The sequence below is a fragment of the Mercenaria mercenaria genome, chromosome 14, assembly GCF_021730395.1.
Source record: "Mercenaria mercenaria strain notata chromosome 14, MADL_Memer_1, whole genome shotgun sequence".
Classification (NCBI taxonomy): domain Eukaryota; kingdom Metazoa; phylum Mollusca; class Bivalvia; order Venerida; family Veneridae; genus Mercenaria; species Mercenaria mercenaria.
The window spans coordinates 19,471,288-19,585,658 of NC_069374.1; the positions used below are offsets into that span (position 1 = coordinate 19,471,288).

Below are 114,371 nucleotides of genomic sequence, written 5' to 3' on the forward strand. Positions count from 1 at the left end.
TATAAAATCTGGATATAGTATGGAATTGGATTGTCTGTGGTTAAAAACGGTATCATGAGGCTATATCATAGAAAATAAAACATTGTTAATACTGTAGAGGCAATATTTGTTACTGGACCTTATGAAACAGGGTCAGAATAATACCTTTATCAAATGTAGGTTAATTTTTAAATGGGCCGAAAATCTAGGTATTTTAGCCAAATACAAGAAAAACCTTGTAGACACCATAAAGACTAAATGCTTTACCTGATTTATATGAAACACAGTCATAATATAATATTTGTCACAACAAATTCTACGTCAAGTTTCAAACTTTGTCATCTAACGTTAAAAGGTGAGACAGTAAATTAAATAATAGAAAAACATTCTTAACATTCCAGATGTTATATTTTCTACATGAGTATTAATTAATACATTTCTGTTTATAAATGTAGAAAAAGTGTTATCTGGGATTTACTATTCCATAGAAAACATTCTTAACATTCTACAAACCTATTATCTTTGTCGTCCGCCATTTTGTTAAGACAAAAGATTCCGACCAAGTCGCAATACGATTAGGCCATACTTATTTTCTCGGATTGTTCAAAGCGAAAACTGTTTATATCGGACGACGACCACGGACAATACACTGCGATCACACTAGTACACCGTGACCACTATGTCTCAGATGCACGATTTGTTATGTTGAAGAGCATTTCAATAAAGTGTAATGATGTTAGACCACAAACTTTTGGTGATATGCACAAAGCAAATGTTCTCCGGCGGCTGACAGACGAACGTACACACAAAGCCAAATCTATATCCCGCTCAAAATGGTGGCATACCAAGCAAATTCGGTGAAATGATATTCGCGCCAAATATTTTTTAATGAGGGGGAAGGGGTCGTGTATTTTGAAAGATATTTTATTTGCAGATACACACAATTTATACACAAAACTATTGACTTTAAGAATCAAGGGGTAAAAGTCTGCTCTGTAGTGATCCGGATAGGCAGCACTTAGCTTTAGTTTTCTTTTATAAGATATGTTCATTTCTGAAATGTTTGGATTGCTAAAACGTGTAGCAAATTGATACTAAAACTGATATTTTCAGAATAGTGGTACAGTAAGAACTCGTAAAATTACGACTTAATGTTACATTTTGATCCAAATGTATGTTTACAGGAAATCAAACGGAAATGAAATCATTGTTTTATATACGTAAATAAAGAAGACGTTGAATGAACTTGGATCCGTTTTTATCATTAATCTGAAATAAACAGTTATACTGGCGTGTGAATTCATAAAATTTGCTTAAAACCGCATAATGCCATTGAAGACATCAAGGCATTTAACCAAAAAAAAACTTGTAAGAACTATTGTGTTTTTCATATATCTGTATAAACTCTGTAAAAATACGACTTCCATTTCACAAGTAAATACGAACAGGCTTATTCAAATTCCGTATTGTACTGAGTCTATTTTAACATAGATAACAACAATAACAACAGCGTCGAAAGCTTTATATCGTACGAACTTCTTACGCATTTCGTGCGACAAAAAAAGCTGTTACACAAAAGTTCTTAAATATGCGATAATCGTACGAAATTGCGATTTAAGAAAATATTTGCGAAGTTATGACAGCTATCGCACGGACTTCGTATGTATAGTAAAATAAAAAATAAAAATAATGCTGAATATGTTTTGCTATGTTTATTTTTCATTATTGCAAAATCATTTAATTTGAAGAATGGAAATATCCTATCATATTTATTCTTATCAGACTATTAGTATTAACTTCCTGACAAGAAACTGTGAGACACTTCTAATGCATATATCCCATGCAGCTATGTACAAAATTGAGCTATTTATGAGTTCGTCTTCAAATCTACATTTTATCTTCTTTTTTTTTAGAAATTACACTTGACAATAAAGACGTTGCTATAGAAATGTTATGTACGTGTCCAAAAGCAAACCGTTACATAAAGAATCAATTTGAAGATGTTATTCTTTAAATTCCGAATACTGTAAATGTCGTTTAAAATGATTCCTGTATCAATGTACCGAAAGTCGAAAACAAATCAGTACGGTTAAAAAGTAACCATTACGAAACACTAATTCACCTGAAACACAACGTAAAGAGGTTGCAAACACTGTTAACGAAACGATTATAACTGTTTTGTTACATTTGAGACAAACATATTATTAAGTTTGATCTTTCTGCAATTTAATCAATAACCAAAGTAAACAGTAGTAGTTCCATTCATTAAAGGAGTTGTTCCGTTGTTTGGGGTAGTTGAAATGGTTGGGAAAGGTGTTGACGCAGAAGTAGTTCGAAGAGGCAAGCTGAACCTGAAAACCCAAACTGCAATTCCTTGAAACAGCATAACACCCACCAAGATAAAGACGATAATGTAGTCATTACTCTGCAATATAAATGAAAACTTTCATAATGGAGCGTAGTATAGTTGATAAATGCAATAATATTTCAGGACAGTTTTGGCCTTTGTATATCGTCCTAAATTTCTTTATTATTTCTATACATGTTTATATCAATTTTCTTTGTCAGTTATAACAATAAGCTACCACTACTATTAGACATTTAGACGAAGTGGAGTGTGAACACCTATGACGATCGATTTTTCACGGAGACCATCTCAACATTACCTTATTATTATTATGTGTGGTAGTTTAAATGCGTAAACGGTGATATGCCTGGCTTATTACGCCAACACTATGCGGTGGGGATGTACATTTAGCTTCGTCTATTCGCCATTCTGTCTGTCCGTCAGAGAAAATTTGTAATATACATATCGCAAAATATATTGAACGACCGTCAAGAAATTGTGTGAAAATGTTATTCAACAATAAGGGTGCGCACCTACGATTTTAGCACATCTGAGCACAAAGTGAGCTGTTGTTGTAGCGCCGTGTTCGTTATTCTTCTTAGTCCGTCGTCATTCGTCGTTCACATTTTCACTGTTAACACTGTAGATGTTGCAATTCTAGTTCAATCGTAATGAAACTTAGTCAGAATGTTGTGTAGAAAATTCGACAGAGTTTGACAATGGGTCATTTTGTGACTTGGTCAGATCATTACAAAAAACCTTGCTAACACTCTAGATAACCTTTTTTTTCTACTGGATCTATATCAGCTTGCTCAGAATATTTGCTTAATAAAATCTACATCAAGCTTGAAACTAGATTATCTGGAATCAAAAATAAATGTCATTAGATGAATTTATAGAAAAACATCGTTAACATATTAGAGGTCATGTTTTATTTTCGATCTTTATAAAACCTGGTTAGAATATTTGACTTTATAAAATCTGGATATAGTATGGAATTGGATTATCTGTGATTAAAAACGGTATCACGAGGCTATATCATAGAAAATAAAACATTGTTAATACTGTAGAGGCAATATTTCTTACTGGACCTTATGAAACAGGGTCAGAATAATGCCTTTATCAAATGTAGGTTAATTTTTAAATGGGCCGAAAATCTAGGTCATTAAGCCAAATACAAGAAAAGCCTTGTAAACACCATAAAGACTAAACTGTTGACCTGAGTTATATGAAACACAGTCACAATATTTGCCACATCAAATTCTACGTCAAGTTTGAAACTTGGTCATCTAACGTTAAAAGGAAAATACACTGCGATCACAATAACACACCGTGACCACTATGTCTCAGATGAACGATTTGTTATGTTGAAGAACATTTCTATAAAGTGTAATAATGTTAGACCACAAACGTTTGGTGATATGCACAAAGCAAATGTTCTCCGGCTGACAAAAGAACGTACACACAAAACCAAATCTATATCCCGCTCAAAATGGTGGCGTAACAAGCAAATGCGGTGAACTGATTTTCGCGCCAAATATTTTTTTAATGAAAGGGTGGGGGTGTATATTGAAAGATACACACAATTTATGCACAAACTATTAACTTTAAGAATCAAGGGGTAAAACTCTGCTTTGTTGGGATCTATAAGGTTCATGAAAATCCATCAATGGATGACTTTGTTTAGTGGGAATTGATGAATTTTAAAATAATTAAAGGGCAACAACTCTGGTTAGTAAAGAGATCCTGACAAAATCGTGTGTGCACCACTGCTTTATAGTGATCTATATTTGTGAGAAGGTTCATGAAGATTCATCAATAAGTTACTTAGATACCGTCAAAAATCCCTGTTTTTCCCAAATTCAATGGGGGAAAACAAAGATTATACAGGGTAAAAGGGAGTAATACTATATGTGAGTAAAGATCATGTGCTAATAAATAATTATGTGAGGTTTGGTGATTCTAGAAATAATACTATTTGACTTATAAGCCTTTTCATTTTTTACGAAATTTTGGGGGAAAACTCTTATACTATGTGTGAGCAAAGGTCATATGCTACTTGATAATTATTTGAGGCTTGGTGATTCTAGCTGAAATACTTTTTGAACCATAAGCATTTTCATTTTTCCCAAACAAATCAAGAGGGTATTATCTTCTTTTACTGGATCAAGGCGGGTAATATTATGCGTGAGCAAAGGTCATATGCTAATTAATGTGAGGTTTGGTTATTCCAGCTGAAACACTTTTTCAATTAGAAGTGTTTCCTTTTTTTTCAAACAAATCAAAGGGAAAACTCTGTTCTTACAGGGTCAAGAGGGATAATTCTACAAATGGGCAAAGCTTTATGGTCGTGTGCTTATTCATAAATATTTTAGGTTTGGAAATTCTAACTTAAACACTTTTTGAATCATAGGCATTTTCAATTTCGGACAGACGGACAGAGACTCGGACGGACGGGCGCACGGACGGACGAACATTCGGATTGACAACGTCAAAACGATATCCCTACGGCTTCGGCAGGGTATAATAAGACAGACCTTATAATTATTATAGGCATGTATTATTGTATGCACATAATGTTATTTAAATGAGATGCCCCCCCCCCCACCCCTCTAAAAAAAAAAAAAATATCGATCGTCCTAGGTGTCCACAGTTTAGGTGGGGGCCAATAAGGTCTACCATGCACCCCCAGTCCCCTAGACTTTTTTTTCATAGGTATCAAATTGTTTGGCAGGACAAACTCTTTCAAAATAAAAAATGTTCCCATGAAAAAACTCTTTTGAACTATATATGATTTCACTGTTTCCATGGCAACCGTTCATTTTTAGAAAGGACAACCATATAGATGATAATCAGTCATATCTTGGTCAGTTTGGTTGATAGAAAAATAAAAATGGTATCAAAATGGAACTAAGACATTGGCCTTAAAATAGCAGCATTTTTATGTTAATTAATTAATTTGCATATTCATGAATATTAATGAGAATGTTGCAAAATGACAAAATTGTATTAGAAAATAATATTTTCTAAGTTTTAAATCAGTTTAAAACAGTTTTTTCATGGGAACATTTTCTTTTGAAAGAGTTGGTCCTACCGAACAGTTTGGTACCTGAAAAATGTCTAGGGCGTGCATGGTAGATCTTATTGGCCCCCGTACTACAGTCCACTTCGTCTTAATTCGCAAATGTCTACTGCTACTACTACTACTACTAATATTACGATTATGTAACAAATACTACTACTGCTAATACTTACAATTACTACTACGTAACTTCTACTTTTACTGCTACTACTACTACTAAATATCTACTACTATTTCTACTATAGCTAAAAACTACAAACTACTACAACTATTACTAATACGACTACTAGCTACTAGTACTAGTACTACTAACTACTGCTAACTGCTACTACAACTTACCTCCACTTACTACCTCTAATTCTACTACCACTATAAAAACTACTAGTACTACTACTAATACTATTACTGCCACATACTACTACTACTACTACTACTACTACTACTACTATTACATACAATTACTCACTACGTTTTTATGCTACAAATACAACTACTATTACTAACTACTACTACTACTAATACTAACTACTACTACTTCTACGACTGCTACAACTACAACTTAATGCTACTAACTACTACAATTACTACTACTACTACTACATAACTACAACTGTTTCTAACACTTCTGCTACTAACTACAGCTACTACTACTTCTACATCTACTTAAAACTTCTACTTCTCCTCCTACTACTATTACTGCTAACACTGCAAGTACTGCTACAACCACAACTACTGCTATTGCTACTACAACTACTACTACTACTGCTGCTACTGCTACTGTTACTGTTACTGTTACTGCTACAGCTACTGCTACAATTAATACTACTTATACTGCTACTTCTACCATTACTGCTGCTACTACTACTGCTTCTGTTTCTGCTTCTGCTACTACTACTACTATTTCTATTTCATTATTTTCACATAATACGTCTACTTCTACTATTACTACTACTATTACTACTACTGCTACTACTATTACTAGTACTTCAAACTTCTACTTCTACCACCACTTCTACGAGAGCTCTTCAAAAATAACATAGACTTTTTCTCTAGCTTTTATACACTTTATTGAAGCAAAATAAGAAATATATCATATTCATTTGCTATCTTTCTACTAACAGCACTGAAAACTCGACTTGATTATGACCATACATTCAGGAGTTACACCTCAAAAACAATCACTTACATGGACCCGGCGCACGGCAATATATTTCAACGACGTTAACGACGTCGCGCCTTCATTGTGATGCTTTCATTAAGTTTGCATTAATTCATATTTGTAAATTTATTTCATAAATTTTCATGAGCAATACTTTAGTCATAAAAAGTTGTTTGGTTACAATACTAAAATTGTATGAACACTTATGACACGCATCTCGGACAAGGTACTCAACATTAGTACTCAGTCTTTATCTACTACTACTACTACTAACTACTACTAATTACCACTACTAGTACATATCTTCTATTACTACTACTGCGTCTATTACTACTAACTACTAGTACTGCTAACTTCTACTACTACTACTAACTACTACTAATTACCACTACTAGTACATATCTTCTGCTACTGCTACTGCTACTACTACTGCTACTACTACTGCTACTATTACTTCTTTTGCTAACTTCTGCTACTAAAATTAACTACCACTTCTACTACAATTACTACGACCTCTAGTAGTACTACTACTACTACTACTACTTCTTCTACTATAAACTACTTTTACTGCTGCAGCAACAACAACAACTACTACTATTAATATTACCAACTACTATTACTGCTACTTCTACTACTACACACCACCCCTACTAGAACTAGTACTAAATATGTTAAAATCACATAAATTAAGGTTATAATCTGTTTTTGATAATCTGTATTCAGTTTGCATTATAATATGATTCGCAGATAAAGAACATATTTTCTCTCCATTGACCATGACCTGGCCAAATTCACTAACAATCAAAATGAAAAGGAAAACATGCGTGACATCACAGACAATCCCTCTCTGTTTAAATCATGACCATGGAATGATTGTCCCAGATATCGATGTTCTCCCTCCTTATGTTAAAAAGAAACCGATGAGAATCTATAATTTTTCTAAAGCAAACAGGAGAAACACAGAAAATGTCACAAAACAATTGTCACAACCCATCATCAATCTATCGAATAGCATCTTTGTAATCTTTGTACAACAGAATCTCCACCACTCTGGACGACAACATTCTTTCGAAAATGCTAAAAAAGATTGTCTTTGCCATGGTGCAACCGAAACAAAAACGTAACAAAGGAGATTAAGAGAACATCAATGCTACACAATCATGTTATTATATGAAGACTAAACAGTGAAATGAAAGTCTGCAAACGCGAGTTAGAACTGGTCAAGATCAAGCAAATCAATAATAACAATATAGCATGGGCCCAAAGAACACAACAGGAAACCCTCCTGGTGCCGTGTTTAATCCGAAAGTCAACTTCTATCGGACTGGGTCAACGCAAATATTGCACCAGTAGTTAAAAATGGGATGTTAACCTATCCGAAAATTACCACCCAGTTTTATTTGCTTGTCTGGCCTTCAAGCTTACTGAGTAGATCATCTACCGTCATTTGGAAAAGAACAAAATGCTGACAAACATTCAGCATGGTGTCCAATCTGGAAAATCTTGAGATACGCAACCACTTGCAAAAGTACATACCCGTCTCCAGCGATATGATGCCAAATCGTAAATCGATATGGTCATCCTAAACTTCTTGAAAGCTTTCGATGGTGTAAAAAACAACTATGGTTTAAAAAGTGCCATCATTTGGTTAAGACAGTTCCCCATGAAGCTTAATATGCAAGTCCTTGTTGATTGAGAGTATTTAGACCAAGCAACTGTTGGCTCGCGTGTACCCCAATGATAGATGATGGCCACCCTACTTATTCTCAGCCATATATATATATGACCTCCCTAATAAGCCAAATCACAAGTTAGGTTATTTGCTGGCGATTGCCCTTTTACCCGCACAAATGAAATGCCTCTTTATGAGCAGCAACAGTAAATTATCACACTTTACACTAATAATATAATTGTCCATTAAGTTAAATGGGAAAGCTAACCAAGATGGCACATTGCTCACTTGGATTCATTAAGTGCAATCTCAACTACAGTATCCGCCTGCTTAGCACTTGTTCGATCCAATACCAAGCAGCTAGATTTGTATATAGGAAAACTACAAGTCAAGAAAAGGAGTTATGTTACAAAGATGCTGGAAGATATAACACACTCTATTACTCGATGTCCTCCACGCCGGCTGTCTACCACCGAGTTACATGATCAATAACGTGGAGTAGTAGTGTTAAGTTTTCGAGCTGCATTTTAATATTTCGATTTCCCATTCAGATATTCTAGTGCATGCAAGCGTGTAAATACCTCAACGCATTATATAATTAATCCTGACTGCGAAATAAAGTTTATCTTGAACGTTTATAAAAGTGATGCGATAATCATATTCAACGGCCCAATTCAAAGTGTTGATGTTCTTATGCTTAATTAATGAATTCCGTTCTTAATATCTTAGGAACGAATAATATGTCAGCATCCAAGCAAAAAGATGTGTAAAAAAACACTAATCATATACACAACAATACATTCAAATGAATCAATAACTATCATTAGTTAGGGGTAGACTTCATTAAATATCCGTAAGTTAGTCAAAAGAGACAAGTTTACAGAAAATTATTTGCAAAACTGTTTGTCTTGTATTAATCTTTACGATTAATTTTTTAAAAAATCTCACCAATAATATTCAGTATACTGTACAGTAGTGCCCGTATTCATCAACGTTTAGAGTCTGAAACTAAGACTTATTTTATTGAAGTTCGTCATGCAAGTTAGATGGGATGTACATATATCGATTTTAGGAAATAAGTACAACACAGAAACATTTGGTGGTCTTCTACATACACTCGATGATTTTGAGACGGCTGTATGCAACAAGATGCATTGGTATGTAACTGATGTAATACTTTGAACTGTTTTGCTGATTCTCTCCTCACTTTGATGTCTTACGGTTTTTATTTTTGTTCAAATCTCTTTTAATTCGCACTGACTTGCATAATTTACTAATACCTAAACAGTAGATGTAACGGTGTACGTTGCTTACTGTATTTAGAGTGTATGACTAATTGCACCGGCAACAAATATTCTAAATATTTTACCCTATTGATCTTTTATACAGTATTATTACACTACAAGTATCCTCTTAGTATTTTAAACAATTGTCACATATTTTATGGTGGTACATTTCTGCGTACGATAGCCGATTAAATTTCATGAAAATAAAAAAAAATTGCGAAAATTTAATAACGTTTCAAGAAAAGTCCAAAGCTTTTCTATGAAATATTATTTCGCTCACTTAATTTAAAGTATCACTATCAAGTGGACAATTCAGTTAAGTGCCAAGAGCTGCCTAGAATAACAAGATATTTTCGCGAAACCTTACATTTTTTTCTAGAAAGATGAGTATCTTCATGAAATATTATGCTGTAATGTTTTCAGAAAAATGCACAACTTTCTTGGAAAGTTTACAAAACACGCGCGATAGCTACCTAGCTATCTCGTGGTATGTTTTCACGGAAACTGCGACGACGTTATACGGTGCATCGACGTCCGTATCCATGTCTGCGTCCGGTTAAAGTTTGGACGTAAGTGAGTGTAAGTCTATATCTCAGTGCACAATGCTTGCACGACAATGAAACTTTACACGAGTCTTTCAAGCCCTTAATACTACACTCACATGTAGTTTTGATGACTCTATGTCCAATGTTTTAAAAATTATGGTTCTTGATATCTTAGCAATATTGAGACGTTTTTGAGCCCAGATTAAAGATGATACTTTGCGAGAAAACGTATGGACTATTACGCAACCTGACGTCTCCTGACTAACCATCAAGTAAGACATTTGATGAACTCTGTGATTTGTTAAAGAGACCCTTATCATCAAAACCTATTGTGATTGCTGAACGTTTTCGCTTTCACAAACGGAACCAGCAAGCAGGAGCAGGCATTAGTGAGTATATAGCAGTTTTACGGAAACTGTCGAAATATTGTGAATTTGGAGCTACGTTGAATGACATTTTATGTAGGCTTAAAAGAATAAAAGAATCTGCGTCAGAAAAACTACTTTCTGTGGAAACATTAGATTTACGGGAAGCTTTGGACGTCGCAATCTTAGCGATTGGAACGGCGACAAGAGCTGCAGCTGAATTACATTCGTCGACGTCGGCAAATGTAAATAAGTTACACAAAGGTGGACACTCGAAACAGAATAGGTTCAAACCGAAAAACAAGACACCGTCCGAACTGAAAATGGTTTTAGAATGCCTATTATGTTCACAGTGGTTGGACAATCATGACTCTGTGAAATGTCGACTAAAGGACGCAACATGTCATTTTCGTTACACTGTAAACTACATTCAGAAAATATGTCGCAAAGCAAAGAATGCTAACGTCAACACGGTAGATAATGAACATAACGAGCAAAAGGATATTATGTATGTGAACTCTTTACATGGTCAAAATCAACGGAAAATTCTTATTTTTCCTATGATGGATGCAAATGGAAGTTGACACCGGAACCGCCGCACCACTGGTGTCTGTAAATAAGTTCAAACAACATTTCGGAAATGTGCAATTAAAGGCCTTTGGTGCAGTTTTCAAAACATATTCGGGTGAGATAATTTCACAAGTTGATACAAAGGACGTTTGATCATACAATTGTCAAACAAGGAACTTGAGACTGATTGTTGCTAAAGGTATCGGCCCTACATGTACATTAATTAGCCTGGGTTGGCTAAGTCGCATCAAACTAGATTGGAATAACATTTTGTCAGTGAATATAGATATTAAGGACACAGTATCACAATGTCTTGATTTATTGGCAAAAATTGAATGCATATTCCAGGACGGAATTGGCCTCGTGGCCAAGTTAATTTTGAAGGGCAATGCTATGCCCTAATTCATTAAGGCAAGGTCATTAGCATATTTATTAAGCGTGAGCTGGATAAAAACCTTGAAAAACAAGGAACTTACGACCTTAATACATTTTCACAGCAAATATTTCGCCGCCATAAACGGATTCCTGTACCTTGGTCACTTTGAAGCAGTAAGGACAAATTTAACATTTGCCAGAATTATCCCCAGATGATGTCAGTACACCATCAACAAATTTCATCGAGTTGCGAGCAAAATCGCTGATAATTAAAAAGTAAACACTATAAAACATAGAAAAGACCATCTTATGTTCCGTGCTCTACTTATTTTTGAGCAGCATACCTATGATCATGGATGGCAGCTCGATTTTTTGCCTCCCATACCAACCTGGGCACTGTTTATAGCAAAACAATAGCCGGTGCAGACGCAAAGAAACCGCCGATATAGCAGATTTCGCAAAGTTATGGCATCAGAACCTTGCGGGCATGCAGTAATTTCAATAGCAACCACCAGCCACCGCAAATCAGGAGAGATATTTTTTTTTACTTTTTCCTGAAATCCGACCTCACTATAGGGCCAACAGAAACGCGCTTATTCTGGAAAAGTACAGCATTTCCCAAACTGAACATGTGCCCGATTCTTTAGTCTAAAGATCAGAATATTATGTATATGACGTGTTTAACATATAATGTTCGGGAAATCCTTGAAAAAGGACTGAAAAAAAATTCATTCCCAGATTTTTATTTAAAAAACAAAACAAAAAAAACCCCGCCATATACGCTGATCAAACTGTTGTTTATCTGCAGGAAAATTATCGTTTAACGTAAAAAGTGCTCTAAACACTGTTATAATTGCGCGTACATATACATATTTCATCATTTTTCAGACCAAGTAATTTTTGCTATGGGAGGTAATCTACCATTTTCGCGATAATAACTTGCCACAGGTGCCCGTTATATTTTGGCCTCATTGGTAATTATCTCTGCAGATGTACATTTATGTTACCAGTTTAATGTATTTCATCTATCTGATGGTGATATTCGAAGGCAGAACCACCAGAAATCTTGTTCTTTTTCCACGGGCGTTTCGTATCCTAATTTACTCGAACCTTACTGTATACGCCAGTTCGGTAGGTTCATTGATATGACGAATCACGGTTTTCATAGTCGTTAATGTATTTTTTAAATTATGATGTTGATAGTTTGAAATACAGGTGTATATCAAATAACCTAAAATTGAAATAGACATTGTTATTTTGATCAACAAACAATATGAATAATAATATCATTATATATCAAGTATGTTTTTTTTAAGAAAACAGTTACTGAATTTTAGCAAAAGTTAGAATGGAAAAAAGGTAGATCTATAAAAATATTTTTACACGTGTTTGTGTGTTAACTAATGATGACTCCTTATTAAAATGATGCTTATTTGTAACAAAAAACATTCCTGACTTTTTTAATTGATAAGTATTGTACACATTAGAAAATATAGCCTAGATTTTTCAAAGTCAGTTCAAGGAAATCCTGTTCCTTTTAACTTTCACATATTGGAATATTTTGTTTCTGTCCAAACTTTCATAAAGTGTTACAAAGTTTGCCAGTTTCTGTTAGACTGTCAAGAACACATGATGTCAGGACATAACAGAAGTATTGAAGAAATTGAAATACATTGTATAGCTTTATCTTTTTCATTTTATCAAACCTGGCAATGAAAGGTTTTTGTTTGTCGATGAACAACTGCTATTGAACAAGACTAGATTTTTTATCTTTACCCTTTGAACAAAATATATAAGTGTATTGAACACAAAGTTAATAAATTTTATTGTTGTGCACTGTTAAAGTTGTGACCACTCCATTTCTTGTCACACACAAGTACATTACATAATGCCTGCATGTACTTTCCTGCCCATCAAGTCTTGAAACAGCAAAGCATTGCCCCCATCAGTCCTCTCAGTACTTTGATTGTATGATGTTTTATGTAACATAACTTCAGACTGCAAATGTATACAATTACCCTAACGCTATCAAAAGTGGCTATTAAAAGTTAATATTTACATGGTGGTCACGTTTCGCAAATATAATCACCTTTTAAAAGCTGTTGATAAATGTAAAATTTTCATCTAAAGACTGTCATATCGCTTACAAAAGGGAAAAATAAATAACGTACTCACATTCTTTCTTATACATGAATTGAAATGCTGAAACAAAAAGTTTAGTATTTTATAGTTGACATAGTATATTTTATAGTCTTCCTAAAATGTAATAACTAAGTTTGAAATATAAAAGTCAAGTAAATTATAAATACTTTCTTTTGTTTATATACACAAGTGGACATGGATCAATGTGAATGTGGGGGTGGTGATCACACATTTTAAATCAGTAAAAATTAATATCTATGTTAAAGGCGCCCGCGGTAGCTTCTTCGGACGGACCGATATTTACCCCAACACCGTGCCAATTTGGGTGTTCCTAATCCCCGTACCGTACCCGTACCGTACATCCGTATTCGGGAACTATCGGTTTTGTTCTGAAATTGGCGGAAACCTACATCTATGACATCAAAACACTTCAGAAACATGTAAAGAAATCTGCTATTCGATGATTTAATATATTTCTAGGTCACATGTTCAAATATTTAACGTCTAAACACTGAAGTGTTTCCGCAGCATTTGTTGAGAAGCCTTTAACCTGCACCCTTCAAATTTAGTGGGGTGATTGGCCAAACGGAGTAGATAACCTCTATTGCTTTTAAGATCAATATGTTAAAGGTTAAGGATGCAGCAACCGGAATGATGCCTCTCTGTTTCTTCCTTTAAAAATACAGAAAGTAAGCAGTTTTTCAGAGTTTATTCCAGATGTTCCTCAGGTGGGCAACCTAGGGCCATTTGAACCTCTTGTTAACTATCTTTGCCTTAAGCTGTGGACAAAAACGGAATATTGTCAAAGATTTTGGCTGAATATATGCCATTGTTTGAAATAAAAATTAATTTCGTATTTCGTACCAACCTGCGTTCTATAAATGCACGCAACACCCCACCCCGTTGTAATTTAATTTAAGCCAAATCTAATATGGGGCCTACACATTTTCTTTTGTTTTAGATTAGGTAGACATTTGTAAATACATGTGCAGAGTTTGGTTTAGTTCTATTATGTGAAACTAGATAAAATAGCAGAAATACCATCTTAAGATTGACAAAATTATGAAAAAATAACCATCGGTCTGCTGAACAACTGTTGTTCTTTTTTACAAAATCATCTCTTTTTTTCTGTGCATGTCTCCACTAGAAATATTGTTTTCTGTTAAAAAATTGCTTAGATTTCAAATTTATTCTAGTTATTGTACTTTACTGTAACACATGGTAGGAGTATGGGAATTTTGAAAAATGTTCAAAATAGCATCATATCAGAGGATAAATAAAACTGAAACAATGATGGTGACCTAGTATTTTATTTCATTTTTCAATACATCATAACATAATCTTGTAATACAGAACATTTCATCAAAATCTATTATTCCGAAAAAAAAAATAACGAAACTGCCGCGAGCGTCTTTAAGTCAACTTAGAAGTACACTAGGACTGCCTACATTTTTTTCTTTTGATATCAATGGGTCAGTGCACTTACATTTTGAATTGCTGTATAATTATAATCATTGTTTTGGACTATGTCGTATGTCGTCCGTCGCGCTTTTAGGTCGACGCACGACAATGCGACACGGCATCGCGTCAATCCGACACGACACATGACAATGCGACGCGACATCGTGACAATGTGACACGACACACGACAATAATATCGTAGTGTCGTGTCTCATTGTCGCCTTTCAAAAGCGCGATATTTCGCATTGTCGCGTCGCATTGTCGTGTGTCGTGTGACATTGTCGCGATGTATTGTCGTATTGTCGTGCGTTGCGGTCTAACTTTTTTACTGCTCGAGACGCGCGACAATGCGACACGACACGTGACAACGCGACGCGACGCTCGACAATGCGAAGCGATATTTCGTATTGTCGTCTTGTAATGTCATGCGTTGTGACTGTGCCGGAATTGCGACACACGACAATTCCAAACTACACACGACAACGCGACGCGACACGCGACAACGCGAAGCGACGCTCGACAATACGAAGCGACATTTTTATAATGTCGTGTCGCATGTGCGTCGACCTCAAAGCGTGACGGACGACATACGACATTTTAGTGATAAATACGGTTGGAAGATCTTTTCTAAAAAATATTTTACATCAACTAAGGCTCTAAAGTAACACGTTTTGGTGTGTATCAAATATTTCTATGGAATAAATAGTTTTAGGTATGTTTTGTCCTTCTGCATAATTTGTAGACTTGGTATAGGAACGGTATAACGCAAATTTTGGTCGCATTTTTTTCGAAAAATTCATCAATTTCATTATATTATAAAAAGCGTTAGGAGTAGGATATCAAACTGAAATTTCTTTTAATAAGTAGTTGGAAATATTGTCTAAACGAATATGAAAAACAATTTTCGTCGACGACGGACACGCCGTCGGGAGCATTTGCTGAACTTTGACATTTTTGGCTTAAAATATTAGCCGTAATATAAGGAAAAGGTGCTTATTAAATATTTATTTTGGGTAAATAACTGCAAATAAAAACTTGTTTTGATAGAAAATGACAAAATCTGAAAGTTTGTGACAAAAAAAACCCCAACAACATCTGTCCGTCCGTCTGTACGTAATTTAGGATAAAAGCTGTATTTTTGTTCGGAAAAAGTCCGTGTTTTTCATTAACTTTAAATAATTATAGAATGTTAAATAATTATGACATTACTTTTACAAATTAAATCTAAACATTGTCTAAATAGATATGTAATTTGTATATTTTTACCGCCAACGGTTTTGTCTGGGGATCGTCTCAAAATGTATCATTTTTGTGAAAATATGCATACCTCTTCATATATTAAATAGACTCGTGGGCCTTGCCAGTAGAGTCATGCCTTCATAACCTGATGTCTAATTTTAATGAATGATACTTTGTTGCAAAGGACAGGCCAGTAGCTAAAGAAAACAGGCTAAAATGGGGTTCGGACCAGGTCAGCTAGAGGAGGAGGTCATAGGTCAAAGGCAGGTGATATTCTCAAATATGAACTTTTCAGAGCCGTCAAGGCAGTTCTGCAAACTCAAGCACTATCTTCACTGAGTGCAACGACACCATTGGTGCAATTCTCACGGATCCCCGGGTCGGGCCAGCTTAGTCTTGGCCAGCACCCTACTGCACAAAACAAGTTTGGTCATTTTCTGATACCTGTCCTCAGCTCTGATCATATGGACAAATGTAAAGCTAAGACATCTGCAAACATATTCATATATGGTATAGGTAGATACCTGGACTGTAGAGACTCGAACAAAGGTCAAAATCTAACATAGTGTTATTATCAACTGAAATTCAGTTTAAATTACAATAACGTACCTCCATGTATTACCTCCCCTGACACCTGACAGAGTTCAGGACAGGTATCAGAAAATGACCAAACTTTATTTATGCGGTAGAGTGCTTGTAAAGACTAAGCCGGCCCAACCCGTGGAGCCGTGAGAATTGCACCAATGGTGTCGTTTGATCCAGTGAAGATAGTGCTTGAGTTTGCAGGACTGCATTGACTGCTCTAAAGATCAAATTTTGAGAATATCACCTGACTTTGACCTATGACCTTCAATCCTAGCCGACCGGATTCGAACCCGACTTGGCCTGTTTTCTCTAGCTACTTTTGTCCTTTGCAACAAGGTATCATTCATTACAATTACACATTAGGTTATGAAGATATGAAGAGAAATGTTCCCGACGGCGTGTCCGTCGTGGACGAAAATTGTTTTTCATATTCGTTTAGACAATATATCCAACTACTTACCAAAAGTAATTTCAATTTGATATCTTACTCCTAATGCTTTTTATAATAAAATGAAATTGATGAATTTTTCGAAAAAAAATGCTACCAAAATTAGCATTATACGGTCCCTATAGTCTACAAATCCTACAGACGGACAAAACTTACCTAAAACTATTTACTCCATACTAGAAATAATTGATATAAACCAAAACGTGTTACTTTAGAGCCTTAGTCAACGTAAAATATTTTTAGAAAAAATATCTTTCACCTGTATTTATCACTAAAATGTCATATGTCGTCCGTCGCGCTTTGAGGTCGACGCACGACAATGCGACATGACATCGCGACAATGCCAGACGACATTATTAAAATGTCGTTTCGCATTGTCGAGCGTCGCTTCGCGTTGTCGTGTGTCGTTTGGCATTGTCGTGTGTCACGATTCCGGCACAGTCACGACGCATGACATTTCAAGACGACAATGCGGAATTGTCGTATGTCGTGTCGCATTGTCGCGATGCCGTGTTGCATTGTCGTGCGTCGCGGTCTGACATTTTTACTAGTCGCGCGAAAGACGACATACTACATGGTCCAAACAGGATTCCATAGACAGGCGAAAAGAGAGAACTTTTATTGAAACAGGTCAGAACAAAACGAAGTTAAATCTGTTACTCCTCATCGTCAGCAATCAACTCAAAAACAAAACATGTTTGTTTCTTAAGACTAATTCAAATGAGATATGATCTTGGAGTGGAATATTAATGAAATACTTATGGTAAATCATAACACTAAGCTACTATTAAAATCAGTAGAATATCTATAGTAAAAACAACAACAACAAAAAACAGGATTTCGTATATAAAAATGTTAATGACAAACACTGTCAATATTATTTCATTCACAATTTACATATTACAACATTTGCTTAGCATAGGAATACATCATTGAATAGAACGCCTTTGGTTTAAACAATATCTATTTCCAAATATGCATTTCATACAAACATATATTAATGTGATAGGATTGAAGAGTTAGCTAAAAGTTTGTATTAAAACCTCATTTCTGACCGCCTTTCTGATTTATTGACACCTCACGTGACCTTTTACGCCGTTTCAGTTGACTGGTTACTCTGACCTAGAGGTATCCCGTCAACAACACGCGTGGCTCTGTTAGAACGAGGTTAATTCGGGTAAGGTAAGTTAATCTAGACAAGATTTAGCTGACCAGAAGGTTTCTTCTAGCGCATATGCAATGATTTGTCTTTTAAAAAAGAAAATCTGATTTTAGCATCATATTACAGATGCTTAATATGACAGTGATGAAAGTCTGTTAGTTTACTTTATGTTCAATATTAAAATCTTCGAAATTCTGTGCAGAAGTAGCACTCCCCCCCGTTTCGTCACCGAGCACCTGCATATTATATACACAAAACTATTTTATATATTCATTTACGAAACGCAAGAAAAGAATCTAGACAGGTTAAAAAAATGAAAAGAAGCATCTTTCATCAAGGGGCAGTACCCTGTATTTACCGTTGATAAGACAGAGTAGATATGTGAGTTTCTCCCCTTATCTACCCGTTAGCTTATCACCAACAAGAGGGTCATGATGACTCTGGGTCGCTCACCTGAGTAATATGAGCTTCAAATGTCAAAATGATGCTAAAATACATGTCTTAAGGAAGTAGGTCACATTCATGGTCACTGAAAGTCAATTTTAAGATTGATGTGCGAAACTGTATTTGTCATTCAAATTTCAAGGCTGTACCTTAAAAAATAAAAATGTAGGTCAGTAGGTCAAGGTAGCAGTTAATTGACTCCTAATTACTTGGGATCATCAGGTAATTATAATTAAACAGCCTAGGAAATATGGTCAGATAATTTTTGAAGTATTTTTTCCTATATAACTCATATAAAAACTAGGTGACCCTCGTGGCAGGGCCTCTTTTCACCCAGGGGCATAATTTGAACAATCCTGTTAGACAATGCTACATACCAAATATCAATAGCCTAGGCCTTGAACTTTCAGTCAAGAAGATTTTAAAAAGGTTTTTCCTATGTAAGTCTATGTAAAACTTGGGACCCCCCAGGACAGGGCCTCTTTAACCCCAGAGGCATAATTTGAACAATCTTGGTAAAGGACCACTAGGCAATGCAATATACCAAATATCAAAAGCCTACGCTTAGGCCTTGAACTTTCAGACAGGAAGATTTTTAAGGTTTTAATTATCCTACATAAGTCTATGTAGAACTTTTGACACCCAGGGCGGGACCTCTTTTCACCCCAGGGTCATAATTTGAATAATCTTTATAGAGGGCCATTAGATCATGCCACATGCCAAATATTGAGGCTCTACTCCTTGTGGTTTTGGACAAGAAGATTTTCAAAGTTTTCCCTATGTAAGTCTATGTAAACCATGTGTCCCCCAGGGCGGGGCCATATTTGACCCTAGCGAGATAATTTGAACAACCTTGCTAGAGGACCATTAGATGATGTCATATGCCAAATATCAAGGTTCTACGCCTTGCGGTTTTGAACAAGAAGATTTTTTAAGTTTTTCCTTTCGGTTGCCATGACACCCAGAGTTCTGTATGGAATTCAATTCTTTGAACAACTTGGAAGGGGACCACCCAAGAAACATCCTGGCCAAGTTTCATCAACTTCCACCAAATGGTTTTAGAGGAGATGTTGTTTAAATGAAAGTGTGGACAGATTGACGACGGACGGATGGACGCCGGACGGTGAGCGATCACAATAGCTCACCCGAGCACTCAAGTGAGCTAATAAAGTAAACAGTTGTCATCATCATCTATAGAAAATAGGAAGGAAGAAATGGGAGTCAGTAAAATAAATGCAAGAATTAATTGGATAAATATCTTCATGCATGAACATAATAAATAATAAACCTCATTAAAAAGAATAGCTATGATGTAATTATAGTCATGTAAATTATACGGTTTTATTTTACAAAATAATGAAAATTCATTTTCAACAGTGATATGAGACTGAAATTTTAATTGAATATATTCATATTGTGAATTAAAGACATCTAGATAAGATAACTCTGATTGATCATGAGCAGTTTGAACAGCTTTTAAAACTCGATTTGTAACATTTAGTGTTAAAATAACATTTTGCTTCAAGTCTTTCTTAAGATGCGGAGATACCCGGCTGTGAAATGGACTAAAACAGTCTGACATTGTGAAAACTTTTACTTGTAGCAATTAAGAACACACGTATTTACAATATGTAACAATACATTAAAATAACATACAATATATACAACATAACTGAAACAAAGTCTAAGCATTCACATATATAATCAAATCCGTCAAAAGTACGGTTCAACAGCACAGATAGTATCAATCTTCACAATCGGCGTTAACATCTTGACAAATTGATGTAAAGTGGGCGCATATAAATGACTGGCGCAACTCTCAAATGAAATGAAACTCGGCTGCCAGCATCTTTTCTATATACCTTGTATGACAATGCCAGTTAGTACAAAGCGGAAGCCTTTTAAGTTCGTTTTCGGAAGATACAACTACCGACTCGTAAATAGAAAATACATGTCTGAAAATGTCCCAAGTTAAATTCAACGGACACCATGATTGACTTTGATGAAAGTTGTTGTACAGCGCGTTCAAACTTCCCCGCCGCCGACTGTAATTGGGAGGACGCTACTGGTGGACACAGAAATTAATTTACTTATTCATCTGATAGATGGCTCTCTGATTCCTATGTTAATTCTTGATGATGAAACCCAGTCCATTTTACGAGGAACAGTTTGCCCTGTAAGAAAGAAATAACAATTTAAGACACCAGTCACATAATTCAGTACAACAGTTTTACTTTTATAAGACCTCTATCGTATTTGCATTTGCTTAATTAATTAAGTGTAATATGTTGCGTAACAAAACATCTGGTTGTATATCCGTTTGGATAGCGCACATTACATACAGTTCTGTAAATTTGCCTTTCTGTGATCAAAAGTATTCCATAATTTCGTAATAAGTCAACGTTTTAGGATAGAATGATGATGTAAATATAAACATGTAATTCTTTTTCTTTCATTTCTTTTAATCTGAAGTTTTTCTTTTTAAACTGACCCTTATACAGGCGGGGATGCTTGCTGTGTTAACAGAAGTTTTATCGTATTGTCATGCTGACAGCTACGTACTTAAGACTGTCTCTGTGAAGTTAGCAGAATAGCAGAATAGCAGAATAACGAATATCTCCAACAGAATAGCAGAATATCAGAATAATTCCTGGACCAGCAGAATAGCAGAATAGCTGAATAACTTTTTTTTTCATTCTACCTGGCATCTGTATGACAATTGAAATTAGCCTAAGACTATTTTTTTTTTTTGCGGTAAACATAACCATAATTTGTTAGAAAACCATTTTTGTCAGTTAGAATACCAGTGCTTAAAGCATTACTTGTACGCCCTGACGGGCTGCATATAGAGGTTCAAACTCCCTGGTTAATGGTACCATTACAGATTATTTGGAAAAAAGAGAAATACTACACACTACACTACCCATAGAACCTGTACAAACAATTACGTTTAATTAAACAAACCTTGAAAATATAAATATTGAAATATAAAAACGTTTACAAAACATTAAAAACTATCACCCGCTGCTATCGCATATAAAACAGTTATAAAAAAATAATACAATGACACGAATTCTCTGAAATACAGCTGGTCTGTGGGCTTTCTGTAAGTCCTCTAGTTTTTTCAATTTTGAAACCCAGAATTTGTGTAAAGGTTCTTTCACTTCAGCCATTAATACATTCATTTTGGGATTGTTTAAGACCGGATGTCGCTTTCTATCGTATGTCAAACAAAACTTATACTCATTTGAGTAAACTGTAATGCCGAAAAATTATTATGGGTGTTATAGGTACTAAGGCACTACTTATTATGTCCGAATTATAAAACACAGTTCCAGATTATCTTCTTTATTTTTCTTCAGTGGAATACCACGCAGTTTAAAGTTAACAATCAACAGTTTTCATACGGATATCCGTAGAATATAACAATAAGTAAAAAGCTTTATATATTAAAATATTATAGTGTTCTAGTGGAAAACCACAGTGCTTCTACTTGGAAATCCAAATCTATTCTCCTCCATATGCTATCTTGAAAAAGATATTCGCCCTCAACATATAATAACTGACCAATTAAAATAACCCTTATTGTGACTGTAATTAACAGTATAAACCAATCAAATTCAAGAATGCGTACATGGTAATAAAATTACAAGTATTTAAAATATTAACAAGTTTTGACAGCAATCAACGCCTTATCAGTCAGGAAGTCTTAACATTTAAATAATCCATACGATCACAAATATCTTATCATAAATACATTTAGAAGCCTTTAGCACATTCTGGACTATCAAAATATTAAAGTGTATAAATATGTCAAAGTTGAGACAACAATAAGTTTTGACATCTGTCATGAAAGCATTAAGAACTGAAAGAATTGCAACTTATATATAATTAGATATTTTACAATTTTTTTTTGTAGATTTGGTCTTTTTAAACTAACAAAAGTTATTACATTTCTGTATTGAATCTTCATCGTATACACTTTTATTCAGATTATTATTTTTTTTACAAAGAATTATACTGATTTTCAGCTGCACAACAAAACCTACAGTATAACATGGGTAGTGAAACAAATGTCACTTTTGGTAAAACATGTTTCTTCAAAAGTTCTGTTTCTTTAGCCATAGTGATTTTCATATATCACTTATACTGTGGGACGGAATTACTGAACTACGCAATCATATTACATTTCCTTAACGAAAACATAGATGAGACTCCTTGTTCATATTGTGGTTGTGGAATCATTGTTGTCAATTCCGAGTACTTACTAAAATTCAATATTCTACTTTTAAAACTATTAACAAATACAAACAAACTAGTTCATTCAAAAGATAATGCATTTTAACTGTTACATAAGATTACCTCGGAATAGAACTGTGTTTAAAACGCTAAGTCTAGTAACTACCTATATCTAAATTTGGTAACGTATGTTTCAGAACTACACAAGAGGACACATTATAACATATATTACATCAAATGATAGAAATAAACTCTAAAAATTGATGTGAGAGGTTGCGAGAAGTCCCTTTTTGGTATCAGTATCAAAATAAGTTCATCATACATGCATATGTTCATACTTACAGAGTCTGCACCATTTGTTTGGAACACGACAGTTGATGTCTTTATGATAAATTTGTAAAAACTCTTTTTAGTTAAGAGCTTTATTTCATTATAGTAATATCACTAAGCTACATCCTAAAATGGATTGAAACATACGTTACTTTAAATATTAAGTACAACAATACCAATTAGTATTACTCATACGACAAAACAACAAACAGATACAATACACGACTTCTTGATTCCAGGACTTGCTCAATTTATAGCTGTGAAGCACTGTACTATCTGTTCATAATGTCAAGCAAATGCATGACTATAGATGTATTCATAATAGTTTGGCACTATTTCAGAGGCATACGCGTTGAAATGTTTTTGTTGAAGGATATTGAAGGGATTTGGCATTGTAAAATATCTGAAAAATTCTATTTCAAACAAAACAGATAAAACGTTCAAGCACCACCAAAAGGTAAATTTTTCAATATACATGTATCATAAATTGCTTTGATAGGTTTAGAATGTATATGCTCATTTCCGTTTGTGTAATCAGATAGGGGGTTGTCCTTTAACAAGAGGTCGTAAATACTTACTAGTTGAAATGTGACAGAAAGATGCAATTTGCATTCAGACATAAACTTTATCAATGCTTTCAAATGTTTTAAAAAATTAAAATTGTTTGAAAAATGTTCTTTTTCACTTGACTTTTAAAATAAAGTGACAAATTCATTATGAGTTCAATTCTCCATTTGTCGTAATTTTACTAGGATACATTATATATGTAACATCAATCAGCCAGCCATTCTGATACAAATTAATATTACCTTATTACCTTGCAGCTACATTCAAAATCCTTTGAATTAAAATGAGAGCAACACGTTTAGTGTTAAAAAATAAAAGCAGCATTTAAATTATATTTTTGTAATTTCTTTTACGGTATGTATTTTGAAAATGGCGCCATCGTGATTAAAACAAACAAGAGAAGTAGCTCATATTGGTAACGTGGTTTTCAACTGAAATTTTAACAAAATCTGATGACTTCTATTACAGCAATGATTAATATTTAGATCTTATCCATATGCATGTCTGCAAATTTATTTCTGGCGGCCAGTTTAATCAAAGTACTGAAAGTACAGTAAGGCTGGCTACCACAAAACACTAAATAACTGTGTGGGGAAAAATATGTGCAAAATTTGAAATATTATGGGTTTTCCATATCAAACTAGGGCGAGTGTAGGATACTGTTGAGGGTATCATCTTAATTAACTTGAGCAAGGTATCGTTATGATATTACAGATAATAGATGGTGAAAATCACATAGTGTTCGCTTCATTGAGGATAATACAATTAGTGAGACAAACAGAATGCAATCCTCACTTGGGATTCTGAAAAAAGAAAACAAAGATTAATATCTATTAGGAAAAGTCAGTTTCCGAGATCGCAACCCCCATCAAACCGCAACCCCATAGCAGTGTATATATGGATGTGTACACATAAACATATCTAAACAATATAGACGAAGTAAAACTTATAGCGACGAAGACAAAATGAACAACGAAAGGAGCACGATCGGGCATCATCTTGTAACCGCCTGTGGCAAACACACCTGTGGTAAATTTAAACCATTTTTGCTGCGTTTGTATCCTTATACTTGGCCCCAACCATGGTTCCAAAGGCAACACTTAAAAGGCAAGTTGAGTCATTGAGTTTAATATAGACTTGCATATAAATAAGTAATTTTATTGTAGAAAAAAGATCATATTAAAAGATCGAGAACATGTTTAGAAAACTATCTGAAGGACAATGCTTACAATGTGTAAGTTGTAAGGGGTACAAACAAGAAAAGTATTGCAGAGCAATACAAGACTTCCTAGTGGTTAGGAACAATGCAGGCAAAAATGAGGTATTTTAAGGAACAAAAACTAAAAAGGAAGAAGTAAAGATTGTGCCAAACATTACCCTACATTGCCAAATTAAGTCTCCGTTCATGTATAAACTCCCGGCGTTTACTCTTGAATTTTAATAACTATATTGTACATTTTAACATTAATTTGGTATTTCAGTCAACGTTAATATATGTATGTGAAGGAGCTCACACTACTGGATGCATATACCATTAAACATGTTTTAAAACCCTGTAAAATATCCATTAAAATAGGAAAAACCGTTAATTAACCCAATTAATTCTTGCATCACTTTATTTAACAGGATTCACAATATTAATGGGTTACATGTTAAAATACCATTAAAACACCCATCTTTAACCATGTATCATGCCATTAAAAATTTAGTTTGGTAGCTAAAATAGTTAATGGCTTTGAAAAAATAGTGAAATTCTGTATTTTTTTAATTTAACAGGATTATTCATGGCCTTTAAATTTGATTTAATACCGATTAAATGTTCAGGTTGTGTACGATTTCATTTAAGTGTAAACTTAATGGCCCTTAACTGCAATGTAATGCCCATTAAATCCTAAATTCTGTAAAATGTGATTCGTATATATTTTCATTTTGGTTTTTGGCTTACTCTCCTATTGAATGCTTATAATTCCAGTCTCATATTGTTCTAAATTGGACTTTAATCACAATAAATACATACTACAAAAATCGGATTTATTTCAATGGAAGTCGGATGGAAACGTATTAATTTATTTGAAAACATCAATCTACAATATTTTGGTAAGGGTAAATACGTATTGATGTATGCCACTTTTTTCTGTTCCTTGTTTTTCTTATCCAAATAATAAGCATTTGTATATGAAAACGGGTGGGGTAAGGAATTTACATTATAAAATGTGTTCAGACTAGTTTAGATTTTCAAATTCTTGAGTAGAAACTAAGGTTTATAGAGAAGTGAACAGTACACATAATTGTGAAGATTTACAGTCTGATTTAAATTCATTTGGGGCATGGGCATCGCCTCTTTGTTTCAATGAATCAAAGAGTGTGGTACGCTTAATTGGAGATGGGAGAAGCTACTTGTGATGCAATCCCTCAAACATTTGCTCTTAGCTGTACAGTGCATGCATGTGAGCAAAAAATACTGAAGTAGAGCTAAATTGTGATTACCCATTGTGTGCTGACGTTGTCATCAACAGTTGCTTTTTTAATACACCTGATGCCTAATGTCTGTACCAATAAAAATTTGGTCAAAATGTTTGTCAATATTATAATGTTGAATAGTTAAAACTACCCATATGGTCACTTGATCTATTAAACCGGTACCTGTAAACCCTTCTCAGTACAACTCAATACAATACAATATCCATTTATTTTCTCATTTCATATGAACATATGACAGAATAAGGATACCATATAACAAATGTTTGTACGAGGCTGTTACATGTGTTTACATTACAAAATAGTAAGAGAAAAAAGAAGAAACAAATATTCTTCTAGCATTTTACAAAACAGTACATATGTATAGATACATTACATGTGTAGTAATACATAATTTAAATCAATACGGCAAATATTAAAATGAAGTTGATTATCTTAAGATGTCTAATTCTGAAGGTAAATTTTCATGGCCCTTAATTTGATATACAATTAAAATAGTATAAATCCATTAAAATTGAATCTGACATATTTAATGAGACCATTAATCAAGTTTTTAATAATTAACGACCATTAACAGAGTATTAAAAAAATTAATGGCTCCATTAGTTCTTACAAATTAATGGGGAATTAAGGGGTAATTTTTAATGGCACATTAATTTCATGGCAATTAAAATTTTTCATGGAGTTTTAAGGAGCCTGTTAACTTATTTTAATGGTTTAATTTAAGCAGCTTTTCATGGTCATCAAAGTCATTTTTAATGTATGGCATTAAAGCTCTGGTCATGAAAATCCCACTAAATAGTAAGAAGTAATGGGTGAACTTTAATGGTGACCTGTTAAAGCTCTGTTAAAAACCTTTGAAAAAATTAAGGCCAATTTCATGACCCGTTTAATGGCATGTGCATCCAGTAGTGTCACTGCCTTTGCTTGCGATTTTAGAATGATATTTTACTTTTAAAAAAATATACATTTAAAATATCAGATAAAATATATAAGTAACAAACACAACTTTACTTCGATATGCCATTCCCAAAATTATATATAAACATTAATCAGGTTGAAAAGACTTGCATTTTTTTATCAAGTTCAGAAATGTATTATGTGAATTAAATGCAAAGCACAGATATTTGGCAATAGGGATAAGGGGCCTCAGGGGGCAGGGTTCGGTCATGACTGGATGTTTAAATAAAGTTATTATTATTATTATTATTATTTACATGCCATTGAATATGTTATTGTATAGAATTAGGCGTTTAATCAAATTATTCAGTTTCGGTTTCAGTGATAAATTCCTATAAACTGATATATAGCACAGTAAGGTAGAAGAAACGTGCGGTACGGCTTTTATCATTAGTCGCATATAGCCTAAAATAGAACACGGAAAACCCTAAATAATCTAAGGAAATCTGACCTCACACCAGCTTAATGAAGGAACGCGTAGTAAGTTTGAATATGTAATTAGCAACGCCATTATAAAGATCTGTTTTTACTTCCAAATATTTTTTCCTTTAAAAGAAATCATGATTATAAAATGGTTGAAAAAATAGATTTATTGAAACAGGTAAGTTTATCTATCATTAAACAGATTAATGGTAAAATTGATATACAGCACGGAACTATTTTAAATAACTTTGTGTTTTCAGTCTCAGCAGTCTTTGTGACTTTCAATTTGTGGTAATAATATAGAGTTCGCCAGCATAAAAATGAATGGATAGTATCTTTATTAGATTTATCTGAATAACCAAACTTCAGTTCCTTGAAATCTCACTTGATTTGTTTTATAATACTGAATATTTTATCAGTAGTAGCTCATCAATATTTGTACGTGTAACCGATTTCAGGTGGTCATTTTGCGAGCGGTAAAATCCTCTGTAACAAATTTAAATCAATATCAGGTGATTTATGTTATAGCTTTGACTTTTGAAGAGCTAAACCTCTTTCCTATGTACATGTTTGATCAAATTTAAGGCAGTAAATTATTTGGAAATTTGAATAATCTGTGTAACTAAATAACTTGCTTCCCTTTTGATGTTCCCAATAGGGAACGTCCTTGACCATTTTGCGGTCGTATTAGGTTTTGCAATACTTTCATCATTTCTACTCCACTAGCAAAGAATAGGTCTGTCAGTATGCCAATCGCTGCAAATCACGAACCATAGGTCCGGCCAACTGACATTAAGATGCAAAGGTGTCTGATTTTTTAGTTAATTGTTCATTCATTTTGTTTTCTTTATTGTAAACATGAGGATGCTTTCCTTTATGAAGGATTAGAAGTTCTTAAGATTTTTCGCGTAAGTGTATGTACTAATGTGGTGGGTGGGGTACATCAACACCTACATTTTACATTTTAGTCGGTATATAATACATAACTTAACATTATTTGACATCCAAAGTAAATGTTTGATTATTTATGACATTTAGCTCATACCGACATCCACCCATAAAAGTTTCCTGAATGATAGTTTAACATCATGATATAGCTCAACCTTTGCCAAATTTCTGGGTTACGACTTTCAAATATTTTGGCCTTGGCCCACGGACCAAGTGTCTTAAGATTTTTTCAAATGTGCAAAGTGATTTACATTTGCGTAGTTCTAACGGCATTTTATTCCACAGTTTTGGACCAATAGTACAGAAACTTCTATCACTGAATGTTTTGCACTTGTTGTATGGAACATCATAACGACATTGATCTCAAACCTTGTCTACCAGGAGTATACTGTGTAAGCAATTCTGTTAATTACATTGGTACACTGCTTTCACCGTTAAGGACAAGTTTTGCGCACATGTTTTGAATACGTTGCATCTTACGCACCTCACCGTTAGCTACATCATACAGTATAACATTGCTGTAATCCAGATGTGAAATAACTAGAGACAAAACTAAAATTTCAGTGGCTGCTTTTGTTAAATATTCACGGATGTTCTTAAATCGTAGGTAATTCAACATGGCTGTACGACATTTGCGATTTACATGATTTTTAAAGTTTAAGGTTTCGTCAAGAAATGCACTGAGATATCTAATTGTGCTTTCACGTTTTATAACGTCACCAGCAATGTTAATCGAATTTGTAAAACATTTTTCAATTGAGGTCAGCTACCAAACATGATAAATTCAGTTTTTGAGGTGTCCATTTTATATATATATATATGCTGAACAAAACAGCTAACCCCCTATATGCTATTTATTTTAAAATCAAGATTAGATTACTGTAATATCAAACTTTATTTCAAATTTAAAAATATCACGTTAAAAGATGAAATTTAATTCATTCTACCAAACCACATTTTTAACAGTCACAAAAAAAAAAACCGAATTTATTGTTTGTTAAGTTTGCCCAGTTTATCATGTCAGCCCATTGTTCATATTTAAATGATAACTTTAAAACTTACTATTAGTTCGACTGTATTCTTCGTAAATATGATAATCAAAATTAAGCACTGCTAAAATTATGTATCGGTCAATTTTATCATATAGTAATCATAGTAATACATATAATAACAGTAAAAATAATACAGTTGTATGTTCATATAGCTGTGATTTATTCAGTTAAGTACTGCTCCGATTCTGAGAAATAACAATGGAAGTGAAAACCTTGTTAAACCGTTAAGAATTCTGATTTTGCTCATAATTTCCATACTGAATCTCAAACTATTTACTATTTATATTTAGCACACATTAATATCTCATTTATTTCAAATCTACAAAAATACGTAAACGCGCCACTTTAAGTTCTGGGAAAATGATATGCGTGCATTCTAATTTGTATATATTTTTTAAATAATATTTGATAAATATTTAACTATAAGCTCAACTTACCTCCGATGCTTGTTTCTGACATATAATCCTTTCAATAGAATATGTTCCTGGCAACGCACTTGCAGTAACTACCCTTGATTTATGAAAAAGTATTTGGTAAAATGTCTCCTTCATGGAGCTTTTTGTAAATGACATTTTCTCTACGACGGATAGTTCGAACTGACAGAGCCATGACCGGTTGTCATATAAGACTTACATAAAAAGCGCTTGGTGCAACCGTATAAGTCAGTCACAGTGACGCGTGGGTGTACAATTTTTACAAAACTATAAACTGTGATTTTTGACATTATTTAAATCTGGTATATTCCAAGTCCGTAACAATGACACGTGGCTGAGACAATTTATCAAACGATACACTTAAGTTTAAACACTTGATTTTTACATAAAATAAACGGTATGTAGCACAAAATCATCATCATCATCATCTTCAGTAATCGCCTCACTCTAGAAGAATATACTCACGATTTGATTAAAATACTGTACAAGCACAGCCGCAAGGGACAATTATTTACATCTAAAAGACTAAAAGTCTCTCTTTGTACACAGTTAAAAAAAAAGATAATTTAGAATGTGAAGATATTTCCTAGAACAGCCTTAAAGCCCTCAAGCGAAGGCTGATTTACGGCACATTGACACAGGCGGTTCCAAAGGACAACAGTGGCTGGGAAGAAGCTGTGTTGGTAGGCAGATTTGCTACAGGAGATTTGGTTGTACTGTTTGTGGATTCTGGCTGAATAATGTCGACAAGATTATGCGATAAAGGCAATATTTTATTTCTTATTTATAGAACACTTAGCCATTAAACTTAAGGTATTGGACCCGTAATAGAGTACCTCCTTTTTGAAGAGTATTCAATTCCTACCATAAACCTACTTTGACTGCATTTTTCAGGGGAGCGTGGGTTCAAGCCCTACTGGGACCAAAATGTTTTTCTCCATATTTTCCTTTTTTCTAGTAAGTTTTTACTTCTTTCAAGACTTATTATGGATGTAATGTACAAAAGTGGAAAATTTTCATTTTATAAGCGATTTCTTGCTGTTCAAAGTGAATTTACCTGAATCAGGAGTGGTCCGATAGCTCACGGACTTTTATTGCAACAATTGAGGCCAAAAGAAGTTTATACTTTTTTGGAAACAGTATTTCACATCCTCCATGAAAACCCATTTCCTAAGTGTCAAAGACATGCCTATCTATATTTTGTTCACTTATGTTTGTGATAGGGGAGGTAAAACTCACGTGTAAATATATTAGGGGTTAGGGTAAAGTTTACGTCTACAAGTTGCTTCATTGTTTAATTACAGTAACTATCTTATTGTCAGTAAATGTATAATTGTCAAACAATGACAGCAATAAGAAATTCATCAAAAAGGACTGAAGGGCAAACTGGACATTCAAGGTCAAAGGTCAGATTTATGTTAAAATCACAAAATTTGGCATATTTGAAATTTATTATTATTCTTATAAAATAGCTTGTTATCATAAGTCACTCATCTTTATTTATGTAATGTGTATATAACAGCCAAAATCAGAAATGCAAATTTTATTGCAAAAGTCAAGGTCAGCCCTGATAATTGAAGGTCAAAGTTCATTTTCATGCAGAAATGTGAAAATTATTACCTTACCTTTTTCTAATCTGTTTAATATGTTTTCACATTATTAGTCACTGAAGTTAATACGTTTTAATGTTTGTATGTCAGGCAAACTCAGCAGTGCAGATGTAACCCCAAAACTGCCAAGAGTAAAGCTATTATCAAAGGTCATAGGTTGTGTGGAAAAATTGCAAAAATAGCTTCCTGTTTGAAATATAACAGATATGTTTTAATCATTATAAGTAATTGCTCGTGGTTTATTTTAATGTATATATGTCTCACAATGTCAGTAATAAAGATATCGTCTAAAGTCAGACAAGTTCAAATGTAATATTAAGGGTCAAATGTCATTTTCAAGTAAAAGAGTGAATATATAGCTCTTAACTTTTCTCTTTGTTGACAATATCCTGTCGATCTAATCAATGATATATGTTCATTTTAATATGTAAATGTTAGGCGATGTCTGGTATGCACATATAATTATAAAACATTCAAGTTCAACCATAATATGAAAGGTCAAAGGTCAAAAAGTGAGTAAAATGTTTTCATAATATCACCTATTTGTAATAATTTGTATTGTTTAAATGTATTTGTTTTGTCATTTCAGTAACTGATCGTTGTTCATTTTACTGTATATATGTCAGACGATGTCATGGAAGAGAAAATAAGTCAAGGTCAAACCTAGTATTGAAGGTCAGGGGTCATTTTGTGTAAAAGATCAAAATGTAGCATACTTACTCATTACTTTGTTAAAAAATAGCTTTTTGTTATAATTCACTGTTAGAAATTTATTTTAATGTATACATGTCAAGCAAGGACAGCAAGGTAGGTTTTGTCCTAATAAGTCAAAGCCATTCCTTTTTATCAAAGGTCAAATGTCAAATTTGTGTGTAAATTCAGAAAAACAGCACTTCTGCAATGATTTTTCTTTATTGTTTTAGGGTATTTTAGTAACTGATCATTATTCATTTTAAAGTATATATAACAGGTGAAAACATTCTTCCTTAATTATGAAAAATTAGTCAATGTCAAACCTGACATTAAAGGTCAAAGGAGAGGGTCTTCAAGAAAGTTGCCATTATGAAGGAATGGCTGGAACAAGTTGGGGAGCAAATGAAAAGATCCTACGGCAAGTCTACAAGGCACTGAACGGCCCATAGCAGAGTACGCATCCACCTCATGGGCAACTGCTTCCATATCCAGTAAAGATAAACTGGACAACGTTCAAAATTCAGGCCTGAGGATAAGTCAGCAATGAGCAATGTAAACAACTCCAATAAAAAATGGAAAAAGACATCCAACCATGAACCATTAGAGACAAGACGAGATTTGAATGGAGTGGGTGTGATGGTAGTCTCTTTGCCTTCTCTGCCTGCACAAGGGTTTTGTACTCTCGTCTTATCTCTAATGGCTCAAGGTTGGCTGTCTTTTCCATTTCTTTTATTCGAGTTGTTTATCCTCAGGCCTAAATTTTGAACCTTTTCCAGTTTTTCTTTCCTGGTTTTGGAAGCAGTTACCCATGAGGTGGATGCGTGCTATGCTATGGGCAGTACGGTGCCTGTGTAGACTTGCCGTAGGATCTTTTCATTTGCTCTCCAACTTGTTCCAGCCTTTTTTCATAATGGCGAGTTTCTTGAAGACCCTCTCCTTTGACTTTTTATGTCAGGTTTGACCTTGACTAATTTTTCATAATCATGGAAGAATGATATCATCTGTTATATATACTTTAAAATGAATAATGATCAGTTACTAGTGTTAACAAAATACCTGAAACAATAAAGAAAAATCATTGCAAAAATGCTGTTTTTGCGAATTTTCACACAAATTTGACATTTAACCTTTGATAAAAGGATTGGCTTTGACTTTTTAGGAAAAACCTACATAGCTGACCTTGCTTGACATGTATACATTAATTTAAAATAAATTGCTAAAAGTGAATTATAACAAAAAGCTATTTTTAAACAAAGAAATGAGTAAGTATGTTACATTTTGATATTTTACACAAAATTGACCCCTGACCTTTAATACCAGGTTTGAACTTGACATACTTTCTCTTCCATGACATCATCTGACATATATACAGTAAAATAAATAACGATCAGTTACTGAAATGAAAAAACAAATACATTTAAATAATAATTTTTTTTACAAATAGATGATGACATTTGTTATTGCAACATTTTACTCACTTTTTGACCTTTGACCTTTCATATTATGGTTGAACTTGAATGTTTTGAAATTATATTTGCATACCAGACTTCGCCTAACATTTACATATTAAAATGAACTGATATTATTGATTAATATCGACAAGATACCCGGTATTGTTAACAAGGAGAAAAGTTAAAGAGTTATTTTTTCATTCTTTTACTTGAAAATGACATTTGACCCTTAAAATTACATTTGAACTTGTCTGATTTTAGACGATATCTTTATTACTGACATTGTGAGACATATATACATTAAAATCAATCACGAGCAGTCACTTATAATGATTAAAACATATCTGTTATATTTAAAACAGGAAGCTTTTCATGCAATTTTTGACAAACATTTGACTTTTGACCCTTGATATAAGCTTTACTCTTATCATTTTGTGGGTTACATCTGCACTGCTGACTTTGCCTGACATACAAACATTAAAACGAATTAACTTCAGTGACTAATAATGTGAAAACATATTAAATAGATTAGAAAAAGTTAAGGTAATACTTCTCACATTTTTGCATGAAAATGAGCCTTGACCTTCAATTATCAGGGTTGATCTGACTTTTTGCAATAAAATTTGCATTTCTGATTTTGGCTAAGATATACGCATTACATAAATAAAGATGAGTGACTTATGATAACAAACTATTTTTTAAGATTAAAAATTAATTTCAAATGTGCCAAATTTTGTAATTTTTACTTAAATCTGACCTTTGACCTTCAATATCCAGTTTGCCCTTCAGTCCTTTTTGATGAATTTCTTATTGCTGTCATTGTTGGACATATATACATTTACTGACAAAAAGATAGTTACTGTAATTAATCAGTGAAAATACTTGTAGATGTAAACTTTACCTAACCCCCTAATATTATTACAAGTGAGTTTTACCTCCCCTATCACAAACATAAGTGAACAAAATATAGATAGGCACGGCTTTGACACTTAAGAAATGGGTTTTCATGGAGGATATGAAATGTTGTTTCCAAAATAGTATAAACTTCTTTTGGCCTCAATTGTTGCAATAAGTCCGTGAGCTCTCGGACCAGAGGGGTAGAGTTACACACCTTTAAAAATACTGAGTTACATGCGGTAAAAGTTCTCTATTTTGCCTCTATTCTTTAGATAACGTATTGTGGAAGAAATGCAGGTAGGTTTTACTTCTGCCCCAAGGTTATTTTTGAATGAAGTGAGCAAAATTCAAAACAGATCCACAGGATTCGACCTTAATTTTTCAATGTTGGAGTTAGAATTCTGTTTCATTAAATCTGTTTACTTGAGGCACCCTAGAAAAAATAATATTTGTTTTATAATTGTTTAACAATAGTTTGATGTTTCTTTTATCAAAAGTAATGCTGTAATGAATTCTCTGCAAACGTTTTAGATAGTGGCCATCAAATTGAAATTTGTCTCTACTTGAGCTAGAGGAAATACCATAAATTATACAAAATTTACACACAAAAAAACGGATCGGTAAAAGTTGTTTAAAATTTGCAACACATAGTGAAACATGGTCAACTTTATGAATATACCAAGCAAATACCATTTTTAAACATTACTATTAGGGGTCCAATACCTTAAGCCATACAATGGTATTCCAGCTATCATAATTCAAACATCTTTGCCTCTACTACGGAGTATGTTATCAACATTCAAGTGATATCATCTTTTCATATTTGGAAGTTAAAAGTTTCTCCTGTGGATATAATGAAATAATAATTCTACTCGAAATTGGAAATGAGCAAAGAGAGACAACTCGTATAGTAATATGCCGCCATTACTTATTATTTGAATATATATGATGGGTCATTTCGACCTGCTTCATATGTACCAATGAAGGAAAATCAGTAAAATTTTATATACGTTTTAAACGTTCACGCGTAAATTTGCAGGTGCATCCATTTAGGGGCATATATAAATGTACAAATACACCGGTCAAATATATAAGTCCACGTATAATTTAAAAAGTGCATTTATAATTGCAAACACGCACTTATGCGTGTACTTGCATATTTATGCGTGCACGTATAAAATATACAGGTATTATTAGTTACACTGCTTGCTGGTGACAATATACAGGATATACACTGTTGAGGAAATCCATATCAGGCGAGAGCGAAACGCAAGCTTGACATGGATTTTTGAGCTAAGGATTTTCGAGACAGCGTATATCCCGTATCCTGCCTGACCAACAAGCTGTGAAACGATTTATCTAGCCAACTACCCTTTACTTCCATGCTATAATCGACACATTTCATAAATTAACAAAGCTACTTTACAGTGTAAACTGGTATACTGCAATCATTTGTTTGATCATCACGTTTTGTTTATAATTGATTAACACCAGCCACAAAATGCGCAATGAACTGTATTTTGACTGAATCACAAAACACAAAAGCTCATTTACACAGGTTATGTACTAGTTTTGATCAGAAACATAAAAAACCTTTATGTTCCGTCCTTTCAAAATCACCAGATTTCACCATGTCAGAAATATCTTGAAACTTCGGCTTTCACCCCGTTTCTTGGTAAATCCTTTATCTTGCACGTAGATTAAATGATCCTACAGCAAACTATTTAGTAACAAATATGTTAATTCCTTTGCTTTACTATGATTTAACTTAAACCATATTTCAACCATAGTAAACGTGACCGTGTCTCCCATACAGAATGTATCTATTTCAGCTTCTTACGACTAACTTAAAATATGTAAGAGAAAGAAAACGGCAATAAAACACTAAATTTAGTCTTGGAAACGATATCTATAGCTGGAGCTAATAATCTGACTTGATTCAATTACGCCAGCGATTCGGCAGCCATTTTGTTTTCATTAAAATTCATATCGGAAAATTACTAGCAGGATATGGAATATATTCTGTCTGCATAACCTATAGAAATGCAAGAAACTTGTAGAAGGCGAGATAAACTGTTATACGTGCATGTATATTTTGAAATGTTCGTGCATGCAAGGACGGTGCACCATACAACTGGCGCATCTGCCTGCAACTATCGCTGCTTCTGTTTCGCCTTTTCAGTAATAAAATGTAATATATCCAGGAATTCACCACCAAAGTCTACCGTCACTACCCACATAAACTCTGACGCACAGATTTATGTATCAACATTATTTCAGAATATCACTGTCTGAAATAGATTATCCTTACAGGAGGTAAAGAATGAAGTATAAAAAATGTCTTTATAAATTGAATTGTTACACCACACATCGTTGTACATAAATGTATGTATTATAACAATGTGGCCGAAATCAATAAACTACATTGTCATTGTCATTGTCAATAAAATATTGTTGAGACAATATTTGGGTCAATCTTCAAAATATGTTTTCAATGTAAGATATTTATCAAAACCAATTGTAATACAACAGCTGAAATATGAAAAAGAATAAAAAAATTTGAATAAGACAACAGATAGAATTGATTGTAATAACTTACCACCAATAGCAAGATAACTGCGCACACTGAAATGAATGAAAGTATCATTATGAACCCTTCAGCTTGCAAATAGCTGCAAAAGGATCATAAAACAGTTATTTTGATTCTTCTGTGTCTTTGAACGATCCTTTATCAAAATTTAAACAGAAAACAATTACATAATTTCCATCACTTCATGAATGAATCTGGTTGCTTCATGATGATGCTAGGTTATTCTGTCACAATTTCTAAACCATCTTAGGGTTTATGTGTGTATAAATGTTATGCTAAACTGAAGTGTATACTTAGTATATGTATTAAATAAAAGAAATCGTCTTTGTTGTTCGAAAAGCTTCGAAACGGCACCAAATTGTACTATAAAACACACCTCAGAACTAAACGGTAAGAAAGATTTAACTGAAAAAAGAGGCGGCCAACAACGTTATATGTATATTAAAGGTGTTTTTCACAATTATTTCTAGCGGACAGAATTTTTTGTAACTTTGCATATTTATAGATTGATGTATGACAAGTTAAAATAAAAAATAAAACTAATAGGTACCCGTGCTTCTTTTTTCAATATTCAAAGTTTATTAAGAACACCAAATCGGTATTTTTGTCTGAAGAAACAGTACATACATGTTATAATAAAACTACTGCAAACAATTATTTATTCGAAGTTTCATTCTGATGTTACTTTTTATGCATCCGAATTAATAACACCACTATAACTATGCATAAAATGTCAACATATAGATATATTAACTCAGAAAAATTACTCTTGACAGATGTCGAAAGTATCTGAAACTGAGAAAAACACGAAGTATTTGTTAATGATATGAAAAATCTAGCGGACAGATTTTTTCCAAATTTTATATTATGTAAGCTAGAACTAAGACAAAAAAATCTAAACCAAAAAAATAATATCAACCCGTGCTTGTTTTCAAGAAAAAATTAAAAAATATTCACTCCACCCACAAAAGTATTTTTTCATTACCCCACCCACCTAAAAATTATGAACATTTTTTTTCTTACAAAACAAATTGCACAATGTTATTACCAGTTCCTTAACCAATATTCTTACTCACATGCGGAATAATGCTCCTTTAAGGTTGCAAGCCTCTAGATCAAATACTTTTTGAGATACGTGCTACACAAGCTTTCACATCCCATTTACGTATATATTTGACCACGTCAAGGGACATAAATCTGTTTTTATTGAGTGAAACCTCAAATAAAAGCACTGGTGCACAATTTCGCATTCTGAATTTAATTCTTGTGTGGTTTCATGACTCTTGGCGCATATAATTTTGAGGTAAATGCGACACAAATGTTTAGACCCTTTATGTACAATTTGACTATCAGGGGCCATAACTCTGGTCTTACTACGTGAAATTCGGGATGGGGCACAAAAAGTATAACAACATTTTTAGGAAGTCACATTTGAACTTGAAGGAGATATATCTACTTTAAGATTTTCTGGAATTTTATTTGACTTGGAGTCGGCTGCATCATTACTGGACGAAATAGTTTACTTTCAAATTGGCTGTCCACAATGTATTCGATTCGAGCACTTCCTACAACTACTCCTCCAATAAAACACCATCACTTTTAAAGGTAAAATATGGATGCACGACCTATATTGTCAGTACATATGATATAGTTTGCGCGAGTGCCCTCATATCCGACAATTATGCACTTTCGGCGGCGAATTCTGAACTTTACAATGGATATCGCTTGCTGCGCGATTGAGCTGCGCACAAAATATTGTGATGAACTCCTTTAAATAGATATACTGAACCAAAGAGCATTTGCTATTTTGCAAATACGAGGGGTGTTAAAAATATCCGGAAAAGTGCTTTCATTTCTTTATTTCTGGTCCCTTTTTGCTAAAATTTGAAAATATGACGGATATGAAAATATTAAAAGCGAATACCTAAATTACAGATTTCAGAACATACACAATATTTATTTGTATCCTATGCAACGTCACTACCTCAAAAGCGGCCCAACGTCATTTTGACGCTGTCGTATCACACACAATCAATCAATACAACTCGTTATTACCATTTATCGCCATTAAATGCATTTTTACCCCTTCCAACGAATAGGTAAATATTGCGCATATGATATTCCTGTCGTATTGAAGAAATTGGACACTAAACTGCGATGCCGCATCAAGGAGCTCTTTAATTTATAAAATGTGACTGAACGTTATTTTTCATGTCTGTACAACAAGTCGTAAGTACAATTCTCCTGACCTCTTTTAAACGCCCCGTTCCACTAATAAGATTTTGTTGTCCTTAAACCTTTTGCAACATAGCATTTGTCTCTTTCTTTGATTTTCGATTCAAACACAAAAAGTTATCTAATGTCTCCGTTCAACACTGACTTTCAAGCGATGACCAGCCAATTTTTTTTAATGATGTCACGTTTATAATTTGACGTTGTTGGCACACATCAATATTTACCCAATCTAAGAAAAGGTAGCTTCCAAAATAAGTAAGTGGCAAGTAATGTTTTAGCGCATGTAAAATAGAAAAAGAGACAAAATTGGGCCGGATGACGTCACATGCCATTGCCAAGAGGACTCGAATCTACTTTTTATTTATCCAAAGACAATATACTTTTAACATATCAACTTGGTATTCCCTAGTCTACATAATATTACAGCTTCATTTATTTTTGATGATACAGGAAGAATTGAGAGCTTCTTTCCGGGTATTTATTGAACACCCCTAGTAGTTTAAAAAATTACAGAAAGTACATTTCTAAATTAAGGGGACAGTTAGATCGTTAGATCGATATATCAGTATCAACATATCAAAATTTCAAAAGTACACTGGAACCTGTCTAATCCGAACATGCTCAGACCAGAAAAAATGTTCGGATTAGAGGGGTTTTCGGATTAGAAAGGTTTCTATTTTAGAACAGACTAATAAGATATAATTACACTATAAGCAACATGTAGATTGGTTTAGTGTAATATCAATTTTCAAGTTAAATTTAACTTCTCAACATCACTTATAAACACTCCTACATTCTCAGAAGGTAGCTAAAAAGAGAATATTTTACTTGTCCGGCTATTGTAACAATCCGATTTAGTATCACTTTCAGTAAATCAATTTCCTATTTTAAATGAACAAATTCTGCAAACATCTGTGAGGAAGGTACAGGACAAACAAATTGATATGGATCTATTACATTGTCAGTACTTATTGCAAATACATGTATATGTATTCTTACAAGTTTCTGTTCAAACAAACTACATGTACATGCAACTTTCACACCTGTGCTAATTGCAATAATCTACAAACTAAAAATCTGACATGACTTGTGATTACCAGTGTTGAGGGCCTATTGTTGCTGACACCTTTATAACGATTAATAGTTAAAATTGTAAACAATCTCAAAAATGTCAAAAATGAGCAAGATTTACATCAGCAACAATGACTAAGGTTCGAATTAGAAGGGTAGATCTTAATGTAATTAGATAATACAAATCTCAAAAGTTTGTTCGGTTTTCGGATTAGTGAGGTTTCGGATTACATGGGTATCTTTATAATAGAGAATGAATAAGAAAAAATCGGGACTGAATAATTCTTTCAGTTTAGAGAGGTTTTCGGATTAGTGAGGTTCGGATTAGGGAGGTTCCTTTACTAAATTTAAACAAAAATAATACTTCATTCCTTTTACTGCCAACCCTCGTTTTTAAAAAGTCACAAAAATACGTTTTTAGAAAATGAATATATACAATTTATAGAAACTGCATGCCTACTTGCAACATGTCGAGCCCGCCAGCTTTCAGAAAGACTAACATTTATGATACAGAGACCTTGACCTTGACCTTTGAGATAGGATCCTGGGTTTTTGTCCATGACATTCCGTCTCATTGAGTTAAACAAGCCAGATTCCTCAATGCATGTCAAAGTTATGGGCCGGACAAGATCCGACATGACATTTGACCTCCAACTGTGACCTCGACCTTTGAGATAAGAACCTGGGGTTTGCGCAAGACACTCCGTCTCACCGTGGTTAACATTCATGCCAAGTATAAACAAGATTGCTCCATGCACGTCAAAGTTATGTCTTCGCTTCCGCAAGCGGGCTCGACAATAATGAAGTGTAGATTTTTATCTTTACAAGGAAATGTTTAGATTTCACACACATATTAATTGCTCCTTTACGAACAGTTTTTTTTCTTCAGTCAGTGCATATGATTTTTGTATAATGTATACAATTTACCACATGATTTAACAAAGGACAAGATGCTGCATTTCTTGCATGTAGTTTAGATAAAATTTCTTCAGTAGTTGCATTGTTAAAAAAATATCATGTGGACCTGTGAAGAACCTTCCGTTTTGTTGGACAACATTCACGTCCGGTCTGGAAATGCAGTTAGGGAATTCGACAAGTCATTGGTATTCATATGGGAACAAATTTTGATACACCATGATCATGCTTACAAAGGTTTTGCTCTATTAAATAACTTTAAGTAGGTTACCAAACTCTTGGACAAACGATCACACGAAACATACGAGTTTATCATCTCATATTGCAAAACTACTGGTAGAAAAAATATCTAATTATTCAAGAGTTAAGAGTGATATGGTGGCATATTTCTGCCACGAAATAGCTAGGTAACAAGCGTGATACTTTAAAAATGTTTCTTGATAAAGCGAAGTTTCCCGAACAGATTATCGCAATAGACGAACTTCCTGGAAATATTATTGCTATAATTTACATTAGTATCTTGATATTTTTGCGTAAGTGCCAACAGTTGCTATTTATTAGCCAAATAGCAATCTCGGTAGTATGGTGGCATATTTCTGCCACGAGAGAGCTAGGTAGCTATCGCGATACTTCAAAACGTTATCTTGATAAAACGAAGTTTTCTGAAAAGATTATCTCAATAGTGGAAGGTGTCCTGAAAATATTATTGCGATATTTTACATTATTTTCTCGATACTTTTTGTGCAAGTGCCTACGAAAACGTTTATGGGCCTCGCAATTTCGTGTTAGATAACATAAATATCGACATATTTTCTCGAGAAATCAACATATTATCACAAGAAGTCGATATATTTTATTGACATATAGCAATAATTTTCTCAATGTTTAATCATTTTTTGTCGAGATCCGCGTAAACTGTTAAGATATCTCGACATATTATGTCGATATAAATCATCCCTTTCTTGATTTTCTAACGCAAGATCTCGACCTAAGTGAGCAGGGGCGTAGGAAAAGTGTGTTTGGTTAGTACTAAGTACGTATTCGTGGATCTTTGGGTCTCGTCGAGTAGATTATATAAGTTCACAATGAACATAAAAATAAAATAAAAATGTATAGTATCGCTAGAAAAAAATGCGGATTCGCTGTGTATATTAGTATGTGCCTTATTATAAAGTGATTCGGTAGAACTGCTAGTAATAACAATACTAAATATTAATTTCTGGTTTACGGCAATTTGCATGTGCCTTAAGGCTACTCGTTGACAGATGGTATGAAGCAGAGAATATCTGCGTACACAGCTTGGTTTGTCTGTGAACTAGTACGTGCCCACAACTGCCATTCATTAGCTAGATTACCTTTCTGGATACTTTCAGAAATTATCTCGATATTTCAAACTTTTCTGAAAAGTTTATCGCATTAGCCTAAAGTTTCCTGGAAATAAAAGGCATATCGAGAAAAAAATAATTATTGCGATAATGTTTTCAGAAAGATGCACAACTTTGTGGAAAGTTAAAATATTATCGTGATCTAGTTACCGAGCATCTCGTGGCAGTTCCAAGCATTAACGCGAAATTTTGCGCTAAAACATTTTCAGGAAATGGATAAAAATATTTAGAAAATATTATTTATTGCTTAAATGTTTTCGGAAAAACTGCTCACATTTCCTGAAAAGTTTACAAAATATTGTGATAGCTAACTAGCTATCTCGTGGCAGAAATATGCCACCATATGATAGTAGGAACCATTTTTCTTGATTTGTTTGCTCTTTCTGTGTTTATAAATAGAATAGTTAAAAAAGTCAATCGGTTTGATAAACCGAAAGTAATGACGTCACGTTATTTATCCGGATAACGTAGAATAAAGTCTAGATTCGGTAAACGGAATAAAAGTCGTTTTATGAATTAATAGGAACCCATGAGTAAATTTATTAAAACGGCAACGTTAATATCTTTCTGACACGTTTGACACGTTAAGAAATTTCAAATAGTATCTTAAAGTCAGCGTGTTATGTGCAAATATCTTTAATTATGGACAAATACCTCAAAATATCTATAAAAAACAACACAGAGATGCTTATTAACGAAGTCAAGCACACGATCCTATCTCTTTATTTGCTGAATTTTCTGAGTATATTCTGAAGTTTTGAAAAATCAGGGTTTAATCAAGTTTCACATTGTAGAAAAAAACAAAAACGATCCGGACGTGCAGAACTACTTAAACAACATAAGTTTATACTTACGGATTAAGTTGATATTTAAAGGCCATGATTCCATTGAATAAATTCCTGCTGCAACCGTTATCTGAAAATGACGACATGTTTTATCGGGGACAGGAAAAAAATCATCCCGTTTTACTCGTATTTAATGGAAGCGGACACATCCCACCCGCAGCTTTTAGAGGTAGGATAAAATCCTTCCCGTTGAAATTTCATACAGGACAAAATCCTTCCAATTATTTTGAAAAGGTAGAATAAAGCCCGTCCCATCGTGCTGTAGAAATGATTGTACTGAGATGCTGAAGACAGTTATGCGGTGATTTTATCCGAAATATTGGCAATAGCCCCTATAATTCCTATGCCCTATCTAGATATTTTTATTTATCTTGTAAAGCATCACATCTTTATAATGCATAATACTTGGATACATTCAACAAAGTGCCCCGACAGTCCATTTCACCAAATTTAGTCAAGTTAGTACTTACCGATAGAATCTTAGGGTGAATATTCAGGTGAACATGGGAGGAAGTCATATTTTTTCTTGTCAAATTTGAAAGGTTTGATGAGGTCATTCCAAAGAACTACAAATGATGTATCATTTATTTGATGAGATGCCTTTCAGTATGATTTATGAAGAATATGACTGAAAAGTTATTTTAAGCACTCTCGTCAATCAAACCGAGCCTGCAACATTTTCATTTTTGCCGTGTTGAGCGACCTGTGGAGTTTTCAGCTTTTCTATTTTATTATCACAGCAGCGTTATTTGTGCCGTGTGGTTGTCGTAAAAAGTATCTCCGTACATTCAACCAGAGCTGTTATATTTCGATCTTTTCAGATCGTTCAGCACGATTTTTATGTTGTGTTATTGGTACATTTTACGTTTTCAGCTTGAACATTCCGGCTTGGCTGGTTCCAATACTCCCAGTTTCTTAGCTTTGGGTATTGTATAATCACCCCTTGGATATGGTGCTTGCTTTTTAAATTTATCTTTTTGCAGTTTCTGTGATATGCAGGCTCCGTAACCTCAGATCCCCTTGTCAATTTCCTATTTGTTTAGTTCTGCCCATTGTTTTCTCGTTTAGGGCAAGCTTTTCATGGAATTACCCACTAGTGTATCATTGAAGGTTCAATGTGCACCGCCGTATGGACACATCTGAGGGTGTCTCTTAGTTGTTTTTGGTACTTGTGAAATGAAATATTGAGTTTTGCTCAACCGGGATCTAGAAGGTGTGGACGGTAACATGGCTTTCCACTATCGGCCATGAACAGGCCCATCAAACCGGGCCTGCAACATTTTCATTTCTGTCGTGTTGAGCGACCTGTGGAATTTCAACTTTTTTCTTTTTAAGGAGCAATTGTCTCGGGGAGTTAACCGTGATTCAGGCATGTCATATAGTTTTACAGTGACTTCTGAGCAAATATTATGAAAGCTATGTCTGTTACAATGCCATTTTTGCTGAAACAGATGCTTTCTATGACATTAAAATCGTCATATAAGGCATTTAATTTAAGGTATGACCCACTTAATGGTGAATATTTCAAAAGTTCAAAACAATGTTACAGCAATATACTGTATCCAGTGAGGGACTTGTATGCAAAATTTAAACAACTTTTACCGTGACGTTTTATATAAATTTTGTATAATTCATGATATTTCCTCGAGCTCAAGTAGAGATAAATTTCTAAGTGATGGCCACTGTCCAAAATGTTTGCAGAGAATTCATTATACAATTAATTTTGAAAAAAGAAACGTCAAACTATTGGTAAACAATTATAAACACAAAATAAAACTGTGAATATAATTTTTTTCTAGGGTGCTTCAAGTAAAATGATTTAATGAGACAGAATTCTAACTCGAACATTGAAAAATTAAGGTCGAGTTCAGTGGGACCGTTTTAAATTTTGCTCACATCATTCAAAAGTAACATTGGGGCAAAAGTAAAACCTACCTACTTTTCGTCTACAATATGTAATCTAAGGAGTAAAGGCAAACTAGAAAACTTTTACCGCATGTAACTCAGTATTTTCAAAGATGTCTAACTCTTCCCCCTTCTGTTTCAGAGGTAAATTCATTTCATACAGCAAGAAACCACTTATCAAATGAAAAAAAATCACTTTTGTGCAATAAATCAATAATAAGTCTTGAAAAAGGTAAAACCTTTTTAGAAAAAAGTAGTATAAGGGAAAAAAAAACTGTCCCAGTGAGGCTTGAACCTACGCCCCCTAAAATATTTAAGTCAAAGTAGGTTTATTGTAGGAATTGAATACTCTTCAAAGAGGAGGTACACTATTACCTTAATGCAGATTTATTGATTTCTATCGATCAGTAAGCTTTTAAGAGCAAAATAGTGACCCGGACTCTGGAACGGACTTCAACGGCACTGTCGGCAGTACGTCCTCTGAATCAGTATTGTTTGTTTCTGTTTGGAATTTATATAAATATTCCATTTAACATAGACTCCAGGAACAGCACATGAATTTTAGAAATATGAGTTTGTTTCAAAAATTACTTTTTACTCATATGAAAAGTGATTATAAACGTGGTAAAATGCGGTCATCTCAATGGATTAAAAGTAATGTATACTCGGTAAAAAAGTCCTGCACAGCTGGTTGTTTTCTTCATTATAGCGCAAATTAAAAAAATTACATGCATTTTTGAATTTACCATAGTCGACAGATATCTGTTACAAGGACACTGGTCGAAAAAGAATGAAAATCGATACATAAATGATCAAGTTCTACCAGTTTATATGCACTGGGGATAAGCCACTGGCACCAGAACAGAAAGAAAATGCCCTTGTACATATTATATCCTACCCCTAGGTATTCTATTAGAATCATGGTCATGAAGGGAAAAATATACTAACCCATTTTAATCGCGCATTTCATACCTAAAACACGCGGTTCGGTAAATGTGTACTATGGATATCAAACAAGTGGTAATTTATGTATCATTGTGTACCGGTCACATTCTTTCAATACTTCTTATCTTAGAAAAACAACACATAGTTTATAGTTTTTTCAACGTTACACAAAAAATCTTGCTTGAACTTCCATGGTGAAGTTCCGTTCTAGATTATAAAACCATTCTGATTGGCCGATGTGAAAATGTATGTCAGTCGTCATTTTACAACACGTGTTCGATAAAATGTGTATATGCAGCATAAATGTGCAAAATGAATAAAAAAACGGAACAGATGTATACCAATGTATGATTTCAAATTCAAAATCATATCCAAGATAAATTTCATTCATCATTTCGAGTTTTATCGTAAAACTTTGAATATTTTGCATTTTGTTTACATTTCGCCTAACATGTGCACACTGCCGTGACCTCTAGACCGGATGTTCATTAGGGGAGTTCACGCAAGTTTTTTCTGTACCGTTGATGAAAGCATAAAATATGTGGAGCATCTCTGCAATATAGAATATTGAGATGATGTGACTGGTGCACGATGCAAGATAAATTATCACTTGAATTTTATAAAAGAAAATAAACTTGCGATCCATATTCAAAGTTTGGCCACCGTCACAGTAATGGTTAATGTACTGCCAAGGCGTCCGTTAAGACGACTAACTAATGAAGACTGGGCTCTTGCCCTGGGACATTTACAAGCTGGTATGCGACCCCAGGATGTTGCAGCGATATTTGGAATTCACCGGAGTACTGTTGTTTGTCTTTATCAGCGGTATCAAGCAGAGTGTCACATTCAGCGTGGAGGATACACGCATTATTAGTGTTGGTAGTAAAACAGTGATTTAACCATTTTTGACAGAGGACCCTTGGGGATTCTTTTATGGATTACTCAAGAACGGATACTTGGATTTTATTTTCGTTTTCAGTTCTGTGTTAAGCTTTGATTAAAATTTAATCTGGTATATTCATGTATGTTGTGTGTCATATAATAAAAATATACTAGTAGTCACCCAAAACATCCGTGTGTGCAGAACTTTTTTACCGAGTATACATCATAGCAGAACGTCACACAACAGACAATTATCTCAACAGGGTGAGCACAAAATTCAGGGTTTGTAAACTGAAAACTATGTGTTAGACATGTACGAGGGGTGTTCAAAAATAATGTCATTTGTGTTTTATTTCGCGGAAATCGTGTCATGTGTACACAAAATCACCTCGTGTCGATAGAATGATCACTGAATCGTAACATAGGTAAATATCTCGCTCACACGTTCACTGATCTTGGTACAATATACATTGCTTTATAGCGTATTCATTACACTTTACACAAAATGACTGGGAAAAGAGCTGAAAATGTGCTTCAAATAAGGGCCTACATAAAAGATAGGTCGCAACTCGACTTTTGCATGATAATGCACCCGCTCACAAGGCACGCATTGTGACCGAGTTTTTGGAGTCAGAGAAGGTTACCGTCCTTCCACACCCTCCGTTTTCGCCAGACCTGGTCCCCTGCGACTATTTTCTGTTTCCAACACTTAAATATCATCTGTCTGGAAAGATATACAAATCGAGAAATGCCCCTGGATCTGCTGTTTATCAGTATCTGATGGGTGTTCCCATAGAAGAGTATGAACAATGCTTCCAAAAGAGGATTGACCGGCTCAAAAGGTGTATTCAGGCTGACGGAGAGTATTTTGAAGGGCAGAGCAAGTTAAAATGATCAGAACATTTGCAGTATAGGAGAACCGATGCAAATGACGTTACTTTTGGAACACCCCTCGTATTGCTGATTGTTTGTAATGAGACCACATACCATCGAAATGATATCGTTAAACGAATATTCCGAAACAACGGATGTTGAAGTATTGCAAACCGCCGTTATTGCTATAATTGACGGGATGCTAACATACTACTTTTTTTCTGATTTTTTGTCAGATGTCAGTTAATGTCGTAGAAGACATCCCTCGCTGATCCTACCATTTCATTTTTTTTTGTCGGCAAAGTATGACTTTTCTTACTGCTTTTTCCTAGTCTCGTTAGTTCTACATTATTATGTCTCATGTTCTCTAATAGTTTTTCTCTCGTTCTGTTCGCTTTGTCATAATAATGTTCCCTATGTTTTGAACATACCGATGACGGCTTTTCTGGAATTCCTCCTATCACCTCACACTATCACATGACTAAGAAAAGTCAATGAAAATAGCCGACATTAATATGTACAAATATCATGGGATCTTACCTGTTTTACCAATTTGCTCATACTTACATTTGTTATACAGCTACAGTATCCCTGTACATTTCTATTCTACTAAGTGCCTGTATTTATAATAAAATTTAATTATACCCTAGTAAAACTGTTTTGTTGAATTTTGACAAATTCAATAACAGCATAATTATTGTTCACTAAACGCTTTCTGTATTCGTTTTGTGCGGTAACCTTTTCAGCATGGCTAGTTATTCTTTTATTATCTGCAGGTGTTATTCATTTGATTTCAGGTCCAAAGGCAATAAGTTCGTCAGTTTCAACTCTCACTAATTCTTTATCAAATGTAAAATCTATATCAAATCACCTGTCTTTCATTCATTATTTTCAGTATAAACAACACAAACTCGATATACCGGACTTCTTTGAAACCTGGTTGAATGACTTGTTGCATCCGAATTTCCAACATACCGATGCCGGCATTACGTTGCACTTATTTCATAAACCTGAACGTAAAGATCGTCTTGGCGATTCTCACGGAGGGGATTTTATACATCTAAGAAAATATACATTACTTGCGCATGCCTGGCCTCTATCGCCTTGAATGCACACGTGTTGAAATAGTTCTCTCAAAAAGCATACGTATACTTACGAGATTTTTATCGACCTTCCAGCTCGGACGCTATCTACAACAATTTCATTGAGGGTAACGTTGGTTTAGCTATCGACTCAAACATTCTTAACATTACAAGTTAAAGCATAGCAAAAGTTCCTTCTAGGGCATATCTATATAAATATATAATGATCATCTTGTAAAATATTGGTTTCAATGTCTGTTTAAAATATTGGTCATCAGTGTGCGAAACCCCAGGATCGGACACAAGGACAAACCATTCTACCTTATTGACAGTCCGTATCCTCCGTTTAATCAGGGAGTTAGTGGCGCAGTGGTTAACAGTTTGGACTACAACGCCAGCGCTTCTGGTTCGATTACTTGACCCGGATCGACTCCCGGTTGCGGCAGATATCCCGACTAGTGTTCAGTGATGGGTGATCTACTTAATCTATTTAATTTGGTACTGTTTCCAACAGTATCGGTCTGGACTGGATGCTGGGGAAGTAGATGACGCCTGCCGTGAGCTCGGCTGGAAATAAGTTGTTCCATCCATTCCAGGTGGAGACTTTCGTCGACAAGAAACTTTACTTATTTTTTAAGCGCCCCTGGGGCGTTACATTTTGCACCAAGAGTGCGTTTATTTCTGTACCAAAATACAAAAAGCTAAAAAAAAGAACTATGTTGTTTTATACTGCCTAAAAATGTCAAGTAAGTATTTACGCTAACATAAATTGTTAAATCCAACAACAAAGTAAATCCGTTACCACTTTCAGTTGAATAAATACGACAATAAGAATACACTGGCTATACACATTTAACCCGGTCAATCCATTTCCACATGTTGCGTAAATTTGTTGCGCATAATTAGAAGGTCGCAATGGGGTTTGTTTTCACATATTGACCATGCATTCGAAGGTAACGATAATATTAAGTTGTTTGCATGTAAATTTGCTGATATATGTCTATTTGTTTGTACATATATTATGCTCTTCAAGAATGGAGAGAAAAAAGAATCAATCAATCATCCTCGGGTTTAGTAATATGTTATTCGCGGAGCGCGTTCAGTCAGAGATTCGCCTCAATTAGGAAATAATAAGTTTAACGTCAGAGATTATTTCTAAGGTCACGGAGTTTGATTGGCCAGCTTGTAATGACAACAGCTTTCGAGGTCAGTTACTCAGTCAAGTGTGACTTACCGGCCCTAAGTGTTCCTTCTCAAGAGAAGGAACAATAATTAACTTGTGATCTAAACCATAATAAAATTTGCCCAACTTCACAACGGAAAATTGCATCCATATCACATCGATTCAATCTTAACAATTAAATGATGAGCCCACACACTCCATAGAATACTCTGCACTCTGAATAACAATTTCTTTCCAGCGTTGGAGAACACTTCGTTGAACGAAGACCAACGTTATAACATCCCTATTTCTGGACTTCTGAATTCCAACAAACCTAAATACAAAGAAGGTAACTACGGCAGTTTGCAAAGAGATATACACAACCTTGATTGGAATAGATGCATTAACAATAACATAAATATATATGCTAAAATATAACCTCTCAAATAACAGTCTTTGCCAAAAATAATATCCCAAACAAAAATGTTAAAGTAAGATCCTCCGATATCCCATGGATGAGCAATGAAATAAGAAAACACATACGACGACTGGAGTGAGCCTACAGAAAAACAAAAAGAACGAACTCTTTAAATCACTGGCAGAAATTTAATAACTTCAAAATAAAAAATTAATGCTCCTCCGTGCAGCCAAATCTGAATATTTCATAAAACTTTCTGACAAACTTAAAAACGGCTCTCTTTACTTCAATTTCTGGTGGGTAACGCTTAAATAAGTCATCTTTAATACAACCAATTACTCTATCCCCTCACTAGATAATCTAAACAAACCGCCTTCTCGGATCTGGAAAAACGACTATTCTCAGTCGCAGGCATATATTGATGATGACAATAGAGAAGCACCTGATCTGGGACCATCCAACCCTACAAGTTTCAACCCTACAAGTTTCTTAAATAATATTAACCTTAACCCGGCAGAGACTTTTAAAATTATTATAGATTCACAAGACTGCTGGTCGCGAAGGTATAAGTTACACAATTCTTCGCTTCAAATGAACTATCTTTTCCTCTGTGTGACCCATTTAATCCTTCTTTACAACTATCCACGATCCAAGTATATGGAAAGAAGCTCATGTTACTGCAGTATATAAGAAATGCGATGCCTCCTTACCAAGCCATTACAGACCAGTTTCTCTCCTAATACCATTGAAATGAACGCCTAATGTGCAAACGCGTCTTTACTTGGATTCAGTGTTGTTATACCTTCTGATCCTTAAGCCGGTGCTAAGGGGCGTGAAAGATGTTGTAAATTTCATTACAGACTCAATCAAACCGAGTCTGTTATTTTTCTGCTTGGTTGCATTCTTTGTTTCCAAAGGATCTTTACAGATTTTATTAACTATCATAACAGCAGCCTTTAAGTGCCGCGTGACGGTTGTAAAAAGTCTTCCCGTACTTGGATTCAGTGTTGTTATATTTTCTTGTCCTTTGGGGTCATAGAGTGCATTTAATAGACGTGTAATAAGTTCCACTTAAAGGGAATTCCTATAGTTTTTTATGCGCATCTTTCTACGCAGCCGACACTTTCTATGGAGAACTGAACTGAAGTCAACATTTGTTGAAACATGTTACAGACAATCTTAAATATGAAGAATCTTGAATGAAATAACATTTTTGATAAGTTTTATCAGTAATCAAATGTTGATACTGATTTATGTTGTATTGACAAGTATCATGCCTGACAGGTATCTTGCTATTTTTGTGGTTGTGTTTTCACATCGCATTTCAGTACAAAGACAGTGTTGTTCATATAACGTAAGATAATTGACTTAGTACTGATAAGACAATATCACCTTTCAGATTATTTAGTATTCAATTATAGAAAGAATTAAGAATTTTTAAAACTTTTTTTTAACTTTTAGCAGACATACATGTAATCAATTTGTCAAGGTTCGCGCCATTTCCGTCCGAACAGGTGTTGTATTCTAGCGGTATTAACATAAAATTTAGCCTGGTGACCCATATATTTTTAGCCATTTTTATGCTCACAATACAATTATCTATACACAAGAAAAACAGGAAAAAATTCTATGAAAGAGTTTTTTAAAAATTTAAAAAAATATTCTTCACTATGGGTATTTTTCATTGAAAAAAGTTCACAAAAGTAAATAACAAACAATATTTTTTTTTCATTTGTACCCATTATTGTAAGGATAGAGTATTACAAATATGTCTATGATTTCAAATAAGTATATAATAAAATCTGTAAAACGAAAAAAAAAACCGTATTGAGCTGTCTTGATGTATATTTTGGTTGGTATTTATAAAAAAGCAGAAAATTATGAAAATGTTGAAAAATTGCTGGCAGTTTCAGCAACAGTGGGTGTGTTCAAAACAATTTTTTTACAAAAACAAGCCTGGTGACCTATTGTTTTTATTTGTTCATTGTTTTCAGCATAAATTTTCCTATCATATACGTGAATTAAAAAAAATTCTATGAAAGGAAAAAAACTATAGGAATTCTCTTTAAGCCGATGCTAGGTGCGTGAGAGGTGTTGTACATTTCAATACCTCTCATAAACAGACTCAGTCAAACCGAGTCTACTATTGTTCTGTTTGGTTGCATTCTCTGCTTCCAAATTATCTTTTTACAGATTTTATTTTTTAACCATCTTCATGATTCACGATACTTTACTCCTGTCTAGTCTGGCTTCATTCCAGGTGACGCTACAATTAATCAACTTGTCTTCATGTATGACAATTTCTGTAAGGGACTTTATAATTGTTTAGAAGTAGGAAGTTGTCTTCTTCGATATCAGCAAGGTATTTGACAAAATCTGGCACAAATGTCTTCTTTCTAAACTTAAATACTCTGGAATAGCAGGAATTTTTCTTAACTGGCTTCAAAACTATCTTCAAAACAAATACCAACTGTTTTTTTTTTTCGTGGAGTTAAAAGTCCTGATGGGCTCTCCTACGGCTGGAGTTCCACAGTGATCAATCCATAGCCATTTACTCTTTGTTATCTTGAATTTTCGAAGAAATCAAATTTTGTATTAATCTATTTGCAGACAACAAAAGTCTCTATATAATTGTAGAGCTGCCCAATACAGCGGCAGATCTTCTCCAGTCTGACTTTAAAACAATCTCTACATGGGCAAAGAAAAGGCTAGTGACTTTCAATCCCTCCAGATCCGAATGTCTGCTTAACTTGAATAATCCTATCAGACGACTGTTGTTGGCACTCCCATCGGCTTTGTTATAAAACAAAATGCAAGGAAGAGGGTTAATATTGTGCTTAAACTAAAAGTCTCATTATGAAATAATATATACCTTCTTTAAGGGCACCCTAAGGGGTGGAGGGGTGACCTGCTTTAACATGATTTTTCTCCACATTTCGAAGAATAAACATAATGTGTGGCATATCAAAATGAAGGAGAATGTTTGAACTATACAATGATAGTACTATTTTTAATAGTATTATGCATCATGATTCGTTTAAGACAACAAAATACGTAAATGTCTATTGTTATCTTCAAACATATTCTTCTACTTTCTCATCAGTATTTCAAAGAGTTAAAATTTTGTGTGCAATATTGGAGGCCCATAATTTACCAAAGTGTATTTTCCCTAACTTGCCAGACAAAATACAGACAAATCAGTTATTTTTGGTACTTGTTTCCTTCCCCAATGAATTAAAAGTGATATAATTCAAGAATGGGTTTATTCATTAAAAACTACGCTTTTATAGAACACCCTTTAAAGGAACATACTGCCATTTTTTTGCAAGTTACTTCATAAGTAAAGAAATTGAATCACAACAAAAACCTTACCAAATTGTGAATTTCTGTTCTGAGAAAACAAGGAAAGTATGATCTGAGAACTAAATACTTAGGTCCACCTTCATCAAACCACGAACTTTCCTTGTATTTCTGCCAACGAATCAGACTACTTCATTCTCGTCCATTCCATGTATTAATAGGTCCACATTTGAGGATTATTAATAATTATCCCTCTCCACCAAGACAACCAGTCAGTTGTATTTACCTGATGAAAATCACCCATACAATTTCGATTACATCAAAGCAACGCTCCCTCTAGAGCCTTGGATGACTACATTTTAGTTATTTAGATTCAGGAAATCAAATGCTAAGCTGAAGGTCCAAAAATACCATGACTTCATTTATAGCCTGTTCTTTTCAGAAGGGTGTTATTGCAAACGCATGTCAAATATTTACTGATGATCCTGGAAATTCATCAAATAAAGATTATATACATTTGATTTTTTAAATTCATTTTTTTTGCATCTGAAAGAGGAAAGTTTGGTGAATTTAAAAACAAAAAAAGTGTCAAAAAATGTCAGTTGGCCCCTAGAGTATCCTTAAAAGACGTATTCTCGAATAAGATGACGTGGTATTGAGTAACTATACTAAATACGAAATTGATCAACCAGACAAAATACAAAATTAATGTGCACGCATCGCCTCAGGTACGACCAGACTTGTTTCTTTCAAAAATCTATATAGAGAAGTAACATCGAAAACTCTCACATACAGACAATACAAACATGGACTAACTATGTTCCTTAAAATGAAGTCTTATCTTACACCAGCCCGTCCCTGAGCAGGGTGATTCAGGTAACAATTTAAACAATTCTGAAAACATTCATATCGTTTCTGCTACAAGAACTTTGCATTGTAGTACCTTTCTACCCACCACTGTTCGGGAGTACTGGCACCAGAAATCCAAATCTCCTACACATTATCGTTGTTTAAAAACAACTTCATCAATAAAAAATGAACAACATACCGTTATATTATTTGTTTGGTGACAGGAAACTCCAGGTACTCCATACAAGACTTCGCACTAAATGAAGATCACTTAATTACCACCTCTTCCTAGAAACGTATCTCCTTTTCTATTGTGCCGATGTGGAAGTCTCGAATCTACGTTCCACTACTTTTTTTAGTGTACATTTCTTTCTGCCTGTCGTAACGATCTTTTATATAGGTTGCATATTTGATACTGACTTTGATACTATTTTATTTAGTTACACTTACTGTCGTATTTTCACATGTACTAACCTGCATATTCGATAGCAAGAGATTCCTTTAGTTTTACATTAAAGTTCCACTGAGGCATTTTCTTAATTCTTATTTCTATATCTTCTTTCTTCTATCTTTCGTCTTACACTTGTAAAGCTTTAAACATTTTTGTATACTTTTGTTTTTCTTTTTTACAATTATATTAAATTTTGTTTGAATACTAAGACAATTTTCTTGTGTCCGAGAAGGAGAAAGATGAGTCTTTTATTCTGACCAATTCCTGCTTATCTTGTTTAAGATATGACGTATGTATTTAATCCTATACATGTATTACTTGGAATATATAAGTTTAAACAAATTGACGGGAGGCATTTTGTCCGCCTTGAAATATAATCAGGGATTAATATTTCAGCGGGAAGGAGGTTTTCCACATTGAATATTTAACAGGAGGGATTTTGTCCTGCCTGAAAAAGCAGCAGAAGAAGTTTTGTCTGCGACATCAAAACACAGCGGGAGGAGTTTGGTCCTATACTCGTTTTTACGTATGTTCAACAGAAACGCATAAACTATATTAATGTTTAAATTACAATAGATTCATTTTTGTATACAAATATCGAAAGAAGCTTCTTTCTTGCATATCGGACTGGCGTTTCCGGTTATTTTACCCATGCCGGCAAAACCCATCTGCCACCCCCATGCCAGATGACTCTCGTGCTGTTAATGACAACTACTGGTTCATACACTAATAATATATTGTTTATGTAAAATACGAAATACAGCAGGTACCTTGATAGTTTCTCTCCGTTCCTTATAGTATATTTCTCGATTCAAAATACGTTAGTTTACCATAAAAACATAACGTTACGCTACAAACGCCAAAACTAAAGTGGAACTTTGTTACTGTGCGTAACGCAAAACATCATGACGTCACTTCTGCTTACGGACGTTAATTTCCCGCGCTTTGTGTTCATTCTCCACTATAAGAAAGAGTGCTAAAAAGAAGCTATTTCTACCTTTTGTAAAATACGGTATGCAAAAAAAAAGTCTGTCAGAATAAAATGCTAACATAATTACGATATGCAAGAAAAATATCAGTCATGTGTTTACGAATCGGATGGAAATATCCGTCCCTCGGCCACCTGCGCATGGGCGGTAATTCGGCAAGCCTCATTACTGCCCAGTGCGCAGGTGCCCTCGGGGCGGATATTTCTATCCGATTCGTAAACACATGACAGATATTATTAGTCACAGAATTTCAACTCTTATATCTTAAAAGGTGTTCAAAGAATAGCTGTATTGAACGAGCTGATTGTTTATTGTTACAAGTAAAGTGTTAAGGAGGCATCAAACCGTTTTCAGCTGAAAGTGTTGAATCGGCCTCGGTCAAATTTACAAATATGAGGCAATTTACGGATTAAAGTGCATATTTGTACTTTCAGTAATAATAATTGCAAGAACTGAAGTTTCAGTGGCAAGAATTAGTAGTAAGAAACCGTGTAGAAGTTGATGCAATCATTTGCAGGGAATTTTATGAAAATTGGCAAACTCGCCATCAGATTTCACGAGAGGGAGAGAACAAAATGCAGGACTTGTAAATTGAAAACAAGATGTTCGTTTACTGCCTCCTTAACAAGCGGCAAATGGAGAATCTTACATGAATGTCTTTGCCTTCTGAATTTATCAAATGACTTTAGTAAATAATAAAATATGAGGCTCTGCTTCACTTACCAAAGAGAACAGGACAGCAATGACACTGCAAATACAAGCAAATTTCCTCTGAAAAAGAAATATCATAAAAATGTTCAGATGTTTAAGCTGGTTTGTATTTTTAGATAAAGATTTCCCATAAACGTAGATAGTCGGCCCAATATGGAACAGATGGACCCATTAGTTCAAGTGGAGGTTACGATAAGTGCCTTTTTTACATTCCAGGCAGCTAGTCTATGCCGATATTGCTTAAACAGTGCCAGTTTAGTTAACTTTATGTGTACTAGTACAAATGAAAGCACGGTGTCAAATAAGCATATAAAGCAAATACAGGTTATGTGTACTAGTACAAATGATGGTTTCAAATAAGTAGAGTCAACAGTTGTTATTCACAAATTATTTAAAGACTTCGAGTTATATCATTCATACAATAATCACTAGCTAAGAGGAAGAGATAAAGACAAAGTAGTGCAATGATTGTCTCTACATGATACTCTACTTGGAGTAAGTAGTGTTTTTCACTTATTGGTCAACATCCATGATTCCTTTTGGATTTCTACAACTGATCTACATATACATTTATTTGCATACAAATGTATAATAATCATGCATAATTGTATTCTAACACTATCCGCAGCAATTGCAATAAATATTTATATTGCAATTGCTATCATTTCACCCTACAGATGTAACATAAAGAGTTTCTACTCTGATTTTGTTCATATGCCGTTCATATACTCCCTTTTTCCAGTGCTAAATGGAGGTAATACAAAATACACGTACATGACATTTTTTGAGACAAACAATTACTTACTAATATTTATTTATAAGTTGGAAAGAATTTCCACCGTGGGAAAATATTTGCCGGTCTACAATACCGATGATTTGCCAGTTCAACAGTAGTGTCATCTATCTGGCCGTGTTTTACCATTTCTTCGGTGCAGTGAATGTAGACGCCATAAATGTCAACAACTATAACAGTATATAACTTAAAATCCATGTTTCAATTATCCAGACGTGTTTACGTAGTTATATGCCAAAATGCCATGGTGTGTATTTCACTATTTGTGTATTTGAGTGTCATGATAAATGACGAATACTTCATAAATATTGAATAAAGTATTTACTTCTGACAGACCTGGGGTAATTAAAAATGTAATTGTTATTAATTGCAATTAAATTACATTTCCTGAGTAATTGATTGTAATTGGTAATTTGGTAATTTCTTAATTACATGTAATTGTAATTTAATTAATTTTATTACAGTTTTTGATGTAATTGACAATTACATTTCAAATACTTTCCAATTACATGGCACACACTTCAATTAAGTTAGTTGAACACATAGTAGATAAATTAATACAAGTGACACTTCCATTAAAAATGCTAATTTGCATTTTATAGCTGTGAAAAATAATAATAGAATATTATGGTAGGTGTTAATTCCTTGGACAAAGCTCCTTTATTCTGATGTAAGTGTTTTTGCTTTGATAATGTTTGTCACTATAATTTTGAAGAAAATTACCAAAGCATCATTTTGATATTTATTGAAGCAAAAAATGAAAAGCCAAGCATTCAGTTTAATCATTTTTATCTGACTGGATTTATTTGTGATAAAATATTAAACGATACAAAAACATAGCATGTGACAACACATGTCTGTTATCACAGTTCATTAGTTATAACAAGATAAACTATTATTATTACTGTATATATTACGAGTATTACTAATATTAAATTTTAGTGTCATGGATATCCTAGGATGACTCATTCGTGGTTGCTAAATTACAACTTTTTTTCCATTGGGGACCTTTGCATACAATGTAGTGTAATAAAAAAAGTAAATATATGTTAAAAAGTAAATGATTAAATACTGAACGACACTATCTAATTTTTAAACAGATCACAGAACCATGATCATATTAAGTGCGGGCTGAAACTATATTTACATCACAATCACAAAAACTGATTTGTCCATTTTTTATACCATAGAATTAGAATCACATCCGGTATTCAGGTATAAATTGAATAGATATTTATTAATGAACAGAATCAAATTTATCCCTGGGAATTGAAGATATTTTAGTTCTGGATATTCCATGAGAAATTCAGAATTCACAGAAATACCTGGCTTTAAATGCATCTTTAGTACCGGAGTACTACTTGGATTTAATATTAAGGGATGACAGGGATGACTATCGGATTCTTTTTCTCCAGTTTATTTGAAAATTTTAAGGACTGCATGATGGCCTCCCGAAGGCAAACATTTAAGACAGGGATGTTTCTTTGAGGATCAATTCAATTTTGAAATAACTGAAGCATCATCATTTATATGTAGTTCAAAGTAAAGAACTTTGCTACAGTGTTCATGTAAGAAGCATGTTAGGTTGCTACCATATTTGGTATTGTAATTGAATGTAATTAATTACAATTTGCAATGTAATTGTAATTTAATTAATTACGTTGCTAAAAACAATATAATGGTAATTGTAATTTAAATGAACGTTTCACAATGTAATTGTAATTTAATTAATTACATTTTAAAGTAATTGACCTCAGCTCTGACTTCTGATTTCTTTTATATTAGACCTAAAATGTGAAATAACATTTTTACAGTTGTTACCGCTTAATACGATACTTTAATTAAAAAGTCCGATGGGCTGTCCATTTGATATTTTAGGGTGTGGGGTTGGGGGAGGGGGAGGGGGAGGCATTCCATTTGATATTCTAGGGGTGAGGTTTGGGAGGGGTGTGTCCATTTAATATTCTAGGGGTTGAGGCTTGGGATGGGACCGTCCATTTCATATTTTAGGGGCGGGGTTTGGGGAGGGGCTGTCCATTTGATATTCTAGGTGGTAGGTGGTTGGGATTTTTGTTTTGAGAAAGAAACTATGACTGGTTTTACTTGAAAAAAAATATTCTCGCTTCAACATATTGATAAAAAAATCTGACTCCAAATCAGATTGTTAAAAAAGAATATTTCCATTACTCGTAAAGCCATATCCTCGGATTTTCAAATTGCTTTTAGATTTGAGATTTTAACTTTAACAACATTTTTATCTACGCTTAAATATTGAACGCTGCTGAAGAAGAGTGTGAGATTGCTTTGAAAGAAGTAAAGTTGTACACGGTGTATTTTGAGTGCATTATGTTATATTGAAATTTTTAATATATGAACAGTAATCTATACTGAATACATAGGGTAGGAAAATGCTTTCCAACCGCTGGCAGTTAATTGTAACAAAGACCGTAAAGTATTCGAATCAGACCTTTTTTTTTTTTACAATTTGTAACATTATGACATGGACATTACAAAAAGCATTTTACTCTTTTGCAGGATATATAAGACCCCGTTCTGATAAATAACAAACCATGAAGGAAAGATTTGCAGCAAAACTTCATAGACGACATAAAGCAAAAAGAACACGCTCGAGTTAACTTAATCATTCTTAGATCTACTTCAGAAATTTATCATCCTTTATTTGCTAAAATATTTTTCATAACTTTTCCGTTTTGAATAATAACGAATATAATTATACGCAAATATTTGACATCTGAGGCAAATACTGGCACTTTTAGACAACATCAGAAAGGGCCTTTAGAGCGATTTGACGAAGTGACAAAAATCACTGTATACACAGGCTCCGTTACTGACCCCTATGGAATTTGTGGTTGTTTTTTCCGATTGCAAATATTATTTCACAAATGAAAAGCTGACATGTCGCGCTAAAGCTCAGGTCTTTTCAAATCGTCAAAGCTGAGGATCGTCTGACGTCATTTTCTTTGTTGTCAGAAACATGCGTATGCCTTGCGAGATTGCATAAAAATGTGCCAGGTGTCCTTTAAAAATTGAAGGCTTTGGCAATGACACATTAAGGTAGTTCTGCATGTTTGGACTAAAATTTTTCTACAATGTAGAATTTGATTAAACCATGAATTTTCGAAACTACAGAATATACTTAGAAGATTTAGACAAATAAAAAGATTGTGCTTGATTTTGTGCTAGACTAATTTGAAACAGTTGGACACACACACGGGAAAATCACAATTTTGATGACATTTTCGCGAATATAATTTTTTCTAAAATGTAGATTTTAATGATACTTATAACGACTATAAACTAACATGATGTGAATAATAAAATGTACGGGTCCGTGTGATTGTTTTTAAGATATTTGTCCATGATTAAGGAGATTCGCACATTTCAAACTGATTTTGAGACATTATTTGGAATTGTTTAAAGTCTCAATCATTTTAATATCGTACTAAATTGCCGTTGTTACAATTTTTCTCAGTTTAACATTTATCCATGAAATGATATTCGTTTCCGTTAGCCGAGTCCAGGATTTATTTTATGTTGTCCGGATAAATGACACCCCATCATTACTTCCGATTAATCAAACGTACAGAACTACCGTAGTGGAACATAGTTTCATATTTTAACTGAATTTCAAAATGGTTCTAGGAAAAAATATTTGCAAGTACACGTATTTTTTTCCGTATAAAAGCCAGCGGAGGAGTACTGCTCTAAGACTTAGTATTTTCTTTAATATTGTAAAACTCTTATATTTTGCTTACCATATATACCTGTTTCTAGTCAATGTATTTAACTGTGGTTTAACCTATAAGTTTCTTTTATGCTGCAAATAACGAAACACAGATTTGTACAAACATGTGTTGATCTAGATAATATGACCGACCAAGCACATATTATACATCCTATGCTCGTGTTTATTTTTTTTCCCAACTTGTCTACTTTTCCATTGACATCTGTTGTTGCTATTGTTTGACATTTCATCATTTTCTCAGCGTGTGAATCACTGCATCTGCTACACATTTGTTCCAAGTACTTAATTGTCTATATCTTTGTATTAAGTCTGTGATTTGCACATTTTATCATTATTCTCTCGAGAACTGTCGCATTTTTGTCAAACAGGATATGCTTTGTTCGCGTAGCAATCTTGGATTGTTTATTTCCGTTGCTAAGTAAAATTGATATCGTTGTAATCAACAACAATCTACAAAGAGGTTTAAATTTCTTAGGTTACGTTAGAGTTAACCCGATGCTACATATTCCTGACATCTTTTCATCTTTATATTCCATAAAAACGCCATTTTTATGACACGGCAGTGTTCAACATAGATTGTTAACGTTTTAGGTCATCGTGACCTTTTAATCATTGGGACACGTCGATCACTTATCATTTGGTCAATTTACCAAATACAACCCATTTTGACTGTTTTGGTAACATTTGGGGTCATTTTCTGCAAAACAAAACTATTAAATAAAAGAACAGTGTTTTCGCCATCAGAAATCACTTCAGCTCAAACCTTCAGACCTAAAATCACGTTTGACTTGCTTTCAATAAATTTTCACTAAAACAAAAACAATGCTGTATATAGACGTAAGAAAGAACTTTTTGGACAGAATATATTGTAATTAAAAGCTATAGGCCTATGTTAAAGCCCTTTTGATAATACATTTTGTAACATTCTACCAACAGCCAGTAAAGTATTTGTACAGATGTATATACATCTTCATTGCTTATTTAAAGTAAAATAAATCGCCATGGAACAGTGAAAGTACGTAGAATATAAATTATTATAACTAATAAAGGGAATTCGTGTTGCTGAAGATTGTCTTTAATTACAAGTTATGGAACGCCGTATCAGCCATAACTAGATTATTCTAAACACAAATGTGTCTTGAATATAGAATTTTGAACTTTTGAGAGTGCAGTATTACATAGATACTTGTTTTGTGATATGTTTAAATCCATTGTAACTCGCTTCACTACCTTCAATTTATGAAAAGCCGGAGTGGCCTTAATCTTATTTAATCAGTTTGAACTGATATTGATAGATTTTAACCATCAAATATAGTTGCATACACCATCTCATCAGTGAGATGCATTTGTTTAATGTGTTGACTTCACCTGTATTTTTAGGAGTATTATGTATTAATATTTATAAACATCATTTTTTGTTTTATCCTGAGTCTTATAGTTCCTCTGGTTTAGTTAGTTTTCCAGTACATTGAATCAAGGATATACCCTTTTTGCGTGATTGCCTGCTTGAGTAAAGGTTACCCAGAGTTCTACAGTACGCCTAGACTACCAGTCTCCACAACTCCCCATGTCGAAATAATTTTTGTGGAAGTGGTGGGATCTTAGCCTGGATCCAGTGATATGAGCCTAAGTCATCATGCAGTGGACAGTAAAGGCCAAATCGTCTTTAGGCAAGCAGAACAAAATCAAAGAACAGAGATGACAAGTATTGAGCAAGAGAAAGACAGAATATCTGAGGCATCATACCATAACAATCGACAGATCAGATGTTACAGTAGCAGTTAACGCATCGCGCTTTCAGGAAAATGAAGAAAGAACAGCAATAAAACAAGTAGGTAGCATGATAATGGATGTCAGGGGGCTGTTAAAGAGTTGTAACAGAATTTAAAAATTTAAGCCAGAGGCAAGGTCTAACAAATGATGCAGGACGTTGAAGTACCTTGGCGCATGTGGCATGCCGGTTTTAGAAATCAAGGCGATGGTGATTTTCGAGCAAAACCTTTTAATCGAAACGTTAACAATGGTTACCCTGCCCGCATGGCTTTTAACAATGGCTATCCATAGCCCATGATTGAGAATCGGACCTTTCAAAGTAGATTAACGGATAACAGACGTGCGTATAATGGTTATACAATGAATGAGCTGTTCGAACCCAGACGTGAGCAAGAACGTTCCTGGCAAGCTCGAGGTCACGTGCCTGGATACACTGACGTGAAAATACCACCATTCACTGGCAAAGAAAACTTGACAGTGAGATCCTCAAAATGTGAGGCCATGGCACATCGTTATGGCTGGAATGAGGAAGATTAACTGGAGAATCTACTTCCAAAGATCGAGGGGCAGGCCAGCGAATTTATTTTCTCTCAGGTTCCCGTTGAAACATCAAACGATTACAGCGAACTGAGGTCACAGGTATAAAGGCGATATCGTGTTATAGAGACAAGTAAGTCATTTGCAGCAAAGTTCAGCAGAAGAAACAAAACGTATGGTGAAATAGTAGAGGACTGGCTCAAACGTCTCTACGGCAAAGCACATGGACACAGGGATAGGTAAATTAACAATGAAGACCTGATAAGACGGTTCCTTGATGGTCTCCTTGACCAAGAGACAAAATTTGAAGTTGAATATCACAAAGAGCCCAGGGATATTGATGAGGCGGTGTACGATGTGGTAAATGTTATACAGACATGAAATGATTGCCGGAAAGGGAGTCAAGGTAGACGCTGTACTAGACAAGCTTATGCGTATAAACAAGACAAATCGGAATGGAGACCTGAATACGCAAGGTACAACATAAACAAGGTACCACACCATACAGGGAAACCTAAAGTACACCTAGATAAGAGGCAGAGACAAGATTCTAGACGTGAAATACAGAATAAACAGGAATAGTTATTGGAGCAGGTGCTACTGAGAGTGTAGAAATTTGTGGAGACATGCGCTCGCACTGGTGAAAAGAAGGCTTTTAAAGCAAGAGGTATAGAGTGTTTTACCTGCCACAAAAGGGGGTTCTATGCCAGGGAGTGTCCGATGAAAGGGACCAAACGTTTAAAACAGACACCAATGGTCAAAGTAGAAAATACCACATACAACCAGCCTTTAAACTCAAAGGGATTGGATCTTGTGCCCAAAGAGAGGTCCAACTAAATGATCAAACTTATTCAGAGGTGGCCAAAATAATGTCAAGACCACCTAACAGTTTTAAGACAGGGTGTGCTTCAACTAGAGATCTCGGTGATGGGGTATATGTTCATGGGTCAGTGGGGAATGTGTATGTAGCATTCACAGCAGTTACTTGGGATTCCAGGACAATTTTATCACTTAAATTGTACCAGAAAATTAAAGGTGGAGAAGCCCTTCTGGATGTTTATGTGGAAAGAACTGAAGATGACGATTTAGACGAAGAAGCTAATTACCTGGTAGAGGCGGCAGCTACGCTTAAGCAGAAGTATACATTGGCTATTGGCATCCACGTTTATTGATATAAATAGGGAAACCGCAAGCCAAGTAAGTGCACTTACCCTGCTTACTACTGAAATGAATCTAAAATAGATGCAGTTATAGGTACGGCAGAAGAACATTTATTAGGTAGAAGGTTCAAGATCGATATCCATACGGACCATCAAACACTAGTCTGGCTCTTCAGTCTGAAGGAGCCCAGTGGGAAAATAGCCCGTCGGATAGAAATGTTCGCAGATTTCAAATCTGAGATAGAGTACCGACCCGGTAAAAACAAGGCCACTGCGACACTCTGTCAAGATGCATGACTCCCCACGACGGAACGTGCTCTGATGTGGATATGTCTGAATCACAGAAGTGTGGGCCATGCCGCAAATGTGAAAGGCGTGCGTAAAAACCAGGATGAATATCCAACAAGAAAAGACACGTTCTAAAAATGCAGCCTCCCCAAACGTAAACTAGAACGCGGTCGCGAACACGACCAACACACAAACACACACACACACAAATGCACACACATACACACACACATAAATCAATGGAATTAGGCCATCCGTTACAGATATGTTTGACGAGAGTATGGAGCAAGGCAGTACTGGATAATTTGCGGTGTTTTGTTTGTATATGAAGGTGTATCTTGAACAATGAAATGGGTCCAATCGCTAAGGTGACTATGTCTTAGACTAGCTGACAAACGATGTAGAATGTCCTTTGTTAAAACGTATAGCTGGTGAGACCAAATATCTCGTATATAAAAGTTTCCTCTGGCTAACTTGCCTATATGATTCGTGTACCAATGATTTGTAAATGATTTCAATTACGAGCTAGACAATTTCAGGGATCAGGCAAAAGTCACTAAATGTTTCAACTATCAAACTTCAACTAATGAAATCAGTTCAAACTCCTATAGACGGAATATACTATACTTGACTGGTCTTTTTGTCGAAGTTCCCGTCAGGCAATGTCTTTGAACAACAACGTACGAGTCCTATCGCATAGATGCTCAGCCTATGTACTCTTAATAAAAGCTGCAACTCTATCTGTTTGCCCTGACTCTTGGATGCTCAGCGCCTATATGTTACCACATGTAGCATTCAACTACCATATAGGTATAACCCCAATGTCTTGGCTGTACTTCGCCAACAACGCTGAACTTCGTTTATATGCTGGAACTCTCCTACTATCACAGTAGATTAACAAACTCTGGGTCTCTGTCTCAGCTTTCCGGTGCTCAGCCTATATTTGCTATCGTCTATAGCATTCAACTATCCTTAAGGTAAAAATTCTATGCGCTGGCCCTATAGCTCATAACCTTGTTGAAATTCTGCAACTCTTCTTTAGTCTATGAACTTCAAACGTCTTCTTTTTAATAATTTATCCGCCCTGACAGTGTAGTTGCAATAACTTCTTTATCAAGGTACTGGGATAAATTATTAGTTGAATCCTCGATATGTCTTCTTCAATCGCTGGATACAGAATGATCTCTCTGTCATCCATCTACCTATTTATACATTAGCAGACGTGAGCTTTGATTGGTGCTATTTATAGAACTTGTTTCTGATTGGTTCAAATTCGAACATAGTATTTTACAACGAGTACTTGCTCTAACAAATAGTTGGTTCCCTTTTACTATTGTATAAAGCATAATGTGTGTTGCTGGAATACAGTTAACACTGTATTTAACCCAAATCGTCCATAAATGACCCAAACCTATTATTAACAGCAATTCAACAATAATTTCAGCAATAATAGCATGAAAAGGGAGTCAAGCACCATCTGTGCATATGTGTTACGTTATCCATATATAAAATATACAAATTTTCTGACAAATAGCCCCCTTCTCTAGAAAATACTCTTAGTTTTTCATTTACTTAAAGAATAATTTGCATACAAAATCTCTTTTTCTTCTTACTATTTCTTGATTTTTTAAAGATCAGTTACACCTAACGCATATAGTCAATTATTGTCTGCTTAAATAATCAGCACATACATCTTCTTTACCTTTAATAGATCTTGCATCTATAACACTGCAAAAACAATGCCCATCTCATAATTCTTGAACTTTCTACTTTACATTTCTGTATATAACTCAATGGGTCATGATCAGTCTGGAGGATAAATTCACTGCCGTACAAATCCTTTTGAAAACTCCAAACACTATTGATAAACATTCTCTTTCAATTACCGAATAGTTTCTCTCTCTTTGGAGCAATTTCTTACTGGCATAAGCTATAGGAAATTGTCCATCCTCATACCTCTGAAGAAGTGCTGCACCAACCCCAGCATCTGAAGCATCATACTGTAATATAAAAGGCCGTGAAAAGTCTGGTAACCGTAGAATAGGTGCTTGCGTAAGCAAGGCTTTCAAAGTATTAAAAGCTTTGGCATGTTGTTCTTCCCATACCATTAGATTTATTAGGTTTCCCTCTCTTGATTAAGTCGGTCAGTGGTGCTGCAACTTCGGAGTATGATGCTATGAATTTCCTGTAATATCCAGTTAGACCAAGGAAACTCCGTACTTGTCTCTTAGTCTTAGGTTCGTCTGCATTCTTTATGCGATCAAGTTTATCATCTTCCATTTCCAGCTGATCGTTTCCGACTTTATGCCCAGTGAATGAATTGTTATTATATCATATGAGACACTTTGATGGCCTTAGTGTAAGCTTTGCATCTGTAACTCTCCTAAAAATATCTTGTAACATTGACATAATTATGTGTGTCCCATGTTTTTGTATGACCTAAAATATCGTCCAAGTAATTGTCAGCATGTTTGCATCCTATCAATAGTTTTCGCATTATTTTATTAAATGTAGCACCTGAATTTATCATACCAAATGGTGTGATATTGTTCTATTTTAGATATATGCGACGTCATTACCATGCGACGTCGTCAACGTCATTCTTTTGTTATCCTTGATCTACTGATTAAAGTTAGAAACATGAAGCTGGTTATTTATTAATTACTTTAAGATTTAACATTGGCGACGAGAGTAAAATCGGACAATGGATAGCCATTGATGCCTTTAAAACTAAAGCACGGAATAATAATGAGCGAAGGAAATAGAAAATTAGATGTATTACCGTTTAGAATGGATACTGCAGACCACATAGCAACGGGCGACTCTTGGGACGAATGGTTGGATGATTTTGAAAGGCAGCTTAGATATTTTCAACAAGATGATGATAAGATGGATGCAATACTTATCTACGGCGGGCCAGAACTTTAGAGGCTTAGTAGAAGTTTGCCGGATCCAGATACCGGGACAAAATATGAGAAGCTGAAGAATAAGCTAACAGAATATTTTTCGCCGAAGAAAAATAAACATTACTGTAGATATGTTTTCTTCAAAATGCGATCCATGAGGGGAGAAAGTACTGTTGAGTACGCAGCACGGCTTAAGGAAAAGGCACTAGCATGTGCGTTTCCAGATATGGACGATCGTATTCTGGAACATAGCATGCAAACAACGAGCAACTCGGACCTGATACGTAAAGTCATTCATAAAAAATGGACACTTCAACAAGCTTTGAGCGATGGGCAACTTCAAGAAGACACTTCAATTCAAATCCAAGCCATGGGTCATCAGGAAGGAGACATTGCGAGGATAAACAAGAAGAAGAGGCCTTCAGCTACGAGGGAGGAACGAGACAATGACAAAAGTAATGACTGTAAATATTGTGACAGGAAACATCATCTTCAAAAAGAGCAGTGCCCAGCTTACGGTAAAAAGTGTGATACATGCGGAAAGTTTAACCACTTTGCAGCAGTTTGCAGGTCTGGCAGATCATATGACAGAAATAGATTTCAAGAAAGAAACCAACAGAGACCTTACAGAGGTGCACGAGATGTCAGACACACAAGTAATGATACAGATACTGAACACGAAAGTGATGAAGATACTGAGTCAATGAATGATTCAATACGACACCCCACAATTAAATGAAACAAAATTCAAGTTAATAAGGTAAAAGATCTTGACAAAGACTATACCAGTAGCAGTTAACGATGTTATTGTCCACATTGAACCAGATAGTGGAGCAGATATGAATGTAATGGATGAATATCAATATCGCAGGCTGAAAGGTAAGTCTTACAATGAAATTATACTAGAAGAATGCAAGACAAAATTAAACACTCTCCAGTGTAAACTACCGGTATTAGGCGAATTCAAGGCTACTGTCAGCAACAGAACGAGGGGATTAGAGACAAAATTCGTTGTCATCAAGGGAAGGATAAACTCTCCTCCTCTGCTTAGCAAAAGCTCCTTATTTGATTTAGGGATGATGGAAATAAGAGCTGATGGTTCATTCAAAGAGCGAAATGAATTACGCTTGAAATACAAGAATGAATCTAAGTCGATTTTCAGTGTACAAGAGATGAAGAGATAGGCCAGATTCTAAAGAGATATGATAATATTTTCCAAGGAATTGGTTAAATCGAAGACAAGAAAAACAAGAAAGACTTCTTAGTGAAATTGTCAATGAAACCTGATGATGCACCAATTGCTCAGAAACCGCGAGCCGTTCCATATTATCTTCAAGAACCGCTGAAAAGATGGCTAGATGAATGCATAGAAGTAGAAATCTTCGAAAAGGTGGAAACTGGAGAACCAGTGCCTTGGTGTTCTCCACGTGTCGTTCAACCTAAACCGAGATACTTAGAAATCGACCGAGAGAAACTTGAGTCACACATGATACGAGCAAGTGTTGATTTTCGAGTTCCAAACAGGTACATGGAGCGAAACAGAATCTTACAAGCGCAAGATTTTACCTACAAATTTCATGACTGCAAAGTATTCTCAAAAATGGACTTGAAACAAGGATATCATCTTGTTATCAGCTCATGTTGCATCCAGATTCCAGATCGATAGCTACATTTAGCACGCCATGGGGAAACATTATGCCAAAAAGACTGATATTTGGGGCAAAATCATCACAGAACTTGTTCGATGAAGCGATGTTCCAAATATATTCGGGATATTCCTTTCTGTCTTAAACAGAGAGATGACATACTGATCGGCGGCATCAACATGGAAGAACACAACAGAACATTAGAAGCAGTCTACCGTGAGCAAAAGATTTTGGCATAACATTCAACAAACATAAATGTCAATTTGGAGTGAAAGACTTGGAATGTTATGGCTACAGATTCACAAGCGATGGACTAAAACCGACTTATGAGAAAGTCAGGGCAGGCAAAGAATGTAAAGCACCAGAATCAAGAGAAGAGGTTCGAAGTTTCCTAGGTATGATAGGTTACCTTTTAAAATTCATTCCGAGATATGCAGTACTTTCAGCACCGTTACGAAGGTTAACGGGAAAAGATATCCCGTTCTCGTGGGGACCTGAAGAAGAGAAAGCAGTTCAGACACAGAAAGACATCATAACAAATGACAGCACGATGGCATTCTTCAATCCAAGGAAATCAATAATAGTCCGCACTGAAGCTAGCTTTCATGAAGGTCTGTCAGCTGGATTGTTCCAGAAGACAAGCAAGGGACTGCAACCTATACATTATATCAGCAGGTCAATGTCACAAGCAGAGAAACGATAAAGTCAGACTGAGAAAGATGACTTGGCTGTGAAATGGGCCAAAACGAGATTGAGCATATACCTTCTCGGAGCACCGAGGTTCAAGATGATTACGTCTCACAAGCCGTTAATACCAATGTTCAATAAAGCATGTGCTAAATTACCACCACGAATCGAGAAATGGATCATGGAGGTGCAAGATGTGGACTTCGAATTGGTATATGAACCAGGCAAGGTCGAAGCAGATCCAATGGACTTCTTATCGCGACATCCGCTTAGTTAAACAGAACCCGACGATACAGATCATACGATCAAGATGATAGTTGACAACGAACATGGACCGATGCTTGAAAGATAAAAAGCAGCCACATCAAAAGACGACATTCTTCAAGATGTTTTAGACCGCATGAAACAAAATGATTGGGAAATGCACAAGAAGCGACCAGAAATACAACCATACTATTTGGTAAGACATGACCTTTATCGCTCCAAAGGAATGATACTACGCAACAGACAGATAGTTGTACCTGATAAACTACAGAATGTGGTTGTCGAAGCAGCTCATAGTATGGGTCATTTCGGCATTACTAAGACAAAGCAGATGTTGAGAACTAAATATTGTTTTCCATGTTTAAACGGTCTGGTTTAGGATACAATATCCAGATGTCATCACTGTCAGATATCAACTGTTGAGCAGAAACAAGAACCTGTCAAGCCATGAGATACCAGAGACATAGTGACATGCAGTATCCATGGATTTCGGAGGATCATATCCAGATGGTCACTATAATTTGGTGATTATTGATAAGATAACGAGATATCCCGTGGTTGAGCAAACGAGATCCACACCCAGTAGAGTAACGTGTGAGAAATTACGTGGAATATTCGCGACGTACGGAGTTCCAGAGAGGCTAGAGTCAGATAACGGACCGCCGTTCCATTCTGTGGAATTTCAAAGAATTCTTCGAAGGAATGGGGTTTCATCACCATAGAATAACATCTAAGCATCAACGTGCAAACGAAGAAGCTGAACGTTTCATGAAAGTGCTAAACAAAACAGAGAAAATAGCGCACAGTGAGAAAAAGGCCCAGCTATTCTGCAATACAACAGATGCTTATTGGTTACAGATCTACACCACATCCGGCAACAGGCTATTCTCCATATGAAAAGAAGCGTCAGAACACTGCTTGATCATCTTCCAAGCATCCAAATATAGAAACAATGGAGAAAAAAATAACAACAAAAGACAGAGAGTACAAAAAGAGATGGGAGAAACAACAAAGACACCCAATGGTCAAGAAGCACCAGTTTAAAATTGGAGACAAAGTGTTGGTGAGAAATCAGATCATAAACAAATGGTCACCAGCATATGAGAAAGAACAAAATGTTATAATTGACGTAAATGGATCAACATAACAGTACGAAGACAATCAAATGGACGTGTTCGTGTGAGAGATGCTTCAAAGTACAAGTTGTTCCAGGAATCAAGAAATGGTGACTGGAGAGAGAAATTGCTACGAGCACCTGTCCAAAATCAATAAATAACTGTCAATAGGCAAAACCATCAAACACAAGTAACTAGTAGGGATGCTGAGAACACTGATAACGATAACCAATTGTCTGGACATGAAAATGATGAAACAGACACACAGCAACCGCTTTAACCAAAACGTACAATACGGTTTCCAACATGGAAATTTAAAGATTACATTTTAACGTCTAAAAAGAAATAATTTGACACTTGTTTCATTAAAAGAAATAAAGAACTTTATTTCTTTAAAAAAGGACACATATTGGAACTATCTTTCTTTTAAAACTTGGGAGATATGTGATATTGTTCTATTTTTAGATATATGCGACGTCATTACCATGCGACGTCGTCAACGTCATTCTTTAGTTATTCCTGATCTACTGATTAAAGTTAGAAACATGAAGCTGGTTATTTATTAATTACTTTAGGATTTAACAAATGGCATTTTCTGGAACTGAAAACTTCCCTCAGATGTTGTGAATGCTGTCAAGTGCCTAGATTGCTTCTCGATAGGAATTGTCCAGTAACCTTTGCTGAGGTTTAATTTTGTGAAGAATTTATCCCCATGAAGTTTTGACCGAATATCTTAATCATTTCCCATAGGCTCCGTATCAAATTTCGGTACAGAATTCAATCGCCTAAAATCAATACAAAATCTGTTTGTGTTATCTTTCTTCTTTACCATCACGATAGGGGAGTTGTATGCAGAGGCGGCTGGCTCAATAATACCAGCTTTTAACATGTGTTGAACCTCTTGATTAACCTAATTTCGTTTCGCATATGGTATGGGGTATTGTCTGACTCTAACAGGTTCTATGGTTGTTAGTTCGACCTTATATTCTGCGAGATTCGTAGTTCCAGGACCTTTTGTGAAAATGTCTTGATATTGTTTCACAAGAAATTTTATTTGACTGATTTGGTTTTCGGATAACTTAGGATTGATTTTTACATCTTCATGTTTCCGACCGTCCTATTCTGATAAGATCAAGCAAATTTACCGCCCATCTCTCTGTACGTTCGTCGGCTTCGATCACTGCAACACTTCCGACAAAAATATATTGTCTTTCCTCATACTTCTTGAGTAAGTTGATACGATAAAGCCCTATTTTGTCACCGACCTTTACTTTATAATCCATTTAATACTACTACTACCATCAACTACTTCGTAAGGTCCTTTCCACTGAAGCATCAACTTATTGTGGTTAGTTGTCAAAAGTAACAGCAAATTTATCCCCGGCCTTCAAATTTCTGTTTCTGGCACTCTTGTCATAATGGTTTTTGTACGTTTCTTGTGCTGCATGCAGACTTTCTCTAGCTACCTTACATGTTCCCTCCAGTCGATTCCGAAAGTCTAATACATATTCATATGTGTTTCTTGTTTCTGGTGTTTCAGCTTCAGTCGTAAGTTCTTTAAGTACTTGCATAGGCCCTCTGACTGTTCTGCCATAGAGTAGTTCAAATGGTGAGAACTCAGTGCTTGCTTGTGGAACCCCCTGATAGCAAACAACACTGCCGACAAATATCTGTCCCAGTCTTTTGGTTTTTCTTAACACATCTTTTTCAACATATTCTTTAATACACCATTCATACGCTCACAAAAACCATTACACTTTGGATTATACGGAGTTGTAAACATTTGTTTCAGAGAGATAAGCCTACATACTTCTTCCATCAGCTGTGAGGTAAACTGACTACCTCTGTCACTCAAAATCTTAGATGGAAAACCAACTCTAAAACTAGATCTAACAACGCTTCAGCAACCCGTTCTGTCTCAATTCTAGGTAATGCAACTGCCTCAGGATATCTTGCGGCATTGTCGACCACGGTTAGAATATACCGATTTCCTTTTTCTGAAACAGGAGCAATAGGTCCTATTTAATCCACAGCCACACGATGAAATGGTGTCTCCATTATTGGCATATCTCCCAGTGGAACCTTTCTAACTTTCCCTTTTGGGACAATTTTCTGACATATATCACACGACCTACAAAACCTTGTGACATCACTAATTAACCCAAGCCAGTAAAAACTTGTTTGTATCCTTTCAACTGCCTTTCTCATTGATAGGTGTCCTCCAACTATTAATTCATGAGCTAAAGACATAACCCTCTTTCTGAACTGTGGTTGAACTATAATTTGCTTAATCTCTTTGATATTACTACCTTTCTTGTCTTCAAAGGTTGTAAACAATACATCTTCCTTGACCTCATACGGAAACGTCAAACCACTCTTCGTCTTCATTTTCTTCTTACCTGAGGCATATGTCCACAGTTTTCCGAAGGTATTGTCCTCATTCTGAGCTTTTTTTTAATCGCTCGACATCAAGTTCATCCTGTTTGATTTCGGCGACCTTCAATGGTTTAAATGAATGTTATTCTTTCTCAGCCTGTGCTCTCGTAACTACAGCTGCAACAATATTTTCTTTTGATGAAGACTGTTTTCCGCCACTACTACTCCAGTTAATGTCTGGTGTATCAGAAGGCCCCTTTTATATTTCCTATAACTAAGTCGCAAATCAAAGTTGTCAAAACCATGGTCTCAACTTCTCCTGTATAATAGGTTGTGTCAACCTGTATCTTTGCTGAAAGAACTACCTTTAATAGTCCATCAGTTGCAACCATAAGATACTTCTTATCTAGTATTTGATTCTCTGATACAAAATCTTTCCTGACAGCTGCCAACTCACAACCTGTATCTCTCAAAACCTGAATTTCTTTGCCACCTATATATCCTTTCTTCATCACCAAGTTCCTTCCTTTCACCGGTTGTTGAATCAATGGTACAGGTGCTTGCTATGACCGAAACGGATTGTCCTTCTGCTAACATAAGCCGTCCATCTTCTATGTAGTCTTTTACCTTTTTATCATCTAATGACACAGCTATGCATGAAGCTGACACTTTCCTGTCTTCATACTGTCTGTCTTTATGCTCCTGATCTTTCTTTCTCCAGTCTTTGGGTGTAGAATCTTGTATTCCATGCCATCTTTCTGTCTCTACTCAGAGGGTCCCTTACTGGCTAATGCAGTCCCGCTTATCTTCCTCTTATTTTGGTCTTGGCATTCCCGTGCTATTTGACCCTCCTTATTACAAAAGAAACATACAGGTTTTTTTAAAAGCTGACCTTTTTCTTTGCTTGGGCTGAGATGAAGGTGTCATACTTGAACGTTGTGGTGACCTATTACATGAGGAGTTATTTTTCAAAACCCTGTTTGAGGTTATAGTACGACCGTGTGCCTCAATATATTGTTCTGCCAACTGTGTAATCCCAGCTCTCGACATCGCAACTCCTACTTTCAGGAACAAAGCAAGGTCTGTGGAACAAGTTTGGATGAACTTGGTCTTTCAGTGTTTCAAACGTATTGTCAACTTCTGCCATCTCTGTCCATCGGCTGAAATACCTGTCCAGCCTTGCCATGAACTGAAAAGCAGTTTCACCTTGCTCTGGCTTGCATTCCCTGAATTTCAATCTAAAACCTTCCTCTGTTAACTGATAACGTTTCAGCACTGCTTTCTTCAAGGCAGGATATTCATTGGCGTGGTCTGGAGGCATGCTTGTATATACGTCCAGGCCTTTCCCTGTGAGGCTCACAGCCCATGTCTCTTCCTTCCATCCCTGGTTTTTGCAAACCGTTCAAATCTTTCGAGATATGCATCCATATCATCTTTACTTTCTTCAAACTTAGGTAGCCTTGGCCGCAGGGTTTTACTACTCGGGTGATCAGCACCTTTATTAGCTCCTGAAGCTCCGGCTTCAGGCTTTATTTTTAACATTTGCAACTCCTGCTCTTTCATAACTCGTTCTTCTTCTTTCAAAGCACGCTCTTCTTTCAAACGTTTAATCTCAGATAACCTTTTCTCAGCCTGTTCTTCCTCATAATGCCGTTACTTCTCGGCCTGTTCAAGCTCAAACAGGCGTTTCTTCTCAGCTTCTTGTGCCTCAAATCTCCTCCTGTCATCATCTCGACTCTGTCAATCTTCTTCCCGTCTCAACATACGTTCCTCATGTTCAGTGTATTCCTTCTCTTTCCTATCCACAAATTCTATAAGCTCTGAACCTGGCAAACCCATTCGTTTGCCCATCTCAACCCATTTATCATAGTTCATCTTGAAACCTTAAGCTGGAACATTCTATAAAACTCGGCTACAAGCACAGGCTACCTTCAGTCACAGTGCCATTTGGTACACCAACAGAACGTTAAAACCACTAGTTTCTGTACCTCCTTGGATATAAATCCCGGACGAGCCCCCAAATTGTCAGGATACGAGTAATTTGACCAAGAGAAGTGCCTACGTCTTTAGTACCTTGAACAATGAAATGGGTCCAATCGCTAAGGTGACTATGTCTTAGACTAGCTGAAAAACGATGTAGAATGTCATTTGTTAAAACGTATAGCTGATGAGACCAAATATCTCGTATATATAAGTTTCCTCTGGCTACCTTGCCTAAATAATTCGTGTACCAATGATTCGTAAATGATTTCAATTACGAGCTAGACAATTTCAGGGATCAGGCAAAAACCACTAAATGTTTCAACTATCAACCTTCAACTAATGACATCAGTTCAAACTACTATAGGCTGGAGATACTATACTTGACTGGTCTTTTTGTCGAAGTTCCCGTCAGACAATGTCTTTGAACAACAGCGTACGAGTCCTATCGCATAGATGCTCAGCCTATGTACTCTTAATTAAAGCTGTAACTGTATCTGTTTGCCCTGACTCTTGGATGCCCAGCGCCTATATGTGATCACCTGTAGCATTCAACTACTATAGGTATAACCCCGATGTCTTGGCTGTACTTCGCCAACAACGCTGAACCTCGTTTATAAGCTGGAACTCTCCTACTGTCACAGTAGATTAACAAACTCTGGGTCTCTGTCTCAGCTTTCCGGTGCTCAGCCTATATTTGCTATCGTCTATAGCATTCAACTATCCTTAATGTAAAACTCTATGCGCAGGCCCTATAGCTCAAAACCTTGTTGAACTTCTGCAACTCTTCTTAAGTCTATGAACTCCAAACGTCTTCTTTTTAATAATTCATCCGCCCTGACAGTGTAGTTGCAATAACTTCCTTATCAAGGTACTGGGATAAATTATCAGTTGAATCATCGACGTGTCTTCTTCAGTCGCTGGATACAGAATGATCTCTCTGTTATCAATCTACCTATTTATTCATTAGCAGACGTGAGCTTTGATTGGTGCTATTTATAGAACTTGTTTCTGATTGGTTCAAATTCGAACATAGTATTTTACAACGAGTACTTGCTCTAACAAATAGTTGGTTCCCTTTTACTATTGTATAAAGCATGATGCGTGTTGCTGGGATCCAGCTAACACTGTAATTAACCGAAATCGTTCATAATTGACCCAAATTCTATTATTAACAGCAATTCAACAATAATTTCAGCAATAATAACATGAAAAGGGAGTCAAGCACCATCTGTGCATATGTGTTACGTTATCCATATATATAATATACAAATTATTCTGATAACCGAAGAGTCTAATTAGATATTATTACCCAGAATCCTGATGGAAATGGTTAAAAACAATCACATAGTGTGTAAACGGCGGGACACCTGTGAGTGAAGAAGACAAAGGCCAAAATATTACATGGTTTCATTTGGTACATGGCAGAAGACATTAAACTGTTTGTCCAAAGATGTTGTATATGTTAATGTGACAAAGATTTGCAGAAGACACAAAAGCACCTCTGGCAAATATCGTGACTGGGGCTCGACGGGCATACTCGGTACAGACTTTACTGGACCTTTCCCTCTAAAAAGGTTAACAGGTATAAAATGGTCCTTACTGACCATTTCCCAAAATATAAAGAAGTGATACCAGTGCCAAATCAGACGGCTAAAGAATGTGCTACCAGGGTGTTAAATGATTTCGTCGCAAGGTGGGGCACGCCTCTGGCCATCCATACAAATCAAGACGCAGCATTTGAAAATAGACTTTTAAAGGACCTATGTTCTATGCTGGAGGTGCGGAAAACCCGGACAAGTGCTAGACGGTCGCAAAGAAACGGCAAGGTTGAGAGTTTAATAAAACGTTGATGAAAATGGTCAAAGCATACTTATTTGGCAAACAAGACGAGTTGGGCGTGCATGCCGTTCTACTCCACACGAGTAAACGAAACTGAAACCAATTTTGCTTGCAATGGGACGAGAGGTGCGGCTACGAACAGACCTAAATTTTGGAATATGGACATTAGCACGGAAGATAGTCCTTCATGTAAAGATTACGTCCAAGACATAAGGCACATTACGTGGCAGGACGACAACATAAAGATGTAGGAACAATTGTTTTCTTATGTTAAGATTTTTTTCATACTCTGTGAGTTTGAAGAACATTAGTTTCCAATACAAACAAGAGAAGAAAAGGCCTAGGTCGCCGAACTCGTTTTAATTTTATAGGGCATTTTTCTTCACCCACGGTTTAAGCATTTCTGAAATTTTGTAGAATTGAAAAAATGGTGGTACTTTATTAAACATATAATATTCCACTTAATGTTTTAGGGATTTCAGGTCTTACAGATTAATATGGATACAAGGTGATGTCAGTATTATATAAGCATAAATGTCACTAACAAATCTCTTTAATTTTTACATGTTGACATAATTACCCCACCCACTTTATTTTCAATGAAAAAAAAAACGTATTTAGATCTACAAAAGAATTCTGACGTTTAGAGTTTCAAAATATTTTGCAGCTTTAATGACACACAAAAATGCATCAAAATGGAGAGAAAAAAAGTTGGAGTCACCGTGCATCTAAGAGATTTATTAAGAAAAACGGTTAAAAACTTGTGAAATTTGTTCTTTTTTGTTCTTTTTGTTTTAATTTATATTTTGTAGATAATATAAAGTGCTATCTTGAAAACTTTTATTTGATTATAGCTTTTCATTACATGTATCAGTCAGGAAAATATCAAAACCAAATCTGATCTACTTTAATAGATATTTGAAATTACCTACCCCTACCCCATTGTAAATCTAACGTCAAATTTAGGCAAATGCCAGCCAAAAAAAAAAAGGGTGAAAAAAAATTCGCCAAAAATAGAATCTATTTAGTTAAATTGTACATTATTAGCCATATTTTAACTATTTAGCATTAATTTTTGGCAAACCTTTTGTTAGAAAGCAATATTCGAAGAAACATTTTTCAAAATGGCGGATATCCTAAAAAAACGCTCGTGCATCCTTAAAACGAATGCCAGAAGGATAAAACAGATATATGATGTCAAAGTTTTTACATATATGAGGTTGGAGATATAACTTGGTGTCTAAATGAAACCACAAAAGTAGGCATTATTCCGCAACTGCTGAAGGCATCTGTTGGGCCCTTTGTTATTAATATTGTAAAAGAAATAATAAAAAAAATGCAAGATATAAGATGTTTAAACACTTCTTTTTCCGTGGTAACATAAAACTTTGAGATACGATATGGTACAGAGTTAAGTGTTCCATATTCTGTTCATAAAACATAGATCATACGGAAAATGTCACTGAAGCCGTCGTTGTTATTTAGACAAGTTAAAAAATGAGAGAAAGTGTGTTACCACGGAAAGACGAGCCCCGCGAAATTAATATTCTAAGCTTATATCTGAAAAGTACTAAAACTTCTACGGATAAGACAAAAAACTAAAAAATAAACTGAAAAACGATATAAAATTAGGTTATGTACTACAAACCTGGATAAGATATTTCTTGAAGGGATAGTGACAAACAAACACGAGATTTAACAGCTAATAAAATTGATAAGAAATTCCTCTGAAAGTAAAGAATGCAACCAAGCAAAAATGATAGCAAACTAAATTTGACTGAATCTATTCATGAGAGGTAATGAAATGTGCAACACCCCTTAAGCCCATTTGAACCGCTTAAGCGGAACTCTAAATATTGCATGGACTACATGTTCCCAAAGGACCAGAAACTATATATATATAAACACTTAGTCCAAGTACGGGGAGATGTTTTACAGCCGCGACACAGCAATTAAATACTGCTCTTGTGTTAGCTAATAATATCTTTAAGAAGATCCTCTGGAAGCAAAGAATGCAGCTAAGCAAAATATATTAGCAGACTCGGTTTGATTGAAACAGTTCAATGAAATAAATGCAAAGTAGTATGAATTGCTACGGTGCAAAAATTTAGTCTTCCTTGGTGGCAAGGTATACTACATACATGGGCTTGTGCTAGAGGACGCGATGTGTGTAGTATATTTCTTTACCTCTCAGGAAAAATCTTGATCACACCAAGCCTGATATTATTTTGTTTTGTACCTCTTTCCACCCGTTTGGGTAGTTAGTTTAAAAATATTTTGTTTCCATATATGGGTGTGTTAAAGCATAAACACATGACTTACCAACATGTTCTTTGTTTTCATATTCAATGGTACACAAAGATAGTCAAAACGATAATGAATTTACAACCTTAATATTTGAGAAGGGGGTTGTTTTTTTTAAAATTGAGTGATTATTCATGTTTTGCAAAATTACACTTTGTCTAATGTAAAAAGTCTGCATTTATTGTTAACTTATTTGTTCAAAATATTTAGAGAGCTTGAAATCATGTTGTACAGAATTATCTTCATATGACATATCTGAATGTCAAGTACACGTAACTGAACGTTCAATGGAATAACTTCAACCGTTAAACATTTCTATGCTTTAGACAAATCAACAGAAATGCTGAAAATCTTCAGTATCATCTACAAAGATGATACCTGTTCTGGTAGACCTAAAACCTCTGTTACCAAGGCAAACAGCAATGCTTTAAAAGCTGTGGTCGAACAGGATGCGCAATTGTCGGTGAAAGATATAGCCAGTTGTACTTGCATATCAGAAGGCAGTAATTTTGAAGAAAATGTTGCCGATGCCAAGATTAATAATCAAATGAAATATTGGAAACACTAACGCTATTTAGTAAAAGCAAACAAAAAGTCGGAAAATATATCTGGTTTACGATAATAATTCAGAACAACTTAACTATACAGATGCTGATTAAGCTATATAACGCAATGATTACTTCGTATCTACCTTTAGCATTGACGACTGAAATGTTTAACTTCCAGTTATGCGAAAAAGAACAGAAAATTCAATATCCTATATTACTATCAAATAAAACGATCTGATTCATATAATATCCAAACTTGATGTTAATAAAGCAGTATGTTCTTGATTTATGTGGTCATCATTTTTTTGACAATACGAAATATTCGGAAGCTTGCTCTTAATGTTTAATCATTGATATGTCCTTAGATGAAGGTATATGTCCTAATATTTGGGAAAAAAGGCTATAGTAATACCACTTTTAAGAAAGTTAGCAATGATAGACCGATTTCTCTTTTAAGCTGTGTTGGAAAACTGACGGAAAAAAGGTATATAAATACTAATACAGCCGACTTCTTTACTCGTATCAGTCAGCAATTTTTAAAGGTCATTCTACATTTTATCAGTTATTCGACATACATCATCAAATTAATGAATCACCAGATATGAAAACCAATACGTAAGTAGTTTTCTGTGATATTTCTAAGGTCAGCTATCGTATCTGGCATAAAGATTTATTATCTAAATTACAAGAAAATGGAGTCATCGCTGATGTTTTGATTCGGATATAACATTTTGTATCAAACCATTGTCAAAATGTTTGTGTAGGGTCCTCTTAAGCAGATTCCAATACCGTTGACAGCTGGTGTTCCTCAAGGGTCAGTGTTTGGTCCTCTGTTATTTCTCGTCTATGAATATAATACCGTTGGCAATTTATTGAGTATTCCCGTCTATGCGATTACGATACTTCTCTAGAATTTACAACAGCAAATATTGCAGATTTAAAAGGTATTTTAAACCATACCTTTTAATTGTTTCTCAATGGACCCGTAGATTCTAATCCTAATAAAATAGGCAATTACTTTTTTTTTCAAAAATAATGCCGCACACTGTCAACCTTACATTTCAAAATATTCCAGTTGAATTTGTTAGTGTCCACAAACATCTTTGTGTGACTTTATGTAGGGCTGGAAATGGCATAAGCACACTGACAATAGTTCATTTTCTGCTTCAAAAATATTACGCATTATGCTTCAAGTGAAATTTTTATTGCGCAGGAAAGCTTTAATCAAATTTCGTTCTCCGACCATTTCAAGAATATGCAGCTGCCATATGAGATAATTAATATATAACTCAAAGAAAAAGATTTCGAAAACTTAAAAAAAAGACGTAAATGCAGTAATTTGAATTTTGATCTTTTTACAAATCACTTAATCACTGATTTAAATTGTGCTTGTTCTCATCGTACGGAATATTGTAAGCACTTTCTGTTAGTGTCATAATTTTACACAAATCAAAGAAAAGATATGTGTTTAGTCAGCGAAGGACTGTCATCCTTTAAACAAAGATATTTTACTTTTTGAGAACTGTATCAGCGAATAACAATGTTAATGTTTTCAGAAGGATTCAAATGTTTATCAATGATACCAAGCGTTTGTAAAATTGGAATTAATAAAATTCATTTGTGCCCAGAATTGAATATTGCAAAGAAACTTTTAGTAGTGCATAAAGTACAAAGTATACAATATATTGTACTCTATCTCACTAGATCTAGTTTTACTTTCCCTTTCTTCTCTTCTTTTGTTTCCTCTTCTTTTCAATAACAAGACAATTTGCATAACTGTATGGAAATTTATTTTTAGCCACATATCATGGCAGTGATTATTGTTAAGGGGTCGGGAGTTAATTATTTTGTTAGAACTTGTTATCCTTTTGCATTTACTTTTGTTTATGCTTTTTTATGATGTAAATTAGTAATGTAATAAACTATATTTAAACCCAAATCAAAATTTGCCGCAGCATGCGATGATATATATTAGAGCGTGTTTTATTGCAAACACGGTTTTCTTTCAAACGACGTGCGTGCTCTCCACTTAAACGCGCGTTTTCTGTGCTGTTAAATCAGTCATTGAAAACGACAATTATGGTATTTTAATGCTAGTGTGCAAATAGCCAAATCTATTTCACAAATATTCAAGGCCTTCGAGTGGTTTGTTGTCTAATTTATCACAGTTCAGAGTTCAGATGCGCAGCAATTGAATCACGAGGGCGTTAGCCCGTGTGGTTAAATATCTAAGCATCGGAACGATGAATCGTGGTAAATTAGACGATACACAACAAGAATGCCTTGATTGTTTTCATTCTTACATGATCATTGACATATTTATATGAAACTTTTGCTGGGATTCATTTATCCAAGTAGTAATATACCAGACGTCATGCGGCAATTTGACGTTATTATTGACGTCATAATGCTCTCTTACCAGTCAGCGCGTCAACCATTGTTTATCGTTGTATATACAGAGCTTGACTTTCTTCCTTGTTTACATTGCAATTAAATCCAGGCATGTTAGAATGGAAAATATATCTCTACTGGACAAAAAGGCAAATAAATTTTAATTACCAGCACATGGTGGGCGATTAATATTCGTTCGAACTCTACATTTACCTTAAGTTAGGAACCATTCAAACTACACAGTCACATAATTGTCTTCTCTTCTTAAAGCTGGCAAACTGACAGAAGCGTGAAAACAATATAGAAATAGACTTACCATTTGTTTTGAATCCGAGTCTTTTTCCTGCGATTGTTCCATTTTTCATTAGGCTGTCGTTTACATATATGCATCACATATGATATATAACTAGTAGGTCGTTTAAGATAATTTCATGTTTACAAGCAGCTGATTAGCAGGTATCATACTGATATGAAGTATTTTCCACTTATTAATAAAGATAACTGAGCATGTATCTTCTTCTTCACTTCATGTAAATTAGGAGTAACACGTCGTTATGTTGGAAATCGAGGTACATAATTATAAAGTTTATTCAAATTTAAGAATAAATTCTGAATATCTCTTTCAACTAACGTTCATGACATTTTGTCATCTACACAAGGCATAAATAGATAAATAGTACTTTTTTAAATACATCCGTTATTTGTCATTTAAGTATTTTTATTTCTACTTCAAATGTAAAATATTTATATTTTATGATTCCGGGTACCGAAAGACCCGATAGAATAGAGGTAAGCCAAAAAGTATCTCTTTCTCTGAGCATTCAGTATCTGGAACAATCTGTATACTAACTATATTAAAATATAATACATGCTGATCCTCATCTGTACGTTATGTAACAAACAAAATCTTTGAAAGAGAAAATATTATTTTTAGTGTGTGATGTAAGGTAGATATACTTAATACGGACTTTAAAAACGCAACAATTGGGTCGAATGCTTTTTTACCAGGAAAGTAGGCTTACTACATCCTTTTCAAGGTCAACTTAATGTCGTCATTCGGACGTTGAATAAAATTAGCCAATGAGCAAGTCGAATATTTTTATAATTTTTAATTCCCTGAAAACGTAACGAGAATGATTCCATAAAACGTTTATGAATCCCCCGCCACGAGTGGTGGGGATTATAGGAATGATCTCCGGCCATCCTTCTGTCGTCTGTCCTTCCGTCTTCAGTCCGTCTGTCCTTCCGTCTGTCCGTAACATTTTATGTCCGCTCTTTATCTCCTAAACCCTTGAAGGGTTTTCATGAAACACATAAGTCAGCCATGACGGCTTAAGGTCAAGGTCACTACGCATGGTCAAAATTTTGAGCCCTCCATTTAGTGTCCGCACTGTATCTCCTAAACCCCTTAAAGGATTTTCATGAAATTTGGGTCAAATGATCACCTCATCAAGATGATGTGTAGAACTTATGTGTCAGCCGTGTTGACTCAATGTCAAGGTCACAACTCAAGTTCAAAGGTTTGAGCTCTGTATCTCCTAAACCCGTTGAAGGATCTTCATGAAACTTGGGTCAAATGATCACCTCATCAAGATGATGTGTAGAACTTATGAGTAAGCCACGTCGGCTAAAGGTCAATGTCACAACTCAAGGTCAAAGGTTTGAGCCTTCCATTTTGTGCCCGCTCTGTATCTCCTTAACGCTTGAAGGATTTTCATGAAACTTGGGTCAAATGATCACCTCACCAAGACGATGTGCAGAACTTATGAGTCAGCCAAAGTCGATAGGTCAAGGCCACAACAAGGTAATATCTGTCTGTCATGCAAAACGTAATAACCATTTAAAATATTTACTTCAAACTTGGCTTATACGTAGGATGCGATGTGACGATGTGCCGAGCGCATGAACTTTGGTCGGTATGTCAAAGGTCAAGGTCACAAATTGAGTTCAGATGTCAAATTTGTCGTTTGTACTTTGTGTTTAGAGCACAGCTTCAAAATATTCAATGTATTGATTTTAACTTGGAACATAGGTGGTTGGACAATCTGAGGAGTGCATTATTTTCTTTTAAAAGATCTAACATTGGCCAGAAAATGGAAAATATTGTCATTAATAATTATAAAGCCAGTACGAGAAGGCGGCGAATATGTAATGAGGTCACCGTGACACCGGCTTCCCGTAAATTTTGTAAGATATGATATTCGCTGTTACAGTTTGATGACACTAAATGTAGACTTTTTTTTTCAAATGAATAGGTTCTCGCGAATTTCTTTGACCTAGCTTTGAGGCTATGTCTTATTTCATATTAATCATCTAATTGTAAATATTCTGGTGACAACATGTCCGCGTTGATAAAGTTGACCTTTCAAACGGTGCGTTACAAACCAATACTTACTTTTACTTTCCTAGTGGAAACAATCTTAATGCAGTGTTTCGTTTGCAAAGTTCGTTTTCAGCATTTTCGAGATGCGTGTAAGATTTTCTCTACATTTCAGATACATACAAGATCATTCGGCTCAAAATTGATTTCCTTGGCTGCACTAGTAAGTGTATCTTATCAAATGATTGAAATGAATAGTCTATATCCGAAAATATGAGTTTGTGATTTTTGCTATATTTTGCGAAGTTATATTAAAGCTACCCAGTCTCTCAAAATTCATTGGTAATATTTTTCATCATAACTATTTTGGTTGGCCATCTTGATTTCAAAATTGTTTCTCCAATTGTTTTTTTCCATTTCATTATCAATTAAATTTCTCTAAAATGTACTGTATACGTGTTGTATGTTACATAAATGCTAAAGTTTGTTAGACAAGTTGAAATGGAACACTGAATTCTATCTTGTGTATTAAAGATACAGTTTTATCTACTTAAAGAGAGATAAATGTTTTGTAATTTTAAAAATCAAGCATAATTTGCCCCTTCATTGAAACACTGAAACGACACGAACAGATTACATACTTTTGAATTAGATATGTCTAAATCAACCATGTTGTATGTCTTATAGGGTAATGACTAATGATTACCATTTAAATCATATCTTTTCATAGACTATAAAACCTAAAGTGGGGGTGGGGGTTGGGGGGGGGTTAAAAAAATATGCTATTGCTTCTTGGCGTCAGATGTTACTAAAAGTTGTTCAGTTATCAGTGAATTGATTGCATTTATTAAACTTTTTGAGTTTTATTAGTATTTATCTTTTATAATTACTGATAATGACTCGCATAGTTCACTTTGACTTATTTTATACAATAGATTAAATTTATAAATGCTTGATAAAAAGGGAGATAATTACAAAATGCGAGAGATATATCTAGCTATGTTAGAATGAATATTCACAATGTACCTTTTTTCTCTTTTTTTTAGCTGAATAAATCAACTGCGGTTGTGTTACACATAATGATTTATTCTGCACCTTAAACGTAAATAAAACAAATAGGAAATACAGGGAAGTAATGTTAAGATACTCCTCGTTTAAATGAGTCAACAGTTTTGTTGTACTTATAAAATAGACTGGCCCGGTTTATAGGTTGGTCAGGGCCACGGTTTTGTCATTATTTTTGAGCATGGATCGGCGGTGTAATGCTTCTTCCCCTTCAGTTTGGAACCGTCCATGTTTACAAACACGTTTGTTTATTTTATGAGGAGTACATAGTTATTAACATTATCAAATTACTGTGTATTTTGTAGTGTCATACTTTTATTCAATGGCGGCAATCTTTGAGCAATGCATGACTGAGTAGTTAAAGGACGTTGATCTTGAAATATAGGTTAATATTAGATTATCTACATTGTTTTTAATTTTCCCGCGGCTTCCAGGCGATCCACTATATAAAAAAATTACTGCGCTGAATTAGCGGCAACTCTAGTCATACAAAGGGAGACAACATATATAGGTGGTTGCACATTCATATTTTGTAAAAATATCGATGTTTATTATTTCGCATCCAACAATGAATTCTTCTCAATGAAGTGTCTTCAATATCTGGAAATTATAATTTTTTATCGACTAGTCATTTCCGCTATCTGTTGTGAGGCATTTCCGGCATAGTTTGGACAATAACACAATATAAAGTATTTACTACACGGATCAGAGTAAATTTTGTGGTTAATATATCATTCCTCTTGTTTGTTACATTTGTAGTTTTTCTTGATCTGCATTGTCATCAGAGAACGGTTTGATGATAATCCATTTGCAACTTGTTTGACTCTGACTTTTCACGTGAATGAAAGCAGTTCCGAAACACATTAATGAAAAGTATAGTGAACAACTCGAGGACAACTTGTGTGTTTTGGTTGAGTTTTCATCTTTAACATTCTTGCTGTGTATTTATTAGTATTTTTTACATAAGATACGAAAGTCCAGGAGGTCGGCGAAAGAATTATTTTCGGAAGTATAGGAAGAAATCTTTGAACGCGTCGGAAAACAGCAATGTTAATAACTCAAGAGAGTTGCATTTCATAATTAAGTTGAAATAGACACTTGAAAATGATATGCCTTAAAATTATATGCCTTGCATTTTCTTGTTGTCTTAAAATTTCAAGTACAAAACTTTGTTATCGAAATGAGCAAAAAGAAATATTTTTTTTATTTTCATAACAATTCTAATATTTTGCGTACATATAGTATAAATACCAGTTATTTTACCCATACTCGAATTAACCTGACTTTTCATCCTCGTTCATATCCTATGCAAATACTACATGTTTTGAAGTTTTTTTATGCGTTTTGATATCTAATGCCTTGATTTTGTAAATCGATATTTGAATCATTTTTAGGCTAATATTGCAAGCAAGTCAACTTCTGTAACCATTAACGTTGAATGCATTTAGGGGATTTATTTTTTATTTTTGAAACATTTCTTGACCACCATATCTTTTCATATGCACCACTAAATATGGTGTTTTAGCTTACAGCAAGCAAAATCAAAATAAGGACAGTGAACTCATTTAACTTTTTTTAAAAAATTAATTTTATTGGATAATGATAAATGTTTTGACAAGGTATAGTGTTTATTATGTTAATAATAAAAAAATAATTATTCATTGTTGATTTTTGATGTTCGCAATGAGTCATATGTTAAACAATGTTAATCAATAATAATTCATATTTGAGCTGTATTTAAGTGAGCATTCCCTTGTGTACCAATAACAGCTTGAAACAGTATCCATTTCATGTACTGAAACCTTGTACAGTTTTGCAGATAAATTTGATTATACCCAAATTTTTTCTAATTAAAAAACTTGCGTCCCCTTAAACTGCATATATTTATTCACAGGTTCTATCTTCCTAAGCAAGTTTCAAGTTTCAAGTTTCAAGTTTCAAGTTTATTTAGGGCATGGCCCTTTAACACCCTTGTTATCCGGATAATACGAAATGATGTAATAATTCCAAAATGCTACAAACTTGAGGAAATGTCAAACTTGGTATGGACATTGTTTTTGTCAATATTTTCTTATTACTCAATCTGATTGTTTAAAGTTTTATAACTGATTCAATATGGTTTAGAAGCAGTACCATTTGCACTAAACAATTTAAATATGGGACATATTGTTAAGTATGGAGAGCCCCAAACAATGTGTACATTTTGCTTTTGAGAATGAGTTTGGCGATTCAAAGCGTTGTCAACCTCATTTAATGGACTTTCGGTAATGGATATTATTTTGTATTATTCAGTTATTATATAAACAATGATATGAACATGTTTAAAAGTATTTATTTTAGATCAAATAACCCACATTGACAAATATATAAGCATTTGTAGTAGTCGATGGATACTGACCCAAGTATTCGTAGAAATTTCGAAGATAAAGCCCGAAATTCTATGAGGATAATAGCCAATATTGTAGTTTGAAATTTTGCATATGCTGTTCTAAAGGTACCAATTGTTGTATATCGAAGAAGTATACTCATAAAATCTGGTAACTAATGGCTGTAGCATGCACAAGGTAATGTTTTATACACATGGTCAGTACCTGATGTTCCTGAAACATTTTATCAAAAGTGAAAATGTCTATATCTTTGTAAAATTCTGTTTTAAAACTCAAGTTTGCTGTCTGAAGGTTCTAAAGCTTACATGCCTGTATCTTTTCTTCTAGATTTTGGTAAAACATTAAACAAGCCAGAACAGGTAAATTTAATACCTGAATCTAAATGTGCTTAGATTCCACATGGGGGAGGGGGTACACCCATTTTTAGAAATTAAGTATGCTAGGGATCTGTTAGCATTTTAAGAGTGTGAAAATAATGGCGCTTTAACAGATCAGTTTTGCTGGAATATGTTGAATTCATAGAAGATCATTCCCTTAATCCCTTAACTGATAATAGTTTGATATTGTACTTAATAATTTAGTACACTTGTTAACTTTTCCATAAAAAAAATTTCCCCTACCAAATATCATCTGCAATACAAGACTCACATGCATTTCTATACTGAAATATAAAGAGTTGGTCCCAGTGTATAGGATAAGATCTACGTTCATTAACTTTGTTTAATATCCCCTTCCCTCTTCTTCTGTAAGTTCAATACATTAAGTTGGTGTTATGAATTGTAATTGAGATCAATGTTTTGGCTTTGTCCCTTGGGCTATAATAACCATGGTATTTTGACTGCTGTTCAAAATCTGTGGTGTGTTTTGTGGTGTTGAAAATCCTGGGCATTTTTGAAGACAGTATAATACGTCTCATAGATCTTGGTAGGTTGAAGATAACCTCCAGCCAAACTCCAAAAGCCATTTCTAAAGGAGCCAAAGATCTGTATAGGTTGACTGCCGGGTACCCACCACCAGCACTGAAACAAGCGCCAATATATGGCCATATCTTTTCTGCATTCTTTATCGGGTCTTTATCCAAAGTCAGCATTCGGACCATCTCTGTAATTGTCAGAATTACATTCATGGAAAGAGAGTGTTAAAATTTCTTTCCGATAACATATGAGGCAAAAACTCTTAATCTGCGATGGGTTTCATATGCTCTACTTATTAGGTTGCTGTGCCTGTTACGAGTATAACAAGAGCTGTCGGAGGACAGCAACGCTCGATTATTCAACAGCCTTGTCAACTGAATGAATACAAAAGTCGAAAAAGGGGCATAATTTTGTTAAAATGGATAAAAGGGTTATGGAACCTTCACAGTGCTTATCAACTCATGACTGAGTGTGTGAAGTTTCAATCCTTTCCCATTAGTGGATACTGAATTACCAGCTTACCTAAAAAACTTAAAACCAAAAACTGCTAAGTTGAAAAAGGGGCATAATTTTGTAAAAATGCAAAATAAGGTTATGGGACCAGCGAAGTGCACGTCGAATCATGACAGCAAACAAGTGCTGAAGTTTCAATCCATTCCAATTATTGAGAATTGGGATACCAGCTTACATACAAAACAGTAAGCAAGAATTTCAAAGTCGAAAAAGAGACATGATTTTGTGAAAAGCAAAATAGAGTTATGGAACCTATGCAAGGTCAGTAGGTCAGTTTATCACAGTGAAAAAAGTGTGTGAAGTTTCAATCCATTCCCACAAGTGGTTACTGAGATACCAGCTTACATACAAAACCGTAACCAAATCGGGACGCCAACGCCGACGCATTGATGAGTCCAATAGCTCTACTATAATCTGAATAGTCTAACTAATCAAAGCACTGAAAGTACTGGAGGATCGATTGTCTCTGAACAACACAGAGTGTACACATTATGTGTAAATATCAGGGGAACCTTTTCTAGTGTAAAAATGTACACAAACTTTTATGTGAACTTTACTTTTGATGTAGGAACGCATTTGCCTGCCTTATGCATTCAGTAATCATATTTCACCATCCTATAACATATCATAGTAGTATCTTGAATGGTAATCGAGAAGTAGATTTTAACACAAGAGCTGTCTCATGACAGCGCACTCGACGATTCGAAGAATTGATTGAAGAATGGGGTCAAAATATTAACATAGATATTCAGACAAAAGAAAAAAATAGATTAGACAAACAATGTTCCAGTATTTGTGAATTTCGATAAGTCTTGCACTAAATGGCAATGTGTGAACCAATTTCGAAGTCCAAAAAGGGTCATAATTCAGCCAAAATAGTTGTCAGAGTTATGTACTCTTGTCTAATGATAGAAATCATAATGATAAACAAGTGTTCAAAGTTTAAAAGTTATATGTCAAATATTTTTGACAAAACATAGACTTGTATGAAAACAGAACAGATTTCCAAGTCCAAAAAGGGCCGTAATTCAGCCAAAATAGTGATAGAGTTATGTACTCTTTCCTACAAATAGAGAATATTATACTGAATAAGTGATAAAAGTTTCAAAGCCATATGTCAAACACTTTACACAAAATATGAACTGGTACGAAAAACTTAACCAAGATTTCTAAGTAGAAAGGGGCCATAATTCAGCCAAAATCCTTGATGGAGTTATGTACATTTGCCTATAACTGGTCATGGTGATGGTAAACAGGTGTTGAAAGTTTCAAAGCTTTATCTCAAAAGACTTTGCCAAAATATGAACTGATACGAAAAACTTAACCAAGATTTCTCAGTCGAAAGCGGCCATAATTCAGCCAAAATCCTTGATGGAGTTATGTAATCTTGCCTTAAACTAGACATGGTGATGCTAAACAAGTGTTGAAAGTTTCAAAGCTTTATCTCAAAAGACTTTGCTAAAATATGAACTGGTATGAAAAACTTAACCATGATTTCTAAGTCAAAAGGGGCAATAATTCAACCCAAATCATTAAGAGAGTTATATGCTCTTGCCTATAACTGACCATGGTGATGGTAAACAAGTGTTGAAAGTTTCAAACTTTTATCTCAAAAGACTTTGTCAAAATTTGGACTGGTACAAAAAACTTAACCAAGGTGTGACCCCGACGCCGTGGTGAGTAGGATAGCTCTACTTATTCTTCGAATAGTCGAGCTAAAAACTGAACTGAAAATTCAAAGCTTGCACAACAGGTAATATTAAGTTAAACTTACTTTTTGTGAAATCAATTCCATATTTATTTATTGTCTGTAAACAATATTATTGTTGAATATAACAATACAAACATATTAAAGCTATAAATATTGTATAGCTTTTGACTTTGGTATATTAGGGGTGGGGGTTACACTATAATTTTTACATTTCCTTTTTAGTCACTTTTTATGCAGAGCAGGTATGTTTTTGTCCAGTCTACAATTTTTTATACCCAGTAGTAAAATACTCTCCACTGGGACTTGAACCCAGACATCTTCCTACGTGGTGTAAGAAGCATTCTTACATTGAAATATGGAGAGGTTTAGGAAAATATTGTAAAACTTGAGAATACAATATTAGAAGATTTGTTTGTTTGTTTTGGGTTTAACGCCGTTTTTCAACAGTATTTCAGTTATGTAACGGCGGGCAGTTAACCTAACCAGTGTTCCTGGATTCTGTACCAGTACAAACCTGTTCTCCGCAAGTAACTGCCAACTTCCCCACATGAATCAGAGGTGGAGGACTAATGATTTCAGACACAATGTCTTTTATCAAATAGTCACGGAGAACACACGCCCCGCCCGAGGATCGAACTCGCGACCCCGCGATCCGTAGACCGACGCTCTACCTATCAGAAGAATTCAAAACAAATGTATACATATTATAATGACAAAGTGAAAATGTATAGTTATGCCTACATGTATTTTCCTCCATCTATTTTATTTCAAGAAATTGAAAATCATGAGATTAATCCAAAAATAAATTCTTCAACCAAATGCAAGTTTAAGAAATTACCTATGTAGTTATTTACAAATAGGATGAGAATATCATTTCTTCATAAAAACTTTCAGGTCTGTTGTGCAGCATTTTTTAAACCTTTGGTTCTCTTGTAAAAATAGAAATACTTCAGTCACAGTGGTGAAAATCACTAAAATTGAGTTGTAAGAATATACAAATTGGACACTCTGTCTGTTTTTGGCAATCAGGAACATAAAGCAAAAGCACTTAACTGCAGTGCCACCTGCAAACTCAAAGGTGAACATTCATGCAAAATTACATCAAAATCCAACCATGCATGAAGAAGAACTTCAATTTGAAATTTGACCCCCAACTGTGATCTTGACCTATGAGATAGGAACATGGGGTTTATGCATGTCACATCTTCTCACTTAGGTAAACATTCATGCTAAATATAAACAAAATGCATGTAAAAGTTATGATCCGGACAAAATCGGACGGATGCACAGACACACATAAAAACACCTCTTCTCCAAAATGATGACTAAGTCCAGCTAGTCCAGCTAGTCCAGCTCATCGCAAGCACGTTCAACAAAAAAATCATTTCTGTTGTTCAGAAGCTTATTATTTCTTTTATATTTTGCTTAATCTGGAATTTACACATGTTCAGTGAACCAATGCTTTTCTAAAATCTTGTTTCAAATCAAAATTTTGTTTGCACATAAGTATCAATATCTTTAGTAAATAACTGGTATCAGTAAGTTTATTCATTAAGAGATTCGTGTCATGAGAAAACCAACATAGTGGCTTTCCAACCAGCATGAATGCTGACCAGACTGGGCGGATTCGCAGGCTGGTCTGGATAAGTGGTGGTTGCAAATGAACTATGTTGGTTTTCTCATGGCGTGGCTCAAATATGTATTACTGGACAGCTAGAAAATCCCCTGGCTAGGCATTCAGTTACCGGACAGCTAGACCTGCAATATATTTCTGCTAAAACACAGTGTACATAGTCAATAATTTGTTTGTCATGATATATCTAACCCTTACCTTGCTATATTTTTATAATGAATTTGTCCATCTTTCAATTTAGACAGTACAATTAAATGTTACAAGGAGTGCTAACTAAAACAATACTGATTGAATGGCGAACAGTGCAGATCATGATCAGACTGCACGGATGTGCAGGCTGATCATGATCTACACTGGTTGCAAAGGCAGAATTAATCGTGTCCAGCATGGTAAGGGTTAAAATAAATACACCAAAATATGACTATTTTTAATTATCACACTGCTTGCAAACAATATAGCCCATAAGTTCCTAATGTAATCAGCTGCTGGAAGTACCTTGACACGGTCGTCAGGAAAGAAAACAGCATTTTAAGTATGGAGGCCGATTAAACAAATCAGTTCGATTTCAAACAAATAATTAATCGGTTTCAAAATTTTGAAATCCTCCCAGCCCTAATTTTAAAGATAAAATATGTGTCTCTCAGTATTCATATTGTCCTGTACGTGTTGTCCAGAAGTTCGGTTTTTGGGCCCCCTAGTCACTGCTAATTTTAATATTTTCGTACCGATGACAATTCATCTTTGTTATTTTTTCTCTTACTGTGATAATGTCTGAACAGTGAATATGAGACATTACATGTATAAATATCTTTCAGATTTTTCGATTTTAACAATTTTTTCAATGGATTTTCAAAGGTAAAACAGTTTCGAAATATTTACAATTTTCATATTTTAGTATTCAAATAATATTTAAATGAATAACTGTTTTAAATGACATGTAACACCAACAGCGGCAATCAATGGCAATGTGATATTCAAATTTTTAAAAAGCCAGTAGTTAAGCGTTCATTATTAAAGTAATCCATTTTATTCGAAATACATGTGTGAAGTAAAAACAGATTAATGGATTGCTTGGTTTATAAACTTTCCATTCATCAAAAAGGTATTTCTAAGTTTGTGTTTTAAGGATTACAGTTTATGCCATTACAAAAACATAACACGAACATTCGGCAATCAATGTTTTATCAAAAAAAAAGTAACAATGGATTTGTATACAAACATGATTTCATTCGTTTTATCGACTGATAAATTGGTAATCTATTCGAGACGTTGAAAAATGTAAAGTGTGAATTTCATACAATATTCTGTTAACAGGTAGGTATTAATATCATAAGTAAATAACAGGTAAAACTATATAAAATCATTCCTTATTTATTAAGAAATAAATAACGTGACAGCTAGAAAATCACCTGAGAATTTGCTAGCTGTCCGGTCACCGGAGGGCGCGTTAAAATAATTTGACGTTCATACCTTTTTATATTTGTGACAGGCAATCTTAACATCAAAAATCTGAAGGACCAAAACAATGGAAGATATAAATCAAAATTACACAGTCCTGTAAATTTACTGGTTTTATCACTATGGCGTAAAAAAAAAACATTGTTTCTTTCTGGTATCCCGACCTACCCTAAACTTTTTACCCTGCCCTAAATAATGTTTTTTATGACCTTTGAGAATATTTTTTAAACTTTTTAACAAAAAGATGCAAAACTGCATTTATTTAGCTTTAAACATGGCCAGTGATGTTGGTAATCAACTTACTGATGCTCTTAAGGCATTACCCCCTTATTTGTTTTCATTTTTTGAACATAAATAATTTCCGAAAAGTCTCCTTTAATAAAAAAAATAATAATAAAAAAATTAAAAAAAAACATTTCCGAATTACCTACCCTAATTTTTTTTAGCATGTTACCGGAAACAATGATTTTTAGGCCTAATTCAATTGTGAAGTAACAGTAGATGTTAATCGTGTACAGTACATACAACGGTTTAAATCACCAGAACATTTGTAATTTTGGATAATTACATCAATAAATCAGGATTTGAAAACCCTTTTTATACATGTAAGTTGCATTTGTATTTATGGCCAATTTGTGAAATAATTGGCATTCAAATCTATATCATGTAAAGCATCAGCAGCGATGACAGTTTCATCAGAAATCGCTTCAACTATTTTGGTCTTTCGAGCTTTTCACGCGAGTGGGGATATTGCCCATCTAAATATTTCCGAGGACAATGTCAAATTAGTTCGACTACTGGACGCATAGAACTCAGGCTAGTAGTAGAATTCCAGTTACCAGATGGCGAGACTCTTCCAATAATAATACGGGAAAACCGAAGGTTTTTCCGTCTATAGATAATGTGTACGTGTATATATGTCAAAGTAAACTTATATACCGTTCAACTTGGGAATATGTTCTATACCTTCACCGATTGTCCTGTCTGTCCCATAATTCCCGGAACTGCTGACGACATTCGACAAAATAAAGTTTCTTACGAACAATCATCAGCAGACAAATTATTCTTATTCTGTCGTATTTTAACGAGTTGAAAATTCGCGGTATTAGATGAAATCGGTGTTATTCGGGTCTCTTTGTAACGTTTTTTTCTCTTTTATTTTGATGATTCAAGCGTCCCGCTTATAGCTTTCAATATTGAATAAAAAGGTGCATTATAGTAGTGTTTGAAGAACAAAATCATCGCCAGTTTAATTTTTAATGCAGAAAAGCAAGTAATTACAAAAAAAATGCCAATATAAAACAAATCCAGACACACTGGCGTAACAAAATTTATTTATATACACAATTTTATGACATTAATGTCATAGTCCTCTGTGGTCCAGTGGTTATCATGCAAGCCCTCATGCGCGAGGTCCGGAGTTCGAATCCCCACATATGTCTTTTTTTTTTTTTTTTTTGCTATAAGCAGTATATTTGTCACAAATTTTGGAGCAGAAATCATTAATGTGTATTGTGATTGCTTATCTCCCTTTCACAGCACTAGACTTTTATGAGTTTGGTAAACTAAATTGGGTTTTGACCAACAGAGTTTGTGTTCTTGATAAAATTCTGGTCAAGAACTTCTTAGAATGAATTTGAAATAAGAATTTATCATGTCAATGGTTGTTTGTCATTCTCATACACAAGAGGTTTACCTTAGCTAATAAGTGGGGCAACATTTGTCCTAAAAGATGTCATTTGACAATATAAATGACATTTAAAAGAATCGCAATAGTCTGTGGTTAGGATAACAGGTTTATATAAGTTCAAAAGTTTATCTGTTGGAAGAACATTAGATATCTACATTAAAAATTTATATCACTATTTTCTAATATCCAGCCGAAAAGAGACAAATTTCTATTTAACTGGTTTCTATGGTCATAACTAATATGATTAACCCTGGAACAACTGATACGTAGTATTAGACCTTCCTGGATTAACCGTATAACAGAAATATTTTAGTTATATATTTAATTAATTCTCCTCATCTTGTGCTGTGGAAGACGTATTTCTTTTTCTTGCCTAACAGACGGGGATTTCCGGTATTTTTACCAGTGCTGGAAAAGTCCATCTTACACTGGTGACTCTCGTGCTGTAAATGACGTTAAACGAACTACATTGTTGTAGAAGATTTATGTAATAATTTATAGTTTACTTCATAATACGGAACAAAATTCCAATACCTTGACAGTTCCTCTTTGTTCCTGATGGTATATTTCTTGATCCAAAAAATCGCAAACAATGACATTGTGTTAATAACTTAATAGAACATCAAACTTCATACAAAGAATCTGTAATCTTAGGTATTGCCGTTAATGTTAACACAATTCCTTTTCTTTTTATGGGGCACTGTTGGTTTATCAAGAGAACTCTGCCTTTTAGATAGCAACTAAATTCACAGTGGTTTTTTATTAATTGTGATGTCCATTTTCTCTTTACAAAGATAAATTTTAAAAGATTTTCTAAGTTTGCTATTAAGTATAAATACTGTCACGTCTGACTTGATGTTGCATCCACATAATCTAAATGCGCTGCTACCATGAATGTGACGTTACACAGGATTAATATGTTTTTTTAAACTTTGACTATTTGTTACTTGTACATGAATTGAAAAGAAACTTTGCATGCCCGGATTCAGACAATTGTATTACAGAAACGAATTGACAGCAAAGGCATGATCGTTGGGGTCCATAGCGCCGATTGTATATTCTGAACTAGTGGCTTCTGATGCATTTTGGGACTAGATTCTGTGCACCCCGGTTGAACGATTTTTCCGTCGTCGGTCTAGTCTTGACACATTTGAAGAAATGATTTGATCTTATTCATTTATTCCAAACATTTAAAAACATTTGCCTTTGTTCATAATTTACAAAACAAAAGGCTGAAGAGCAATTTACCGTCAGGCTTACTGTCAAAACTAAAAATATCAAAAAGAAAAATGAATGCAGAAATAAGATGCTGTATGACTAGGGTTTCCCGTCAAATAGGCAGTGCCTAATTTCATATTATATACAGTAAGTAACATGTACCTAATATGTACTGTATAGAAAGTGTATAAAGTAACGATCATGCCTTTGCTGTCAATTCGTTTCTCTAATACAATTGTCTGAATCCGGGAATGCAAAGTTTCTTTTCAATTCATGTACAAGTAACAAATAGTCAAAGTTTAAAAATACATATTAATCCTGTGTAACGTCACATTCATGGTAGCAGCGCATTTAGATTATGTGGATGCAACATCAAGTCAGACGCGAAAGTATTTATACTTAATAGCAAACTTAGAAAACATCTTTTAAAACTTATCTTTGTAAAGAGAAAATGGACATCAGAATTAATAAAAAACCACTGTGAATTTAGTTGCTATCTAAAAGGCAGAGTTCTCTTGATAAACCAACAGTGCCCCATAAAAATAAAAGAAATTGTGTTAACATTAATGGCAATACCTAAGATTACAGATTCTTTGTATGAAGTTTGATGTTCTATTAAGTTATTAACACAATGTCATTGTTTGCATTAGTGATAATCCATATTTCCTGAATGTAATATCAGTTTGTTATGATTCTTAGACTACAATAAAAATAAAGCTCAATTTGTCATTTTTTATTCTATTAAAGAATATAAGATTGTTAAATTACTGGTTGTAGTGCAGATGGGAATATCCGGCCTCAAGGGAAACTGTCTAGTTCCAGTTTTGTTTTATCAGTTGCAGCGTAATGTTACGATTTTTTGATAAAATAACGGTTTTTTTTAATCAAGAAATATACCATCAGGAACAAAGAGGAACTGTCAAGGTATTGGATTTTTATTCCGTATTATGAAGTAAACTATAAATTATTACATAAATCTTCTACAACAATGTAGTTTGTTTAACGTCATTTACAGCACGAGAGTCACCAGTGTAAGATGGACTTTTCCAGCACTGGTAAAAATACCGGAAATCCCCGTCTGTTAGGCAAGAAAAAGAAATACGTCTTCCACAGCACAAGATGAGGAGAATTAATTATATAACTAAAATATTTCTGTTATACGGTTAATCCAGGAAGGTCTAATACTACGTATCAGTTGTTCCAGGGTTAATCATATTAGTTATGATCATAGAAACCAGTTAAATAGAAATTTGTCTCTTTTCGGCTGGATATTAGAAAATAGTGATATGAATTTTTAATGTAGATATCTAATGTTCTTCCAACAAATAAACTTTTGAACTTATATAAACCTGTTATCCTAACCACAGACTATTGCGATTCTTTTAAATGTCATTTATATTGTCAAATGACATCTTTTAGGACAAATGTTGCCCCACTAATTAGCTAAGGTAAACCTCTTGTGTATGAGAATGACAAACAACCACTGACATGATAAATTCTTATTTCAAATTCATTCTAAGAAGTTCTTGACCAGAATTTTATCAAGAACACAAACTCTGTTGGTCAAAACCCAATTTAGTTTACCAAACTCATAAAAGTCTAGTGCTGTGAAAGGGAGATAAGCAAACACAGTACACATTAATGATTTCTGCTCCAAAATTTGTGACAAATATACTGCTTATAGCAAAAAAAAAAAAGAAAAAAAAGGCATATGCGGGGATTCGAACTCCGGACCTCGCGCATGAAGGGCATGCATGATAACCACTGGACCACAGAGGACTATGACATTAATGTCATAAAATTGTGTATATAAATAAATTTTGTTACGCCAGTGTGTCTGGATTTGTTTTATATTGGCATTTTTTTTGTAATTACTTGCTTTTCTACATTAAAAATTAAACTGGCGATGATTTTGTTCTTCAAACACTACTATAATGCACATGTTTATTCAATATTGAAAGCTATAAGCGGGACGCTTGAATCATCAAAAAATAAAGAGAAAAAACGTTACAAAGAGACCCGAATAACACCGATTTCATCTAATACCGCGAATTTTCAACTCGTTAAAATACGACAGAATAAGAATAATTTGTCTGCTGATGATTGTTCGTAAGAAACTTTATTTTGTCGAATGTCGTCAGCAGTTCCGGGAATTATGGGATAGACAGGACAACCGGTGAAGGTATAGAACATATTCCCAAGTTGAACGGTATATAGGTTTACTTTGACATATATACACGTACACATTATCTATAGACGGAAAAACCTTCGGTTTTCCCGTATTACGTAACGGATCTCTAATCAATTCCATTAAAATTAGGGATGAACTGACTGGGGCGAAATTACGCCTTCATCCTGCATAAACAGATACTAATAAACTACAGTAGAGTCTAGAGCATATACAGATTAAATCAGCATGTCTGTTGTACAATAATGGTATGATCTGCCTGAAACTGTCAGAAGCGTTCATCTGTCATTTTTTAGCATTTTGGAATTATCACATCATTTCGTATTATCCGAATAACAAGGGTGACAATAACAACATAAAATGATAAACAGTAACAAAGTAACGAAGATGGCAAAAAACAGCAATGATGGCATAATTGAGTGTGACAGCAAGAAATATTATTAGTTATTGCATGTTTTCAGTGAAGGCTTGGAAAATAGAATGATGTATAACCAGCAATTTTCGCAATGAGAACGAAATACTAAAAAAGGACGAAGAAATTTACACTGAAATAGATAAATTAGTCAAACCATGCAATAAAAGGAAAGAAAGTCCGCCTGCTCCACGTGTGAGACCCAGATATCCCCACCCACAAACACCACATCCCGCATCCCCACGCGTAACTAAGCCTCTTGTGAAAATACCGCACCCGGTGCTCGCATGCAAGAGACATCCCACTCACACACTGAAACAAACAAACTTTCCCCTTTATATGTGTGTATACATATGTGTAATATAAACGGAGAATGAGAGAATTGATAGTAGTTATTTGCATACGGACATAATATGTTTACATTACTAATACTACTTTGTCGGCGCAATGGATTTCTGATTCTTGAAACTGTTGAATGGAAGGGTTATTAAATGTGCAGTGGCTGTGTGGGGGAATGGTGCGGTGAAATACTCCATATTTAATACAAGAAAACTTATTTATTTCCAAATTTAGTTGTACACATGTAACACCAACTAAAATATGCTGGAATTTGGCTATTAACAATACTTTGTTTGTGTTATACTACAGTCGTATCTTACTATTATACATAAAGCAATGCAAAACTTCTCATGTAAATTCATGTTGCCCAAACGTATCATTATCTACAAAGATATCCCAATCTATGGCATTGACATACTTTATTTGTAGCTGACTTCCTGTGTTAGCTTTGCTTTTAACATATAAAGAATGTTCTAATTTAAGGGAAGATGTTTAAACAAAACAAGTAGCTGTGTTTTTAAAACGCAAAATTATGCTCCCGTGTGTATGTCCAAACATGTTTTTATTAAGGTTTTAAGCTTGAAGGTGAATGGCATATGAGGGTCAAGGTTATTCATATATTATCAGTGTATAGGTCTTGCCACAAGGTTTGTTGAACTAAATCGGACAAATGTGCACTGGCGTTTTGGGCTTAGCAAAACGTTTTAAATTTCGAGTCAACATAATGTGAGAAAATATTCTTATCATTGTCATATAGATCCGACTTTTCATCTAAAATATAATCCTTCACAAATGCTTACTGTTTTTATCGATAGATTTGTCATGAATGTAACTACCTTAAGGTACTTCCGCCATCTTGAATTTAGAGTGACCTTCATTTGAGGTGTGAAAATATAGTGAACCAAAGCTTTCAAATGCAGCTGTTCCGCAGCACAAAAACAGCTCAGTTTCCAAGACCTGAACTAAAAGTAGCTGTATAAAAAGTGATACTAAAATTTGGAAATAAACAAAGCAGATATTTTACCTGTATTTTTCCAAATTTTTGGTTAGATTTATAAATCCTTTCAAAATACTTTATTAAAAATTCATGAATGGCAAAAGTTAGTTCAAAGTTTCAATTAGTGCATAGGAGAATTGTCTTACTGAATAGAACTTAACTTATTACAAAATCTGTTTCCAAATCTGACCACTTCATGTATTAAAACGAAAATACATTTGTACATATTGCTATTTTCAACATACATAAAAGTAGTGCAATGTGCACACACAGATTTTTCTATGTATGGTGTACCAAACTGCCTAAAATTGTAAGAAAAGTCTCCGACTTAATGCGACCAAGATTTGGCAATGATCAAAAATTCGTTTAAAGGATTGTGCAAGTATAAGAAAGGTTTAATTTATTACAGTGGAATTTACGACTTACACGCTGCTTATCTCAAGGAAAATTTGGAGCAAATGGAATTTTCGAAACTTCTTGCGGTAACTACCGAAATTACTTAACGTAACTTTCTCACACATACGTGATTTTATATTTATTAATTATAAAAACAATCGAAATATTTGCTTTATCACGATATATGCAAACATTTTAGACAATCTTGAAACATTGGGCCACAGTATTTCCGCATACTGGTCCGGGACAAGTTCGATGTGTAGGCCTATAGAGATTCCTTATTAGATGTTTCATGCGTCGTAAACTAACCAGTTTTGATCTATCGACTTTTTATACACTATGAAAATTTATGCAGCATGTTTTTAAAAACGCAGTGAGAATAAATCGCAGACAAAAATGTACAGCCAAATATGTTAGGAGGTAATACAATTTGTATACAATTGTAGATAACTACAAAACAAACAAAATGCAATCAGTTGAACTTTCAGGCGAAAACCTGATGATTAAAATCAGAAAGATCTCAAAAGTTACTGTTCTTCGTTAAACAATAATATTTTTTTCACACTTTCATAGATATAAACTGATAATAAATGTGTATTGAAATTCCGGCATAGAAATGGACACTGACTTTATATTACTGCGGTGTTGACAGCGGAAGCAGCGGCCCAGTACTAAGACTGTCTACGAAACCAAGGATAACGAGTACAAACATAAGGATAAGTGTTCAGTATACACCTGAAAATAATAGACTTGCTATTTGCCGAGTGCACACTTGTTTTCTATAGTCGTTAATATAAAGTAGACTTTGAAATATGCGCACACATGCATAATCTCATAAGCATTTCTTTAATGTATGAACCGCCTCGGTAGCCTAGTGGTATCTAGCGTCCGCTTCGAGAGCGGGAGGTCGTGGGTTCGATCCCCGACCGCGTCATACCAAAGACGTAAAAAATGGTACTAGTAGCTTCCTCGCTTGGCGCTCAGCATTAAGCGGATAGTGTTAGGACAGTCTGGTGTCAGTATAATGTGACTAGGTAGGGTATCATGTCACGTGTCTACGGCGTGATATTCCAGTGAGGCAGCACTATAAAGTTGGGCATTGTGCTCACTGCTACAAGTAGACACCGTCGTTTATATGCCTGAAAAATTGTTGAAAAAGACGTTAAACCCGAACACACACACACACACACACACACTCTTTAATGTATGTTCTCTGAAATTAACAAATAACTGGCTCAACTGAGACACCATACTTTAAAGTAAATTCAGTTTATTCACCACGAGGTTGAAAATGCACGGGAGTCTCGTGATAGTACATGCCTTTAATTTCACATGGTTAAAGTGTAAACAAATAGTTAAATTTGCTTCGTTTTATTTCTCACGGAAAAGATCGGACGGTTTTTGATATTGGAATAATTTTAGAACATACATGCATTTAAAGTTGAAAGTTGATCGTTTTCTACAGGATGTAAAACTGAAACAAGTAAGCACTTTTACTTTCAGCAATGTCCCTCAGGTGAACTTTGACACTGTTTACAAAGAGAAACCAGTTTTGTGTCATCCTGAAATGCGTTGTTCGGCTGAAACTTATAGTTCCCGGAAAAGTTCTAAAATGGTTTTGTTTTATTTATGTATTCAACACAATGTGCAATATTTCCAGTTTTTGAAAATGATTGAAATTGAACTTTATTTTAGAAAAAGTTCCGATCTTTCAATAATATTTTGCCAGCGGATGTTTACAAATTTTAAGTGAAACGCCTTTCTTGTCCAAAGGTCGTGTGTAAAGCGAAAAACTATCATTACACATTGCGTTTATTCTTTAAATGTAAAGGATCGGTAACAGATTAAGGTGATCGGGCAGTGCTAAACTATACTAAATGGATATCTCTAACCGTGAATAAGGAGGCATATATATTTCAGTAAGGAAATCTGAGGTAAAAGAACAATCATATATTTAATTCCTTGAAATAAACATGGCGGCGAAATATTTTAGAAAAACTGTGCACGTGTTTTGCGCATTAGAATGTTTAACGACATTTTCTTGAAAAAGTAACGCTCGTATGCACTATTTTGGCATTTCTTTGATTTGAAAATAAATATTTTATAGCAATTTAGGTTACATACGATACCGAAATTTTGCACCAAAAATCTTCACTCATTTTCTTCCAAAGCACTGTGGAGATAGGGTTCAGCGTAGCTTTCATGCTCGCAAGTTTACCTACAGATATATCTTTACAACTTTTATCATATATTTTTTTTGTGTCCTTGCATTTTGAAAGCTGTTTCGAGGATTCTGATTTTTCACATGAATTTCTAATTTCAATTTGCGGAAGTACCTTAAACATAATTTTATAGACAGTCGTTTTCAATAAAGCTTGCATACTTATATTTATTGAATGTTGTACATTCTTATCTCGAACTTTTAGGCACCTTTGGTTGCGTGTATAGTACAAGCAGCAAGGTTTGGTTCAAGTGCCGCTTATATATTGGTAGGCCTGAGTACATTTTCAACTGCTTCTGTTGGTGTAACTATGGTAAGTAAAACAACAATGTATTCAATATTTGTTTTAGTGGTTCATTGAAAACTAAATGATTGTAATGACATAAATATACAGTGCTGTAAAGTATAAAATTACAGTTTATTGTGGAAGAATGAAAAATATCTATAATCGAAAACTCTTAACCAAAATATATTTATGCACACGAAAAACATAAGTATATGCATCATTATGTCAAAATGTAAGGGTAATTTTATCACTAATGTTTTTTCATAAAACCATTGTACATACTAGCACGGAAGTTTCAAATAGACATTATCGGCGTAAATGTATATGTATACGACTACGTACACGTATTTTGTACTTCGCACAAAAGTGAGTAATTGTTTCAAGACTACAACAAATAACGTATCATCGGTCTAGGTTAATACCAAGTCTCATAGTCATAGGACAACTGAGTTTGACCTCCCTAAGAAATGGTCTTTCACATCGCCATTTTGAATATAAAAATGTTTTTACGGAATAAAATATTCCACAATGATCATATATGTTTGCTTCTTCTTACGCTCGAGCTCTAATTTTCGCTTCGTTGTTATGTCGCCAAGTGTGAAATGCTTACACAAATTTGGAATCACAATAATATTTCATAGGAAACTTGGAGCCATCAAACTATTCATATCTATAATATGAAATAAGGCAATGCCTCATTCGGGAATCGTTACAGTCCACCAACTTGCCCAGAAATATGCGTTTGTATCAATTTAAAGGTGGATTTTGGAATAAAAAACAATACTGCCCATTGTTGTATTGATGTGCAAGACGTTGCGGTTCGGACAAGTTATACGGACGCTTATAAAAAAGCGTATTCTTCCCAAAAAATCCGAAATCAGACGCTCTGTGCACGTGCCGGAAGACCACATTTTTTAATTCGATAGTATATCTCATTCGGTATATATCGCATGTTACCGTAGAGGGATCGATCCCGATTTTCGTCGCTGCTTTGCGACGAAAATCGGTAGGATCGATTCCCTATTAAAGCGATGAGGGAAGAGGCTGTCAGAAAAGTAAATAAATACATAATGTATTCCGGTTCCAGTATTAAAACTACTTAGATATGAGTAGTCTTGTCTGAGTTATAAAGAAAATACTTTACAGGAAATATACTTTAAAATCTCATATGACATTTTTCTCGCATCGCTGTCAGTAAATATTACAATATTTAACATACTCTACGGTCAGTTTGCAATGAAAAAGCATGATAAGCTTATGACGAGAAATATCGAATATTCTCTCCCTTGATTATCGATTGTGTCTGATTGGATTGTCTCCCTTACATTAGCTAAAGCCGATAATCAATAAGTCACTTCCACAAATTATGCATTAATCATGGTATTCGTTATAAATCCTGTTACTTAATAGTTTCATATAGAAATATCGTTTCTGTAAAAAAATAAAACATTTCATTAAAGCACATGTAAAAACATTACATTAGCTTATAATGTTACGGAATTCGTGTTTTCATGTAACAGATTATGAATACATTAAGATAAATTATTTTCCTTTTGTTTTGAAACTTTAAATTCCGCCATAAAAAGACGTACAAATAACTCATGACCCATTTAATTTGTCATAAAAAGGGTGGGTAGAGGTGGGTTCTACGTCTAAAATAATAGTAATGTATCATATAAAGATCCAAACTCTTCTATAAAGTGCGCAATTTGAGCCTATTTTCAGTCTTATCACCTCCATTTTGTGAATTGTTGTTGAATAAAATCATAGGATTTCAGATGCGAAGAAACAACCCTCGTGATATAATGATAGATCTACGTATCTGAACGACAAACAATGATTTATTCAAAAGCATATCACTAAATTAGATATATTATTTCGATTCTAACACATTACCAAGGATTTATAAGAACATCCTTGACGATGTTCATCAAATGTTTGTCTGTTTTCTGTTGGTTATATCTCATTTTGTAATTTGTCGCTAAATAAAACCATTGTTTAGAGTTCAGATGCGAGGGAATTATATCACCTCTTGATATATATTTAAAAAAAAATAGATCTACGCATGTGAACGACAAACAATGATTTTATTCAGAGCAAATTACTAAATGAGATATATTATTTCAATTCTAACACGTTACCAAGGATTTTAAAGTACATCCTTGATGACATCCATTAAATATTTGCCTGTTTTCTGTTGGCTTTTATTCCTGGGCGCCGCTATGCCGTTTGACGCTGTGACATAATAATTGTGACATCAGAAAAATGAATTGTTGTATAATAACACATGATTTTCAGCCTTCTTTGTTTAAATGAAATGAATTGGGTCATGGTAGAAAATACATCAATATATTTTACTGCGTTACAATAATTACGTCGTAGAGTCAAACGAGGCGCGCTGGAAAAGAGACCAATAGAAAACAAATATTTGTTGGATGTCGTCAAGGATAATAAACTTAATAATCCTTGGTAATGTGTTAGAATCGAAATAATAAAGTCTATTTCATTTAGTGATTTGCTCTTGAAGAAACTGATTGTCTGACGTTCAGAAACGTGTTATTATATCCACCGGGCTGTGCCCTCGTGATATAATTCCTTCGCATCTGAACTCTAAACAATCATTTTGTTCAACTACAAATCACATTTCTTAAGTATTCTATTCTGTTCCATACCCTACACATTCAGTATTGTTATAACTTGGATTTTATTCCATCAAAAATATCCACATATGTACTGCTTCTCGTGCAGTAAGTATGTTGCCCATTAAAACTAGATTTAAAAATGGCATGTCAAAATTTTACCTTTGTGCCTTACCGTCTACAATTACGTAATAACTTCATATTGTGCATGACATCTTGTTTCACATAAACTATGCCTTTCATCCATTTATACATGTTTATGTATATTGTGTATATGATACTGTTTACAGAAGAAGTAAAACTATAGTTGACTAAGGCGTACAAAACTGTTTCTCGCAATTGTAAAATTCATTCTATGTAAATGGATGTTTTCGCACCAAATTTATGTAAGTAAGAAAAAGCGGAAACGAGTCTGAGCAAAATCTGCAAGCCAAAGCTCTCTTATTGTCTAATGGCCGTCCCGTTATTATTGAATCTGAACAGAACTACTACTAGCCGAGTGTTTTTATTCCCCGGGTGCCGGAGACCCGAGAGCCTACGGTATCTATATATTATCCATCCATCCTTCATCATGAATAACTGTCAGCTCCTTTTACAGTTCTCACTCAAATCAAATAACACTTGATATTAATCATCAATATTAAGTGGGCACTCCTCTTTTCTGTAGACAACAAAGAATACCGTACTATTAGTAAACATTAATACAAAGTCTAAAACTGTTAGTTTATGCCAGACTTTTTATTACGCACGCTTCTGTTTTGACATTGTATGTAAACTTGCTGAATTTTTCGTGGAAAGCATTGCTATTCAAAATATATTCTGTCCAGTGCTTTCAGAAAGTTGATCGAAATACATATGCATACATTTACGTAGACGTATACATTTCCATTTAAAACGTCTATTAATATTGATTTAATCCAGTTTGTCAATCGTTAAACACTACATACTATATACTCAGTTGCTATAATGAAACTGAGTTTAATCATTTTTGAGCCCCAGCGACGCATAAATAAAAACTATGGCTGATTAAAAGTCAGACAAGGCAGTTTATTGCAAAAAGGACAAAAAGAGCCAAGAATATTTATATGCTGCTTTCATCAATTCTAGCGGTCCCTTTGTACAAAATCTTTGCAGGGAGGGTGAAACCATCAGAGCAAAATCTAAAAAAATACAATACTTACACCTGTCAAAATATTCTATCAAAATAAAAAGTAATAACTCCCAAGTTAACGTAGTCATACAACTTATTCATGACAATGCGTACGTCCACAAAAGTCAAATTGTAAACATTTCTTAAACTAAGAAAAGGTTATTCAGGTTGAGCACTCATCCTTTTCTCCTGACCCATGTCCTTGTGACGTTTTCCTATTTCTATTTTTCTGAAGAACATGCTCGCAGGTAAACGCTATGCCCCTAGAAATGACCTTGGTTCTACAAATTTTCAGTATCTCAACAGAACATCAAGGAGAGACTACTTTGCAGCATTTAGGTTATGGTTAACAAGACGCCAAACATGTGTTTCTATGCAGGGAGAATACATGTACTTTTAAGGGATGATTTGAAAAATATCTTCAAGTTGATCTAACTGATAATTTAGGCATACAATGACCAATAACAAAATTTATTGAATTGTTCTCGTATTAATCTCATAGATTTCACTCATGAACAGAAGCACATGGCTACTCCACTCGTGAATATGTATATTTTGTTGAATTGAAATATTTACCAGCGACAATTTTCGCCTGGTGCTTATTCCACTATAAAACCATTAATTGATATTTCAGAGCTACGTCTATTCAACGGAACCAAATGATCAACAGGCAGGTTGTGATACGATTGTGAAAGGTATTACCTACACCATAATTCTGCTACAGTTTTTGCTAACATCTTTAACGGTGACAATATGGGTTTGAAGCAGACCCCAAAGATTAGATGCTAGGAGCAATAGGCTGTATTATACAGTAACGTCTACTCTGTGTACAGATATAATTAACTAAAAATAAATCACATTTGAAAACTATTGGTTGGTTTCATTGTTCATATATGGCCAGTTTTTGAAGTTTACCATATCTATCATTGTTCATTAATGCGTACGCAAAACATTCACAGAATCTTGTACATAAGCAAATTAAAGAACTTTAAGCTCACAAAATTTCAGAGGGAGAGTGCTTATGTGGTAATGTGGCACGCGCCCTCTTCTCCAATGCAAAAATTACCATTTTAGCGACCGGGGTTGGTAGTTATATCTATGTAGATGACATAATTTTACCACTCAAAGCACACACAAACACACGTGTGCGCGCATGCACGCATATTATACGTTTGTGAGCGTGCGTATAGATGTTGCGGTATTACAAACACAAGTCCACGTAACCATACACACGCGCGATCATGCACGCACACTATATTTAGAGAGAATATGTGCAAGGCTGAGTTTTCATATTTGTATGTGTACATGTATGTATACATGATAATAGACATTTGCGAATTAAGTCTACGTGGACTGTGGACACCTAAGACGATAGATTTTTCAAGGGGACCGTCTCAACATAATTTGATTATATTATGCCTGGTAGGAAATTGAGTTTATAACGGCAATACGGTTTGGGTTATTATATCATCATTATGCGGTAGGTGATATAAATTCGGATGTGCCTGTTTTTAGCTCGACTTTTCGAAGAAAAAGTAGAGCTATTGCACTCCGGCGTCGGCGTCGCCGTTGGTTAAAGTTTTTGATAAAGTCAAATATCTCTGTTACTATCAAAGCTATTGACTTGAAACCTAAAATAGTTATTTACTATTGAAGTCTACACCAGGAAAAATAGAACAATTCTCATTACTCTGATTTGAATTTTGACAGAATTATGCCCCTTTTTAATTTAGATCTTTTTGGTTAAAGTTTTTGATAAAGTCAAATATCTCTGTTAGTACTATCAAAGCTATTGGATTGAAACTTAAAATAGTTATTTACTATCGAAGTCTACACCAGGAAAAACAATCCCCATAGTTCTGATTTGAATTTTGACAGAGTTATGCCCCTTTGTAACTTAGAAGTTTCCGTTTAAATTTTTGATAAAGTCAAATATCTCTGTTACTATCAAAGCTATTGACTTGAAACTTAAAATACTTATTTACCATCAAAGGCTTCACCAGGAGAAACAATCCCCATAACTTTCATTTGAATTTTGATAGAATTATGCTCCTTTTTTAACATAGAAATTTTGGTTTAAGTTTTTGATAAAGCCAAATATCTCTGTTACTATCAAAGCTATTGACTTGCAATTGAAACTTAAAATAGTTATTTACTATCGAAGTCTACACCAGGAAAAACAATCCCCATAACACTGATTTGAATTTTGACAGAATTATGCCCCCTTTTCACTTAGAATTTTTTGTTAAAATCTTTGATAAAGTAACATATCTCTGTTACTATTAAAGCTTTTTGACTTGAAACTTAAAATACTTTTTACTATCAAAGTCTACACGTGGAGAAACAATCCCCATTACTCTGATTTGAATTTTGACAGAGTTATGTCCCGTTTTAACTTGGAATTGTTTTAATGGCAAAGCTCTAATTCAGAGTCAAGTACTGAGAAAAGAAGAACACGTTGTCTTACGGACAGCTCTTTGCTGTCTTACGGACAGCTCTTGTTCCGTATTTCTGTCCGTCAGAGAGAAATTATGCTACACATATCGCCAAAAGTTTTAAAGCGAGCCATGCGCTCTGCACGTCGTCATAATGTGGTGAACATTTGTGCCAAGTTTCTTTAAAATCCTTCAAGTAGTTCAAGAGTTACACATCGCACTCGAAACAAAGTTATATGACCTTTGACCCCACCCCTAAGTATGACATTGACCTTATCTCGATGTGGTGGACATTTGTGCAATGTTTCTTTAAAATCCCTGGAACAGGTCAAGAGCCACCTGATACAGGCGCTCTGCACGTCGTCTTGATGTAGAGAACATTTGTCAAGTTTGTTTAAAATCCTTTAAGGGATTCACGAGTTACAGAGCGGAGTCGATAAGAAATTGCTAACGGACAGACAGACAGACACACACACACACAGACAGACAGGCGGCCAGATGAACACCTGTGGTATCCCAAAATACGTCCCCTCGGGCGTATAATAACATCAAAGGAATGGAGACGCAAGCTATTACGTTTTCCACAATGATTTACCTACTGACCTACATTTTGATCCCAGCTGACCCAGTTCAGATTTTTTCATGTCGGACGACGACGACGATGGAATGCGGATACATTGCGATCAGACTAGCTCATCTTTTCAACTTTGTCGCAGATGCGCAATTTATAATATTAAAGAACATTTCAGGAAAGTGATATGACGCTAGATCAAGTACTTTTTGCGATATGTATAACAAAACATTTCTCTGGTGAACAGACGGACGGAAAGACAAATCCAAATCTTATCCTGTTCGGTGACATAATTCTTTATATGAATGTTTTCCTACCAAACATAGATTAAAATTACTATGTTGAGACGGTGCCCTTGAAAAATCGATCGTCTTAGGTGTTCACAGTCCACGTAGATTTAATTCGCAAATGTCTAATAAGCGGCTTATGAATTTAATCGAGTGAAACTACACAGTAAGGATATTAATACTGAGAGAAATGTTCAAAAATGAATCTGAAAGTTGCACGAAAGCACCCGTTCCCCGTAGACGAAATAAACTTTTTTGAAGTCATCAAATTAAAAAGATATCGGTGGTCATAAAATTACGGCCAATTGAAACTATTTAAAGAGCTTGGGTTGGGCGGGGAATGCTTTTAAAATTACAGGGGAATGACAATAGTGATTATCAGCTCGTACAGTTTCCGACAAGATTTGAACGTTTCATTATTCATACCTTTTCATAAAAGCAGAAATAAATATTGAACAATTACATTTTTACATTAAAAGTTCTACATTTTAGGTTCCAAGTTGTAACTTGTTTTAGATATTATGCAATGGAGTTCTTTTGTACGACTTATACAAGGTATTTCATTTTATTTTATTTTTGAGATTCGAGGGCGACCAATTTCTGAACAACAAATACCCGGTTAAAAGCAATTATCAGCAAAATGTGTTACTTTGTATTGTAACAAAGTCAAATGACAGATAGGTCCACATCCCTGGAATTTCGTTGTTCAACATCCAGTTGACATAAAAACCAAATCAAGTTTCTTGTTACTCTAAGTACATTTTATTCCAACGAAATAAGTTAATATGCGACAAAGAATGTGAATATTAATGGATATAATTCCCGCACTTGTCATGTTCATGCCACTGGGTCAACTAGTCACCTGGCAAATGGGGCAAATAGCCATTTAGGGCGACCTTGTAAACAACAATCCGTTAAATGATTGATATGCGCCAGAACAGTGTCAAAAGTTTCCTTTGTTATTTTCAATGTTTGAGTTGATGTCAGCATTTTCAAGAGTTTACCATTATACCATTTCCGTTTAAATTTTCAATAGTTTTTGTTTGCTACCTCAAGTCGACACTAGGGTGCGTGAGTGATATTGAACATTATTTTCATTACCTCTTATGAACAGACTCAATAAAACCGAGGCTGACGTTGTTTCGCTTGACTTCTGTCAGATTATACTAACATCATGTTTTAGTCAGAAGTATATTTTATAGAATTCACAAGGAAAATAGAAAATGTCTCATATTCGGTAGTACTCATATTCGACCATAAATGATAAATGTAGAAACAAATGTAGGAAAACTCTCAAAAGACGATTCTCGCACTGGAATTTAGATTTGTACGCAAAAGTCTGATTGCGTAGTTTAAGAAATGTATATTTTACTTCATGTCAAAATTTACTTTCGTAGATGAAGCTACAAATAGAGCAATACGAACACATAAACATTATGATAAAGCCAAATGTTGTTTACCTGTTAATAAGGCAAATGACTTTGAAAATTACTTGAAATTTCTTTGCAATACATCAATGATACTAGCTGGGTTTTTACGTGTGTGTTTCCTGTCCTTTTGCTGGATTATACTTACGTTACATCACGAATTTCTTGATGAGCATACTGCGAATAT

At 34.5% G+C, this 114,371-nt stretch overlaps 1 protein-coding gene across 1 annotated transcript; it reads right to left on the reverse strand.

Moving 5' to 3' along the window:
• Positions 1 to 1,676: 1,676 nt before the first annotated feature.
• On the reverse strand, positions 1,677 to 84,342 carry LOC123528009 (uncharacterized). Its single transcript, XM_053523003.1, has 6 exons — positions 84,244 to 84,342; positions 57,564 to 57,611; positions 43,994 to 44,054; positions 37,543 to 37,568; positions 13,556 to 13,582; positions 1,677 to 2,404 (listed from the first exon to the last, which is right to left on the reverse strand). The coding sequence occupies exons 1-6, from the start codon at positions 84,283 to 84,285 to the stop codon at positions 2,210 to 2,212; spliced, it is 399 nt and encodes a 132-aa protein (XP_053378978.1). The 5' UTR covers positions 84,286 to 84,342; the 3' UTR covers positions 1,677 to 2,209.
• Between the last annotated feature and the right edge of the window lie 30,029 nt (positions 84,343 to 114,371).

Bases quoted from the DNA above. Each gene is read 5' to 3' on its own strand.
- LOC123528009 (XM_053523003.1), bottom strand. From the start codon at position 84,285: ATGGAACAATCGCAGGAAAAAGACTCGGATTCAAAACAAATG. The intron at 44,055-57,563 runs GTAAGTGAAGCA...CGTCATTTTCAG, and splicing joins TTGCTGTCCTGTTCTCTTTG to ATAACGGTTGCAGCAGGAAT. The intron at 13,583-37,542 runs GTAAGTTATTAC...TTTTTGTTTCAG, and splicing joins CAGTTATCTTGCTATTGGTG to CATTTCAATTCATGTATAAG.